General features: G+C 40.6%; 1 protein-coding gene and 1 non-coding gene across 2 annotated transcripts; both read left to right on the forward strand.

The window, feature by feature from the left end:
- Nucleotides 1-38,419: 38,419 nt before the first annotated feature.
- Trnaa-cgc (transfer RNA alanine (anticodon CGC)) lies at nt 38,420-38,494 on the forward strand. The gene has a single exon. It is a non-coding gene; the product is annotated as a tRNA-Ala (tRNA).
- A 6,162-nt stretch (nt 38,495-44,656) lies between these two features.
- LOC126278840 (odorant receptor Or2-like) lies at nt 44,657-88,274 on the forward strand. Its single transcript, XM_049979116.1, has 6 exons — nt 44,657-44,992; nt 49,359-49,837; nt 68,650-68,749; nt 73,178-73,282; nt 75,022-75,183; nt 88,218-88,274. Exons 1-6 carry the CDS (start codon nt 44,657-44,659, stop codon nt 88,272-88,274), a joined length of 1,239 nt encoding a protein of 412 aa, XP_049835073.1.
- Nucleotides 88,275-144,179: the final 55,905 nt, after the last annotated feature.

Raw genomic sequence — 144,179 nt, forward strand, 5'->3', positions numbered from 1 at the left:
ACCTTGCTGACAGAGCTTGCATGTTGGTAGTCGACTTTGCATACCTTTTTCCATATTTACAAAGTAATAATTGTATTTGAGAATGAGGAAATGCTTTCGTGAACCATAATGTGCATAACGTAAGTGCATGTGCAGAACTGACTAAATCTTCAGGTATGCATCAGCAACAATTGTCGCATTGTGGATGTGTAGGTCTAAAGTGAGTATTATTACGTGCTGAGTAGTGATGTCTGATTACTGATTTGGACTTGTTATGCCGAAGTTGCTTAATATTTTTCCAGATATGGTCTATATCACGTTCTTTGGAAATGTCTTTAAGAGATGAAGAAACAAACTTTTCAAATGCTTCTACAGAATACTGTGATTAGTTTGGCAATAATGTGCGACAAAATATTCCTATCTGGCAGTAAGAGAACGGATAAAGCATCAGCTACAGTAAACCATCAACTACCACGTTTTGAGAACCAGGAATATGGATTACAGTAAAAACAGATTCTTTTAAATATAACTTCCATCGACCAAGACGGTCGTGAGAAAATTTTTTGGCAAGCTGAAATTGAATAACACAGTGGTCAGCATAAACAGTAGTGTGTCTTCCATATAAAAAGTGCCTGAATTAGCGAAGGCCCAAAGTATAGATAAGGTTTACAACTCTGTAATTGAATAGCAACGTTCTGCAGCTGACAGAACGCGGCACGCAAATAGCTTGCTTTTAATAACAGTGATGCCATCTTCTTTTATCTCTTGCAAAATGTACATGCCGAGAGCTGTTTTGGAACTGTCAGTGCCCATCGAAAAGTTCTTAGTGGGGTCAGGGTGTGATAGTATTGGTGAATCCAGAGTGCATGCTCAAGGTTCAAGAATTCGGAAAGAGCTAGTTCATCTCATGTCCAGGTAGTATTTTTGCGTGTTAAGTGGCACAATCTCGTAGTATTCAGTGCAGGATAATGAATGAGATGACAAAAAATTTGATGATCCCTAAGAAGCTACGAAGTTGCTTTTTTGAAGTAGAAATCGTAATATCTAGGATTGCTTAAAGTTTTTATTGATCAGGCGCTAAGCTGTTAGCAAAAATGACATGACCTAGAAATTTAATAGCAGCTTTAGCGAAATGGGATTTGCCGAAGAAATGTCTGAAGTCTAGCTGGAAGACTATTGCTATCGTCAGACTAAGTGGGTTCCATAATTAAAATCTCATCAACATGCATGGTTATCCTGTACTACTGTTTTCATACCTCATATGAATATAACAGAAGATATTTTCAAACGAAATGGTGGTTTAAAAAACTGATAGCAGTTCGCAAAACAGAGAAATGCCATATGTTTTCTATAGTTGGGCTGAAGTTCAATCTGCCAAAAAACCCGATTTTAAATCTAGTGTTGAATAAACAGGTCTTTTATGACATTTTTGTGAAAGTTAATCTAAAGTCTGTGGTCGATCAGCTTCCATACTATGATGTTGTTGATCTACTATGAATCGTGAACAAGGCGTAATGGTCAATCCTTTTTAATAACAACGTATAGTAAACTTATGTACTGACTAACAGCTGATTCTATCATTCCTTCGTCAGAAATGGCTTGAAGTTCCTGTCAGATGTGTTCTCTATAAATATATGGTATGAGGTATTGTTTAGATTTGAAAGAATCGTGATGTTTGACTTGAAATTCATACAAGAAACCTGGAATTTTATCGAATGTTCATGAATGCTGTATTAAAATGTCATATAATTATTACCATTTGTCATCAGCTGTTGCTTTTCTTTCACTTACCTTGTTGGTAATTCTTTGTTCAAGTCGTATTCCATATCATCTGGCACATTATTGCAATGGAAATAAGTGTCAGTGTAAAAAGTTGTATGCTGATGCGTATTTTTGGCCACATAAACAAGTTCAGTCCTATTGTCGCTTTGTTCCTCACATGATAACGTTTCGTGAAATTCCAAAACAACCAGGTTGTAATTTTCATTTAATATGAGGTAAAAGTTTTTGAAATCCTAAATAGCTTAATGTTTGATCAGAAAGTCCATACAAAACATTACATCTGTGGTGAGTAAAGGAACAATCTAATAATTAGAATAACATGTGTGACCATGTACAGAGAAAGGTAAATGTATTTGAAGACTTACGTCGATGCCTTTGCTAGAAACTGCGTGAAGTACTTTTATTTTGCTCAGTGGAAACGTCGGAAAGGAATTGTAGTGGTTCCACTTATTAAATGCAGCATCACTTATCACAGTAAATGGCGAACGTGAATCTATTACAGCAGTAAATTTATGTGTACCTACTTGTATTTCAGTGATGGGGTATGAAGCTCTCTTCTCAGTCCGATTCTTTTCTTGTAAAAGCGCTTCACTAATTTCCTCGAAAGTAATTACGTTTTCAGTTACTGTTTTGTGATGTTCTAATTGCTGATCATCATTGCTGGATAAAGCAATGGCGTTGTTATCTAATCATGTAGTATTCTTCTGAAATTGATTACTTATCGAAGCTTGTTGTGGCATCTCAATATTTATAACATTTCTGCTATTATAGTCATTAGGGTTTTCAGGTGGCTGCAAACGCACGTCAGGTTCATTCAGAATAAGAGGACGTTGTTGTTCAAATTGTCTTTGATTCTGCAAAAAAATTCTTGTTGGCGTAATCATGCTGAAAATTCTGATTGTGAACTTTTCATTTGTAGCTGTAATTAGTCTGATAAGGGGCATTTCGTCTGATATGCTGTTTCTGGTTTCTCTGCACGAAATTATTGCCTTGTGGTGTAGTATTATTGCTATGCTGTTGCGTGTACAGGATAGTTTGTGGCTTGCTGAGAATATCGTGTTTGAGAATTTCCCACTTGCTCGTTTTGTCGGTGAAATTGTTGTTGAAAATTCTATTTGTTGCCACCAAATTGTTGGTACTGTTGTTGATTTTGTAGATAATGATTATCAAAATATTCTGGAATCTGTTGCCATTTGTGAAGAAAAGGGTTCCTGCAGATTTATTATGCCCGTGAGTTTTCAATCAGAAAATGTTTAAAGAAAAAATGCATGACGTAAATTAATATTGTATAAGTCCGACGAGCCCGTTTTACTTCCGGAAATTTCAAAGCAAACCTCTATATGAGAAGCTCCCCAATCCTGTTGAAATGCTGATAATAAAATACTTTGATAGTGCAAACCGTAAAACACTCTGAAGTTAATTTGATAGATAAGGACACAGTATACTGTAATTTTGTTTACTAGGAACAGTCAAAGTCAGATAAACATGAATCTAAAGACGAATGAATGAAAATATAACGTTAAGTGACATGTAAACAAAGATCGCGTACTTTGGCGGCTGTTAGAGTGAAAGGTCTAACTAATACGCTAACTAGAACCAATGCCAAATAAGCTACTTATTTGCAGTTGGTTGGTGTAGTAACTTCAGTGGCAGATGCCTCATCTTACACGTTTGGCCACATTTTACAGTTCAACTCATAAATTCTCCTGTGTAAACTACTGTACATACACGTCGAAGCACACCCTTCCAAAGACAAACACAACGCAGGCAATGACTAGTATAAATACACTGAAGAGCAAAACAAATAAATGATGGCAATACCTACTATTAGCGGTGGGGTCAACATCCACTGAAGGTGAGTAGTCTTTACAATACACTACTATACTTTTATTTATGTAGAGAAAAATGAAGAAAGTGTCTATTAAAAACGAAAAGAAATTAAATTGTTTACAGTTTTGGGTTTCTCGAAGAGAAGAGTGGTTTTGAGACTCATATGTTCTGGGTCGGCTTGATGTGACGACGCTGGTAGAAGCAGTTTGAATTTTCTGATATGAATCGTAAGTTCGTCCAGTCGTGCCTTAGGCATTAAAATATCCTCTTTCCCTACATCTTGATTTGGCTGCCGGTGGTAATAAGTTGTGTAGCATCCATTTGTTGTAGGCCACAACAAAGTAACTCATTATGCACCACTTCAGTATCTTATTAGTTCAACTGCAACTTTCACACACGTTAGTCTAGCACAGTCCTTACATAGTGTATAAATTAACATTCCATTTGCTACAGTTTGCCAATTGCGAAGTTGGACAGTCCATCCGCTATTAATATTGATGGTTCACAATAACATTGTTCCCGCGAAAACAGTCACAGTTTCCACATTGGCGGTTAGTGTTTTAGCATACGTCATATTTCACTGTCAAGAAAAATGAGCAATATTAAAGTCACAGTACATCTCTTTCACCATTTCTTTCAATTAAGTCATCAATATTGTCATTAAGTCCTCCACCTCGATACTGAATACTACCTCCAATTACCCATTCACCAACTTTCCGTTCTTGTCTTTCAAAGCAAAATTATAAACTCTACAGCAACTCATTGCTACTGGATCCCAAATATTACTCTCGACAACAATTCCTATCTTATTCACAAACACTGTTTCTGTCACTATAGTATTATATGGTTTCCAGTCTACTATATTCTTAAGGCCCAATTTTCTTCTTTGACTTTGGGTAAACAAAATAGAATGCATTCGGATGTGGCGTAATTACTACCTCAAATGGACCTTTATACACATGAAAAATTTTTGATATTTCATGATTCATCTCTTTATATTTTTCATGCGACTTTACTAAGACCAAATCTCCTACCTTACTATCAAACTCTTTTATTTTCTCATCATGTCGCCTCCTTCTTTCCTCCATCTTGTTTTCTACCAGTTCTTTCATTCTTTTCCTTTCCTTGTCCGAATTTAATTCCTCTCAGTGAGGAAAAGGCAATATCTTCTCAAGAAAAATCAAAGACCTCTTTCCGTTCATAATCTCATAAGGAGTAAATCCTGTTATATAATGGCTTAGAGTATTCATTATATCTCAGTATTTTCCACAATATCTCCCAATCAACTATGGTTATCGCTACAATACGCATGGCACAGTCGCCCAATTTCCCTCATATAACGCTATGCCAGATGGTAAGTTGATGTATATATTACTGTTGTTGCATGGTTGGCAAGGCCTTCCTTCTTCGTTTTACTCGTAAACTGTGACCCATTGTCAGAATGTACGGCCTTTAGTTTACCAAACTTTACGAAATAGTCCTTTTATAATTTAGTCACGATCACTTTGCCAGGTGCTTTACACAAAGGATAGAGTTTTATCAATTTAGATAATCCTTCCAACACTGCAAAGATATAAGCAAAACTTCCTTAAGTTTCCGGTAAGGGGCCATAAAAATCCACTGCTAACAACTGCATTAAGTCATGTGGTTTGATATTTTACATGGTAAGTCTGCACATCTGTTAGTAACATTTACTGTTTGACATATGTCACACGTCTTAATATTGCTGTTTACTCTCCTCACCATGTTGTCAAAAATTATGGACAGTTTCAATTTTTGTGTGCACGTTTTTGCTCCTATATGTCCTAAACTCAAATGAATATAATCTAAGTACTCACTGGACCAACATACCTTCCAGTCCTCTGAATTTTCATTAGTTCACCTAAATACAACTCCACCATGCACCTTGTAACATTTTGCGAATTGATTATTGGTACCTACCATATCTTAGTCCCACTTTTTAATTTTCCATATTTCATCATGATTCTGATACCTGTTCATGAACTTACTTATGCCTTCTATTCTCTTTTTTCCATGAAATCCCTTTATATACAACAATTTAACATATTCCTCACCTACTTCCTCTCCTGCTATCCATATTCTCCCAATGGTACCTTGAAAGTGCGTCTGCTATTTTGTTTTGTGTGCCCTTAACGTATTTCATTTCAAACTCAGATGGTTGCATAAACACTGTCCGCCTCGTCAATTGCATATACACGAACCTAGATTTCTTAAAAAAAAAAAACAAAAAAAAAAAAAGAGCTATGTGATCAGTGTAAACCGCAGTTTTCTTGCCTCACAGGTAGTCTCAGAATTTTTTGAATCGCTAAATTATTCCCATAGCTTCTCTTCTATCACACAGTAATTGGTTTCATACGATGTTCATGATTTGCTTGCAAAATCAGTTGTCCTATGATGTTCCTTTTCATCATCCCAAAAATTGTGAAATAATTCAACTCCAATTCCACAACCACTAGAATCAGTTACCAGACAAAATTGTTGACTAAGGTCCAGATGGTGCAAAATCATATCCTCTTTCATGGGCTCTTTAATGATGGATAAATACTTCTTCACATTTATCCATCCAAACAAAAGGTACCTTAGGACTTAACAATTTGCTTAAACATGGGTTGCTGAACACCTGTCCAGATAAAAAAAATTTATAAAAATTACACCAACATGGATACGACTTTAAATATTTCTGAGTCTTTGGACATGGACAATCTTTAATTGCTTTTATCGTTCCAGGGTCAACCATAATACAAGTGGTAGACAAGATTCTACCCGGCAGATTAAAACTGTGTGCCCGATCGAGACTCGAACTGTGAGTACCGGGCGTGAGTCGTGCTTTGGGAGCTCAGTTGGTAGAGCAGTTGCCCGGGAAAGGCAAAGGTCCCGAGTTCGAGTCTCGGTCAGGCACACAGTTTTAATCTGCCAGGAAGTTTTATATCAGCGCACACTCCGGTGCAGCGTGAAAGTCTCATTTGGGAAGATTGTACCCAGCTTTGCTATTTTTTCTCACTAACTCACGTTTCTTAAACCAAAACTTCATGTCCCCTTTCCTCATATAACAATCTACAATGCTCTTCCCAAGACTCAGTGGCAACCAACAGGTCATCCACATGCACTGCTATTTTGGAACTCAACTCTGGTCCTAATAGTTGGTCAAGGTCCCGTATGAACAGTGACACACTAATATTTAAACCAAGTGGAACCACAATGCATTGGTGTCGTTTCCCTTTTACCGATAAAGCAGTATATTCTCTATACTCCTTTGCCAGTGGGACTTGCCCATACCCAACTGTCAAATCAAAACTGCTTATATAATTAATATTGTAATATTTTCGCAGTATTCTATCCATATTCTCATGGTGATCAGTCTCTCTACTCACTATATGGTATTCAGTGACCTAGCATCTATGTCCACTCTCACATTACCATCTTTCTTGCCAACAACTATTACAACTATTAATGGACTATTGTATTCACTTTCACTTCTCTCTATAACACCACACTCTATCATACTCTCAATTTACTTATGTACTGCTTCTTTCAAAGCAAACGGTATAGGGAAAGGTTTTCTTGCAAAGGCTTCATGTGGCTTCAGGTCCCACTTACATTCATGGTTCTTAACTTTACCTGGCTTATTTGGAAACGCTTCTCTGTTCACCCATAGAACTTCTTTTAGCTCATACTTCTGTTGCTCACTTAACCCTTCTACCTTTTCCATTTGGATCTTCAACACTTCTATTTTTCCTCTTTCATCTTTATTACCACCACATCCCACGGTTATGTTCTAAATCCCCAACTTCCATTCCTATTGGCATCACTCTTATCTTTAATTGTCGTACTAAATTACTGTTACATATCACCATACCCTCCAAATTCACTATAATATTTGACTCTCGATTATCAGAACTGATGAAACCATCTCCACAGGTAATTTCCGCTTTGCACTCTATTAACTAATCTACACTCAAGATAATATCCGCTATCAGAGCAGGCACCACAAATAAGTTGTGAACCAAAACTACGCATTGTAGCTCAGACTCTAACATAATTTTGGGCTTAACAACTTTACTCATTTTACCTGTGGCACCTATTATTTTTAAGCCTAACACTTTTACATCCATTACGATATTACCATCTTTTATACAATTATACAATTCTTCAGCTACTGCACCGGTTACACTACCCACATCCAATAGAGCCTTCTCTTCCCTATCACAGGCTCTTCAAAAGGTTGCCAGCTTCAATATCATCAACATCCTCTTCCTTATGTCACAAATCTCTTTCAATATTGCCATGTTGCCAATGATGATAAAGAAATTGATGAAATGTATGATAAGATAAAAGAATTTATTCAGGTAGTGAAGGGAGACGGAAATTTAATAGTCATGGGTGACTGGAATTCGTCAGTAGGAAAAGGGAGAGAAGGGAACATAGTGGGTGAATATGGATTGGGGCTAAGAAATGAAAGAGGAAGCCGTCTAGTAGAATTTTGCACAGAGCACAACTTAATCATAGCTAACACTTGGTTCAAGAATCATAAAAGAAGGTTGTATACATGGAAGAATCCTGGAGATACTAAAAGGTATCAGATAGATTATTTAATGGTAAGACAGAGATTTAGGAATCAGGTTTTAAATTGTAGGACATTTCCAGGGGCAGATGTGGACTATTACCACAATCTATTGGTTATGATCTGTAGATTAAAACTGAAGAAACTGCAAAAAGGTGGGAATTTAAGGAGATGGGATCTGGATAAGCTGAAGGAGCCAGAGGTTTTACAGAGTTTCAAGGACAGCATAAGGGAACAATTGACAGGAATGGGGGAAAGAAACACAGGTGAAGAAGAATGGGTAGCTCTGAGGGATGAAGTAGTGAAGGCAGCAGAGGATAAAGTAGGTAAAAAGACGAGGGCTAGTAGAAATCCTTGGGTGACAGAAGAAATATTGAATTTAATTGATGAAAGGAGAAAATATAAAAATTCAGTAAATGAAGCAGGCAAAAAGGAATACAGACATTTCAAAAATGAGATCGACAGGAAGTGCAAAATGGCTATTCAGGGATGGCTAGAGGATAAATGTAAGGATGTAGAGGCTTATCTCACTAGTGGTAAGATAGATACTGCCTACAGGAAAATTAAAGTAGCCTTTGGAGAAAATAGAACCACTTGTATGAATATCAAGAGCTCAGATGGAACCCCTAGTTCTAAGCAAAGAACCGAAGGCAGAAAGGTGGAAGGAGTATATAGAGGATTTATACAAGGGCGATGTACTTGAGGACAATATTATGGAAATGGAAGAGGATGTAGATGAAGATGAAATGGGAGATAAGATACTGCGTGTAGAGTTTGACAGAGCACTGAAAGACCTGAGTTGAAACAAGGCCCCGGGAGTAGAAAACATTCCATTAGAACTACTGACAGCCTTGGGAGAGCCAGTCATGACAAAACCCTACCAGCTGGTGAGCAAGTTGTATGAGACAGGCGAAATACCCTCAGACTTCCGGAAGAATATAATAATTCCAATCCCAAAGAAAGCAGGTGAGGACCGATGTGAAAATTACCGAACTATCAGTTTAATAAGTCGTAGCTGCAAAATACTAACGCAAATTCTTTACAGACGAATGGAAAAACTGGTAGATGCGGACCTCGGGGAGGATCAGTTGGGATTCCGTAGAAATGTTGGAACACGTGAGGCAATACTGACCTTACGACTTATCTTAGAAGAAAGATTAAGAAAAGGCAAACCTACGTCTCTAGCATTTGTAGACTTAGAGGAAGCGGTTGACAATGCTGACTAGAATACTCTCTTTAAAATTCTAAAGGTGGCAGGGGTAAAATACAGAGAGCGAAAGGCTATTTTCAATTTGTACAGAAACCAGATTGCAGTCATAAGAGTCAAGGGCCATGAAAGGGAAGCAGTGGTTGGGAAAAGAGTGAGACAGGGTTGTAGCCTCTCCCCGATGTTACTTAATCTGTATATTGAGCAAGCAGTAAAGAAAAGAAAAGAAAAATTCGGAGTATGTATTAAAATTCATGGAGAAGAAGTAAAAACTTTGAGGTTCGCCGATGACATTGTAATTCTGTCAGAGATAGCAAACGACCTGGAAGAGCAGTTGAACGGAATGGACAGTGTCTTGAAAGCAGGATATAAGATGAACATCAACAAAAGCAAAACGAGGATAATGGAATGTAGTCAAATTAAATCGGTGATGCTGAGGGAATTAGACTAGGAAATGAGACACTTAAAGTAGTAAAGGAGTTTTGCTATTTAGGAAGGAAAATAACAGATGATGGTCGAAGTAGAGAGGATATAAAATGTAGACAGGCAATGGCAAGGAAAGCGTTTCTGAAGAAGAGAAATTTGTTAACATTGAGTATAGATTTATGTATCAGGAAGTCGTTTCTGAAAGTATTTGTATGGAGTGTAGCCATGTTCGGAAGTGAAACATGGACGATAACTAGTTTGGACAAGAATAGAGTAGAAGCTTTCGAAATGTTGTGCTACAGAAGAATGCTGAAGATAAGGTGGATAGATCACGTAACTAATGAGGAGGTGTTGAATAGGACTGGAGAGAAGAGAAATTTGTGGCACAAATTGACTAGAAGAAGGGATCTGTAGGTAGGACATGTTTTGAGGCATCAAGGGATCACAAATTTAGCATTGGAGGGCAGCGAGGAGGGTAAAAATCGTAGAGGGAGACCAAGAGAAAAATACACTAAGCAGATTCAGAAGGCTGTAGGTTGCAGTAGGTACTGGGAGATGAAGAAGCTTGCACAGGACAGAGCAGCATGGAGAGCTGCATCAAACCAGTCTCAGGACTGAAGACCACAACAACAACAACATGTTGCCAATCTCTTCTAAATATTTCCGCATTTAGATCCTCTCCTGATTCCTTCCAAACTGCACACAAGTTCCACTTATTGTCATTACAATTTGTCACCTCCTTATTCTTACCAATGATAAATACATCTACTCTCTCCTCTTACTTTGTGCCAATAACACGGTTCACAGTGTTTGCGGAAGTCTCTGTCTCAATAATTTCAGAAATTTCCCATTCTCCTTCTATATTATCTTCCTGCTAACTATCACGTAAGAGAAATGCATCTCCTTGTACACCTTCTTTTTCCTCTTGACTACAGCTACTCACTTTCCTCTCCCTCACTTTCAACACTTTCAGTTTTCATTATTCTACCTTCTTTTTCTCCATCTCCCTGTACCCCTTCGTATCCTTTAATTCTTTCATACATATGAAAAAAAAAACATTTCAATACATGAACCTTCTGAGACATCATCATCTCTACCATTAACTTCAGACACTTCTCCCCCCAATCACCAATCTCTTATCACCATGATCAGCATTATCCATATTTTAGATCACTAAACATCTTGCCTCATCATGACAACTTGCAACATCAATCGCCCCAACCCATCATGGGCCCTTACTGTTGCACGGTACTGTTTCCCACATGAGAATTTCCCAGTCTACCATGACCTCTATTATTACCTCTAAAATTCGATAGATCTCTTCCTCCTCTACCTCCCTCATTTACTTGATTCATTCTGCTAATTTGCTCTAAGTTCTCCTGATACCACTCAGAATCTCTGTTTTCATGAAATGAACATTTTGTTTGCCATCTACCCACATCCCTCATTCAATGCAGAAAATCTTTTGCACTGTTGTTATGCCCTATTAGTCCACACCTCTTATTGGGTGGTACCTTCCTCATTACCAACTCTATACTATCCCTTTCACTCCAAGTACCATCCAAATGTTTCAACCTATTAATCCGCCTTTGACAATATTCTGTCATATTCTCTCTGTTTCTCCTATCATATCATGGAACTGCCTTAAAGACCCCTATAACATCACTTTGTTTCTCTTCTGACCAGTAATCTCCTATAAAAGCTGAGTCAACTTCCTCAAAAGTTTCATAGTTATTAGGTCCATCTGCCCCCCCCCCTCCAAATCTAAACTCTCATCTTGTAAACAAACTTGTCTTTCACTGTCCCATCTGCAGTGAACTGACTTTTCAAACTATTTACAAAGGACACGGGATGTGTGTACCCCAACACACCGCACCACTGGCAGCTCTCTGGGCAGGACACATCTGCATAGTGCGACAACCCACACACAAATACTGGAATTTCCTCCACACCGTCCCACCTCAAGTGATCGCAGTTCCGGATGGACAACAATTGCATTAAGAGTCAATGCTCCTCTTGTAATCACGAACATTTATAACGGAAAAAAGAATCATGACGACAATAAATGTTGTCTTTCCATGAAAACAGGGGCAGTCCCCATTCTTTAATTTTTATGGGTGAAGTCGATATACTTTTAACTTTCAACTGCAGGATACAACTCGTATCTCAATATTTTGCGACATCCAATCAAGTGCCCCACCAGCTACTATCTTCAGAGGTCAGGCTATACACTGCTATACACGTCCACCCTGAGTAAAATTGGGAATAAAATCTTCCAATATTTTGCTGCGAAATTTGTCTATCACAGCAGAATGACCCCGTTATTTCTAAATCATTAACGGAGTAAAGAGAAAGTGTGAATTTAAAGTCTGAAGAAAAAATAATTACGTTAAACAATTTGATTCAGTTTGATAGAAAAATTACACTGACTGATAGTGTTAATCTCGTTGTGTGTAACAGATATTTCAGACATTTGAAATAACATTAGAGAGTACAATATTTCACGCCATTCCTTCACACGTCAGAAAAAAAGCAGAATCATTTTTACGTTCTACAGCAACAAACTATAATTAAAAAGTACTTTGCTGTTTTGTACGCTATGGAAAGCCGGTTTTACCATCGCAGTGCTGTATTACACTGGCGTTTACGAAACAAATCGTTATAGTTTGTCTTGTAGCAGGACGTCCTACAAGATTTTACCGCTTCTCGAAACTAATTACCATCTGCGTTTTTAAATTAGATATTTTTGCTCGATAACTCTCCTCTACCGCCATGTCTGCAAACATTCTATCATGCACTAAACTGCTGTGTTTTCTAAAAATTGGATTATCTCAGCCTGTTTCACTCATTACTCCCATGTCGGGAAAGAAACACTATCACTTTTAGGTTCACAACAAGCTATAATTCAAGAGGTGTCTACTTCATAATTCGAGATAATGATATATGAGATAACACAGTACTTGCGAAACACCTATTCTTAGACCCGCATTCGTGACGATAATAATTAAAGGGTCATGATTCCAGGAAAATAGATACATCTGATGTCTGTTAGTTTTGTGAGGAAAATCAGTTTAGTTTCGAGAGAATCACGCGCATCAAACTTTAACCAGTTTTACCTCTCCATATTCACTGAAGAGCCAAAGAAACTGCTACACCTTCCTGACATCGCGTAGGGCCCCCGTGAGCACACAGAAGTGCCGCTGCACGATACGGCACGGACTCATTCACTGTCTGAAGTAACATTGGAGGGAACTGGCACCATGAACACGGCAGGGCTGTCCACAAATCCGTAAGGGTACGACTGAGTGCAGACCTCTTCTGAACAGGACGTTGCAAGCCATCCCAGATATTCTCAATCATGTTCATGTCTGGGGAGTTTGGCGTCCAGCGGAAGTGGATAGAGTGTCCTTCAATCCACTCTGTAGGGAGTCTGGATGTGCGATTGTCTCATTGTCCTGCTGGAATTGCCCAAGTCCGTCGGAATTTGCAATAGACAGAAATGGATGTAGGTGATGAGGTGGGATGCTTACCTGCATGTCACCTGTCAGGTTCGTATCTAGACGCATCAGGGGTCCCATGTCACTCCAACGGCAAATGCCCCACTTCATTACGTGACTCCAACAGCTTGAAAGGTCCCCTGCTGACATGCAGGGTCCGTGGATTCATGACATTGTCTCCATACTCATACACGTGCATCCACTCGATACAATTTGAAACGAGGCTCGTCCATCCAGCAACATGTTTCCAGGCATCAACATTCCAGTGTCGATGCAGTCATCAAGAGTACACAAGTGGGCCTTTGGCTAGGAAAGACCATATCGATGTTTCGTCGAATGGCTCGCACACTGACACTTCTTGATGGCCCAGCACTAAAGTCTGCAGCAGTTTGCGGAAAGGTCGCACTGTTGTCACATTGAATGATTCAAGTTATTCGTCGTTGGTCCCGTTCTTGCAGGATCTTTTTCCGTCCGCAGCGATATCGGAGACTTGATGATTTACCGGATTCCTGATATTCACTGCGCACTCGTGAAGTGGTCGTACTGGCAAATTCCCACTTCATTATTGCCTCGGAGATGCTGTCCCATCTTTAGTGCGCCAGCCATAACACCACGTTCAAACTCATTTGAGTCTTGATAACCTCCCATTGTATCAGCAGTAGCCGATCTAGCAAATGCGCCAGACTCTTCTTGTTTTACAGAGGCGTTGCCGACCGCAGCGCCCTATTGTGCCTGTTAACATATCTCTGTATTTGAATACTCATGCCTGTAAAAGTTCGTTTGGAGCTTTAGTGTCATAGAACCTCCTATGCGATGTTACCGCTTCTCTCTTTCCCCATACATCGAAAAATGAAATACCGTCTTCGTGTTGACATCGAACATATTACATATACACATATCGCTCCACTGGACCACGTAGGCAATGCTTGAAGTCGCTTGCACCGATCTGTGTAAAGTTTTGTGGACTGTCCTGGAGGAAGACCATATCCAGCAGACCATTAACCACAGAAGAGGGCTCCTGCATTGGCCCTTCACATGCAGTTTAATACACTGTGTTTTCGGCTGTAACAGATGGTTCAAATGGCTCTGAGCACTATGGGACTTAACATCTGAGGTACCCTAGACTTAGAACTACTTAAACCTAACCTAAGGACATCACATCCATCCATGCCTGAGGCAGGATTCGAACCTGCGGCAGTAGCAGCAGCGCGGTTCTGGACTGAAGCACCTAGAACCGCTCGTCCACAGCAGCTGGCTAAGCTGTAACACATCCAGTCAGGTACGACTACATTTTTTGTACATCTCCATACAATTAGTTTTTCTGCCAAGTCTTAAAGGTCTGCGACATGCTCTTAAACTATATTAAGACGGTTAAAGCCTTTGGCTCTCACAGAAAGCTGAATATCGCATGGTGTAAACTATGCAGATCCCACAACAAACAGCTCGGTGGAAATAAAACACAGAGATATGTTTCTCATTGGCAAAAATGCGGAAGTCACCGCAGTATATTTAAACTAGAAGAGTTTGCGGCAATGTAGAGCGCTTCTAATAGCGATAGGAAGGTGATACCGTTACAGTTAATCTCATCTTTCGCAGCGATGGAATAGCGTATGTCTCGGTATTCTGTTTCACAGAAAGTTGTTTCTTCATTTTGGAGTCACGTACATGACCTTTGTTCTGTTGTTGACCATTGTCAGAAGGTGCCGTTCACCACACGAGCCAAGTAGTAGAATCAAGAAAAGGTATTGCTATCTTATTGGTGAAATATAAATAAATAACAAATAAAAATAAACAATATGGAGGCCGTAGCAGCATTGGAAATAGGACGAGTCTGCAGCATTGTGGAACACTTAAAAACAACTGTTGGAAAGTGATGGCCTCTACTTTTAATCCCACGCTCCACACTGACAAGTAGCAGATATCCGTGGTTCCGTCAAGGCTCCCTCCATCTCAACCAAGCGGTGTCAGTCAGTCATTAACCGATAATCAACATTGTACCACTGGACGGTCGGGATGGGAAAGACACCATTGATATCAGGTGTTCCCCAGGGAAGCGTCCTGGGACCTCTGCTGTTCCTGATCTATATAAAAGACCTGGGTGACAATCTGAGCAGTTCTCTTAGGTTGTTCGCAGATGATGTTGTAATTTACCGTCTAGTAAGGTCATCCGAAGACCAGTGTAAGTTGCAAAGCGATTTAGAAAAGATTGCTGTATGGTGTGGCAGGTGGCAGTTGACGCTAAATAACGAAAAGTGTGAGGTAATTCACATGAGTTCCTAAAGAAATCCGTTGGAATTCGATTACTCGATAAATAGTACAATTCTCAAGGCTGTCAATTCAACTAAGTACCTGGGTGTTAAAATTACGAACAATTTCAGCTGGAAAGACCTCATAGATAATATTGTGGGGAAGGCGAGTCAAAGGTTGCGTCTCATTGGCAGTACACTTAGAAGATGCAACAAGTCCACTAAAGAGACAGCTTACACTACACTCGTTCGTCCTCTGTTAGAATATTGCTGCGCGGTGTGGGATCCTTACCACGTGGGATTGACGGAGGACATCGAAAGGATGCAAAAAATGGCAGCTCGTTTTGTATTATCACGTAATACGGGAGAGAGTGTGGCAGATTTGATACGCGAATTGGGATGGAAGTCATTACAGCAAAGACGTTTTTCATCGCGGTGAGATCTTTTTACGAAATTTTAGTCACCAACTTTCTGTTCCGAATGCGAAAATATTTTGTTGAGTCCAACCTACATAGGTAGGAATGATCATCAAAATAAAATACGACAAATCAGATCTCGAACAGAAAGGTTTAGGTGTTCGTTTTTCCCTCGCGCTGTTAGGGAGTGGAATGGTAGAGAGATAGTATGATTGTGGTTCGATGAACCCTCTGCCAAGCACTTAAATGTGAATTGCAGAGTAGTCATGTAGATGTAGATGTAGATTGACATAGGACGATGTACTGTAATACACATCCGAGTTGATAGCGTAACCAATTTTAGCAACTTTAGTGCTTGTTCTGTAATTTCAATGCTAGCCAATGACACATTAAAATGCTTCCCAATTTCTGTACTCTCGCTAAATCACCGATCTACTGATTTGCAGCTATAGAATGCAGCGTCCTGTACCGATACAGCTAATTTATGTACATATTTTCACCGAATTTGTCTTTGCGCAGAATTTACAATTACGACTGGCCATCTCTCCTTGTGTGAGTGGACGTCACAGATTATTCTCGCATTCTAACTTATACACTTGGCGAATGGGTAAAAATATTCTTATACCTTGCCCGATGTAGGTTTTCTTGTGGATATGACAATCACTCCCCAAAAAGTGATGAAAACGTAAGAGATTGTTACATAAACTGAAAATAAAAAACTGAACTTTTCAATCGAGGGAATACATGAACCAAGGACCTCTCACTCCGCAGCTGCTCACTCTAACCACGGGACCACGGTGATCCTGAGCTCACACTATACTTGATGTTCTTATCTTGTGCCTGTACTACTCAGTTTGTATCATAGTTCCATACAACTTATTTCCTGTTTTCTCGATTGATCTGTGCTCAGTTTTTCAAGGCCTATCTACTGTGCCAACTTATAACTAAATCTGAGGGGGATGCGATGGGGAGGTTTAGTTGTTAGTTACTTGTGTTATCCATTCTATAGTCAAAGCGAAGTCCGTGCGCTTTAGTAACAAACATGACTCTAGGGTGTCTTCTTGTTTCATTCGACAGCTACATGAAACCCCACGTATTATATGTATTAATGAAGTACGGTGCCCAGATTTTGTGTATGACTGGGCCACCCCCGTTTAACTTAAGATGTCTCATATAATTACCGGTTGCTGAACTTCACAGGATCGAAGCGGGAGCTGTTTTTTCACCACAAATGTCAGCGTGTTCAGGTCTTTGCAATACAGCAGGGGCATTCGGAAACTCGACCGTGACCACACAATTGGCACAGATCATTTGTATCTGATTTGACTCTTGTTTGCCGTGAAACTTTCGAAACAGCATGCGTCATCTATCCAAATAATCAGGAAGGATTTGGACCTGGAAGTGCCAAACAACAGACAGTATGAAAGCGAAAAAATGGTTCAGTTTCTAATGAACAAAGAGATCGAACTAAAATGATTGTATAATAGAGATCCACACTTCCATTCCTAAAGTCCAATCTATAAACTGAAGAAGCAATAATGGAAATAAAATAAATATTCTGAAGTGATTTAAAATTCATTGTGAAGTGTTGTCAATAATAAATTTCGTTTATCAGATTGCACTCCTCAGTGAACGTGAGCAAAATTATAGGACCTGTTAACTGGTGTGAACCGTCCAATGTCTATTATGACTAAACCGAATAGAGATGACCGACATCAGGAGTAGTAGAAATGAAATTAGGGATGGCCTCGCTGTCAAAATTTTGGGCCATGATTAAACGAAGTTTGGGCAATGTACCCATTCCTGGTCAAAGAAGTCTACTCGTATCGGACTTCGACATTGATATGAGATAGAAATGTCTGAGAACCTACACATGGACCAAAGTATCGCGTTTAGGCCATTTCATTGTTATAACGTTAGAACGCCGGAGGAAATTACACTTTAGATATGGACGAGCGGCTGTGTATTGAGTACTAGCAAACCTCGAATTACTTACAGAGTAGGTCGAGCAGATACTAAAACATAAACAGAATATTACATCTCCTTATTAAAACTAGAACAGTGAAATACATAATTTTGAAACAATTCATTTCCACAGAATTATCTACAGGATGTTCGAAAATTCCTATTACAAACTTCTAGAATGTATGGTGTGGAGTGCGTCGATAACATTCTGAACTGGTACCCATGTACGAAAACGTGTCGTTTCCGTGATACTAACATTTGAAAACATGCTTGTAGCACGACCACTTTCACAAGTAATTGATAAGGTGTCACCGATACATCACTTGTATCACAGTTCCACTCTTCAACAGCAAAAAATAAAAAAATAAAAAAAAAGGCTCGCATACTCGTTGAGGGGATCCCTTCAACGTGATGCAGTACGGCGTCTTCCAAATGTGGTTGGTTGGTTGGTTGGTTGGTTTGGGGAAGGAGACCAGACAGCGTGGTCATCGGTCTCATCGGATTAGGGATGGATGGGGATGGAAGTCGGCCGTGCCCTTTCAGAGGAACCATCCCAGCATTTGACTGGAGTGATCCAAATGTGGTATGCGGCGTCTCCTTGGAACACCAGAGTCATGCCCCGCTGACGGTGAAAGTATCCTTTCTAGAAACTGTTGGATAATTGTGGCAAAAAGTGGACGCTATGGAGAACCATCTTGATAAAGACGACAAGCAAGTCTTCCAATACCATGAGCTTAGCGATTCAGAGGATCATGTTGGCGTATTCTGCAAATGTGTACTCAACCACGTTGCTCTGACAATCAGGGAGACGTGTATGAGGCTCAAACCTCGTCATAGGTTCGACATCAAACGATTCGACGTCGCCCCCCCCCCCTCCACCCTCCATTCCCCCTCCCCCAAATAACTACCATGTTGCAAACCTACTTAGTAAACACGTTTTCAATCGGCTGTACCAAACGAATGGTACGTTTCCGATACGGTTACGTACAGAAAATACACTGAAGCTCCAAAGAAACTGGTATAGGCATGCGTATTGAAATACCGAGTTATGTAAACAGAATACGAAGCTGTGGTAGGCCATGCTATATAAGACAACAAGTGTCTGGCGCAGTTGTCACATCGGTTATCTAGACTTAGGTGAGTATGAAATTCGTGTTACAGTTGGCGCACAAGCTATGGGACACAGCATCGCCGAGGTAGCAATGAAGTGGGGATTTTCCCGCACGACCATTTCACGAGTGAACAGTGAATATCAGGAACCTGGTAAAAGATCGAATCTCCAACATCGCTGTGGCCAGAAAAATATCCTACAATAACGGGACCAAAAACGACTCAGAAGAATCGATCAGCGTGACAGAATTGCAGCCTTTCCACAAATTGTTGCATATTTCAGTGGTAGGCCATCAAACAGTTTCAGCGTGCCAACCATTCAACGAAACATCATCGATACGGCTTTGGGAGCCGAAGACCCACTCGTGTACCCTTGATGACTGCACGACGCAAAGCCTTACGCCTCGCCTTGGCCCATGAACACCGGCATTAGACTGTTGATGACTAGAAACATGTTGTCTGGTCGGACGACCCCCATTTCAAACAGTATGGACAGGATGGACGCGTACAGGTATCGAAACAACCTCATGAATGCATGGAGCCTGCGTGTCAGCAGGGGACTGTTGAAGCTGATGTCTCTGCAATGGTGTGTAGCGTGTGCAGTTGGAGTGATATGAAACCCCTGATTAGCTTAGATACGACTCTGACAGGTGACACATATGTATGCCTCCTGTCTGATCACTTGAATCCAGACATGACCAATGTGTAGTCCGATGGACTTCGGCTGTTCCAGCAGGGCAATGCGACATCCCACACGTCCAGACTTTCTACAGAGTGTCTCCAAGAACAATCTTCTGAGTTTATACACATCCGCTGGCCAGAAAATTCCGCAGACATGAACATTATTGAGCATACCTGGGCTTCCTGGCAATGTGCTGTAGAGAAGAGATGTCCACCCCCTCGTACTCTTTCGGGTTTATGGACAGTCCTGCAGGATTCATGGTGTCAGTTCCTTCCAGCACTATTTAAGGCAGTAGTAGAGTCCATGCTACATCGTGTTGCGGCACTTCTGCGTTGTCGCGGGGGACCCTACACTGTATTAGACAGATGTATCAGTTTCTTCGGCTCTTGAGTGTATTATGCGCGGATTCCCCTCTACAAGTCACAGAAGTATACAACGAAAATTTCCGAACAGAATTGTAGTATAATCACAACGTTAATTTGACTGTAAACTTCTATACCCGTCTGACTTCTAATACAGATCGCGCTACTCGATCTGCAGACAGACAAAGCAGTCGTCGTAAGCAATGATTGCCGACTATGATTAGCGGGGCTGCGCTCTGACGCAGGCAGCGGCGGCGTGAGTATCCTCTTCGGACGACAGGAAAATTTTATTTCACTACTGAGTCACATCCACTGACATGGCTACGTTTCTCAATAGGAGCTAGATAAAGCGCTCCTGCCCGGCATACTGGTCCCAGATAATATAAAATCTTAATAATTAATAATGAAGATACTGGAATCATAATCTGATGATGCTGGAAGCTATTGTCACACAAGTATTACATCTGTCTTATAATTTTGACAAAATAAACAAGTTAGAACGTAGCATGTTTGATAAGAGTAATGGCAAGAAGATTGGCAGGATACGCGAAAGCTGATGAAATATTCTTTGCTCGGTCAAATGGGTAATTTGAACTGGCAGAAGCAGTTACGAAGTATTAGATTTGGTTGATGGCAGTATATATGTAAACAGGGTGGTCCATTGATCGTGGCCGGGCAGAATATCACAAGAAATAATCTTGTAGTAACATCGGTAGAACATTACGTAGGAAATCAGCATACATAGCACCATTTAGATTGCCATCGATAAAATGGTGACCAATTATCCTTCCTCCCATAATGCCGCACCATACATTAACCCGCCAAGGTCGCTGATGTTCCCGTTGTCGCAGCCATCATGGATTTTCCATTGCACAGTAGTGCATAGTATGCTGGTTTATGTTACCGGTCTTGGTGAATGGCGCTTCGTCGCTAAATAGAACGCGTGCAAAAAATCGTACCTTATTTTCTTTTGTGCCCAGTGGCAGAACTGTAGATGACGTTCAAAGTCGTGGCCATGCAATTCCTGGTGCATAGAAATATCGTACGGGTGCAATCGCTGTTGATGTAGCATTCTGAACACCGGCGGTTTTGAGATTCCCGATTCTCGTGCAGTTTGTCTGCTACTGAAGTGGGGATTAGCTGCGACAGCACCTAAAACACCTACTTGAACATCATCATTTGTTGCATGACGTGGTTGACGATTCACATGTGGCTCAACACTTCCTGTTTCCTTAAATAACGTAACTATCCGGCACACGGTTCGGACACTTGGATGATGTCTTCCAGGCTACCGAGCAGCATACATATTACACGGCCGTTGGGCATTTTGTTCACAACAGCCATACATCAAGATGATATCGATCTTTTCCGCAATTGGTAAACGGTCCATTTTATCCCGGGTAATGTATCACGAAGCAAATACCGTCCGCACTGGCGGAATGTTACGTCATATCACCTACTTATATGTTTCTTACTATTACAGCGCCATCTATCACAAAGCGAAAAAAGTGGTCCAACTAAAACATTCATATTTCTTTATATACTACAGGAAATGTAATAAAAATGGGGGTTCCAATTTAAAAAACGCAGTTGATATCCTTTTGACCTATGGCAGCGCCATCTGGTTTCCCCATTCAAGCTAGACAAGTTTCGTTCTTTGTAGTTTTTTCGTTTAATGACTATTTCGTGAGACATTTGACCCGGTCACTATCAGTGGACCACCCAGTATAACAGCTACAGTTCGCGTGCCGTCAAGAACAATTCATGTATAAAATTTAAAGTGAAAATGAAAAATTTATTAGAAGAAAGTAGTGTAATTATTATTGAATTTGACACTGTGCGCACAGCTATTAACAGACGTTGCGTTCTTGACTTTCGTAGCTTTCAATCGTCAGTTTCTTGCTGTTCTATATGTGTTTTCTCATTACAGCGATAGAAATAGGATATCAGCCACTTCTCTTAAGTAGTAAGTCTTGGAGTTCATTATCAGGATTAAAGTAGCGATCCTCACTACCATTGTACATTTTGCTGTTTGTCTGTCAGCTAAGAATCTGCAACAAACTGTGAAGATAATCAATGCAAAGTACATGTGCAGCAGACGCGCAGAAATCAGAAATATTAGGATTTAGTGCAGTAGTTCGACTAGCATTTTACATGTTATTTAACGTAAGGAACGCCGTATTTTGTCACCATGGTTGACGCAGTAATGTGTTGTAGAAGAAGCTTCCGCTGAAACGAAATTTACTAATCGAAGCGCAACAATAATAGCATAGCATGGAAGTGAATTGTGGACTGTTAAAAATAAGGAAAATAAGAGAATGTTTGAGATGTTCTGCTAGGGAAGGATGTTGAAAACTGAAACTTCCTGGGAGATTAAAACTGTGTGCCCGACTGAGACTCGAACTCGGGACCCTTGCCTTTCGCGGGCAAGTGCTCTGCCATCCTTTTTTTTTTCATTTTGTTCGATATAGGTCATTACGTTTGGTCTGGGTGGACGTAATAAGACATCCGTTCAAGTTGATCGTTGATTCTTTGACTCGTTTTTTTTTTTTATTATTACAGAGAGCACGCAGCCCTGTGACCGAACACGCTGAGCTACCGTGCCGGCTGACCATCTGAGTTACCGAAGCACGACTCACGCCCGGTACTCACAGCTTTACTTCTGCCACTATCTCGTCTCCTACCTTCCAAACTTTACAGAAGCTCTCCTGCGAACCTTGCAGAACTAGCACTCCTGAGAGAAAGGATACTGCGGAGACATGACTTAGCCACAGCCTGAGGGATGTTTCCAGAATGAGATTTTCACTCTGAAGCGGAGTGTGCGCTGATATGAAACTTCCTGGCAGATTAGAACTGTGCCCGACCGAGACTCGAACTCGGGACCTTTGCCTTTCGTGGGCAAGTGCCCTACCGAAGCTACCGAAGCTACCGAAGCACGACTCACGTCTATGAGGATGTGATAATCACTCCCAAGAAAGTGATGAAAACATAAGACTTTGTCACATAAACTGCAACAAATGAATGCAACAGTTTCACAGTCGGACAGTTATCCTTGTGTTCTGTCAAAACATATGTTTTTAACGTTTTCAAATTTTTCCGTGTGCAGACCGTCAAATCCTGCATATGTCCAAGCAAATCTGAACATGTCGTGGAATTTTGGAGAGCGAAGTTGATTATGTGTGAGATCTGAACTTTGATAATTCTCTGAAAATAAAAAATTAAACTTGTTACTCGACGGACGACTTGAACCAAGGATCTCTCACACCGCAGCTGCTCACGCTAACCACGGGACCGCGGGGCTCTTGAGCTCACATCCGCCTTGAAGGTCCTTATCTTGCGCATGGGCTACTGAGTTTGTATATTTTGCTTATTTTTTTCGTAGTTCCAAACAACTTCTTCCTGTTTTCTCGAATGATCTGTGTTCAGTTTTTCAAGGCCTATCCACTGTGCCAACTTATAACTAAATCTGAGTGGGGTGCGATGGGGAGGTTCCCTTGTGAGATGTGGGAAACCGCCTGAAAACCACATCGTGGCTGGCCGTGTGTGGCACACCAGCTGTCATCATTAATCGGCCAGGCGGATTTGATCCGGGGTCGACGAGCCTCCTCGCATCCCGAAAGCTTCGTTCCAGCGCGTGACTCTACTCGTTCTGCTCACAAGTTGGAATAACGAGTAGCAAAAAACATGTTGGTGGACTTCTGCAGCAAGCACAACAACAAAATTATTATCCTGTGGTAGAAACTTGAAACCTAAATGCAAAAGTGCAAGTCAGTGAAGCACTCTTTTTCCGACGTCTGAGAAGATAAGGCCAAATCAAAGTAATGGACAGCTAGGAAAAAATTGTACGGGAAATAACTTTATTGACTACTGCTGGAGGCACCGAATGAAATATTTATTGAACAGATCCTTCCCTCATTAACGGTTGTAAGAGAAGAAGCGACAACTCTGAAATTATTACGGAGTGGCTAATTGCAAGTCATACAATGCCGAAGTAGTGACTCCAAATTAGAATCACAGGAGCAGTCCTCATTTTTCAGACACTATTATAAAAACGCCCACTTAATGTAAGAATGACGCTTTACTTGCTGATCAGCTAATTAAAATGTAATTTAGCTTTAAGAACGGAAATTCAACCCGTCTCTGGAACTCTTAAATAGTGGAACGTCACAGGGAGAGGCGCTGTGAAACGACTGTGAACTCCTCGGGGAACCGCCCGTGCGTCTGTGTAGCAGCGGCTGCAGCAGCTGATCTCAGGTAAATCTGTTTAGTAATTTAGACGTATCTGGCACTTGCAGCTGTAAATATCATAGTAGGGTAAAGGTTTTATTCAACCTGCGAATGGCAATGGAGTTATCTTGCTACAAAAGTAGAATATTTCGCTGCGAAGGGAGATTTGGCGCTGAAACATAACTTTGTGACACTGTGAATATTGTGTCGCAGATGTGTTTGACAAAGATCAAGATTCAAAAGTAATAGAACAATACACCACCTCCATCAAATTTTTCTTTCACGACATCACACACAGGAACGTCGTTTCCCGGATGTTAGCCTGGTCCACGCACTCCTGTCTGCCTTCCACGCACAGTATTGCCACTGAAAAAAAAATTATAATTTTCCCTATTATAATTACTGTAGTGACATATTCCGTATATTGTTATGGTCATCGATCCCGGGAAGCAGCGTGACTGTCAAAAACGGTCCCTAATGCGACCACACTGATTTTAATAGCATTCGGTATTAGTTCTACCGACGTAGGCCATCCGATCGAGCTTTCTGTTTCCCTTATTACTTGCATTTGGTCGTACCGAAGGAGCCTTCCCTGTCGACTTCTTAGTGTCACTACTAACACTCACATCCACCTACACGTTGAATCATATTAGCAGAATTAGAAAGACATGTAGAAGAAAGCTGGCGTATTCATGAAAACCGTACTGACAATGGCTTAAGGAAACTGAAGAGAGCATAAACCTGGATTAAGAGACATGGCTGCTATCGTTAGTTATTCCAAACACACCAGGAGTGTGTACAACACTTTTCAGAACTGGACAGTTTTCATCAGTTAATGAATTATTGCTGTCTCAGATATTACTCTGTTTAATGCAGCCCAAATATTTGCATTTAAATACGAATATAGGAAATAGCCACAAATCATATACATTAAGTGTCCTCCCAGAGTTACCAGAGACTGACGCATCGTCCCCGTTTCTTCTGACCGAAACACATGTCACATTCACATATTGTGTCAACATTTATGTTATCCGTTGGATAATGATTTACCCTTTAGCTTGTTGCTTCTGTCTCGGTCACATCGCATGAGAAAGACTGACGTGTTGTACCTCACTGTAATTGTGAAAACGTCTACATTTATTTTATACATGAACAATTAATTTTAGTTAAAAAGGGGACAACATACGCTGTAATTTTTAGAGGAAAACGTTTTCTTTCGGTCATTTATTAGCCAGTGTCAACACTGAACAGTCACAAATTATGTAAACAGTTTCCTTTACACTATTTAAAGATACATCCACTTCCACTTGTAGCCGGATTTCCGCTGTTGTAAAAATGGCAGATGTAGATTGCTGCAATTCGTCTACTGGTGATAGGCACGAACAAGACGAAAAGACTGAATGCCAGGTCTGCTTTTTACCTTTCAGACCTGTTATGTGGTTATTGACATAACACTACATGGAGCGGTAAAGTCAAGTCTCTAATTTGTTTGCTTTTGCGTTAGTGTGCTACGCGTTCTTTGTTACCGGACTTCTGAACAGTATTTGCAATTCATCGTTCATTGTTGCAGTGTTTCCGTCGGAGCTTCCCACTAGACAGGAGACTGTCCTGCCCCCATTTGTGGTTGTGTATTTGTATCAGACAGCCCTCGTCATGTGGTTAGCTGTCTTGTGTGCAACAATGCATTATTTACGTACTGGTAAAAAATCCATTGTGATCAGCGCATGTGCTTACTTTGAGGGCGAAAAAGAACAGTACAGGAGCACTTACGTATCACAGCCAGGAAATATTCTCCTGGTATTAGTGAAAGTACAGTGAATCGTGTTTAGAGAGATTATAGAGAAACTCCATGTCTTGTATCACCAAAACTGTGTCCTCCCAAGTGACAGACGTTTGCGTTGGACAAGTAGTAGTCACAGAAAGCAAAGTAAACGACTAAAGTTGTGGAAAAACAGTTTCCAACAGTAGCAGCCGTATTGGAAATGGTGAAGACTGACGTGGAAGACTGTTATCATCTGTGTGAATCAAACCTTTGACATGATCTGGTTTCAGATACAAAAAGATAAAAAGAAAGACGAGTTTTTGTGGGAAATAAGACACATGGGAAACAATGGACGAATTGTTTATTACACTGATTACTGGTGCAAATAATTCCAGAAACTTTAGATGACACGAGCAGAAAATGACTTACGAATGGGATAATGTACACGATAATCATAGATGAAGTGTTCAAGAGTGGAATGGCTGCAAGGAGGGAATTCAAAACCGTGCGGTTCTCTAAGAAGTTTTATAATGTGTCACATTGGATACTAAGATCGTGTAAAGTTCTGAGAAGATTATGTGCATTCTCCAAAAATTCCCAACAAAGAGTTCTGTGACTGTTACAGATAAATGCAGTATTACTAAAACCATATAGAAATGGAGGAAGCCTTTTGTTACTGAATGGACGGAAATCAATAACGTAGAGCTTCGTTCCAGTGCCACGTCATACGAGGAAATTACTAACGCAGACCTACGGCACCACGCACAACTACACTTCTGGTCTCAACAGTTCCATTTGGTTAGGGAATTGTGCTCAGGTAACATGGACGCTAAACTTCTGTTTTGGCGTGTGGCTAATTACTGTAGCGAATCCATCACTCTATGATATGTCATATTATTGAAATTACCAATAAGATCCCACACCCAGGGAGCCTAAAATGTAGTACATTCAAAGATCGGACAGTGAAATCAGTGAATGGATATGAGTGCAAAGGGTTGGTGTAGAGATGTGACAGATTAATGAGAGTCAAATCTCAGCACGGACTTGTCTGGGCATGGGCACGTATTCAGGGACACGAGGGATGAATGACTCACCTCTCCCTTCTTCGTCGTCGGTATTTGTGTGTTGGTGAGGAAGACGCTGGGACAAAACGCCGCGCAGTCTCGTAGCTGACCGGCGGTTGCTGGTTATCGGCTCTCATTTGTGTCCCGCAGCTCTGTACCGAGGCCAGGGATGATTTTTGCGTTGGCTGGGAGCGATATTTTGCGTTGCACAAGCAGCCATATGGGACCGTAAGGATTCGTATATTTAACACGTAACAACAAACTTATCAGTCCAAAGTGACGATGAGCATTCAGATTGGAGTGCGGTTCAGAATCGAAGCAGACAAAGTTGACGATGGGTTGGCGGATCTCCGTCTCCTCTACCTTCCGCGCTGTTTGACCTACCGTCCCTTAACACCTCTACTGAATCCTAATCTCACAGTCCGAGACTTCCGTTCTCTCAACGTAGTCATTGGCTGGCCAAACTTGCAACGACCCCAGTGACTGATGGTTGTTTCGTGACCACGCCTCCCAGTACACGGTGGGAATTTCACATCGTATATGGGCTGGCGTATGACTGAGGAACCAGTGTTTTTCTTACATGTTCTCCGGCAAACCCGTTCCCAGCGCAGTTCGCGATCACTCCAGTACATTTTCCCAACGTTTTCACTTCGCATTCCTTAGTCAGCGTGAAAGCTCCCACACAACACTTGTTTATAAGCGATGTTGCTGCATGAGATCTGAACAACCCTACGCGTGCGCTTTGTCTAGAATCTGCTAGTGATTCATCATCATCTTTCTCACTGCCTAGCAAACCTTATTATCAGGCGCATTCTCCTTAAGAAATTCCAAAGTTTCACCCATATTTCTGTGTGCATTCTTGGAGCTTATCTGTCTGCACTTAGTCTCTGTGCCTGCAGGGATACACGAATTATCGGCATGTTTCTCATTGTCTAAGGCAAGCCGAACTGTTCTGCAGGAATACTAGTTTCACATCCTGTATCTGCGTTATGCGTAGGGGTCTATGACAGCGGTGTTTTCCTCCATACTTGGGTGCACGGTGTCCGATACCCTCCCTTGCAGAACGTGCAAAACGTCTCCATTCCGCGTCTCCTAGTGCTGGACGCTGCCGGCGGTTCAGGACACTCCCATCGTCCTGGGGTGCTAGTGCTGGGAGGTGGCGAAGGTGGCCGGCCTGAAGGGATTTCACACGAACTAAACTCTGCTGGACGCATTTGCGCGCTTGTCGAGAACACAGAAGCAGAGGAGGACAAGAATTTCAAGGTAAACTGTACTTTACAACTTCATAACTCCACCCTGGAATATGTTCCCCACAGTATCTGGACGAATTCAGCAAGGCGTGCGCATAAACGTGGAAACAAATGTGGACAAATACCTATCGGCATTGCCATAGGAAAATAACCATTGCTGATCAAGTAAACCGCTGCAGCGATAGTTACGAAAAGACATCCAGGTGTGAAAAAAATGGTTCAAATGGCTCTGAGCACTGTGCGACATCAGTCCCCTAGAACGTAGAACCACTTAAACCTAATTAACCTAAGTACATCACACACATCCATGCCCGAAGCAGGTTCCAGACTGACGCACCTAGAACCGCTCGGCCACACTGGCCGACCCAGGTGTGAAAGCGATGAGATAAATTTTATTTCATTTGTCATTGTCTAATAAAAAATTTATTTAAGGCTATCGATTTTTAGTTTACTGTTAAAATTTACAGTACGTTTGGTTGGTCATTTATTGAAAGCTGTCTGTATATCGAGTTGTCAGTTGTAGTTTCATACTTCATTGCACTCTAATTTCCACAGCAACTTAATGCGGCACTACTTCATCAGAATGTGAGGAACATGTTTCCCCTCTTCAATGGTGAACAGGCGATTGCCGTGCATCACTACAGTGGCAGGGTGCCTGTAAGACAACTACACTCCACCACAGCTTTGCGTAGACTGCCGCTACTAATGGAACTGAATCACAAACTGTTAACTACCAACCACTGGTAGAAAAAAAAATTCAAGCTTTATACCAACGCTTTCTCCACGTAAATAGATACAGTGGTAAACAAAGTTGGTAATTCTTGGCAGAAGTTTAAGAAACTACCACCCAGAATAAATTTATTGTATATCTCAGTTAATTCTGAAAACCGACTGAGCATATTTGACTTTTATCGTCAGTCACCACATCAAAGCTAGCTTTATATCCGCTACTGTCTAGCTGTAACGGTTCTATCTTAGAAATGATCATAAATTCTATGGAACTATCTCCTTTGACACAATGTTCACCTAGACAATCATCAAATATTTGTCACACTGTACTTTACCCCAGTTTTGCCTTGGCGAACCTACTCTCCCAGTATATCATCCGGTACTGATTGAGGAAATTCAGATGCAGAAGCACATCAATAGTCAGTTTGTACTTATTTATTAAACTCCATATTCCTTCTGCTTACGTCATATATATAACTTTTTCTTCTGCAGAATTAACACTAGTTATACATTTTCTTGCACACATGCATAAAAATGTCTCCACTCATCTCTAAAACTTGACTCCCATTGTCTATAATATTTAATAAAGGCTTACCGCTAAGATTCACATTCAGAACTGGGTAGCCACCAACATTGTAGCTTTCCATGTCTTCCAAGAGTTTCTCCTTTATCTCCTTAATATGCAGTGAGAGGTTCCACTTCACCTGGTACCCAAACAAATACTCAGTTAAAACTTGGTGAGTTCACCCTTCATCTGACATATTGTACTAGGGATCCTCTACAAATATTGCCAAATTCTGGTAATTTTGCTCCAATTCTGGTCCCTAAGAGCCTCGTCCATTATTAAATGTATTTCACAGACACCAATGGCCTCTCCACATCTTCCAATTACCTCAGGAACCACTCTGTCACATGTTATAGGATGGATGCCAATCTCTCGTATCAAAAAAGGACATTTGGGTATCGACTAGTTCCACCTCTGTTGCGTGGAAGTGAGAAACTTTGTGCCTTCATCATAACCTAATTCTTTCAGTGAAGACTAAAAGAGCCTTACGTCGTTCATTTTTCTAAACACAAAGATTATTTCTATATGTAGACCGTTGAGGTCAAACAAATTATAATCAACGCAGAGGGTGTCCAACCAATCACAGATTTTCTTTAAAATAGAGAATGGAATTTCAATGACATACACACTTTGTGCTTCCATCATCAGAATACGAAGCTTATCTTCGTCCTGTATCCTTTTTGATCATAATTCTGCTAGGATTTCAGTAATAAGTCGTGATAGGTGTTACAATATTACATTAAAATGTACATGCTGCCGCTTCAGTTCTTAAGTATCGACACGCAAAATCTGTTTTCAGTTACGGTATCTCTGAGAATGGAAAGGCATCATAAAAGTGATACGTCCACATGTGGGGACGGAGATCAAAGGTGAAAGAGATGGTTCATGTGTACTGTAACAATAAGAAAAACAGTTTCCTGTTTTCTTCGTCTTCATACTCAATCTCATTTGCCTTGTTGTACAGGTGACCATCAGGAATTTGACGTAGTGTCTTCTCTAACTCTCGTAACACCTCTGAATCCGCGCACATAGTTTATGCTCAATGTTGTTCCCATAGCTCATGGCTAACACTTTCTCCAGCTTTACTTTGGTGTATACTGCATTCTGATGGAGATAGTTCAGTGCTCAGTAACTCCTATGATTTATATCAATTTGATTCTGCTCAAACAGGAGACTGCTCGTTGTCGGCTCAGGTCCCCCCTATCAGACGGGTTTGACCTGAGACCATCTTATTCATATTGACAACTGTTCCATGGTTGACAACAAACCTCAAATCTGCTCGTACCATCTTGCTCTTGGTGTGGGAAGCCATCCACAAAATGCGGATGAAAGACAGTGGTCAACATTATGATGATGTAGTATGCAATGGAAACTACCGCATTAGTGACACATCAAGTGTTTCCACAAGACATGTGGTCTGCCGCATTAGTGACACATCAGGTGTTTCCACAAGACATGTTGTCTGTAATCAAGAAAGTATGATTATGATCTCTCGACTAGCAAAAGTGTCCTCATTAGTCCCCCATTAAAGTCTCTGGGAGGGTTCTCCTAGAGGGAAGTGACCATGACAAAAAGATGGAATATCCCAGCAAGGGGTAAAATTCGTCAAGTTGGAGCACCGAATATCAGAAGTTTGAACGTGGTATGGAACAAAGAAAATCTGAGAACGGAAATGAAAGTGATCGATCTAGATCAGGAGTGGCGAAGTTCTGGATCACGGGCTATACCCAGGCTCGAGTGCAAAAGTGTTCAGCTTCGCTTCACGGTTGTACCATCGCCACGTCCTGCTGTGAGAAGGGGAATACGGGAAAACAGCGAACGCGCTATATTTAAATGGCACTGCAGTCGTACTGCTTATGATTTGATTTTCTATTTCACATCTCTCAACAACATAAACCGTAAACAAAACAAGTTTTAGGAATTATTTAATTATTTTTGGCGCGCTCAAGACACAATATAATTTTTATCTGGTAGAAACTTTCGACTTACTGCCAGACTATTTCACAGCGTTTCTCTCTCGGGTTGCCACGTAATCGTGATTTATTTAGTTTCATAATCTTAAAAACGTCTTTCGCACAAACATGTGAATCGAAATATTTTATTTTATTCATTTACGCGCCAAGTTCCGTAGGATCAAATTAAGGAGCAAATCTCCAAGGTCATGGAACTTGTCAGTACGTTACACTACAACATATAAGTAATAACAGTGTAAACATTCATGGTGGTGTCTGCTTGTTCTATATAGTGTCTCCCTACCACTGTCGCGCAACGACGCTCTGAGCGTGCTTTTTAGGGAATTAACTAGTTTGAACCTGGGACCTGTTGCTGGTAAGGAGACGCCAGACCACACATGACATGTAGAATTCAGAAGAGTTCACTGAGAATAGCGATAATATAACCAAATACTTAATGATCTCAGCGTCAGCTCCACTGCACTCCCTGTAAAAGAATCTTAATACTAACTAAATTTAGTGGAAGAGGTTCAAGGCTTTCCTATTTTTAGTTAGCTGATAAAATAACGTCGCAAAAGCAGTTAAGTTTACCATTGGAAATTTCATTCTACTCACAAAACATTGTTTATAAATTGCACTAATGATAAAAGGAAGTGTTTCAATACAGGATGGTAAAAACCAACTGCGTTCAACAAAAATGTGAACGAATATTCCCTGAATGGGTTTCCAAGTTCTACAATCGATCGAAGGATGACCTATGCCATATCACATCTATAATCTAGGTTTGATTTAAGTTTCACAAAAGAGAAAACTATCAAAATGGTCTACAGTGACCCTCAATTATCTTTAATTACTTATCTAACTTGTCGTAAACTACAGTGGCTGATGTGGCTTCTCAATAACTGTTGTTGTTGTTGTTGTTGTCTTCAGTCCTAAGACTGGTTTGATGCAGCTCTCCATGCTACTATATCCTGTGCAAGCTGCTTCATCTCCCAGTACCTACTGCAACCTACATCCTTCTGAATCTGCTCAGTGTACTCATCTCTCGGTCTCCCTCTACGATTTTTACCCTCCACGCTGCCCTCCAACGCTAAATTTGTGATCCCTTGATGCCTCAAAACATGTCCTACCAACCGATCCCTTCTTCTAGTCAAGTTGTGCCACAAACTTCTCTTCTCCCCAATCCTATTCAATACCTCCTCATTAGTTACGTGATCTAGCCACCTTATCTTCAGTATTCTTCTGTAGCACCACATTTCGAAAGCTTCTATTCTCTTCTTGTCCAAACTAGTTATCGTCCATGTTTCACTTCCATACATGGCTACACTCCAAACAAATACTTTCAGAAACGACTTCCTGATACATAAATCTATATTCGATGTTAACAAATTTCTCTTCTTCAGAAACGCTTTCCTTGCCATTGCCAGTCTACATTTTATATCCTCTCTACTTCGACCATCATCAGTTATTTTACTTCCTAAATAGCAAAATTCCTTTACTACTTTAAGTGTCTCATTTCCTAATCTTATTCCCTCAGCATCACCCGATTTAATTTGACTACATTCCATTATCCTCGTTTTGCTTTTGTTGATGTTCATCTTATATCCTCCTTTCAAGACACTGTCTCTGACAGAATTACAATGTCATCGGCGAACCTCAAAGTTTTTACTTCGTCTCCATGAATTATAATACCTACTCAAAATTTTTCTTTTGTTTCCTTTACTGCTTGCTCAATATACAGATTGAATAACATCGGGGAGAGGCTACAACCCTGTCTCACTCCTTTCCCAACCACTGCTTCCCTTTCATGCCCCTCGACTTTTATGACTGCCATCTGGTTTCTGTACAAATTGTAAATAGCCTTTTGCTCCCTGTATTTTACCCCTGCCACCTTTAGAATTTGAAAGAGAGTATTCCAGTCAACATTGTCAAAAGCTTTCTCTAAGTCTACAAATGCTAGAAACGTAGGTTTGCCTTTTCTTAATCTTTCTTCTAAGGTAAGTCGTAAGGTCCGTATTGCCTCACGTGTTCCAACATTTCGACGGAATCCAAACTGATCCTCCCCGAGGTCCGCATCTACCAGTTTTTCCATTCGTCTGTAAAGAATTCGAGGTAAGTATTTTGCAGCTGTGACTTATTAAACTGATAGTTCGGTAATTTTCACATCTGTCAGCACCTGCTTTCTTTGGGATTGGAATTATTATATTCTTCTTGAAGTCTGAGGGTATTTCGCCTGTCTCATACATCTTGCTCACCAGCTGGTAGAGTTTTGTCATGACTGGCTCTCCCAAGGCCGTCAGTAGTTCTAATGGAATGTTGTCTACTCCGGGGGCCTTGTTTCGACTCAGGTCTTTCAGTGCTCTGTCAAACTCTTCACGCAGTATCGTATGTCCCATTTTGTCTTCATCTACATCGTCTTCTATTTCCATAATATTGTCCTCAAGTACATCACCCTTGTATAAACCTTCTATATACTCCTTCCACCTTTCTGCCTTTCCTTTTTTGCTTAGAACTGGGTTGCCATCTGAGCTCTTGATATTCATACACGTGGTTCTCTTCTCTCCAAAGGTCTCTTTAATTTTCCTGTAGGCAGTATCTATCTTACCCCTAGTGAGATAAGCTTCTACATCCTTACATTTGTCCTCTAGCCATCCCTGCTTAGCCATTTTGCACTTCCTGTCGATCTCATTTTTGAGACGTCTGTATTCCTTTTTGCCTGCTTCATTTACTGCATTTTTATATTTTCTCCTTTCATCAATTAAATTCAATATTTCTTCTGTTACCCAAGGATTTCTAGCAGCCCTCGTCTTTTTACCTACTTTATCCTCTGCTGCCTTCACTACTTCATCCCTCAGAGCTACCCATTCTTCTTCTACGGTATTTCTTTCCCCTATTCCTGTCAATTGTCCCGTTATGCTCTCCCTGAAACTCTGTACAACTTCTGGTTCTTTCAGTTTATCCAGGTCCCATCTCCTTAATTTCCCACATTTTTGCAGTTTCTTTAGTTTTAATCTACGGGTCATAACCAATAGATTGTGGTCCGAGTCCACATCTGCCCCTGGAAATGTCTTACAACTTAAAACCTGGTTCTTAAATCTCTGTCTTACCATTATGTACAACACAAAAATCTTCGCGTTTCAGATCTTTACTTCAAGTGGCAAATGTGAACACCATGAGTTTTAATTAACGATCGGCACTAGTATTACGCAAAAAGGGGGTGTAACAGATGAGGCTTCTGCAGTTCTGAGTGAAGCCTTATGCGCTCAAAAATGCGGCATCGCGTGCGTTAATTACCTTGTCGGTGTTTAGGCAGCGTCAGGGCAGCGGCGGGCAGCACAGCTCCGCTCACCTCGCCATCTCGGAAGCAACTCTCTCCTAACTTCTCCTTACTACAATTTATCGAAGTTGGTTTTAAAAAAAACTATCTGGCTGTGTTTTCATCTGACCAATCAGGGTCTCAATGTTAACCTTAAGCTCCGCCTACAAAAATTCTGTCTGTCCAATGAGAAACGTTATACTTTTCGTGGTGGGGCAATGTTTTTAAAGTTTGCAACGTAACAAAGACGCGAAAAAGTCTCACGCGAAAACCTGCAGCTGGTGTGGTCCTTTTAGCGTTATCGTGAGATCTATACTGTTCTTCTGGAGGGCTCTATCTTTTAACATGTGTTGGAGGGTGATCCTAATGTAACAGATACGCGAAAAAGTCTCACGCTAAAACTTGCGGGTGGTAGTGGCCCTTTTTGTGTTATCGTAAGATCTAAACTGTTTTTCTGGAGGGCTCTAGCTTTTAAAATGGGCTGGGGGCTGGTCCTTGACGTAACGGAGATGCGATAAAGTCTCACGCTAAAACGTGCGGGTTGTGTGGCCCTAGTGGCTAGCTGGCGACGTGGGTGTCCAGTCCGTCCGTTATCGTAGGTCCTTCTAGATTAAGACGGTTCTGCTCTCGGCTTCTGTTCTCGTTTCTCCCCTCGGAACTGCGTCGGTCTCACGGTGGGAAGGTACAACATGCATTTAGGCATTCTTGTGTTAGTCTGTCGTATTGCATTTGCTCACTCGTTACTCGTATTACTTTGGTTAATTTAATGTCACGATTTATTGGGAGCTATGTGACATACTACTGGATTTGCTTATCATGTCAGGGTTTTCATGGAAGGTGTTGGATTTGCCTGACACCTTACAACAAATAAAAATAAAATGTTTATGAACCCGAAAAAAGTCAAGTCATAAGTTTAAGTAAACGCAATCAACGATACAACAAGAATCAGATTAATTTTTCAAGGAACTCCTTGACAGAGTAGAAAAAGTGACCCATGAGGAAACTCTTCAATTTCGATTCGAATGCACGTGGATGGTTCAAATGGCTCTGAGCACTATGGGACTTAACATCCGTGATCATCAGTCCCCTAGAACTTAGAACTACTTAAACCTAACTAACCTAAGGGCATCACACACATCCATGTCCGAGGCAGGAGTCGAACCCGCTACCGTAGCAGTCACACTGTTCCGAACTGAGCGCCTAGAACCGCTAGACCACCACGGACAGCACCGCGCGTGGATTACTGCCAAGATTTTTTATATCTTATGCTATATTACTGAAAATGGCTGCAGCAGTATACTGCACATCTTTCTGCACAAGAGTTAAGAAAGTTTGCAGGTTTCATTTCTGCCGAGTATTAACTGAGTGAATGCTGTTTATTCTTGGAAATAAGCTAATATTGTTATCAAGAAAATACCGTAAGGAACTTATATATTGAGAGGCCAATGTAAAAATTTCTTGGAAATAAGCTAATATTGTTAACAAGAAATGGCAGTAAGGTATATATATATATATATATATATATATATATATATATATATATATATATATATATATATATTGATAGGCCAATGTCAAAATACCAAGATTCGTTAACAGTTGTGGACAAGAGGTTCGTGAACTTACACCGCTTATGGCCCGCACCGTCCGTTTCTGGGCCAAAATATCCTTTTAGAATGGAATACTTATCCCAAAGTATAATACCATACAACATAAGCACATGAAAATAGGAAAAGTAGACTAATTTTCGTGTAGGACGGTCACTCTCTTCAGATACCTAGGGAGCTGAACTGTTCAGTTTCACTAGTCATATGCCCACTCTGTGAAATTAAAACGTCAGGTTTTGTTGAATTGTGTGTTAGGAACCTTAGAAACTAAGTCTTACTGTGATCTAGCGTTAATTTATTTTCTACAATCCCTAGACTTATGTCATGAACTTTACTATTAGAAACAGAGCCAAAGTTTGAACCGATTGTGAGCTACTCCCCGCATTCTGTAATGGGTCCAACGTCTGGAGCAATATTTTGTGATCAACACAAACGCCTTAGTTAAATCAAAAAAATCTGCCTAGTGTCTGAACCCTTGGGTTTAACCCATAGAGTACCTCACACAGAAAAGAGACTACAGTATTTTATTTGTTAAACGACCCTAAAGCTGAACTGTACATTTGATAGCAAATCGTATGATATAAAATTATCAATTTTCCTTGCATACACAGCCTTTCCAGTAACTTTAGCAAACATTGATGCCATAGAAACAAGTCTAAAATTGTATACATTATCCCTTTCTCCCTTTCTATACAGAGGATTTACTACTGAGTACTTTAATCGTCCAAGAAACTGACCATTCCTAAAGGTAAAATTACAAATATGGCTAAAGACAGAGCTACCATGTGTAGCACAGTACTTTAATATTCTGCTACGCACACCATCATATCCATGAGAGTCTTTGTCTTCAGTGATTTAATTATTGACTCAATGTCCCCCTTGTGAGTCTCACAGAGGAGTGTTTCAGGCTTCAATCTCGGAAAGGCATTTACCAAGAGAGTTAAATGATTTCCTGTACAAACTAAAATTGTATTGAATTCATCAGCAGTGTTAAGAAAATGATTATTAAATACTGTACATGTATCTGGTTTATCACTAACAGAAATATTTTTACTGTGAACTTACTTTACATTGTCGACCTTGTGCTGCTGACCACACACTTCCTTCACAACTGACCATATTGTTTTTATTTTGTCCTGTGAATTAGCTATTCTATTTGCATACCACACGTTCTTTGCCTTCCTAATAACATTTTAAGAACCTTACTGTACTGTTTGTAATGATCTACTGTAACTTGATTGTACCTACTTCTAACATTCGGATATCATTCCCACATTTTTCTGCATGATGTCCTTATCCCACTAGTCAGCCACCTGGGCTGCCTTTTACTGCTAGTACCCCGTTTAGAGGGTTCTAATGGAAAGCAACTCTCAAAGAGCATAAGGAACATGTTAAGGAAAGCACAATATTCTTCATCTATGTTATCGGCACTATAAACATCGTGCCACTTTTGTTCTTGGTGAGGTATAAAAACATTCTATTGCTGTTTGGTTAACTTTCCTCCATAGTTTGTAATTATATGTGACATTTGTTTATTTAAGAAAGCCTTTTAGTGTTACAATTTGTGCATCATGGTCGGGAAAGTCAGTCACCTTTTCACTAATAGAATGCCCATCAAGTAATGTAGAATGAATAAAAATATTAAACTTCCTGGCAGATTAAAACTGTGTGGCCGACCGAGACTCGAACTCGGGACCTTTGCCTTTCGCGGGCAAGTGCTCTACCAACTGAGCTACCGAAGCACGACTCACGTCCGGTACTCACAGCTTTACTTCTGCCAGTATCCGTCTCCTACCTTCCAAACTTTACAGAAGCTCTTCTGCGAACCATGCAGAACTAGCTGTGAGTACCGGACGTAAGTCGTGCTTCGGTAGCTCAGTTGGTAGAGCACTTGCCCGCGCAAGGCAAAGGTCCCGAGTTCGAGTCTCGGTCGGGCACACAGTTTTAATCTGCCAGGAAGTTTCATATCAGCGCACACTCCGCTTCAGAGTGAAAATCTCATTCTGGAAATAAAAATATTATCTATGACTGTGCTACGGTTCCCCTGCACCCTTGTTGGAAAAAACACTATCTACATCAGATCACATGAATTTAGAAGTCCTACCTACGTCCTTTTTCTTGCACTATCATATACAACACTTACATTGAAGTGACTACATGTAATCGATATCTGGTACTTCCTACAAAGCGAATGAAGAATTGTCTCTAGCTTCAGCAGATATGCTCTGAAGTGAGACTTAGGGGCATATGAAGAACGACATTAGAAGTTTAGTTTCACTAAATTCAAGAGCCCCTGCACAACATTCAAATATCTGTTCAGTGCACTGCCGTGATAGTCCAAGGACTCTAATGGAGTACTGTTTTAGACGTACGTGTCCCCCCTCCCCCCCCTCCCTGCAAGGAACACATTGAGAAACAGCCAGCTAATCTGTGTCCCGGTAAAGGAAGCCTCTGAACTGTCAAATTATCTATGCGGTGTTCTGATATACCAACAATAAACCAATTGTTGTAATCCTTGCAAAGCTACAATGAATTCTTCATGCCTCACGCTTTCATTAATGCCAGCGTGGTTAGGGAACTGGCTTGTGTTTGTCAGAAGTGTGATTTTAGTTTTACATGCAAGCCCCATCAAACTGCAAAGAAGTTATCTAGTAATATTATACAGTGGGCAGTGTGCAGTCAAGTACCCTAAAACTCTGAATTCTACAATTCATTTTTGATGTTCTAATTTCCGTTCATGCGCCCGTTTTCCCTTCATAAATTCAACAACTGTGAGATGTCAATCTAAAAATCGTTCCTGGCATGCCCCTTGAATTAACTAACGCACTTTACAGTAATATATGAAATATCCATACTCTTCGTTCATTTTATCGAATACTGTTGCAACTGACAATGGAATAATGGGTTACACTTCAGAAATTTTGCCGGCCGAAGTGGCCGTGCGGTTCTACAAGCTGCAGTCTGGAACCGCGAGACCGCTACGGTCGCAGGTTCGAATCCTGCCTCGGGCATTGATGTGTGTGATGTCCTTAGGTTAGTTAGGTTTAACTAGTCTAAGTTCTAGGGGACTATTGGCCTCAGAAGTTGAGTCCGCTAGTGCTAAGAGCCATTTGAACTATTATTTTTTTCAGAAATTTTGCTGTTCGTATCATCAACTTCTTCAAGCGCTACGTACCTTCAAATTAGCATAAAGTGCTTCTTGATGTGCATGACATTGAATCCCATTTGTCGATCGTTGTGATTTTTTGCTCTTTCATTGTCATCTAAAGGTTTAAATTCTTTCTGCATGCAATCCCGCGTCTGGTCTTCCTGATTCAGGTTTTCCGTGATTTCCCTAAATCGCTTCAGGCAAATGCTGAGATGGTTCCTTTGAAACGACACGGCCGACTTGCTTCATTGTCCTTCCCTAATCCGATGAGATCGATGACCTCGCAGTTTGGTCTCTACCCCCAAACAACCCAACCAAAGCCAACGTTCTGCATGGCACTATAGGGTTTCGTAGCAAACAACCGCTACCCGTCGCTTACGAATTCTCATAACTCCCATCTGTCGTTCCCATTCATTTTAAAGAATTATGACGACAGATCGCTAGATCATCTCTTTTTGGACAAACAGGCATTGGCCCTGTAAACATCCTTCGTACCACGAACAAATGGCACAGGGTTAAAATCGCTGACAGCACGATTCCGATAAACTGAGTGAGTTGAGCCGACAGCGAAATGCCGCAATATATTGTTAAATGAAATGTCGTGCTGTTCCGGGTATCTCCGAGAATCACCGAGCAAAGCCGAGCGTGGGGCCTTGCATTGGCCTAAACGCGAACAGCACACGCTGCACGTGTGAAGTTTGGCACTCCATTGCCGGGCCTTATCTAGATGTCGCGGGACTCAGTGAAGTGAAAATGAAAGCTGAGGAGGATTTCTGGTCGGAAGAATATATCATAATATCAACAGCAGTAGAAAATGGCATTCGTTACAGCACAATGAAGCGCCTAAGAAAATGGTATAGGCATTCGTATTCAAATACAGATATGTAAAAAAAAATACAAAATAAAAAAAATTTGTGGCAGAATACCGCGCTGCGGTCAGAACCTCTGTATAAGACGATAAGTGTATGGCGCAGTTGTTTCTACTGCTACAATGGCGGGTTATGAAGACTTCAGTGAGTTTTCACCTGTTGTTATGGTCGGTGCACGAGCCATGGAACGCAGCATAGCCGAGGTAGCGATGTAGTGGGGATTTTCCCGTACGATCATTTCAGGAGAGTAACATGAAAATCAGGATTCCACTAAAAATCAAATCTCCGATATTTCTGCTGTCGGAAGCAGATTCTGCAAGAACGGGACCTACGACGGCGGAAGAGAATCGTTAAATGTGACACAAGTGCAACCCTTCAGCAAACTGCTGCACACTTCAATGCTGGGCCATCCATAAGTCTCAGCGTGCGAACCACTCAATGAAACATCATCGATATGGTCTTTCAGAGCCAAAGGCCCACTTGTGTACCCTTGATGACTGCACGACACAAATCTTTACGCCTCGTCTAGACCTGTCAATACCGACATTGGGCTGTTGATGACTGGAAACATGTTGTCTGGCCGGACGAGTCTCGTTTCAAATTGTATCGAGCGGATGGACGTGTATGTGTAAGAAATCCTCATGAGTCCCTGGATCCTGCATGTCAGCAGTGGACTGTTCAAGGTGGTAAAGGCTCTGTAATGGTGTGGGGCGTGTGCAGTTGGTGTGATATGGGACCGCTGATATGCCTACATGCGACTCTGACAGGCGACACGTACGTAAGCATCCTTTCTCATCACCTGAATCCAGTCATGTCCATTGTGCATTCCGATGGACTTAGGTAATTTCAGCAGGACAATGGGACACCTCACACTCCAGAATTGCTACACAGTGGCTCCAGGAACACTCTTCTGAGTTTAAATACTTCTGCTGGCCACCAAACAGAATAGCCATGAACGTTATTATGCGCATCCGGGATGCCTTGCAACGTTCTGTTCAGAAGGGATCTCCACCCCTCGTACTCATACGGATTTATGAACAGCCCTGCCAGATTCATGGTGTCATTTCCCTCCAGCACGGCTTCAGACATTAGCCGAGTCCATGCTACATCGTGTTGCGGCACTTCTGCGCTCTTGCGGGGCCCTAAACGATATTAGGCAGCTCTGCCAGTTTCTTTCGCTCTTCAGTAAAGTATTCATTACTGTTATGAAGGTGGGGCAGAAAGTGAATAATTGTAAATAGTTCAGCGATGGAGTGCTCTCATCAGATTCGTTTGCAAACCAACGCTGACACATTAGTCCAGATGTACATGCCGATGTAATAATCATAAATCGAAGAGATGAACATATGATGCCAATGAAAGTGTAATTCAGTAGGTAAGGAGAGATGATAATCGCATAATAGTAGGAAATAAGAATAATGTTGTAGGGGTAGGAGCGGAAAAAAAGGTTTACTGTAGAGTGAGGTCTTGGTAATAGGAATGAGAGAGGAGATACCTGCCTCGTGATGGCTGGGTGTTGTGTGATGTCCTTAGGTTAGTTAGGTTTAAGTAGTTCTAAGTTCTAGGGGACTGATGACCATAGATGTTAAGTACCATAGTGCTCAGAGCCATTTCAACCATTTTTTAGAGGAGATAGACTCATTGACTTGTGTAATAAATTTCAGGTAGAAATTTTGTTCAAGAATTACAAGAGGAACAGGTATAGGTGCAACAGTCCTTAACACAAGAGAATGCTCCAGCTGAGTTCCATCGTGGTCACATACAGGTTCCAGAATGAGATACTGCATTGGAAGAAACCTAGGAGCTAGTTTGGACACATATTGTGATGTAATAATGATGCCAAGTAGGCTGAAGTTTAAGAGAATCGAACGGAAGAATCAATGCCGATTGAAATGTAATACTGAAATACTAAGAAAGGTTGAGACGTATTTGAAGTTCGCTAATGAACTGCTTACTGCAATAAGGAATAAACTGCAGGATTTGAAGGAGATTCTAGTTCACATCTCTAAAAGGGACAATTGCCGATGTTGGAAAGACAAACACGGGTACGAATAAGGTTACTTCAAAGCAATCTTGGGTAACAGGAGCCATACTTCAGTTGTTCGATGAAAGAAGCGAGTACAAAAACGACCAGGGAAAGACAAGAAAAAAGCAATATCAATTATTGCAGAAACAGGTAGTTCAAGGAAGTGAAGACGAAATAACTGCAGGAAATCTGAAGAAGTTGGAAAAGAAAGGACTCATTCAGCAACCAGTGAAATCAAACAACCAACTGGGGCAACAGTAATGGTTCAATGAGACTTCCACCATAAAACGCAGAAGATAGGTAGTATAGTTGGGAAGAGTACATTGGAGACGTCTGTGAGGGAAGAGAAATTTTCTAATGACGTGCTGCAACAAGAAACTGTAGTCGATATGGAAGGTACAGGGGAAAGAGTTTTAAAGACAGAATTTAAAAACTTTTGGAAGACTTTAGATCATCACCTAAGATAGAAAGGACGGAGCACAATGCATAGAAATTTCTAAGCTTATTTGGGGAAGTGACAACCAAAGGACTGTTCAAGTTTGTGTGCAGAATCTATGAGACTGGAGACGAACAATAAGACTTTGGAGAAAAACATCATCCATCTCGCGTAAGTGGGAGAACTACCTCACAGTCAGCTTAATAGACCATGCACCGAGGGAAAGAATATTATCAGCAAGAACGGAAACAAAAATTGAAGATGTGTTACATTACCATCAGCTTGGCTTTACGACTGATAAGATCACGTCAGAAGCCCCATGAGCCTTTTCACCGATGGTGCTGCTGTTTATAGGGAAGAAGAAACTCGGAGAATTGAAAATAAATACTGGAAGGCTTGCCGACGTTTGGTGCAGCGATTGGTAGTTGATTGTAAGCTCAAATGTAATGTGCTGCGCCTAGATACGTAGGTAGACCCAATGTTGTATGATTACACGATTTGCCAAAAGTCGCTGAAACCAATTAGGTCCATGAAATACCTGGGGAGAGGCGTATGGACCGACGTAAACCAGAAAAACCACATAAAACCAATTATTGGCAAAACAGAAAACAACAGTGTTTTATTGGAACAATAATCAGGAAGTGTAGTCCCACCAAGAAGCAAATGGTTGGCGAAACATTCGTTCAATTGACAACTGAGTATGTCTCGTCTGACTGGGACCCTTACTAGATAGGACTGAGAGAGAAGATCCAAAGAAGAGCAGTGCATTTAGCTGCAGATTCGTTTAGTAAGTGCGAAAGAGATGCTCACCCAGCTCCAGTAGCACACGCTAGAAGTGAGGTATTGTGCGTCACGATGAGGTTTCCCGTTAAAATTCCAATTGCGCACATTCTGAGAAGAGACAAGCAGTACATTGTTTCCTCCCAGGTATAATCAAAAATGGTTCAAATGGCTCTGAGCGCTATGGGACTTAACATCTGAGGTCATCAGTCCCCTAGTACTTAGATCTACTTAAACCTGACTAACCTAAGGACACCACACACATCAATGCCCGAGGCAGGATTCGAACCTTCGACCATACGGGTCCTGCGGTTCCAGACTATAGCGCTTAGAACCGCTCGGCCACCTCGGTGGGCCACGTACAATCATGGAACGTCCCGGTTCGACCTCACACGGAGACTTACCAATAGTTTTTCCTGCATGATGTTGAGCTGATTTAGATATAAATATACATTAAATTCACTACTAATATAAGACGCTTTTAATGAAAATTAAGGATGGCACTTTCGAAATGTGATTCATAATTGGCTCCAAATCTTGGAGACCTTGTAAGTAACCAAACGCTTTTTCTGCAGAGTTGCTGTTGTAAATAACGTCACCTGATTCACGCTGGAGTAATTAGGAAAAATGAAAACTTTCAAAACATTGAAACATACGATATAATTATTGTTATCAGAGCGCTGTACTATTACAATGTTCTCGAGTTTCCAGATGGATGAGTTCGTCCAAACATCGCTGCATTTCGAAGAACTCAGCCAGCTGGAATTCACGTGAAATTCATATACCTATAAACACCTAAATCACTACGTCTGTTGTAGAGAGTGAAAGCACTGACGTCGTGATGCTGTTGACTTCATCGTGGAAGCCGTCAGCTGCAGCTGCAGATGATGTCAGCGACCTGGACTACCTGCTGAAGATCCTGCACTGGTCGGGTACGATGCGCCACCCGCACGCTGGTCCCTGGGCCAGCCGCGCCCACTACCTGATCAACGCGTTCTCGACGGTGGCGCTGCTGCTGTTCATTTGCTCGCAGGCTGTCCTCCTTTGGCGGGACGGAGCGGCAGACCTCGAGCGGTTCACCCTGTCACTGAGCGTCCTGGACACGACGAGCGTCTTTATGATCCGCCTCAGGCACATAGCAGCACTGGAGGCAGATTTCCACAGGCTTGCCATGCAGGTTAGTAGCTTCGGTGGGGCTTATTTCTCAATTGATCTTCAGTCTTCTCGATACACTGAAATATATCCAGAAGAATTTCACTGTACAATATTCCTACGCAGTATTTCGGGGTAAAATTCATGAATCAACGGTTCACGGAACTCTTGCCATTTCACATTTGTATGCATTGTCATGCACTGTCAACATTTCAACGACTTCCTCCAACGTCGTTGTCAGGAATTTTCTGCTGGTCACTGAGTATCTTATGTAGTTGGCTGAAGTGGCAATGGAAATTTCATGAAGTCACCTAATTTCCATATGCTACAAAAGTCGATTTAGATCTCTGTAATGGAAGAACAATGCTAGCGAAGTTGACTTTAAATGCTAACATTTTAGGTTAGGCTTTACCTTGACTGTTATTGACATTTTGTTTACAAAATATGACAGTATACATGTGATGTGTTACGACAGTGAAAGGAACCTGTGACAACTGGAGACAGTACCACAAGTTCCTCCAAAACGTCGTAACACAACACATGCAGAAACATCATATTAACAAATTCAAATCTACCTGATCATGGACGTTTAAACGTTTGAAACGCGTCGTGGAGATAAAGAAACAGTGACTGATAACAGTAAAATTGTTGTTCCATTTAATTAGCGACGTTGCTTTCGACAGAAGGCGGATGATTCACTTTACGCTTCTGTTGCCTTTCAGAACTAAGGTGCCGTTGGGCTTCTTTGAGAACAGAATCGTAAAGGGTAGATGCATGGCAGGATACACTGATGAGCCAAAACATTATAGCCAATTGCTTAATACACTCCTGGAAATGGAAAAAAGAACACATTGACACCGGTGTGTCAGACCCACCATACTTGCTCCGGACACTGCGAGAGGGCTGTACAAGCAATGATCACACGCACGGCACAGGGGACACACCAGGAACCAGTGGTGTTGGCCGTCGAATGGTGATAGCTGCGCAGCATTTGTGCACCGCCGCCGTCAGTGTCAGCCAGTTTGCCGTGGCATACGGAGCTCCATCGCAGTCTTCAACACTGGTAGCATGCCGCGACAGCGTGGACGTGAACCGTATATGCAGTTGACGGACTTTGAGCGAGGGCGTATAGTGGGCATGCGGGAGGCCGGGTGGACGTACCGCCGAATTGCTCAACACGTGGGGCGTGAGGTCTCCACAGTACATCGATGTTGTCGCCAGTGATCGGCGGAAGGTGCACTTGCCCGTCGACCTGGGACCGGACCGCAGCGACGCACGGATGCACGACGAGACCGTAGGATCCTACGCAGTGCCGTAGGGGACCGCACCGCCACTTCCCAGCAAATTAGGGACACTGTTGCTCCTGGGGTATCGGCGAGGACCATTCGTAACCGTCTCCATGAAGCTGGGCTACGGTCCGCACACAGTTAGGCCGTCTTCCGCTCACGCCCGAACATCGTGCAGCCCGCCTCCAGTGGTGTCGCGACAGGCGTGAATGGAGGGACGAATGGAGACGTGTCGTCTTCAGCGATGAGAGTCGCTTCTCCCTTGGTGCCAATGATGGTCGTATGCGTGTTTGGCGCCGTGCAGGTGAGCGCCACAATCAGGACTGCATACGACCGAGGCACACAGGGCCAACACCCGGCATCATGGTGTGGGGAGAGATCTCCTACACTGGCCGTACACCTCTGGTGATCGTCGAGGGGACACTGAATAGTGCACGGTACATCCAAACCGTCATCGAACCCATCGTTCTACCATTCCTAGACCGGCAAGGGAACTTGCTGTTCCAACAGGACAATGCACATCCGCACGTATCCCGTGCCACCCAACGTGCTCTAGAAGGTGTAAGTCAATTACCCTGGCCAGCAAGATCTCCGGATCTGTCCCCCATTGAGCATGTTTGGGACTGGATGAAGCGTCGCCTCACGCGGTCTGCACGTCCAGCACGAACGCTGGTCCAACTGAGGTGCCAGGTGGAAATGGCATGGCAAGCCTTCCACAGGACTACATCCAGCATCTCTACGATCGTCTCCATGGGAGAATAGCAGCCTGCATTGCTGCGAAAGGTGGATATACACTGTACTAGTTCCGACATTGTGCATGCTCTGTTGCCTGTGTCTATGTGCCTGTGGTTCTGTCAGTGTGATCATGTGATGTATCTGACCCCAGGAATGTGTCAATAAAGTTTCCCCTTCCTGGGACAATGAATTCATGGTGTTCTTATTTCAATTTCCAGGAGTGTATAATCTTTGGCCCAGAATGGTAGTTGTGTGACTTCTTGAAGTCTCGGTGATACTTCTCAGCCAATAAATAATGTAAAACAACGACAGTGAAGGCACTGAAGTGAAACGATCGTATGGTATTGATGGCCGTGAGGCCCTACCTGGGGAATATCGGTCGTCGAGTTGCAAATGTCTGTAGTTGACTCCACATTCGGCAACTCGAGTGTCGATTATGATGAATGATGAGGACAACACGACATCCAGTCCCCGAGGGGAGAAAGTCTCAGATGCGGCAGGCAATCGAACTCAGAAGCGTCCAGAACAGCGAGAAGCTTTTATTCAGCTTTGCAACATTCTTAAACTAAGTAATGAAAAGTTATTTCCCCATTCTAGAGGAATTACTGTAATTGGTAGAAATCAAACTGGGTCACTAAGGTATGATGAAACTGAAAACGGCTGCTGTTAGCTGACCGATGTCAGAAATGCAAGAAATAATAATGATATAACATACTAAAAGTAACTACGCTTGGTAACATATCGTACCTGTAATGATAGCCTGACGGGGTGGTCGAGTGGTTCTAGGCGCTACAGTCCGGAACCGCGCGACCGCTACGGTCGTAGGTTCGACTCCTGCCATGGGCATGGATGTGTGTGATGACCTTAGGTTAGTTAGGTTTAAGTAGTTTTAAGTTTTGGGGGATTGATGACCTTAGAAGTTAAGTCCCATAGTGCTCAGAGCCATTTGAACCATTTGAACCACTAATGATAACAGCGTTTCAAATGAGTCTCCTACTGCCAAAAATTTAAATTCACTGTTCATTGCCATATCTCGAGACCTTTGATGCCGAGGTCATTGGTCCCAAGGCCTACACACTACTTAATATAGCTTATACTAACTTACACTAAGGACAACGCTCTCATGCCCAAGGGAATACTCGAACCTCCGACAGGGGGGGAGGGGGAGGGGGACCGCGCGAACCATGGCAAAGTGCCCAAGACCTCACGTGGCGTACGGGAAGGTGTCGTCGATTCGTCGATGACTGGCTATAGGAGGATACAAGGTGACTTGGACAGGATTTGTGATTGGTGTAAAGCATGGCAGCTAACTCTAAATACAGATAAATGTAAATTAATGCAGATGAATGGGAAAAAGAATCCCGTAATATTTGAATACTCCATTAGTAGCGTAGCTCTTGACACAGTCACGCCGATTAAATATTTGGGCATAACATTGCAGAGCGATATGAAGTGGGTCTACTACGTAATGGCAGTTGTGGGGGAAGGCGGATAGTCGTCTTCGGTTCATTGGTAAAATTTTGCGGAGATGTGGGTCATCTGCAAAGGACTCCGCTTGTAAAACACTAATACGACCTATTCTTGAGTATTGCTCGTGCGTTTGGGATCCCTATCAGGTCGGATTGAGGGAGGACATAGAATCAATTCAGAGCCGGGCTGCTAGATTTCTTACTGGTAGGATTGATCATCAGGCGAGTGTTACGGAAATGCTTCAGGAACTCGGGTGGAAGTCGCTGGAGGAAAGGAGACGCTCTTTTCGTGAAACGCTACTGAGGAAATATAGAGGACCAGAATTTGAGACTGACTGCAGTACAATTTTACTGCCGTCAACTTATATTTCACTGAAAGACCACAAAGATAAGATAAGAGAGATTAGGGCTCGCTCAGAGGCAAATAGGCTGTCATTTTTCCCTCAGTCTGTGTGCGAGTGGAACAAGGAGAGAGGATGCTAGTTGTAGTACGAGGTACCCTCCGCCACGGACTGTATGGTGGATTGCGCAGTATGTATGTAGATGTAGATATGCTTTTTGAACACAGCCGAACTTCTTGCGATTCCAAGCGCAGCCTGTCGCTCTCCACCATCAACAGGTGAGGCGCGGCCATAGACTGAGGTGAAGGACACACAACGCAGTTTTATTCACAGTAATATATGTAACATTGTTGGTTAAACGTAGAAACGGTGCTCTGCTGTACTAGTGTAAACACTCACATTTCACTAAGACGACATGGTGCAGTAAACAAACTGAAATAAATTGTGACTGTTATTGTAAGTTGTAGTTTCAAATGACACTGATCTGGTTGCATTAACTAGTACTGTGGCATCTCGCCCAAAGCGTGTAAGTACGCAGTGGGTAATGTGACTGTTTGCAGGAGCGCCGCGACTTCGGCGAGTTCCTCAGCGCCGACGACCTGCGGCTGGTTCACCTGAGGAGCCGCTCCATACGGCGGGTCGTTTCGGTCTACCTGTTGTCGGGCGTCTTCACTTCCATCGTGTACGCCGCTACACCCATCAGCGCTGAGGGGCTGCCGTTTATCCTGGCGCTGCCGTACGATGCGACGCGGCCGCTCGCCTTCGCTGCCACGTGGCTCTACAGCGCCTACATTGTCTTCAGCGTGGACATCGGGACCATGGCTGCCGACTCCTTCAACATCACCCTGATGGTCCAGCTGCGCAACCAACTCGATTTGCTGAGCAGAAACCTTCGCAGCCTAAACGACAGTGTCTCACCCACGAAACCGACTTCGTTCCAAACACACTCTATCAAAAATATACGTAGCTCAGAAGATTTAAGCCACGACATCCATTATCGGTTGCGAAAGAGCGTCCTTCATCATCAAGCAATCATAAGGTATGAATATATAATACAGCAAACCACAAGCTGTGTTGGGAACACATACAGATTCTGGGTTTAGTTTTTGATAAATAGTTTTTATTTCGCAATTTCGGTGGGTCATCATTACTGCCATGAATGTTCGATGTTTTGTTACGGCATACAGGGTGAATCACATAAAACTTGCATCGCAAATATTGCGGAAATGGAAAGTGCTACTGATGTGCGGTTTTCACTGAATGGATTGGTAGCAATAATACGTAGAGAGGTTTTTGTGCAAACATACACTTTTTTAAGTGGAACAACGCTTATTGGCATTAACAGACTAACAGTAGGAGAAATTAGAATGTGGTGGTGTTTGTTGAAGGAGTCTGGTGCTATTCCTTTACAGAATATCGTATTTTGAAAATTTGCTACAGCTACATTTGTACAAGACCTGTGGTAGCACACAATAGGGAACAACACAGGTGCATACAGTAGTTATATGGATTCTTCCCAGTAACGAGACAATTGACCATCACAGGTTGTGTTCAAAATGACCACCGACAGCGGCAATGCACGCATCCGTCTGGTATGGAACGACTGCTGTACACGTGTTAGCATTTCAGCGGAGATTTCCGAACAGGCTGCAGTAATACACCGAAGCATATCATACAGTGTAGCAGTGGCTGCTCAAGGAAAGACCTTTTAAGAAGTAGAGTAAATGTTGACTTCTGCGCTAGATACACTTGGCTCCTACTACAAAGCCAACCATCTAACGCCAAATCCCAACAAGGCTCAGGTGTGCGCATTTCACTTGAAGAATACAGAAGCTCGGCGGGAACTGGGCGTTACATGGTACGTCAAACGACTGGGACATCGATCAACACAAGTGTATCTGGGTGTTACCCTTGACCGATCTCTGTCCTTCAAGAAACATTTCCGTATCACCAGGCTTAATGTTAGTTCATGGAACAACATCTTGAGGAAGCTCACATCCACCGCCTGGGGAGCAACTCCTCCCGTTCTGAGAATTTCGGCTCTTGCTTTGTGTGTGTCCGCAGCAGAGTATGCTTCACCTGTCTGGAGTGCATCCACTCACACCAAACAGGTTGATATTGCAATCAATGAGGCCGCCCGAATCTTGTCGGGATGTATGAAGCGAAGTCCAGCCAATAAAACCTACCCGACTGTTGGAGTAGCCCCCCCCCCCCTTCCCCCTCAGACACACAGTATTAGAAGGGCTGTTGCTGCTGATGTAGAGAGGGCAAAGCAAATTTATGATCCTCGACATCCACTGCATGATTATCAAGCAGTAGTCCGTCGACTGAAGTCGAGAATGAGCTCAATCGTCTTAGGGTGGGCATTGCTCTATGCAAGACCAACATGTGAATATGGGGCATTCTTCCAGCTGATGGAGATACATCCTACGAGTGCAGAACAAAGTAAGACCCGGCCCAATTGCTAATTTGTCCTCAACTTGAATAACACTGCACAACACAGGACCTGATCGAGGGAACAAACAAGGCCATCGTAGTTGCTACCTTCTGGATATCTGACCGGATACGGAAATGAATGAAAGATGAATAGGGTGTAGTTGGTATGTCCTTGTAGACAGCGGCTTTCGGGTTTTCCTGCGGAAAAAAGTCTACAGGCGTCAAATCTGGAGAACATCTTGGCCAAGGTACACGATTTCTACATCCAATCCAGCGATTTGGAAGACATGTTGGAGTACATCGGGCACTGTGGGCCTGACAGCCACCATGTTGGTACCACAGCTCCCTCCAAGTCTGCAGAGAAACGTCTTCCAACACCTGTGCAAAAGGATCTGTTAGAAAGCTGCGATACTTTTGCCCATACTGTGTTCCGTCTATTAAAAATGAACATGTGAGCTGATGAATCACTATCTCATACAACACGTTTGCACTCCATGGACGCTGACATTCCACTTGCCGATGGCAACGGGGATTGTCAGCAGACCAATAGTGCATGTTTCGGCGGTTAGTCTGCCCATGATTGGTGAATGGAGTTCATCACTAAACAAGATACATGATATATCTGGAGTATTCTGTCTAAATGCCCACGTACAGAAGTTAACATGAGTCTCATAACCGTTTCCATGCAGCTCTTGAAGGAGAGAGACGTATAGGCAGGGAACCTACGTCATTGGAGAATGCGTAGGACCCTTCCCTGATTCATGCCACTTCCTCGTATGAATGCGAGGGATTTAACATGTGAATCAACTGTGCTAGCAACAATAACATTATTATTTCTCCCTCGCCCATCGTCACTTGCTTTTTTCCGTTACGTTGTCTAGGTGCTATACTAACACTTTAACTTTACTGGATGAAGAGGTTGCTAAATAAGAGCAGAGAAGGTTGATGTCTATTGGGATATCCTGCTGCATATACCGTACAAGAACGCACTGCATTCTTTCTACATTCGCCATACACAATCAGCATGTCGGTTTTTTAAACATTGGAACATAACGTCATCCACTCATGACCTACTGCTTGGACTGTCACACACACTAACTAGTTAGCAAGTCGCAGTGCAGTCTGTAAGCAAACATAGCAACATCGTACCTAGCAACTACGTAGGATGAGTGGCACAATAAAGTGTTGGTGTCGAAACTTTTCAAATTGCGATATCTTGTAAATGACGCGCACTATAATCCTGCAGCAAAAACCAGTGACATTCTAATTTACCCTACTTTTAGTTTGTTAGAGTCAGTAGACATTGAGGCACTTAAATTCGTATGTTTGCACAAAAAATACACGTTCTTTGTATTTTTACAATCTCTTTATTGGAGGGAGTACGAGCCTCTAATTACTAATTCATTCGGAGAAAACCTCACATAAAGATCACTTTCCTTTTCCACAGGAGGACGAGACTCGAGACTGAAGAAGTTGTTGTGACTACGACACATTTCAATCCACAAGGTAGCATGAGAAGTACTGTGAAGGAATGTGTGATCACACAGATGAGTGTCTTGCGCATCTTCCGTTTACATAAATTCCAAATTTACATCTGCCCCACCACTCGGATGACGTGATTCTCAACGTTGTATAGAGTACCGTCTGTTTGCCACTTAGCGCCTGGGAGACCGAACTGTTTTTGGAACTTCTGTTCTTAACGTACGAAGCACCGATGACGAACTACCGTAATTTAAATTTATGTAACGGGCAGTACTATGCAGAAAATCCACGATTGCTTCGTCAAGTAAAACACCGACGGCGGCGGTGCGTAGACATATGGCGCGGACCATAGGAATTTTCACAGTGAGTCCCTACTTCATCCCAGGAGAGTTCAGTGGGAATATAGTCCTGTTCTTCTAGAAGACGTACAACTGGATAATCGGCAGTGTATGTAATTCCACAACAACGGCTGTCTGGCTCACTCTTTGAATGTTGCAGCCCAAGTATTGTACGTAAAGTTTGCTGATGGTTGAATAGATTGCAATGTTGCAGTATAATGGGAAGACAGATCCGCTGATTTAACTCGGTTTCTTTCTATGGGGAATTCTGAAATACGAAATCTATAATGAAGGCCACATTTATGGCAGACGAAATGCGCCGTCGAATCGCCACAGAATGCAACAGAATGCCATCCAATATACTTTCATCTATTCTTCTATCTCTCCAACGGCTATTGCAGTGTGTCTTGCAGCCGATGATAAACAATTTGAGCACATTCTATAGTAGGGTGTAAAACTACGTCTCTTTAAAACAAACTACTTTCTTTGTATGTGGCAAGTCGCCAGTTTATCCGAGTAAAGGGTTTAGTATATTTAAAATGTATTGCGTCTAAAAATTTCGACTAATACCCATGGATACATTTCTTCGACAGCAGGTTCTTTACCTTTAAGAAGCAGTCAGGTATTGTTGTTGTTGTTGTTGTGTCTTCAGTCCAGAGAATGGTTTGATACAGCCCTCCATGTTACCTTATCCTGCGCAAGTTTCTTCGTCTCCCAGTACCTACTGCAACCTACATTCTTCTGAACCTGCTTAGTGTATTCATCTCTTGGTCTCCCTCTACGGTTTTTACCGTCCACGCTGTCCCCCTGCCCCCCAGTACAAAATTGGTGATCCCTTGATGCCTCAGAACATGTCCTACCAACCGATCCCTTTTTGTAGTCATTTTATACCAGAAATTCCTCTAATCCCCCATTCTATTCATACCTCTGCATTAGTTGCGTGATCTACCCATCTAATCTTCAACATTGTTCTGTAGTACCACATTTCTAAAGCTTCTATTGTCTTCTTGTCTAAACTAATTATCGTCCATGTTTCACTTCCATACGCGGCTACACTCCACACATAAAATGACTTTCTGACACTTAAATCTATACTCGATGTTTCTCTTCTTCAGAAACGCTACCCTTGCCATTGGCAGTCTACATTTCATATCCTTTTTACTTTGACCATCATCAGTCATTTTGCTTCCCAAACAGCAAAACACATGTACTTCTTTCAGTGTCTCATTCTTTCCCTCCTTCAGGTATCTGAAGACAAAAACAGGTCAGATACTATTTCGTTTTTCAAATCTATTTGAAGTCTGTGCGAGCTTGTTGAAGGGACACCTTATGTGTATTTTAGTACAAGGGACCCACTGTCTCATCGCAGAATAGTAACTTAATTATTACTTATTTGGTTTTTCACTACAGTCACCTCGGTTTCTTTGAAAATGAGGTCACATAAGTGAAAATGTGTGTAATATGCAGTAACCAATATGTAGATCATACACCACATAACACAGAATAACTCAGCAACCTTCAGACGAATCTCTGCACTGCGATGTTGTTGCTGTCGCTGCGTGGATAGTTAACAATAGCGTGGTTATGTCGCTTTTCCACTGCATTCATACGCAAAAGCGAGATGCATCCCGGCCAACAGTTAACGTGTCGTACAGCTGTGTATCACAGTTAGCGCACTACTAAGAGTGCTGAAAGAAAAACCAAGGTACGACAGAGTAGTAATCATTGTAAGCTTGAAGGTGAAGAGTAAAATAGATACTACCAATATCAACAGAAGGTATGGTGAGCAAATATAAACAAGACACTCAGCGCAAAAAGTCGACATTTGCGCTGCTGGCCACTATTAACAGCGCACCCCAGGTATAAAGATAACTGGGGCAAGAAACCAAATTGAATGCAGTATTTCTGTACCGAGCTACCAGGGGATGTGGATACCACGTACCAAAACACCCTGAAGGTATCCCTGAACAACTCCTGAAAATTTGTCGGTGGATACGTGGTCCTTCCTTTAAGTTACGCCTTGAACAAATCGCTGTTCGTTGGTGTCTCAATTTATAAGACGCAGCAACTGAGGCCAAGTTCAGGAATTTTGTTGCCTCAGTTAGTGATCACATTTACTGCTTTCACTGAATAATATTACTATTATGAAATACTGAGCTACACGGACTAAAAAATAAATTAATAACTTTCGTGTCTGCTAAAGTGATTTCGGAGTTTGACGTATTACAGCTGACAAAAGTGGGTCCACAGGGGATGGGAAGGGGGGGGGGGGGGGAGTCAACTTATTGGAACCCGGGTATCGCACCCTGAAGCTATTCACCGAAATGAGTCCTCGTTTGTGAGTAATCGATGAATAAGTATTGCGCATATTTCTCTAGACCAAAAATGTCAGATTCACAGCCCGCGGGCCGCATGTGCCTCTTAAAGGTTACTTCCGTGGACCGCCCCGCAACTATAACGTCATGTATAAAGCGTGTCAGCATACGTTCACATGCTTAGTACACTACAAGCAGTGAATACTTTGGCACACGATTGTTACGTGACACACAACGAGTGTAAAATGAGACTCCACTCAGCTATTTTACTGACTCTTAGTGACATTGTTACACAAGGCGTACGAAATGTAGCCCACACATACTAAATTGTGGGTTTCTGAACATAACACCTTTCACCAAAAATGCATTGCCCTGTGCATAATAACAGCAGAGATATTATCCAAAACAAAGTCGTCATACTCTACATACAGTCGATAATTCAACTAAATTTTCTATCTTCATTACTAATTAAATCATTAGTATTGCTCTCATTATTTGAATCATTTGCTTGGGTGGTCATCTTATTACCAATACTTTATTAAGAGAACTTATCTTACCATACCTTCTATAGCAATAATTCACAAAACATAGTTATACGAGGTGTTCGTAAAATCCCGTTGCAAACGTCTACGACTTGTAAGAGGGTAGTGAGTAGATAATATTTTGAAAGGAACCCATTCCTGGAAACATATTGTATCCGTTTCACGACGATTTCAATTAAGATGTGTAACACATTCGCATCTGCTGAAGGAAAGAGTTACTTGTCCTGGAGTGCAATAGCGTAGACCAGATGACGTTTTCAACAACGTTAGTGGTCGCTATGACCAATGCCTTGTTTTCTTGTTTATTTTTGTTTTTTTTTTTAAATAAGTAAACTAATAATGTTTAAGTGTTAATACAAACAAATGTGAATGAGTGATAAATGGATGTTTCATACATTTCCCTTCGAATTTTTATCTAATAACTGTACCATGTCACACCCGATTCAATTCCTCAAGCAGAAGTGGATTAGTTGAACATCTCAATTGAAACTGTCATCGGAAGGGCCCGCTATTTCTCTGGACATGAGTAAAATAATATGTACTCACTCACCTCTACAAGTCGTAGATGTTTTATGGGAATTTCCGAACACCCTGTATAATATAAAATACACTCCTGGAAATGGAAAAATGAACACATTGACACCGGTGTGTCAAACCCACCATACTTGCTCCGGACACTGCGAGACGGCTGTACAAGCAATGATCACACGCACGGCACAGCGGACACACCAGGAACCGCGGTGTTGGCCGTCGAATGGCGCTAGCTGCGCAGCATTTGTGCACCGCCGCCGTCAGTGTCAGCCAGTTTGCCGTGGCATACGGAGCTCCATCGCAGTCTTTAACACTGGTAGCATGCCGCGACAGCGTGGACGTGAACCGTATGTGCAGTTGACAAACTTTATGCGAGGGCGTATAGTGGGCATGCGGGAGGCCGGGTGGACGTACCGCCGAATTGCTCAACACGTAAGGCATGAGGTTTCCACAGTACATCGATGTTGTCGCAAGTGGTCGGCGGAAGGTGCACGTGCCCGTCGACCTGGGACCGGACCGCAGCGACGCACGGATGCACGCCAAGACCGTAGGATCCTACGCAGTGCCGTAGGGGACCGCACCGCCACTTCCCAGCAAATTAGGGACACTGATGCTCCTGGGGTATCGGCGAGGACCATTCGCAACCGTCTCCATGAAGCTGGGCTACGGTCCCGCACACCGTTAGGCCGTGTTCCGCTCACGCCCCCACATCATGCAGCCCGCCTCCAGTGGTGTCGCGACAGGCGTGAATGGAGGGACGAATGGAGACATGTCGTTTTCAGCGATGAGAGTCGCTTCTGCCTTGGTGCCAATGATGGTCGTATGCATGCTTGGCGCCGTGCAGGTGAACGCCACAATCAGGACTGCACACGACCGAGTCACACAGGGCCAACACCCGGCATCATGGTGTGAAGAGCGATCTCCTACACTGGCCGTACACCTCTGGTGATCGTCGAGGGGACACTGAATAGTGTCCCCCATTGAGCATGTTTGGGACTGAATGAAGCGTCGTCTCACGCGGTCTGCACGTCCAGCACGAAGGCTGGTCCAACTGAGGCGCCAGGTGGAAATGGCATGGCAAGCCGTTCCACAGGATTACATCCAGCATCTCTACGATCGTCTCCATGGGAGAATAGCAGCCTGCATTGCTGCGAAAGGTGGATGTACACTGTACTAATGCCGACATTGTGCATGCTCTGTTGCCTGTGTCTATGTGCCTGTGGTTCTGTCAGTGTGATCATGTGATGTATCTGACCCCAGGAATGTGTCAATAAAGTTTCCCCTTCCTGGGACAATGAATTCACGGTGTTCTTATTTCAATTTCCAGGAGTGTATATTTTGTATTCCATGTGCAATTTGTAAATATCCATTCAATCTAATGATGAGTTAATAAGAATTTGTGTATTGTAGATATTTTGCAAATGTATGTTTTTAACTATAACTAATGTCAAAGAATATAGCGTTACTGATAAATATTAACTATTTTAAATATATAAAGTCCACTTAAGTACATATAGGTCTGTATACTCGTATGATGAGAATTTGCAATAGTGATGTAGCATTTAGGTGTTGAGAGTAGATATAAGATAAACAAACGCTTCCTTAACTCACTATCAATATCACGGTTGTTTCAGAATTGTTGAAAGCCTGAAGTTGTCCTTTTGAAATTTTATTGGCAGGTATAGATTTCAGCTAGAAAGTAGCCACTCCCAGTGCACTTTTATTTTCGATCACTGCATATAATTCCTGTTAGTCGGGCTTCATCCACAGTATTCAATGAACTGAAGAAGACATAGATTGGAATACATCCAGCAAATAATTGAGGACCAAGGTTGCAAGTGCTAGTCTGAGATGAAAGAGGCTGGCACAGGAGAGGAATTCGTAGCGGTCCGCACCAAACATAGAAACATGACCAAAAAAGAAAATAAATAAGTTGTGCTGACGTTCTTGTTAAAGAAAAGAATTTTTATCGCAGTGTTGAGTGGAGCCACCTTTCTACACTCCCGGAAATTGAAATAAGAACACTGTGAATTCATTGCCCCAGGAAGGGGAAACTTTATTGACACATTCCTGGGGTCAGATACATCACATGATCACACTGACAGAACCACAGGCACATAGACACAGGCAGCAGAGCATGCACAATGTCGGCACTAGTACAGTGTATATCCACCTTTCGCAGCAATGCAGGCTGCTATTCTCCCATGGAGACGATCGTAGAGATGCTGGATGTAGTCCTGCGGAACGGCTTGCCATGCCATTTCCACCTGGCGCCTCAGTTGGACCAGCGTTCGTGCTGGACGTGCAGACCGCGTGAGACGACGCTTGTTCCAGACCCAAACATGCTCAATGGGGGACAGATCCGGAGATCTTGCTGGCCAGGGTAGTTGACTTACACCTTCTAGAGCACGTTGGGTGGCACGGGATACATGCGGACGTGCATTGTCCTGTTGGAACAGCAAGTTCCCTTGCCGGTCTAGGAATGGTAGAACGATGGGTTCGATGACAGTTTGGATGTACCGTGCACTATTCAGTGTCTCCTCGACGATCACCAGAGGTGTACGGCCAGTGTAGGAGATCGCTCCCCACACCATGATGCCAGGTGTTGGCTCTGTGTGCCTCAGTCGTATGCAGTCCTCATTGTGGCGCTCACCTGCACGGCGCCAAACACGCATACGACCGTCATTGGCAGCAAGGCAGAAGCGACTCTCATCGCTGAAGACGACACGTCTCCATTCGTCCCTCCATTCACGCCTGTCGCGACACCACTGGAGGCGGGCTGCACGATGTTCGGGCGTGAGCGGAAGACGGCCTACCGGTGTGTGGGACCGTAGCCCAGCTTCATGGAGACGGTTGCGAATGGTCCTCGCCGATACCCCAGGAGCAACAGTGTCCCTAATTTGCTGGGAAGTGGCGGTGCGGTCCCCTATGGTACTGCATAGGATCCTACGGTCTTGGCGTGCATCCGTGCGTCGCTGCGGTCCAGTCCCAGGTCGACGAGCACGTGCGCCTTCCGCCGACCACTGGCGACAACATCGATGTACTGTGGAGACGTCACGCCCCACGTGTTGAGCAATTCGGCGGTACGTCCACCCGGCCTCCCTCATGCCCACTATACGCCCTCGCTCAAAGTCCGTCAACTGCACATACGGTTCACGTCCACGCTGTCGCGGCATGCTACCAGTGTTAAAGACTGCGATGGAGCTCCGTATGCCACGGCAAACTGGCTGACACTGACGGCGGCGGTGCACAAATGCTGCGCAGCTAGCGCCATTCGACGGCCAACACCGCGGTTCCTGGTGTGTCCGCTGTGCCGTGCGTGTGATCATTGCTTGTACAGCCTTCTCGCAGTGTCCGGAGCAAGTATGGTGGGTCTGAAACACCGGTGTCAGTGTGTTCTTTTTTCCATTTCCATGAGTGTAGAACATGGAACATTTATGAATATACTTTAACAATTCACAAATCGAATCACAGAATGCAAATGAAACACATAAAGTAGAAATTTTCAGTGGTACAGGTGCGACTGCATATTTACAGGTATCTCAACTCCTTGTGCAAAGGATTATCTTTTAAAGTATTACTATGAATTTGTAGAATGCATCACTTTCATTCTTAATGCACTTTGCACATCAAATTTTTGGTTAGGTTTGGTTCCCAATGCCGCTGTCGATCAGTGGTGGTTGATGCTGCCAGCCAGTTGTAGACTCTGCACAACATTGATGATGATTATCGACATTCACAGTTGTGAGTGTTCAAGCACAAATTCCGTTACATGGTCGATTCGATGTTGCATCGTTTTGACGTGACAAAATAGGTTGCATTGTCCTTTATTGGCGTAGTAGTCATCGAGGTTGATGAGTGTAGGTGCTCATTGTGTCGCTGCGTTTTGATTTCCCCATTATGCATACTCTTTTTGATGGGTTGACCAAATTTCGTTGGTTTGATAGAATGGAATAAATGCCATGTTTTTTTTTTTTTTTTTTATACATTGCTTTCTGTTTATTGTGGTTTAAAGTACAGGATTTAGAAAGGACTCTTGCTATCTTCTGTCCTCATATTGGGACCTTTTCTTTTCTTTGTTACTTCCTGTGTCTTCATGTCGTCTTTCTTGGGATTTGGAACCTCTCGGGCATAGGGATAGGATATGTAATTCAGCGGAAGTATTCTGAAGGACTACCGGTAATGATGTGATGGGTAATGGTCCAGTCTGAATAGATAATTTCGATAGTGATATTTCTGTTTTCAGTTATCAGCTTCTCCCTCTGGTATATTGAGATAAATATTCTGAATTTACTTTTCCAGGTGGTTGTACTAGTGAGCTGTTTCAGACGGTTTGCTATTGTGTGTCGCTGCTAACGGGTTCGCTTGGCCTTCCTCGCAGGTGTGCAGCCTTTGTGTCCCTCGCTGCTGCTGGGTTTTCCCGTCCTCTCGCTATTGGGATGAGATGTGGGACAATATTCTTCCAAATACACCTGGGCTAGTCTCCATACTAATGTGAAGCGTGAGACAGTAAATTCCTCACTTCTGTTTTCAGGTTGTCGCCAATGCTATATTGTGCTATCATATCAACTCTCACACTCCCATCATAGCTGCCCATCGACTTTCTGCTTCTGTCGTCAGCTTGGCTCCCTTCCCAGACAACTATAGTGACTTTGTGTTGCATGCCTTTTTTGTTTCATTTGTTTTATAATGACTTTGGCTTAATGTTACTACACGCAAGTTTCTTTATCTAAATTTAATATGAGCTTTACATTTGAAGATTTACATGAATAATAAAAATGAACGTTGAAATAGCTTTTTTCGGTACTTTAAAAACAAAATTAGAATATATCTCTGACACATTGTCTTCATTATATAACGGTTCCTTCACTTACTGAATGAGCATGGACTGATGATGTGAAGGTTAGTTAATTAGTACATAATGCAGTTACTTTTATTTTATTCTGTTTCTAACCTATTTTGATTATTTAAATGTTTAGTATTATTGTACCTATATTTGAATATTTACATGTTTGTAGCTACTCCTGTCTGCCTCTTGAGATCTGCTGGTACCTGAAACGTATCAACATTCTTTTGCTGTGTCATCTGTGATCGATCTATATTTTAGTTTTTATGGCCAATTTCCATACGACCGTTTCAAGAATTACCATTCATTGTAAGCCTTAAGTTGGCTGATGCGATGTATAGCTATATTTTTTCCGTTATTGGTTTCACCAATTCTACTTCATTTAAATGAACCCCTTTACTAATTAACACGAGTCTCTTATAAACTGGACAAAATTTAAATGAAACCTGTTTTACCTTGTTAGATAATATGTGTTCTGACAAGAACCAACTGCCCCACAGTGAATACACATGTGGATACACCTTTGTCCGATCTGGGCTTCTTTTCTACAGCTGCTTGTTAAATGATCTTGACTGCTAATTTTATTATCTGCTGGTGTGACAGTCTTCTGGTTGGAGGGAACTGTACAACTTCTCTTACCCTATCCAATGTTCTCTTATTTTTGAGAACTGTGACTGGTTGTAATCGTGTACTACTCTGCGGCGTTTCATTAATAATAGCCTCCAAATGATGTAAATTGGCATCCCATGTGGTATGTCGAGAACCACAGTACAGATGATACCATTTCCCAATATCTCACATCGTTCTGCGCAATTGGAGCAAGGATTGTAGCTTGATATGAAGATGGGTTTAATTTTATGTCTTTTTAAAGTCGCCATCCAAGGTTTAGTTCTATACTGGGGGCCCATTATCTGAAATTAGTCTTCCTACACACTCTATCTGCTTGAGGAAATCACGTTGTAGTGCCTTATGATTGCAACACCAGTTGCACGTTTCAAAGGGGTCAAAGTGAGGTACTTTGATGTTAATTCTGGAAGTAGAAAGATAAACGTGTTCCCATTCCTTGTCCTTGGTATCGGTCCCACCAAATCTGTTGCTGCTAGATGTTTCAGCTTTTTCGGTATTATAGGTGACATTGGTGGTCTACTCTGAAATGTAACGTGTTTGGCGCATTGGCAATCCTTACATTTTTCAGGTACTTGCAAAATACATCTTTCCAGCTTGTGAAAATGTGCGGTCTCATGAAACATTTCTTCGCCCCCAAGTGCCCAATACTTAAGTGAGTGTACCATATATACTTGTTCACAAGTTCATGAGGAGCACACACTGTCCATAAACTTGTATCTGCTGGGTTTTGAATACTGGAACTCTGTCCTTGGTTTGTTTCACATCTACGCAAACGTGTGTAACTTGGTTCATTCTGTGACATTTGTGCCGTAGAAACACTTGCAGGTTTCACCTGCGCAGTATGCGTGCATAACGCCCGCTACCGGCTCTGTGTACTAACACGTAAGCAATTCTGGATCGTTAGACACCGTACTTTAACCCGTCGGTGTTCATCCTACAGGTTGTGGCGTTGCAGTAACGCATTTCTATGGTTTGGTCAGCCTATGTCACGCTTTGTGCTTGACCTTCTGAACCTTGCTGGAAACCACGCCCTTGCATTCCAGAGTGACCTGTTATTTCTTCTTGAACAAGTGCCCGCAATCAGAGTGTTCCCTATGGTTACCGTGATGTTCTGGCATACACTGGTTTGTACTAATTTCCCATTCACGGTTTGCTGTTTCGGACTGGCATCCACATGTGCCTTTCCGTCTTACGTGACAAGAAATTTCGCGTACCCTTTCTGTCGTTTTATCGACAACTGCTGATTTTGCAGAATATACAGTAATATCTACTAACACTAAAGTGCATTCTATCATCGTCTGAGAGTCCTCACTAACGCTTTCAATGTCACCACGACTTGCAATCGAACGTAAAACTTCCGATCTCAGAAGCTGTAATTGGTATCCGTTTTTCTCTTGTATTCTTAAAACACGAGTATCGAATTTCCTTAATGCTGATTTCGTCGTTCTTTTATGAGACGTTGTCTCAGCAGTAACATGTTTCTCCTTCGTCGTTGTTTTGATGACAAAAGCTTCGTCCTGTTTTTTAACCTTATTGACTCTTCGTTGCGTATCTACACGCACCATAATCAAGTCTATTTAGGTAGTGTCAATGGCTGTACTAAATTGTTTGTGGCCTGTAATTGCGTTTGCAGGGTGATTTGAGGTTCGTTAGCTTCAGTTCGGATTTGATCTAATTGGCCTTGAATATTATCACGCGTTTTTTTTTTTATTTCCTTGTTAGTTTCTTTCAGGCTCAGTGTTATGCGCCCTTCTAATTCTTGTAGCTCTTATGTTATGAGCCCTTCTATACGCTTATCTGATTTTTGAAACTGTATTGTTTGATGTTTTATGCGTACCTCTATACGCTTTTCTGATACCTGAGATTGTTGTAGTAAGCGCTGCAACATTCCATATATGCTGGCGTTTTCATCTACACCATTTTCGCCAGTTGCCATCTGATGTAACTTTTCCCAATCTCGTTTATCGTGATCTGATTCCTTCACTTCCGGACATAGTATAGGAAAACTAAAACTCGTGCATTCATGCAATTTCAAGCCTGACTGATTCAATATAATTACGTTTGGTTCAATATACTGTAAATCGCTACCCACAGACACAGAGTCTGATTCATTAGCAACACCATTTTCATGTCCATGCTTTGGACAATGTTGAACATCATGTGTTGTATTTTCGGTCTCATCCGGTATTTCTACGTGTTCTGTCTTCTGAAGTTCACGTTGATCTACCTGTTTCGTGTCCAACTCAATCCTATAGGATTTCCAGTGACTTCTCTTTGTCTTAATCGATTATTTTCTGTCATTTTTGAGCATTCCACTAAGCGTTGCTCTTCGCATATTTTCCGAACCTGACGAGGCGTTAACATCTGATCATAAGAATTGATTCTATCACAAAATATCATCCACGATACTATATTCAATATTTCAACCTATGTCCTCGTCTTTTATACAGCCTTTTGGTTTCTGGAGTTGAACCAGAACTCAACACAACCCAGTTCAACGACTTGGTGCACCAGAAAATAAGAAACACATGAATACAATTATATCTACACACACTACACAGTTGAGTCACATTTACATGTATATTTTTTCCAATTTGCGTCAACTTATTGTTTGGGAGGTTTATGTGTTTCAAAGGCAAAACCTCACTCTATCATAATGCTGTAATATCGCATCCTGGAATTGTTGCCATTTTGTTGTACGTCCAAAACTTTGTAACTACATAGTTAGTGTACTAATGTGAGCAAATTTAGCTTACCGCTTAGCGCGCAAATGGACAAAACATCTGAACTGTCTTCTCAAGCCCAGGGTGTCATACAGACATTCTAAATAAATATTAACATGACCCTGTAAGGATCGTAACAAAATTCATTAGAAATGATGCTGTAACGTAAATAGAATGCATGAATTAATAAAAGTCGAAGTTAGCGGTCTGTTCTAGACAGACAAAACGGCTATTCCCATTTTTATTCTACATATAATTTATAAACGGTGCTTTTAGGGATCAAGTGATACTAACAAGCTTGCTCAATTACTTTTGACACTCAATAAAAAAATAATTAATTCCTGGACAAATTGAAACGACAGTTATTGAAATCGTTATCATTACACATGAAATTTTTTATCACAGGATAGAATGATTATTAATCATCTTCATCACCTCATTTAAATCTACATTGTCATAGCTGGCCAATGCACTGAATTGGTGGAGAATAAATTTACTTTTTTGAACTAATGGAAAATAACTCTTATGTATATAATATGAGTAAAGGTTAGTGTATTAGCTTTTTATGTTCAATGTTCAAGGTATACATAAGCTGGAGTGAGCAAAATCCAGACTCAACATTTACAGTGGCCTAATGCACGGCAGTACTTTACGAAGCAGCATCTGCAATGGCGTTGTTTCCTTGCTGGACCTGAAATGCTAATTCCCTACTTGGGCCTTGACTGAATTCACTCAGTCGCAACTTTCCTGCGCTCCGTACAATGTTAATATTACCCTAGTCAAAATAATAGCTATTGCACACTCGCTATGGGTTGGAGTGACGTGCACAATTTCTTTGCACACAAAAACTACATAATTGCTATCTGTTGCCACAATGCATGGAGTGTATCGTCTTTTCTTCGCAGAAAGCGAAGCTCTCAACGCCGTCACTAATTTCCACACACTTGTGCCATCCGCTGCCAGATAAGAAGGAGAAGCATAGAGATTTTAGGTCTCAAAATGCCTTTACATAATGGGAATCTCCCAGCCGTGTCGCGTCTGCATCGCTAAGTACGGTTTCAGCCATTCACCGTCTCGATAGAGGCGAATACATCTTTGTTTTTCTTGCTGGGAGGCATCATAGCCCTGTTAATGACACGCAGCCACTTACCATCGATCCTGGCCTCCTTTGTGTTATAAGGTGTAATGTATTGTTCTGGCCTTATCCCTTTCTGCGCTGGAGCTCGCCGTTCTTTTGCTAAATGAATTTTTTATGATATCATTAACCATACCTGCTCGGTTTGTCTCCAAAATACGTTTCACTTTAACCAGTCTATATATTTGCAGATATTGTTTTGTTAGTTTTCCAGTCATGAGATTAACTGCAATTGCCTTTTGTTTCTATAATAAAATTATTTTTTATGAGGCTTTCTTACTGTATTTTCCTGTCATTATTAATGGAGCTCATGTAAGGTAGGTAAAATCTGGACGCTTTACAAAGGAATTCGAAAAGTAAACCTCGTGTAATACATGGTGGTTTTCTAAATGTAAAACTACCCACCAAAAAGAGATTCAGCGCAGAAAATACACCCTGTATTCTCAATGTAGCATGCCTGCCTGGGTCTAGCATACCTGCGCACAAATTGATTACCTGTTGTAAAGATGATGCATTGTCATTGTCTGGAATAGTTTCTTCCTCTCTCTCCGAAGGCTGTTACATTCATCCAATAAACAGTGCCCCACGATATGGCAAACGGAGAATTTTCAATGTTACTAAGATCAGAATCGCAGACTAATAGTAGGCCACCTCATTGTCTTGGATTCATAAAAATCACAAACTAGAAAAACGATATCTAGAGCCAAGTTCCCGACTATTAAGCAATATTTTTCGATCACCCTTAAAAGTCACAGAAGGTGCTTCACACGACCCTAAAATTACGTAAGATCGTGGTCGTACAAGGCTACTTTCAGTAATGTGTTTCCTTCCTATGCGAAGTCACACTTCGCACATGGATTCACACTGTATCGCTTCTGGAATAGAGGATAGACGCCTTGGGAGTTGTCTTTGCTGTTTGGCACCTGCCTGTTCATGGCTCACTTCTTATTGGTTGATTCTGTCCACCACTGATATGAATATTAGCTGAAATTTGCAATCACTTTCTGATTCTGAATTTACTGTTCTTGAAATTATTGCAAAAAATTTGTAAATGCAGCAACGTTTGCTTTATATTTTTAGACTCTTATTATTGTTTACACAGCAAACCTAAATAATAAAAGATACGCCTGTTGGCGCTAAGCATCACAAGTGAATCGCGGTGTCTCTCTAGGTTTCAGCACGACACAGCTTCTACCAATCCCATCATCCGCACGCTCTGTGGCCACTTGAGGCTTCTTGTCAGAAACATATGACTGTGAAGTACACTATTTTTTCCCACAAAATTTCAGATATTTTATAAGGTACTCTTGTTTGTCGCTAATTTTTGAGCTGATCTAACTCAAAGAATTTAGTATTATTTTAAGCAAGTCAGGTAGTGTAATAAACCAAACAGTTTCTACTGAAGTGCTAATACATGCAGTACAGGTGTATCTCTGAAATGGATTTGCACCCTGTCTTGTTCTTCGCATGTAGATAAATGATCGGCCATTACAAAGCCAAGAGGAAGAAATAGTTCTCTTTCCTAACGATGGAAGTGTTGAATTCAAGCTCAGTTCATCTTCAGACTTGTTAATGTAAATGATGTTTTCTTGAAAGTTATTCAAAAGTTTATCCAAGAGAACATTCACTGAACTCAAACACTCTATGGAAATCTGAATAGCACAAAGTCTGAGCAAACGGATAACAATAACGCAGGAGAGAAATAGAATGAATGAAATAGATTATAAATTCTTTGTTGTTGGCTTCAACATGAAACTGAAATGGATGTTAAATGTTATACGCGTTCTTACACTTTTCAGCTCTGTAACTGTTGTATTACGGAAAATATTAGCATTTGCAGATTAAAATATCAAGAAGTTGCACTTAAATAGTGCACAATTTAGCCTTATCATAGCACAGAAATATGCAATGTAATAAATCATTAAAGCCATTGACTCAGAGATGTGAAGAATCTAATGGATGATGAAATTCAAATAGAAACCAAAACTATCTCTACTTGGTAATCCCTTCTGCTGTATTGAACAATTTCTGAATATATGGTCCTACAATTACCAAGTATGTGTGAGAGAGCGAGTATGCGTGATACGGAGGGAAGGAGAGAGAGAGAGAGACGGAGATGGAGAGAAGATGAGAGTATGTAGAGAAGCATTAATTGCATGTAAAAAATAGCTTCGTTTTTATTTAAAAAGTATTCATTAAAGCTAACTGATTTGTTCCGCATCTTTTCAAGAGAAAGCAATTATCCTGACCAACACACACATACACACACACACACACACACACACACACACACACACACACACATACACACATACACACACCACAGACAGTTATACAGAATTTATGTACTATTTCAGCACTTGCTGATGCTGTAGTAGGTGCTTGCCTTTCCCCTGGTTAATCATATCTCGTCCTTTGTTTGACATACTTGCCGCCGTATGTGGCATTGGTTTGCAAGTAGCGATTTTCATACACTAGAGCACACGCTCCGACGTAGGACTAAAATGTTCAACTCTCATCGGCCTGATGTTCCATGTGAGGTCCATCAGTTTAATAGTCTTGTTACAAGCATTCCCACCTATCTTTATAATATAAAAGCGTAAGACGGAGACAGGCGTTTGTATTCGAAAGGTTTTTGAACAATTTATTTATTTTCGGTATTCTCGTGTGGTGATTTCGAGCTATAATTTTGTGCTTCAATGGAAGAAACATATTTTATCCAGCATATCAGTTTCTTCTTATTATGTTTATTCACCTTAATTATCTACTCTATGTATGGTTTCTATTAAAAATTAAGTTTGTGTTGATGTCTTGTACAGTCTTTAGTTATAAGAATATGCCCGTATGTTGAATCGTTATTCTTGACATGTTAACAGGAACGTTGAGCTGCTGGAGCAATGTTTAGGCAGGATGTTACTGGGGCAAAGCCTCTCCATTGGGGTGTGCTTCTGCTTTCAGCTGTTCCAGACTGCCAAGGTAAATACTGAACCTATAAGTTGATGCAGAATTCCATCGTCTAGTGTCGCACATTTTCCGTTAATGCCTGTTATATACACTGACACTATCATTATCGAGGGAACAGCGAGCCTAAGCTTCCTTTTCGAACTCGATAACTGCTGTCTTTTAATAAATGGCGTATTTGACTGGTCGATTGGGGCCGAGGAAACAGAGTTTCGTCTTGGATTGCCACGGGGCTGTATACAAGTACATTTGTCTCACATGGTGTGACCTTACATGCCATCATTTTTGGAGAACTAGATCCTCATATGATATTCGTAGACTTTGTTGCTGGTTTTGTATACAGGCATACCTAACCACGCATAATCATCCAACCACCTCGATGACGAGAAATGTTATGACATACCGTCAATGTCGGGAGTATAGAAGTGTCCCAGCACGTACTGCTGAAGCATTGTCGGGAATGAGTTCCATATTTGAATACACTACCTTACACATTTTAGGAGGGTAGCAAGCATATTATATATTAACTGTTAGATTTTTAAGGAAATTGAGAGTTTGACTACAGAGTGATATAGCAAAACTGGATGCAAGGTTCCACGCGAGCGTATTCTTTTGCTTTTCCTATGTTGTTTTTCTTGAGATGCTTATTCATTTCGGGCTCAACTATCCTGCCTTTAATGCTATCTTGTGTATCTAACCGAGTAGTACTCCTATCGCTACAACATCTTCATACCCAATACGGAAAGCAAATTCGTGAACGTCATTTGTCAGAAAATTGCGTATAATTTGCTATATAAATTTTTGTACCTTAGTTGTTTGTGTGTTGTATTTTGAATTAAACTTTTGTAGCTTAATTGTTTGTCTGTTGCATTTCTGAGGACACAGTTGGGTGGTTGGTTGCATTTTCAAGTACGGCTGTGTGAAATGGTCAGAAACAAGACTCAAGATAGGTACAACAAGGCACGAAAGGATCCTACATCCTCCATGTACCTATTATACCTCCTTAGAAAAGGGAATGGAAGACGGAAAACAGAAAAAAAGTGATTTATTTTTTAAAGCAAAGTTAATAATACGGTCCGTGTAATCCCATTTCCTCGGTTTATTTAAAAAAGCGAATAAAGTGTCACTAGAAGCCTTCCTAAGAGACACTCTCCATTCCTCCCAAACTGACTATGCAAATGTAGATGAGATGTGACTCAAATGCAAAGAGATAGTAGCAACAGCAATTGAGAGTTTCATACCTCATAAATTGGTAAGAGATGGAAGTGATCCTCCACGGTACACAAAACAGGTCCGAATACTGTTGCAGAGGCAACGGAAAAAGCAAGCGAAGTTCAGAAGAACGCGAAATCCCGAATATTGGCTAAAATTTACAGACGCGCGATACTTGGCACGGACTTCAATGCGAGATGCCTTTAATAGGTTCCACAACGAAACATTGTCTCGAAATTTGGTAGAAAATCCGAAGAAATTCTGGTCGTATGTAAAGTACACAAGCGGCAAGACGCAGTCAATACCTTCGCTGCGCAGTGCCGATGGTACTGTTACCGACGACTGTGCGGCTAAAGCGGAGTTATTGACGCAGTTTTGCGGAATTCCTTCACCAGGGAAGACGAATGGAATATTCCAGAATTTGAAACACGAACAGCTGCTAGCATAAGTTTCTTAGAAGTAGATACCTTACGGGTTGCCAAGCAACTCAACTAGCTTGATACGGCTTGATATGATAAGTACGATAGGCAATTATGTCTCTGTCCACAAAACTTTCTAGTCCTGGTACAGATGGAGTACCAGATTGTATACCTATTAGGTTCCTTTCAGATTACGCTGATGCAATAGCTCCCTAATTAGCAATCATATACCACCGCTCGCTCACCGATAGATCTGTACCTGCAGATTGGAAAATTGCGCAGGTCGCACCAGTGTTTAAGAAGGGTAGTAGGAGTAATCCATCGAACTACAGACCTATATATTTGACGTCTGTTTGCAGTAGGGGTTTGGAGCATATACTGTATTCAGACATTATGAATCACCTCGAAGGGAACGATCTACTGATACGTAATCAGCATGGTTTCAGAAAACATTGTTCTTGTCCAAGGCACGAAGTAATGAACGCTATCGACAGGGGATCTCAAGTTGATTCCGTATTTCTAGATTTCCTGAAAGCTTTTGACACTGTTCCTCACAAGCGACTTCTAATCAAGCTGCGGGCCTGTGGGGTATCGTCTCAGTTGTGCGACTGGATTCGTAATTTCCTGTCAGGAAGGTCGCAGTTCGTAGCAATAGACGGCAAATCGTCGAGTAAAACTGAAGTGATATCAGGTGTTCCCCAGGGAAGCGTCCTGTGACCTCTACTGTTCCTGATCTATATAAATGATCTGGGTAACAATCTGAGCAGTTCTCTTAGGTTCTTCGCAGATGATGCTGTAATTTACCGTCTAGTAAGGTCATCCGAAGACCAGTATCTGTTACAAAGCGGTTTAGAAAAGATTGCTGTACGGTGTATCAGGTGGCAGTTAACGCTAAATAACGAAAAGTGTGAGTTGATTCACATGAGGTCCAAAAGAAATCCGTTGGAATTCGATTACTCGACAAATAGTACAATTCTCAAGGCTGTCAATTCAACTAAGTACTTGGGTGTAAAAATTACGAACAACTTCAGTTGGAAAGACCACATAGATAATATTGTGGGGAAGGCGAGCCAAAGGTTGCGGTTCATTGACAGAACAAGTCCACTAAGGAGACAGCTTACACCACACTCGTTCGTCCGCTGTTAGAATATTGCTGCGCAGTGTGGGATCCTTACCAGGTGGGATTGACGGAGGACATCGAAAGGGTGCAAAAACTTGCAGCTCGTTTTGTATTATCACGTAATAGGGGAGAGAGTGTGGCAGATATGACACGCGAGTTGGGATGGAAGTCATTAAAGCAAAGACGTTTTGCATCGCAGCGAGATCTATTTACGAGATTTCAGTCACCAACTTTCTCTTCCGAATGCGAAAGTATTTTGTTGAGCCCAACCTACATAGGTAGGAATGATCATCAAAATAAAATAAGAGAAATCAGAGCTCGAACAGAAAGGTTTAGGTGTTCGTTTTTCCCGCGCGGTGTTCGGGAGTGGAATGGTAAGGAGATGTTATGGTTGTGGTTCGATGAACCCACTGTCAAGCACTTAAATATGAATTGCAGAGTAATCATGTAGATGTAGATGTACACATTGGACCAAAATTACGTCACCCAAGGTTCAACTGATTATCGAAGGACTGTCATTATAAGCCAAAAACATAGAGGAATTGTCTGTTGGAGGTTGTGGTATATTCGTGATCGAAATTGGAGAACTTTGCAGGGGAAATTGGCAAATTTAATTAAAACATCAAACGTAAGAATTTTTGTAGTTTATGCTATATTTTGTACGGTAATGAAGTAAGTTTCACATGTTGTTTGCGCTAGTAAGCTATATGAACATACACAGTTTTCGCAGATGACACGGCAAGCATCAAGGAAACAGGCGAGGTGGTTGATATACATCTTTAACTGCGTATACGATATTCCTCTTGCTCTTGTTACTTGGGAAGACCTGTACAACTGAACATGAGCGAACCAGTTTAACTACTTTCTGCTGCAACCATTGTGCACGAATTTCACTTTTATGCATAGACCAGTTTAAACGACACATGCTAAGGTTCGGGGTTTTCCCATGGATTCACACATTGCATATCACTTCTTTACATGATTATCTACTCCGAGATATATAGGCTTTTCGCAAGGTTAATCCTCTTTTCTGCATAAACACTTTTAGTACGAACTGTGACTCATGCTAGATGTGAATTGTGGTTTCCCGGCAAAAGTATATATCTTTAACAGAATTTCCCTAATTTTTTTCTCATCGTCTGTCATTTGCGATTCACCAACACCAACAGATGCTGCACACATTTCTCCTAATTAACATTACATATTTTTAATCTCACATGCCTACATTTTAAGTAATATTCATAAAATACCACTGAGGTAAAACAGTGACCGGAAACACAACACTGCTACACATAAACTCAATGAGCTCAACTGTTAGAGATTCAATTAATTAAGATAGCACAACTTGCACCGAGAGCGTAAATCATTTTTCATGAATCATTAGAAAAGCATTTGTTGACGTCTGCTCTTTACAAGAATAAAAGTAACCAAGCTCTAGGTCTTATTTTTATCTCATGATACGACATTTATATTTGACATTGTTGTGGATTCCGCACTCAGGAGATGGAGGTAGCGATATGGCTGCAGAGATCCCACACTAAAAGGTCTTCCGAACTGTGTTAAAGTAACAAGTATGTACGTGTCATACGGTTGACTGATTAATGCATGTGGAGTGTGGGGCTTTGTTTGTGTTGATATGGATGAAGGGTATCAAGCGGTAAGTAATGAGATTTCTTTCTTTCTTTCTTTCAGAGGTCTAATGGCGTTCAAGAAGTTGGTAAGACCAGCAGCTATCTGGTCATCGTACTCTCACTGCTGTTCGTGTACTGCTGGTATGGGGACGATCTCATTTCTGAGGCATGTACCAGTTACGATCAACAATAAAGACGGAAGCCAATTAATGAAGCAGAAATATTTTCTTTTTAGTATTGTTCACTACTGGCCATTAAAATTGCTACACCAAGAAGAAATGCAGATGATATACGGGTATTCATTGGACAAATATATTATACTAGAGCTGACATGTGATCACATTTTCACGCAATTTGGGTGCATCGATCCTGATAAATCAGTACTCAGAACAACCACCTCTGGCTGTAATACTTTCCTTTTTGATCAGTATCTGGTATAAGTTCTTTAGATTAAGTAATTTTTGTAGCTTGGGACAGGTGTATGACGATATACACTATTACTTGTCTAGCTGAATATTCACTCTATGAAGTTTATTATACCCTTATGAAAAGGTATAAATTTATACCTATTATCGTCATCTGATCCAGTCTCGAGAAACGCTACCAAGTCTGTCAATCGGCTTAATGTTTCTATTGACAAACACATTTCTGTTCAGCACCTTCTCAACAGGAATCGAATAAAACGAAGGTGAGGCTTATTAGTTGCCAGGAACTTCTACATTACACTAGAAACTCGAGATCTTGGAAAATAATTTCATGGTTGTTTCAAAAAAAGAAGATATCAGCTGTTTGCGTATGTGATCTAAGCTGTGAAATAGGTTGGTGACGATGAAGTTTGCTGCAATTTTGACTCATGAGACTCTGTTCCCGACGTTCGAAGTTCCTTTTCTCCAATCCTGGTTGACGCATTTAAGACAATTAGCATTGCTTGTCTGTAAAATTACGACTCCCAATTTGGAAAATCGATCTGAAATTGGATTTTTATTTTCTGAGGTGATTCATCAATTGTTTGATAATTATCGATAATGATTCCTTTAGCTGTACACAGGTTGAAGAATTATGTAACATCATAGGAATTAAGATATACACTGCCCAAAAATACGTAGTACACCTTTTTAGAGAATTTGAATTCATTCAAGATTTATTGACATAGTAGCGTATATAGAATATATGAAATGGTTACATTTACAGCTCTACAGTATAAGCGGTTCTGAGGTACAAGAAGTAATTTAGGAGCGTGTAGCCAGTCTGTAAAGCAAACTGCAAGCAGCAATCTAGCACGACCAACTCTAAAATACTGCGCCAACATTTGAAACACTAATGAAGTAGGAAACAACAGATTTCGAACGAAAAAAAAAGACCCAATGATAGGATTCATTGATCACTGTGGTCTATCCTAAAGTATTACTCAGACATTAAGGAACTTGAATGGAAATCACTGATAAATGAAAGGCGACTTTGTTCTTCTGATATCCTGTTGAGTAAACCTAGTAAACATGTGTTCGAGGATGAGGGCGTGTCTACTTTTTTTAACATTATACTATATTGGGTAATAGAAAGTTATAGTTTACAGTTCATACCGAGGGACACAAACAATCATTCCATTTTCGCTCCCTATGTGAATGTAATAGGACGGAAAGTTTATCTTGTTCAGAAGTTGTTTCAGACACACTAAAACAAGAGCTGTTCTGAAGCGGAGCAATAGTTTAGCTTTGAGTACACGGTAAGATTAAACTGTCGTCGGTGAACTTTTCATTGTTCGTCAATAATTTCACCCGTCGTTCAGAAGCAGCATTTTGATTAAAACAGTAATTTTATAGCAATTAGCAGCAGACAAAAAAGTTATAGTGTTGGAAAGAAGATGTTGCCTGTTGATTTACTGGTGTTACTTTTCATTTCTTTCAGAGCGAAAAAGTGGCGCTCTCGGCATACGACGCGGTGACTTCACTGCAGGAATGCCCCACGTCCACCAAACGGTCGCTGTTGCTTCTGATGCTCAGAGCTCAACGGCCGCTACGAATCACTGCTGGTGGCTTCTTCTCTCTCTCCCGAGAGTCCTTCGTGTCAGTAAGTATTTACTCGGGCGCCGCCAGAAGATCTTTTATGAATATATATGAAGATGGTATCTCTTCCTCTGGACATGTACGAAAGGACAGATACCATCTTCATACAGATATGGCTTACCGGCCAATGATCTTCTTCAGTGCGGATGCACTCACATTGCTCAAACTCTTACGGGAATCGGAAGGTTGACTGCCGCGAGTAATAAGTATGGTGTGCAGGGACGCTACAAATGTAGATTGTCGACAGTAAGTTGGAAATGTGGATGTCACGGGGAGTGCCTGCAGTGGAATTTGTCCTCTGTATCTTCGATGGCTCAGTCGGATAGAGGGTCGGCAATGGAAGCAGGAGATACCGGGTTGGAGTCCAGGTCAGGGCACACGTTTTCCACTCTCCCCGTTGAAATTTATCACTACCTGTAAGCAACTAATGGTCTGGATTTCACTGTAATTTCGTAATATCTCTTAGTCATCATTAAAGGTGTTGCTGTATCGCCAGAAGTGAGCAACAGTCCAACTGTGCACTGATGTTGCAAATGCACGACTGACTGATCCTCTGCTGACCGCTATTTCGTCAATAACAAACAAGATATAGGAAGAAATGATTTAATGATGGCAAAACGACTTGGGTCGACCCTTCGCTGCTATCGCAGCTGTCAATGTTCTGATGTGCTAGGATTCGCTTAGTTAAAATTCATTTATCTGCTTCACTTTGTCTTGTTTATGTTAAATGATTGAGGTACCACCATCACGAAAACCAGACTTCTCCCGTAACTGTGTAATGCAGTTTTCTTAAAATAAAACGCTCTAGTGACTAACTCTAAATCAATGGATTGAATGCAATTATAATTTGACTAGCAACTACAGCGTTTAATCCCATAAAACGTGAGGTCTATATTTCGTCTCACGGATGAGTAGAGAAGATGGCTCTTAATTTCCAATCTATTCCTTGCCTCAGTGTTTCTGATTTATTTATTTCGTACACAAGACATGAAATCAGTGTTCAAAATATTAAATAGGTTAATATATTTGGAATATCTCTTTGAAGTATACCCTTCTTTTGAAACAACTGTTGAGTGTTCATATGGTTTCTGCACTGAAATACATACCCTGATACTCAGGATGGCCAGTTAATAACGCAATCTCACTATCTTTTGGTGGCCGGAAAACTCGGCTGGAGTCGGATTGTCTTATTATTTGGCATATGTCTAGCCACGTAGCATGACTGCGTAACCTGAGAAAGCCGCCGTCTTTCAAGCACTGGATGTAATGAGACCACAAGTATTGCCTCTAGATTTCGGTGTTCCACAGCGTAAAAATTGTGGGCTATGGGTAACTTTCGAAAAGCTACCGTGAACTATGCGCACAGTTAAATGATCTGTTGCTTTTGAGAAGAAACTAAAACACTGCCTTGTGTCAACCTCACAACAGTTCTCCAAAAAATAACGCGTGAGGCCAGTTTATCCACTTTTTACACTGTAGGTGCTATAGCAGATGTTCTCGCATTGTCGCACTTATGCTCAGGTGCGTGGTTGGAAAATGAACAAAACACTGACTTTTTTTTTCTTTCTTCTTAATATTATATTTTACCAAGTTCCTCTTTTTCTCTCATCCAACGCTACTCTCATGTCCATTGCTGCTGGCACTCATTGTTTAAACTGTAACCTGTCTCTCTTGGTGCAATCATGAACGAATATAATAAAGTGTGCTTAATTTTCTTTTTCTGCACTATAGCCACTATAAAATGTTTTATAAGAAGTATCTTACCCTTATCATCACAAATATAAATCAAAATACACTCCTGGAAATTGAAATAAGAACACCGTGAATTCATTGTCCCAGGAAGGGGAAACTTTATTGACACATTCCTGGGGTCAGATACATCACATGATCACACTGACAGAACCACAGGAACATAGGCAACAGAGCATGCACAATGTCGGCACTAGTACAGTGTATATCCACCTTTCGTAGCAATGCAGGCTGCTATTCTCCCATGGAGACGATCGTAGAGATGCTGGATGTAGTCCTGTGGAACGGCTTGCCATGCCATTTCCACCTTGCGCCTCAGTTGGACCAGCGTTCGTGCTGGACGTGCAGACAGCGTGAGACGACTCTTCATCCAGTCCCAAAAATGCTCAATGGGGGACAGATCCGGAGATCTTGCTGGCCCGGGTAGTTGACTTACACTTTCTAGAGCACGTTGGGTGGCACGGGATACATGAACACGTGCATTGTCCTGTTGGAACAGCAAGTTCCCTTGCTGGTCCAGGAATGGTAGAACGATGGGTGCGATGACGGTTTGGATGTACCATGCACTATTCAGTGTCCCCTCGACGATCACCAGAAGTGTACGCCCAGTCTAGGAGATCGCTCCCCACACCATGATGCCGGGTGTTGGCCCTGTGTGCCTCGGTCGTATGCAGTCCTGATTGTGGCGCTCACCTGCACGGCGCCAAACACGCATACGACCATTATTGGCACCAAGGCAGAAGCGACTCTCATCGCTGAAGACGACACGTCTCCATTCGTCCCTCCATTCACGCCTGTCGCGACACCACTGGAGGCGGGCTGCACGATGTTGGGGCGTGAGCGGAAGACGGCCTAACGGTGTGCGGGACCGTAGCCCAGCTTCATGGAGACGGTTGCGAATGGTCCTCGCCGATACCCCAGGAGCAACAGTGTCCCTAATTTGCTGGGAAGTGGCGGTGCGGTCCCCTACGGCACTGCGTAGTATCCTACGGTCTTGGCGTGCATCCGTGCGTCGCTGCGGTCCGGTCCCAGGTCGACGGGCACGTGCACCTTCCGCCGACCACTGGCGACAACATCGATGTACTGTGGAGACCTGACGCCCCACGTGTTGAGCAATTCGGCGGTACGTCCACCCGGCCTCCCGCATGCCCACTACACGCCCTCGCTCAAAGTCCGTCAACTGCACTTACGGTTCACGTCCACGCTGTCGCGGCATGCTACCAATGTTAAAGACTGCGATGGAGCTCCGTATGCCACGGCAAACTGGCTGACACTGACGGCGGCGGTGCACAAATGCTGCGCAGCTAGCGCCATTCGACGGCCAACACCGCGGTTCCTGGTGTGTCCGCTGTGCCGTGCGTGTGATCATTGCTTGTAAAGCCCTCTCGCAGTGTCCGGAGCAAGTATGGTGGGTCTGACACACCGGTGTCAATGTGTTCTTTTTTCCATTTCCAGGAGTGTATGTGTGGTGCCTGGTTATAAGTGAGAAAGAGCCTGACGGCCCTAATCTTGGCCGGTCAAGTATAACAATGAATAAGTAGAATAAATAAATATTTACTTCGCATCACCTTTACGCGTTGCTTGTCGTCATCACCTACGTCCTGCAAAGTTACCTTTGAAAATTGAGACAGCTAACTGTCCAATGGAAGGAATACGTGCGTTGATCTCAGCCATTAAGTAACTGGAAGGGAAAAGAAATCCGAGGAATCCATCATTGAAATATACGTATTTGCTATTCTTTAACAATCATACAAGAAGTGCATAGAAAGTGCAGTGGAAATGCACGAATGTTTCAAGCTAAACGGGACGTAATGTTGCTATCAGTACAGACTGTATGGGACGAGGCGCGAGAAGGTAAGGTCCTGAATCGGAGATCGCCCGTCACAAGTGCGTCGCTCGTGTGACAGACGCCGAGAGACATTCTCTTCGAGAAACCATGTTGTTTTATTGGCAAGGATGTCTGATATCTACTGCCCCTGCCCCCAATGATGGTGAGGACAGTTGGACACTCCCAGGAGACAGATTTGCGCAAGTATCCCTGAAGCCGTCGTCCCGAGCGGGGCTTCTCTACCTTGTTTGGTGTAAATAACAGAAATATTTGTCGCCTTTTCGGAGTTGGCTGGGGCTGCGGCGACCGTTACTGGTTCTGAATTGCTAGGGCACGAGTGACCCTCGGCTCAACGGCCCTCCTTCAGCGTACTCATGCATGGGATACACGCTGAGCTAAGAATTTGCACTAGGCTGAATTAGCAACAACGTGCCTGATAGAAATATATTACGATATGCGTCAAGGGGATCATCAGAAGTCCCCAGGTAGGGTTACAGCTGTCTACAGCGACTCTGTCGGGATGGCCAACATAGTCAGTTGTAAAGTGGAATTTATACCCCGTGGCACCAAAGAAGCTGCATCTGCGTTTACACCGTATATACACAGCGTCAGGTACTGCTTCTTATTTCGCCCCCTAGTTTCTCCTGCGTTAACACACGGTGTTCTTGTAGGCCACATCTCCCCCTTGCGAAGAAGGAGTATATTTATATTTGTTTGTTTCATAAAACATTGTTTTATAATAATGGTGATCATCAAAATTTTTGTGGTGACAGGGTACAACTTATTCATTTTCAAATACTGATAAAACTGGCATTCTGTAGTTGCCAAAAAACACATTTACTATCTATACTACAGGTACAAGCCTTTTATTGTTCGTTGCGCCTATTTTTCTTTGTCTCCTATCCCTCTTCCTCTTTACTTTCTTCGATTTCTAGATCACTTTACTAAATGAATATATTACATGTGTCTGAGTATGTGTAGAGACTATAATAATAGTTAATTGAGCACTTTATTTGAATGGCTACGTATTAATCCAAAACAGACGCACACAAACTCCTAATGCATTTATATGTGTACACCTCTATACTGCATTTTCTCTTACTACCTCTTGCTGTTAAAGGAACTGTCCTTAATAATAGGTTTACCTCAATTTATTTATATTATATTCACTTTTATTACATTTTATCTTCTCTCTCTCCTTGTGGCTAACTTAAGTTCTAGACTTTCACTTTCCTCTCTGGAAACACGTACATGATCCCTCGTATCAGATTATCTGATTTGGAGGGGGAAGGCCAGGGAAGTGCCTTGCTCTCTTGTCATTTTCTACACAAGGTCACCCATACTGAATACATGGCCTTCCGTAATTTCTGCATTGTTCACTGTAGTGGTCTCAACAGATGAACTGGTGTCCAAAATCAAAGCAACGAACCGGTACCTTCCCGTCTTGTGTCTAATTCACCGTATATTCATACAGACTGTCAATGGATGTCCGCAAAATCGGGTTCTGCACGCAAAAAGGGCACTACGGTCAACGGATAACACATAACGATGACGTCAAGACACCTATCAAATGAGATAATGTTTGCCGGGTAGTACCGCATCCATAATGCTATTTCCTTCTCAATTTCATTACGTTTATGTCGTGTTTCCTAGACATCGTTTCTCTTGCAATCGGCTCTATTGGGTAAGGCACTTCAAGCTTGACAATACTTTTTTCTTCTTGTCTGTGTTACAATAAACGACGTCCACATTTCTGTCAGGCATATCTTCACTCGTATGTTTCAAGTTCATTATCTCTTCTGATTGAATGAAAACCTGGTTTAAACAGCTCTTGATTTTTTAAAAAAACTTCGGTTAACCTGTCCCTTGGATTCATATGCCTCCTGGTTTGCTATAACTGCCTAAAAAGCTTAGACCCTTACGTATATGTACTACAGGTACCCACTCATTATTACCAGAAGACGTCCAAGTCCTCATTTTTATTGTGACTGATTTATGTACACAGTGTGTTGGAGTTTCTCATATGGGTTGCAACACTCTGGCTTCACAGGTTTCGTGCTGTTACGTAGACTGAAGCGAAAAGTTTTCTCTAAATGCTTTCCTATTTTTGTCCATTTTCTTATATTGTTCCTGAGTTCTTCCTAATTCACTAAATTACCGTCCAGTTTGGTCCATGATAAATAGATCTCTTTCTAGAGCTACATACAAGTATGAACGCTCTGAGGTACCGATTTCTGTTGCCAATGGTAACATTCTTTACATAGTAATCACCTGATTTTCCAATAGATATATGTCCTGATAAGAATATATTTATGACAGTTATGATGAGCAGTTTTTACCCTTTCCTCTCAGAGACAAATGTAGACAATTTATTATACCTGACATCGTCACTCATCAACTGTATTGTGCAACTAGCATTCGATTATTTATACGTGGTTTTAACATCCACTTCTGTGCGTTTACTACTGCAGACATTGCTACATCATGCTGATACCCTAGTTTGCAAGATGTTATGGTCTACTGAATTAGCTGTTCATTTAATCATTAGAACTCTGGCCCATATTGTTCGTGTATTCGTTATTGGAATCCTTGGAGTATTTCCGTCACGGCTATGATTACTTCCTTATTTGGTTCCAGACGAACTACTGCGTGAATAAAGCTGGTTAACGTTGTATTCTGTGACACGTTCCTTCGCTCTAGTTATTGCCTGTGTTCTTCTTCCAGTAAATCTCTTTTCATTTTAAAATACGAATCATATTGCTCATCCAGTGTGAGGTGCGGTTTAGGAAAACTCCTTTGATCCATTTATATGCAGAATCAAGGTACTTATTTTTCTTAATGTGAACGACCACACTCGGTGACTTTGTTTGCACAACCATAAAAGGTCTTCTCCAGAAAGTGTATACTCTCTTTGATCTGTCCTGTCATGTACTCTCATCATAAAATAAAATTTTATGCTCTGGCATTAAGCTAATTCATATATTTTGTTCAAGCTAATACTTCCTGTTATTTAATTTACATGGTGTGGTGACCACTGTAGTATAACAGCACAGCCCTTGTATTTTTCATTTACTTATAGCAGAAAATTGTGGTAACTATGTATTGCTACAGTGAGATATTTCTGAAAAGTTAGGTTTCTATGTGACATTCCTTGGGCCCCATGGCTCTGTCGTTGTTAAGAGCGGTCTGGTACATCTCAATTTTAAGTAGCTTGAACACCTTTTACATGGTGTCAGTCGCAAAGATGTTAACTTAGTCACTTAACGAAACAAATCGAACTCCGAATTGTAAAATGAATTTCTCTACTAAGATACACACTATTTTGTCAGCGTCTATATTTTCTATTGATGCTACAGCCATGAATTTTGGCAGTACAACTGAAGTCGTAGTATACGTAGGTTGTCTTTGAGCTTCCAATTCAGTGGCCCTACATTGTTAATATTGAATCTTGTGCAGGAATCGATATTTCTGCCGAAATCTTTATTTTGTTTTTCATGACTTCGTTGTTCGACACCTCTCACGCTTACGAATGTATTCTTCAATACGTCAAGTCATACCTTACCACAGTTAGTATTTCTTTAAAATTTTCGTATGTGAGACTTATTCCTTGGTGACTGCCTAAATTCATGTCAGAGAACTGCTTCAAAATTCTTCGTATCTGTTAATCACATATCTCTCATTCCACAAGGGCATCTCCAGAATCTGTAGAGAGTTCACTGTCTTCTTCTGCGGTCTGTATCTCTCTCATGTGTGACAACCTATAAGGTACTTTCTTATTTTTACAACTTTTGTACACAATCTCATCATCAAACTCTTCAAGCTTCAGTCGAAACTTCTTCAAGCTTTAGTCCAAACGTCATTATGTGGGACAAAAAATGAGTAACACTTGCTACCCATTTCAGGAGCTTATTTTTCGTGGATATTTTGAGCTTCCTACCAAAAACAGATGGCCTAAAACTCTTTATTGTCCATTCAATGCCAAACAGTTCGCAATTCTGTTGTATTATAAATCTTGAAATGTGAAATTTAACGAATTTAAGTAGATTTGTATTTGTCAATAGCCTGTTGGCTGGTACAGGTCAGACTTTTGTTTTATAAAGAGTCCAAGGCCCCCTCATAGGTGATTTTACATACAGAACTTTCCTTACAGTGACAGTTTCCATTATCCTATTGTTCTTGTACAGTTGTGATAACTGATGCTCCTCCATCTAAATACAATAATTGGATAATATTGCTCAATGTCGTAAGTGTTATGGAATCTACTTGTTCCTCTTACTCCATTCTGCCCAAATACACTATTAGCTGCTGATAGCAATGAATGTATGCAATTTGTTAAATATTCCACATGTTTCTGCATTAACTGGGTGACAAATGCCACTCATAACATCTTAGAGATATTTCGCAACACCATTTTAAGTTTGAAGTGCATTTCTTTATCAGCTGAAAATGCTGCAATGAGTTGCTTTACACCAGTGCCCCCTGTGGATTTATTTGATTGTTGTAACAGCTAAAATTCGATCTGCAGTGTGACACAGTGCTATACTTTTATTGCAGCTTATGTAATATTTTGCTCTTTTCAAGCCTCATCCGGCATATTACTTCCCTTGTTACTACATACTATTTAGTTCTCCAATGTTGCTCCTGATCCGCTATAGTTATATGAGGAAATCTATAATTTTAGCAGTAGCGTGTCGAGAATACTGCCATTATCCAAAATGCCCCTTCCACAAGACACTCTTTGCCACTGCACCATTAGATAGTGTCGATGCCTTATTATACGCCGAGCTGCTGTGCGATGAAAGGGAGCCAAGTCGTTTAACAAAGACCTAATTTCCCCACCATTTTTCGACATTCACAATACAAAACACATCTGGTGCACTGACTCTATAATTCTTCTATGTAAAAGGTACCTGCTATTTGACTGCCACCACGCCGAAACAGTTAATGTTGACACAAATGCTAATGGACTGACTGATTGTGATACAAAATGAATTGAAATTTGACAACCCAGAGGCAGATTTGTACTAAGCAGTGAGGCTTATACATGCAAGATTATGTTCTTTTCAATCATCACTGCTTCACTTATAGCTACGTTTTGTGTCTTAAGATTAAACTAGATGCTACCCTGAAATGCAGTTTATTCCTTAGTAAACTTGTGTTGTTATCTCAGAGTTGATTTCCTAAACAGTTATCTGAATGATCCAGTAAAAGACAAATCACCCACGGATAACTAATTTAATTAAAATCTCTTGTAGAAGGAACAGGGAAATTTATGTAAGGGACATAGTAAATAAAGAGCGGTCATTGCCTGCAAACTACAACATATACTGTAGTACTTTAAGTAAAGTTATTAAATTTTCCAGAGGTATTCATGTCCTAACTGAAATAAATAATTAAGATAATAAGATTAAACGTTTGTGAGACATTGTCCGATGTGTAATAGGGCAGGAGACTGTACAAGGTTCCACAAAAATTAAACTGTATGACCATGTTGTGATTGACAAGTAACAAATGCTTTTAACCGTCACTTTCCATATGAAGCAGCATATAGAGGAATAGATGGTTCAGCCGAAAAAGCAATAAAATATATTATGGATGTCGTTCCACAAAAACTTTAAGCAACTGGAAGTACCACCAACATCCTTCACAGAAAGTAATGCGATTAGAAAAAGTGCAGAAACAAAATCTGTTGTGGGGTTCATGGAATTGCTGGCAGAATTCTGGAAAGTTTTCGAAGTTAATAACAAACGTCCTTAGTTAGATAATCAATGCTTTACTGGCAGAGGGAATTCTTCCAGACAATTTAAAATATGCAATCCTTAAACCACTTCATATGAAAGGTGACAAGACGGTCTCAAACCGTTATCGCCCAATTCCGTTACTGACATATTTCCCAAAATATTCGAAAAGGTAAAGTACTATAGCGTAGTCATACATTTAAGTCGAAAACAAATTACTTAGCTTATCACAGATACGATCCCTCAAATGGTTCTCAACTGAGAGTGCTATTTATGCATTCAGCCATCGAATAGTGCAAGTCGTAAATAATAATATATTCTAGTTGGTAATTTTTATTATCTGTCTAAGGCCTTCAGTTGTATAGATTGTAACACTCTCTTTGAGAAAGTCAAGTTTCGTGAAATTGATGGCTTTTTTACACCACTGGTTTGAATCACACTTGACAAACAGAATGCAAAAGTTTGTCTTGAATAATTTAGGTAATATTTTAAAAGAAGAATATTTTAATGACTGGGGTAAAATCACAAAGGGAGTCACACAGCATTCAATTTTGGGGTTGAGTTGGATTGTTTGGGAGAAGAGACCAAACTGCAAGGACATCGCACTCATTGGATTAGAGAAGGAAGTCGGCCGTGCAATTTCAAAAGAACCATCCCCGCATTCGCCTGGAGCAATTTAAGGAAATCACGGAAAACCTAAATTAGGATGGCCGGACGCGGGATTGAATCGTCGTCCTCCCGAATGCAAGTCCAGTGTGCTAACCACTGCGCCACCTCGCTCAGTCAATTTTGGGTCCTCTACTATTTCTTATATACATTTTGTAGATGATATTAGTGTTATAATAAATCCCATTAGAGATAAAGTAAGAGAAGAGTTTGTAAATGATGTTTTCCTAATAATTATTGAGTGGTTCTCTGAAAATAGATTCTCCCTAAATTTTAAAAAAATGCACTACATTCAAATATATAATAATACGAACAATTGATTTAGCATATGAGCAGGAGTCAGTTGGTTAGACTAATCTAACTTCTCAGGAGTACATAATGATGAAAATTTCAAATGGAAGAAGTGTATTACTGAGCTTCTCAAAGAATAAAGTTCAGCTACTTTTGCTCTTCGTATAAGCGTTTCAACGCCATGAAAATGTTTGCATATTTCTACTTCATGATATCCAACAGATTAATTTTCTTAGAAGGAAAGTATTGAGTGCATAAAAGTGAGTACCAAGTATAATACGTGATGTTGACCCATGGAGGTCATGTAGGTACCTCCTCAAGGAGCCATACTATCTAACTGCACCGTGAGAATACATATTTTTGCTAACGAAATTTGTCATAAATAATCCATCGCGGTTTCAGGAGAACAATGATGTACCTACCTACGGCACTACAGCGAAGAATGACTTATTATCTATTGTTAAAAATGCCATTGGCTCAGAGAGGGGTTCAATACACAGCTATTATTTAATCATTTGCTCAATCACATAAAACTCTGGCAGGTAGCAAAGCACGTTTTAAATCAAATTTAAAACTATTTCTGCTGAACTACTCTTTCTATTCCACTGACGAATTCCTGCTTATCAATTGGTAGCAGCAAAAAACAAGTGTGGTTATCAGTGTTTAACCTAATCATGTAGACAACCTTTAAACTGACTCGGTCCACATCATTTAGATGTAAGAACGTCTCGAATGAACTATGGAAAATATAGCTAAGTAACTAACCCTTATCCTACACGATGTAAATTCTACAGTTTGTTCATTATACTTTGAAACTGAATCTCAAGTCGTAGACAGCTGCAGTAAACATTCCAACAGCAGAACGACCTCATACCCAGCATAAGATTTCGTTATTATTTTATTGTTACTGGGTTGCCTGTGCGTCACGCTTAAGAGTTGCAAGCAGTTATCACCATCTCCTGTAGAATTAAAGCTGAAAATTAAGTTTGCTAAGTGCCCTGTGGTCGTGACACTTCTATGGACCTGTCCATTAAAAGGACTTTCTGTACTAAGCCAACACAGAATTTACTGTATTTGTACAGTCGTGTGCAAAACTTATGGATCAGAGAAACTTCTGCATGATATGTCATCGCCAAGTTACATAGCTCGATGAAACTCTAACAAAATGTCGAAATACCTGCTACAGAAGGTAACTGGAACAAACACGCACAGAGACTAACAGAAATGACACTTTTTTTTTTTTTTTTTCAAAAACAGTAATTGCACTGGAGTTATCACCACTCATGATGGGCCCCCTGGACAGTACGAATTATGAGATATGCTTTTTAATAGGGTGTGTGATCACGACGGATAGCAAAGCATGTTGTGCTCTTCGATGCGGTCACGTATTTTTATCCATTAAAGAGAATTCAGAGCCCTTTGCAGCCCTAAGATATACACATGAGGATGGAGCATACTGTCACAATAACATTGGCCAAGGAGTGTACTGTGTTCAAAGATTTGATCAGTAAAGCATCCCCACGCAATATAACCAGGACCACCAAACAGATCATGTTCAACAATGCTCCTGTATGCATCAACTCTCCCCGTATGAGGGCTTCCAGCAGTGTCAGAATCCAACGTATTATCGTATAACCAGGAGCTGGCACAGAATATGCAGCTATTAGGTCTTAAATAGTATTCGAACACTAGGATGTGATACACACAGACGCACATGTATAGGTTAGGAACCAGCAAACCTGAAGTCGCTGACAAAACATTCTCTAGCTACAACTTTTCTGGAACTTTTTGAGTTAGCGAAATATGAAATTTCTGTACCTACAAGAGAATACATTTTTTGCAGGGTCACTTTGTCTGCGAAGAACTCACATGCGTTTTCATCGAGTCAGTATTCTGGTGCAATTAGAGAAATGATTTCGTGAGACCATTATCACTTTTGGCTGCCTGAGCCAGACGTTCACAGTTTGGACCCTGCCGTGATCGTCCGCAGCTCGTAGTCGTGCGGTAGCGTTCTCGCTTCCCACGCCTGGGTTCCCGCGTTGGATTCCCGGCGGGGTCAGGGATTTTTTCTGCCTCGTGATGACTGGGTGTTGTGTGATGTCCTTAGGTTAGTTAGGTTTAAGTAGTTCTAAGTTCTAGGGGACTGATGACCATAGATGTTAAGTCCCATAGTGCTCAGAGCGATTTGAACCATTTTTGAACCCTTCCGTGTTTGTCATCACCTAAAAGTGCGTGCGTTACGATCACCACTCAAGCTTTTCTTTTGCCCATATCCTGTGCAGTGTTGTTCTCGGTATTCCTGGCAGCTCCTCGATTGTCATGCAAAAACACGTCTACCTGGCGCAATGCTTTCGCTATATACCGACTCAAGCATGTAGCTACAAACATGCTCTGTTCTTCCAGCACATATTTTTTGCTGATGTGATAGGGACTTGATTCTAGGGGCCTTAATTTTTACATATGGACATACAGACCGTTGCCGATATATATCATGTAGAAGCAGCTTTCACTGAGTGAATAGCTAATGTGAAGCTGTCAGTACTTCTGGAGAAGACGGGTTTAGATCCGTCGAAATCGCAGTCAATCTTATTTGCAATCCACCATATTGTGCAACTTGCTTGCTGTCCGGTATTCCTGCTTTTACATCCAACAGTGTTTAATAGCGTAACATTCGACGTCTACATACACAGTAACGTAGATACGCTTTTTATAATTAATCAAAATTAGAAAATATATTGTTTCTAACACGTCCTTATTTTCTTACAGGTTTTGAATGTGTCGTATTCATTCTTCACTATTCTTCGTAATTTCAATGATGAATAGAAATGCCTGGCTTCAGTTTGCTTTGCCAATTCCGACCGTGTTTACCTGCCTCACTACAGGATTGCAACGGAACGGCTGTATTAGGAATCACAATGATCAATAAAGTGGTACTGAAAATGCTTCATAATGTTAGATTAAGTTAATCATTCCCTGTAGATTAACACACACACACACACACACACACACACACACACACACACACGAACGCACACACAGATATCACATCACATCGAAAAAAACGAAATACTTTTTTTTAAATAGACACGTAAGGCCAAAATATAATATTTACTATTATAAGGCCCATGTGGAAAAGATACCTAATAAATATTTCAAAATGTACAAACGATACCTTTTTATCCTGAACTATGTATTTCATTCAGAGGTACCTTTACGACACAGGTGCAGTGACTGTCAACTGGATTAGAAAAATAACGTTGACAGCACCAAAAGTACTGATTTGCCCCGACGGCACCCGGTAGCAGTTCTTGGAAACTGTTCAGAGGAGGAGGCTTTCGTAGGAATGAATCTCGACAATTTCCTTCACATAGTTCGTATGATGTAGCTCAGAGGGTAGGCGATCTATCCAAAGAGAAGTCATCAAGGAAGTTAAGCACAGTCTGGGATTCGTGAGTGATTACCGAAGTACTGAAATACAGTCTGCTAATAGTATTTGTTGCAATGTCTTACTAAACATCAGGACGTTCTTATGTTGTAGTCTAAGAAACGCACGTACGGTATCTATCAATGCCTGTATATTTCGTCTCCATGTGGCAAATGATATACGATATGCGCGGAGGTCGCATTATATGCCACCTAAACATTCCGGATATGAGATATTACCTGTAGGACAGACTGTTTCTCGCGGGGAAGAAGTTTCTGTGCTGTCTTTTTGACTAACTCATACCTTCGCCTTATGGAGTAACACTAGACTGATGCGATATTAGTCCACATTTCAGACGAAGGGAGGATGAAACTTTGGTGTTTAACGCCTCAGGGAGTACAATTTATTCTGAGACAAAGCACAATTTCATCTTATGCAGTGCTGAATACGGAACTCGGCCTTGTCATTATCAGTGCAATCAACCAGCTACAAGACTTAGGGAAACATTAAATCTAGATACCGGTAGTCTAAAGGGGATTTGAAAGCAGTGACTCTAGAACTCGAATCCAGTGCCGTAACTGGAGTGCTACATGTACCTGTGACGAAGCGTTACTCAGGAGGAATGAAAGAAAGCACGAGAAAACGAGCATAGCGTGTCATCACTACCAACGCTGCATTATCGTTTTATAGGTGCCAATAATCGGGACAGAGGTTTCACTAAACACAACGCTTGTTACGTCTGTGAAGCTATACTGAGTTATTCGGGCAGGAATACTTTGTTTGTTGTATGTTTTTGGCTATGAAAGTAGACTAATGCAAGAAAACGGTGACTGAACTTTTTATACAAGTGAGAAACATGTCGAGGTAGCACATTGTGTCACTGGACGCGTCTCCAGATTTCTTAGCGTAGTTGCAAAACCTGCACATATGTTGGCTGGCGTTTTCAGTTTGCTTGTCATTGCAACTGTAGTGGGAAATATAAAAGCAAGATATTAAGATGCGATGAGTGATACAACCTCAAGAAAGGTTAAATCTACACTCTGAATCATATTAACTATGTAAATAAAGGTACGTTAATCACGTTCCGTATTTAGGCAGTTGCTATATCTCAAGTATCTCCTGACATCTGACATAGGCGAAGTACTCTACGAGTTTTCTGAATTGCTTATAAGGAAGAGAAAATGTGAAAGTAATATAATTGTAACCTTAAATATGTGTAAGACCTAGCACATGAGGTACATGATTCAATCTTGTATGTAGTTAGTTGCGGGAGAGAGAGTGAGATCCCGGCGAGAACGACTTTTATTTATTCCGCTATTGCATCAAAACCTTGAGTGCTATTCACGATAATCAACAGGTCCTTTGTGTATTTTAAATTTTAAAGTGATCGTAATTAATGAAACATATTCACATTTATCATTATACATGTGTGAGCTTTGTGTCCCTCAATTGATATCGTTATCGTTTCTGACATGTTACTAAATTCTCATGAAATGATTTGCTTCAAAAGTAAAACGCCAAGAAACTACGTTAAAAACCAAAATAACACAAAACCCTCAAGAGCCAAGCGGAAGCAAGTTTTAGAGGATTCGTCTTGGAGTGGACAGTAGGCGCACTGCCGTGTCATCTGACTCCAGGCGAGGCCTCTGGCTGACCGTTGTGTCGTTGCCGCCGCCAGTGGCGTCTGTGACGCCTGTCGGTAGACATCAAGGCCTTCGAGAAATACGGGCACCAAAACGAGTTTCTGACATCACATTCACCTTACTTCGCGAAATCTCACCTGCAGGTAAGGTACTCGCAAACGGTCTTCACTTTTTCATGCGCTGTCGAGATCTTGCATGCAATTAAAAGCACAGTTATGAATTATCAAACTCGTATGAAGTAGTTGCTCAATCCCTGCCGGAATCAGCTGCTGGCACTCATTAAGACCTGTAGTGTCACATGCTCTGAGGTACACACTGTGGCCTGTCTTTCTCGTGGCCTCGGTAGACAGCCAGGGCTTTGACCTTCTGCCTAAAACGTATCACTGTACGTATAAAGACATGTGCAGTTAACTAGACTATGGCTGTCAGAATCGATCACCTGTTCGTCCTTCATGGCCGCACACCTCACCACTGCACATCATGAACAAAAGCTCTTGCAATACACAGCTGTACGTACTTTAATATGTGGCCTTGTAACACATTAATTGAACAGTACAGGAGATGTGTACACATTCAAAACATAGCAGCGCTGTCACTCTTGGAACTGAAGACTACGCTTAACTGTGTAACAGCATAAACTTGTTAATATTTAAATGACAAACACAGGACTAAAAATATACACAATATAAAGCAAACTGTTAGATGAAACTTACTTGGGTAAAAAGAAGTAAAAACGTAGATAAGCAAAATGTTCACTTTAACCTTGATACATGACACCCACCAGTCCACAAGCAGCAAACTAGTTGTTAGAGGTAGCAAGTTTACACTAAGCAGACAGAATCAACCAATTGTTAAATCAGACTGCTGTACAAAACAGCATACTAAGGAATTCACAACAAACAGACACGAAACTCATGGAAAAAGACGTCACAACAGACCATAAAATACCTCTGAAAACGATCTACTATGGAAAGCATATAGTTAACATCTGTACAGAACGACAGCAGTTTTGAGTTGTGAAGTTGTTACAACAGAATTGTATGATTAATTAATTTTACCACTTCCGAATGTTTGTCTACAACGACTGTCTATTAATGTTTATGACCCTACAAATGCCATTCTTAATTTTTAATTGCCCAATAGTTTTCTTTTTGAATGATCTAATCTATCTTCAAAACGAAAGAAGTGAAAGAATGTACACGTAATAGCTGCAACAACTTCTCTACTTGTTTCATTATTTTACTTGTAATACTCACGTCTTTGTTGTATCCTCGACATCATATCCCAAATTTTAATATTTCAGTTCTTCCCTCACACTTCCACGACATCCACACACGACTCTGTCCTCTCACTGCTACAACTCATACTAAGGCGGCTTCCATTCAGCTAGATGCCTCTACATGCCGTCTCGTGATCACGTGAGAGGCAAGTAGGATTTGCCAGCAAGAAAACAAGTGTGCTTTTCACATGATCAGTAGAGAAGAGAACATTTATGACCAAAAACTACATCAAAGAGGGCCCGAGTTCAGTGGAAATTTTAATTATTCATTTAAATATAAAGAAATGTAATCATCAACATATTAGTAATATATGTGTTTACTTATTTTACAGGTTACCTGTTATTCAAACACTTTGGTAGATCAGCATGATATGCTAACCAATAGTTGAGAGAGAGAGACTAATTTGAACGAGGGATCATGGATATGTGAAGCATAACTAGCTGTAGGCTCATGTTCCCGATTACAAAGGAATTCAGAGTACAATTGCAATTTAAATAAATCATCAATGCCACAAATTACTGTATGTGAAATATGATTAAAAGATCAATAGGACTAATAAGAAACATAAGTGAAACACCTGTGGAGAACACATTTTACACAAAGATCAAGTAACAATATCACCCAAATAAAAACAGCTGCATGACAAAGTGGAAAACCAGTATTGAAATTACAATACAAATTTCTGGGAAAAGACCGATTTAAAAAAAAGTAAAACTGAAAAAACTGAGCCTTGCCTCAGAATACATTTGCAGAATACCATCTTACCTTAAGTCCATCGAGTACAACGACTTTTCCATTCACACCAGATCTCGAAGCAACTTGTTTCATATACATACTTGTTTTTACTAGGCACCACACAATACCTACACTTTCCTCCAGCTATACCTACTAGGTATTTCTGGAGCACCATATACAATCGGTTATTTATGAAAACCACTTTCTTGCCATGGGTGGTCTTGTCAAGGCATATGATCAAAGTTTCTAGTCTTGTTGGAACTGAGACATGCGAGAAATTGTTCATATTACATAGCATTATAATGTATACTAATCATCCCATTGCCTGTTTCAGAGATAAAAAGAAGGAATAAGTACAAGTAACACAAGGAATCTGAACAATTTTTGAGGACTCACAAGCCTAAAAATCAACAACCCACAAAAATGACAGTTACCAACACAGCAATTTGCACTGAAATGTCGAACTCCAAGACGGAAGACCATGAATAATCATTAAACAGTAACAAAGAAAACTAGAAGTTGGTTACCCTAAAAGTAAGCTAATTATTGTACACTTCATTACATGTAATTAACACGTTTTCTCCATGGTCTTTCAACCATAACAGACAGGTGGTCCCCTTAACATAAATGGAAATTATTAATACTCTGGCCGAAGTATACAATATTCTCATATTATCGTTTACCTGTTTCCACTTCATTAACAGTAAAGTTCAAACAAATGTAATTCTGAGAAAACAATCACACATATTTTACAGCTAGATTCGCTAGAAAGCATAGTACCTTCTGCATCACCAATGTGAGGGGAACATGCTACTAAAGTCAGGAACACATGAAATTAACAGACAATAATTTGACATAAAATATAATCGAGGGAATTTCTGAAGGATAATAGAAAGAAACCATGTACTTAGAAACTTCCATGCAACAGTGGATCAAAACCGCAGAAGAGTTTCCATCATCAACTAAATACAGTATAGTACCCGTCGAAACACTCTTAGCTCGTCTTTCTTCTGTACATGGTAGCTTACAATCCGTAATTAACGTTGATTTTTCACTCGCTTAACTTCAGGGAGGAGGGAATGTTTATAGCTCTATTTTCAGCTGTTTTCTTGCCTTCAAGTTAGTTATTTAACCGTAATGTATTCGGTGATCGTCATTTCCTTCCGCTATTGCATCTACTTCAAAACTGTCCAAGCCTAAAAACAATAAGGATGCCCCTAATAATATGTAAATAAAACCTCCATTAATGATGTCACTTTGACAGGGTCATATAAGATGAAAATGTCATCAAGAACAGCTGGAAGACAGTGCATTTGTTTATCTGTAATCGATCGACAATACTTTCCTACTTTAGTAGTGAATTAGCAACATGCTTCCTCACACCAGTAAATCAGAAAAGCTTAGTTACTGGTATAGAGCTTGTGAGAGTGCATAAGTTTTCTGTCATTAAATTCGGCATTTTTCCATCACAGTTGGAGGTGCGAACTTTCCAGTACTTTAATCGTATATAAATAGACACTTATGTTGGTAATTATGAGAAATAATACTTAGGTACGTATTTTGAAACATCATTTTGTTACGTGTTGATTGAATTTTTTTTCATGGATTATTTGTCTGAAATACTTCTTGCAACCTACATCTGGAATCTGCCAGCACATTGCTTAACGTAACATCAAGGGCAGCATAGAGCCAACAACACCATAGATTGCTCATGGGGCCACTCAAAATCTTGTAAGTTAACAGTGATCAATAAGTATTAAATATGAATGGACTTTAATATTAATGGAAAAACATTTTCATATCACATAAATATTTTATTGAAAATCTAATCAAACCTGGTGTATGTATTGGGGGTGTAGTATCTGTTAATCATCAAATACAACAGTGGACATTAGTTTCAAGAATAGAGATGGAAAAGTGTTAAGTAATTATGTAGACACCTATAGCAATCTTTTTACGGATTTCACACTCAGAACCCGATCATACAGCAATTGCATGTGATGTAAGATTCTGAAATGAATAAACTCAACTTGTAAATTAACAAAGAAGGAGGTACTTAGAAGAAGAATTAACATTTTTTTTTCTTTTGGACCATAATCAAACCACGAAATTTATTGTAGAATGCTTTCATTAGGACTTAGTTTCTCAAGACTGAATATTATTTCACTACGCTAGGGACTCAAATTAAGGAATACAGACTTCAGTGTAATATCAAACTGTATGCTTCATTATTAAAGTGAAATGTGGGTTACATAGAAGTGTACATCTTATTACTAGGGTATAATACTGACTTTGGATACTATTAACAATTTGCTGCTGAAAAGCAAATATTTGCAGCTATTAATGGTTACTTATGTTATTGTTCTACAAGTTTAAGTTGGAACCTCATCAAATAATTTTAATGACTGAACATATAACTCATGAGATGAGTAAACAACTCGAAGATTTATATTTTGGTCTAAGGAAGTGTGTACTACAGAAGAAGAGAAATTATTACTTTAAACTTAAGTTCACTATTGGAAAGATAACAGTAATAATGAAACTTAATGGCAGATTAAAACTGTGTGCCGGACCGAGACTTGAACTCAGGACCTTTGCCTTCCACAGGCTAGTCCTCTACCAACTTAGCTCCCAAGCATGACTCACGACCCATCTCCACAGCTTCAATTCTGCCAGTACCTCGTCTCCTACCTGCTTGTAATAATGCATACTACATGTCCTAAAGTGGGGATAGAGTACTACAGTTGTATACAAGTTGTTATATTTAATAATACCAGTGGATTTTGGGCTTTTATGAGAGTTAATCACGTTGATTTTGTGCTCAGAAGCATTGTACCACTTTGGTCCACTACCTTGTGAGTGATGGAATGCAGGCCACTAACTGGCCTGCATTTATGTGATGTGTACACAAATAGAGAAAATAATTATTACATGATGTGACACACAAATACTGACAACAAATATTAATGACTTTGGGTTAGGAATACTGATAAAAGAAGTTATAAAGTATGATATTTATTATAGAATTTTTGCTAAGTTAGGATGGGATCAGTTTCATAAATGATACTTTTACGTTCTGCTTTCGAATACATAGGTAGACAAAGAGGACACTCACCCAAATTTGAAAACAAAAAATAATACACTTTACTTTCTTACATTCGATGGCTGTGACTGAACGTTTACACAGGGAGTTATGTATGCAAATCATTGTCTCGAAAGCCTAATACAACAAACGGTGGTCAACTCTGAGATGCTTGAAAATTAGAAGTTGGTAGAAAAACGAACTCTTTGGGCCCACTTCAGTTCCAATAAACACCTATCTGTCAATGCCATGTAGCACACTGTGTAACAGGGACTAATGAATGTGTTGGTGTGATGTTACAACTACTACCCATTGAAGGCAGAAGTAGGTATTCTCTGATGACAGTAGTCAAAACAGAAGTGTCCATGTTATCCAACACAACGCACTATCATGGTGGTACCTTGCAAGCCTCAGTGAGTGTGGCTATTTCAAGTTTCAGATGGGCGCTCTGTAATAGTGTGAGGATATGTAGCATCATTCCAATGGGTGCCAGTGGACTGCCAATATAGATGGCCATTGAAACTGCAGGGAATACTGAAGTATCTCCATAATCTTCAACACACATATGGAGGGAGAAAATTGGGTTTACATACCTTTTGAGTGAGGTTAGCTTAAGTTAGTATATTTAGTGTCCTTTGTAGTTCAATCTGAATATTAGGCAGAAGTAATTTTCCTTGCTAGTCTCTCTCTCTTTAGGCTTTCTGTAGTAGGGTGTTTGATCAACTTTACAGGTCTGTGGTGATGAAGTTGGTAGTGTGTATTCTGCAGAATTTGCGAAGGTCTGTCCTCTACCCCGCTAGTAAAACCTTCCACCCCCCACACACAACTGGGAAGTTTTGGGGGATTGGCAGTAGGTGTTTATCTACCTTTGGGATATGTCTTCCTCCTTCCCTAGGTTCATATATTCCTGTTATTTTATCTTATATTCCTATTTTATATATCCTTTCTTAATTCCTCAAGTGGCATACCATTCCACCTTCCCTTTTTCCGTATAGAATAGTTCAATTGTTCCAACCTTTCTTCCGTCCACAAACGTAAAACTTTTCTTAAGACTGCTTCCCCAGTTATAGCAATGCTGAAAAACATTCTGCACCGAGTATTCTATAGCCTAGAACCAACAAGGAAGCTAACATTTTTCTAGTTATTATTCTAAAACGAATAATGGTATTGACACTGGAAGACCAATAGAAACCGTCATGTAATAAGAAAAGTTTCTAGAATCATTATTATACTTCAAACTTATAAGATAAAACCAGGATCGTAATAAATGAGTGTATGAAAGTATTGTGATACTAACAGAACTGATGCAATTACTAACAGAATTACTAATTTCACTATAATCCATTTGATTAATAAAAATTATAGTAACAGTAATGAAGAACAACAATACAAGAAAATGTATATAGTTGCAGGAGGCTTCTAAGGCACAAACATGTACAGTACAAATGTTTAAGCTCACTAATTAATGAAAGTGAGGGACAAACATGAAGTACATTCAATCTTTATTATCATATGTCATGAGATGATCATCCATAGCTTAGCTGGTTCATGTTAAAATATTTCTTATAAAATTTGTGATTAATATTTTTAAAAACTTACAGAAAACACTTTAATAATTAATTTCAAGGTTCTTTGTGACTGGCTTCTTAATACTGTAACAGCATCTTCACGTGAAATGTCTACAAAAGCATACTTTGTGAATTAAAAGCAAATTAAAAATATAGAAGCTAATTTAATACTACACTTTGGCACTTGTCGTTAGAGTTGCAAGTTTAACTGGATGTCGAGTATTCACAAAAAAGAGAACTAAGAATTAACTTAACTGAAACCCACAAGTCTCGTATTGTAAACCCAAAGAAAGATGACACCCTACAACTAAACGTTGGAGGGCTTAAGGGGAAAACATGGAAATGGACCCACACACTTATCATTTGTTGTTCATTGTATACACTTTAGTACTTAATGACAATATGATCATTGCAATTAAAAAACTCATTAAAGGAAACAGAAATCTGAGTAAATGATTTCAAAAAAGAATTTAAACAATCATATCCTTAAAACCCGTACATGAAAATCGAAGTAAGGAGCTCTGAAAAACAGAGGTTACCTCAACTGAGAATGGATGGAAGCAGGCTCAACAAACAATTTTGCAAACAGTAAATTACAATAAGAGCTATTAAATGTACTAACAAATTCCAAGCCTAGCTGACCGTTATGCAGTCAAACAACATTCATCTAAATCCCGGGCTGTTCACAAACACACCACTGGTTGAATCTGTTGGGAGGCCACGTAGCAATGCATAACCCGTAGTAAATAATCCCCTAATGAATAACCTGCACAGTCTCTGAAACATAACAACTAAAAAGATATATAATTTAAACATAAATGGCCACCCACACACACCAACCATACATTAATAACACGGCTTAATAAATATACAATTGCTCAAATCCAATGATAAGCTGAAGTACACGCAATTGAAATGCACTTGGTACAGACCAGCAGAAACTTTGACCCAGTCGTTAACAACTAAACAATTGTCCAAATTCAAAGTAAGCTGAGACCTACAGCAGATGGCTATGACAGCAAACAAGTAACTGGCAGCCAAATGTCGCTAATGACTGTTGATCAAGGTAAGGTTCGCCAGTTAACCTTGATAAGTAACAGGTCTTAAACAGCACATGGGGAGAAGTAGTTATAAGAGCTCCCAACCTTAAAGAACAGTTACTGAAGTAAAATGAGGAAATAATCTGAGGATTGGCTAAGACGCCTTAACCTCCTGAGCTCTTTAAATTCACCAAACAGATCTAACTACCGGTAGCCGCACGAACTGCGCCACTCCGCCGTGGCAGGGGCTGCCGACTGCCGGTGAAACCAGAAACCGTGCGACGACCTGAGTGTCGCCGCGCCTACAAATAAAGACGCCTCTGCTCCGGGCGCAGGAAACAGGAACGCGCCGTTTGCCACTAAATCTGTCCTGCCAGTACAGATGATAAGGTAACAGTAGAAACTGCAATTAGTAACACTGACAGAGAGTCATGCGTTTAAATACTGGTAGTTGCGTTAACAGACCCCATTTGATAGATCACATGCATGGCCTCACAATATAAGGTGGTTAAAACAAGAAAATGACAGTTATCCATTAGATGAGGAGGAACCGAAACTTTCAGCGTTCCAGCCAGCGCGTTATTGCGTCCAACCCACAGAAACGATCTGCTCGGTGGTGTAAGCCTTACGTTTGCAGAACAGGCCAGGAACTTGTCGACCAGGTTGTCTGCTACGCCCACTCTCCTCGCACAGTCACCACTACCAGTTCTTAAGCGAGCAGGCCATTCTTGCCTCCAATGGATTTGAAGTTCCTCGACATCCGCGCTGGACAGCCGGAATCCCCTAAAAGCCACAACCTGCCTCCCACGTGCCCCTCAGCTAACTGGCTTTCACAGGCCCCAATAAAACCAGCAACACACACGCCTCGACAAAACACTTTAGTTGACGACACACGACTGACTCGACACTGGCAACCTAAGCTGGTAATGGTGCCACTGGAAAGCCAACCCACCAATATTACAGCCGCAACGTATTAGGGGACATGGCGTAAGAAATGCGAAAAACTTTGAGGAAACTAACTTACGCTAAAGTAAAGGACTGGTGCCACACCGGTACTGTAAAACCGGTAAAAACAGCACGTGGTAGCAGCAGATAGTGGCAGCAGATAGGTCATACCACTGCATGACAGTTTGGGCATGACCAAGTGTCGGAGAAAAGTAATGCTGGGCAATGCGCCGAGGAAAGGCAACTGAGAAGCAGTGGAATATGTCGATAGGTTGTGTGAAAGTGACAAGGAAATAAGAGATTTAAAAGCAGAGGTTGGGAGCCATAATGTATAAGGAAAAGCATAGACAATATAGCAACAAAACCATTGTATATAAACTGATGAAATTACGGTAATATTGTAGTAACCGCTAAGCTACAGTCATTTAAAAATTATTTTGATGAAAAGCTACATGACGTTTAAGTTACAAAAGACCTCAAAAATAAGTTTGGTTACGGTTATCAGTCATTATAGTTATTAGAAACAATCAAAAATTCTGGTGAGTATTATGAGGGGAGGATATTGAAATACGTCAAATAAATGGTCCAACAGTACATAATAATAATAATTAGACATAAAAAGTACACATCTAAAAAAATACAGACTTCCAAAAGGGATCCGAATTGCATGGGTCGGTATGCAATGAAAAAAGAAAGCGGATAAACAAGATCCGGTTTTCCCAAAATAATATCTTTCATCACCAGTGTTTTCAACTTCTAGGTTCCTTGGTTATATTGTTCTGTTCGCTTCCTCACTGCATACTTGTCGTTTCAGTTAGATCCTCTTTTTCAGCCTACGTTTTATATATTTGTATTTTTTATGCATTATTATAATTCCATAGTGCTGTAGCATTTATTTGTTGTCTTTATCTTTCCCTTATACTGTTGCTGGTCAGCATGTATCACACAATGTGAAGACGGAACAACCTACAGACTCAGTGCTCATGATATGAAGATATCATTCACAGGATGAAATCGCAGCTATCTTCAGATTCAAAATTCTTTAACATACACTACACCAGTGAAAATTATTCTGCATCATTACTCCAGCGAATATGCACTTGACTCTGTCCAGTACCTACATCTGAGCCAAAGTGGAGTGGTAGAAGAGAATGTTTCTCATAAATTTATCAGGTGTGCCATAAGTTCAATCTGCATATCAAAGCGATATGGTTGACAGTCAGAGCCATTTTACGTTACACTGTTGGAAAATGCTGAGTCGCTTCACATAACAAAGAACAGAAAATACAGAAATTGATTCCAAACATCATGGTACATGTTGTTGTTGTTGTTGTTGTTGTCTTCAGTCCTGAGACTGGTTTGATGCAGCTCTCCATGCTACTCTATCCTGTGCAAGCTTCTTCATCTCCCAGTACCTACTGCAGCCTACAGCCTGATGAATCGGCTTAGTGTATTCATCTCTTGGTCTCCCTCTTCGACTTTTACCCTCCAAGCTGACCACCAATACTAAATTGGTCTCAGAACATGTCCTACCAACAGATCCCTTCTTCTGGTCAAGTTGTGCCACAAGCTCCTCTTCTTCCCAATTCTATTCAGTACCTCCTCATTAGTTACGTGATCTACCCATCTAATCTTCAGCATTCTTCTGTAGGACCACATTTCGAAAGCTTCTATTCTCTTCTTGTCTAAACTATTTATCGTCCACGTTTCACTTCCATACATGGCTACACTCCATAAAAATTCTTTCAGAAACGACTTCCTAACATTTAAATCTATACTCGATGTTAACAAATTTTTCTTCTTCAGAAACGCTTTCCTTGCAATTGCCAGTATACATTTTATATCCTATCTACATGGTACATAGTTCACCTCAAAACGACAAAAATCAATCAATCATACACCATTGCGAAGAAATAAAAGCTAGACCCACAATGAGCCGTAAAACGAGCAAATGCAGAACAGAATATCACACCACTTCACTTCTACCAGTTGTCTGACACATGCCCAGTAATCCGGATCATATGAAGAACAGACTACAACGACGGAATAGTACAATGGTCAGTGGGTACGTAATTACTTAACTGATAAAGCGCAATTTTGAAGTCTAGAAAAGTAGATCCATCCATTATTGATCTATTAAATTCCTCTACTAGTGGCGAAGGACAAACATGACCATCAGCTGGTATTACAAACGTATAGCTCTTACGTTGCAGAGTAATTTTGTGAGAAACGACCCCAGATTACAGCAATGGTCGATTAAGCGCGAGTGAGCACTTTCTGTTTATCAACTCTGTTTCCAACCGAAAAACTGAAAAGTACGATAAATTTATTCACTTGCAAGAAAAAATACCTGGTAACACTGAACATTACAATTTTTAATTCCAACATCTTTATTTCCAAGGGTGTTAGACATTGACTGTATCAGAAATAATCGTATAACCATCAAGGACGCCCCGTATGTAACATGATAGATGTATTCCGTGGGGGATTTATACATCAGAACATATTATAAATGTTCTTCAATTTGAAAATTAAATCGTTTCTAAGAATCAAGTTAAGGTACCTCCTTTCGACAAAATTAACTATGCAATTGTGTTTGTATGAAAGTGGATGTACTGCATTTTATAGGTTCAAAACCTCGTCCTATTGCTGTCAACAAAGATCTGCTTTGTTTCACACCACTAATTGCGACAATACTCAAGTCATTGACTTTAATTAATAACAGAAACGCTTATACTGTTTTCAGTTAACAGAGATATGTTATGCAGTGAGTAGCAACATATATAAAAAAAATAAGAAGAAGACATCCCTAGTATGGAATGCTATTTAACATTGATGTCGCAGTACCGGAACTGATTACTAGTTAATTCCCATTATGTTAGCGAGTAAAAGAATCTTTAGCTTTCTAATTACAGTATAAGAATTATATAACTGCATGAATTACATACAATATGATTGTGTTAAATGTTTGGCTATAATATACCAAGTCTACATAGTCTAAAGTCTTCTCACAAGACTTCATAATCTACGCAACCAAACGCTTTATCTGAGTCATACAAAGTATCATCGACAAAAGAACATATTGTCCGACGAAAATAAAAAAACTACTTTCCAGGAACCGAATTCCATTCCAATTTAGTAAAGCGTAACATAAAATAATTTCCACGGTGGAGAATCCAGAATAGCGAAATAATGTATACACAGAGGTTATCAGCAATAATATTTGCGTTCCGATCATACGGATTATAATGCGCAGTCACAGTAAGATGAAATCGTCAGTATTAAGCATTTCATCTCAAGATGTAGGATAGAGAACTAAAACCTGTCAGAGATTATCACTGTATTGTAATTCTTGGTGGCCAGTGAGTAATATTGTACTCATATTATACTCAGATAATTGTACTCAGATTAATTGTACTCAGATAACAATGCTATTGTTCGTTGTCTTGTCTAAAACGTTTGAAAACACTGATACTTGTGAACGCCATATTTTTGCTCTTCCTTGCACAGAAGTCTCAACATCTACTTAAAAGAAAGTGATTCACAAGTAATTAAGCACATTGCTGAAATAAAATGTAAGGAATTTCGGAACAATTTCCATCTTATAAGAGCTGATTTTAAACTTATGTGACTGTACGTCGCATGTGGCTATTGTCATATTACTTCTTACTACCTCAACTTATGCATCTCCCTCTACACTGAAATTAGAGAAACTTTGGCTTGCTCAGATGTGTTCCAAAAATAATTTTCCCAAGAACGGAATAGAAAAATGGCATATACTACAGGAACCAAACTGATTGTCGGCCCCACATTCTACAGTATATTTGTAAATACACTTACGAAGATCACACTGACGACAGTTTGGGGCGATCTATGAATAAACTGAGACATAAGGCACAGAGACTATGTGCGTTTCATTTTATTGATCACCAGCTTTATACCGGCAATAGAGCATAAATTTTTTCTGATCGACGTGCTGAGATGTTCTAGGATTTCAAGTTGGGCTTCACAACTAAGATAGAACAGATTTGCGTAGCTTAGAAACGGCTTCGACATTGTAGTACTTCTGATGACCAACGAAATAAAATGAACACTAAACCACGTCACTCTTAGCTTTCAACGGAGACCCAGTGCAGAAACGTTCTTTGTTTTGTCAGTAACATTCACAACAAGAAAGGTTTCACGCTGCAGGAAAATACGATTTAACGTCGGACGTCGTTATCAAATTCATCAAAGCCACACGAAGAGAACAAACTCAACAATAATTCTCTTGCCTTTAGGAAGTTTACGATGCCAGAAGGCAGGAAAACATGCAGAGGCTGTTGATCCCAAGTGTAACTGTATGGAAACTATCCATAAATATTGCAAAAATGGACGTATGTATGTGTTTAAGTGTGTGTTTTTCAGATCACCTCCTACGCCATTCGACCGATTTGAGCCAAACAAGCTACACGTACCCTTTATTGCCACGCATCATCGCTGAGGGGGTAAGAAAAACCTACCTGTTATAGTTCGGAAGATATAATTTCATAAAGAATGAGATGAGTGAAAAACTCCTACCTAATGCATCACTTAAAACTTATTACTTCTGTACTACTGACTCCATTAGCAACAAATTTTGCAGACAGTATTCACTTATTCCACTAAATAAACCTACACAATTATATCATGATACTACATACTGTGCAGAGGATACGACGTCATAAACACTGAGAAGCTAGGAAAAGTGCTGCATTGGTCACGGCATTTAAGCTCATTACTTCTTTGCTATTATCTCTATTCGCAAAACATTTTGCAGACAGTACCTAAAAATGCCGCTGAACTTACCTACAAAATTAAATCATTTTGTGTATCACAGATTAGCACATATGACACCACAAATACTGAGATGCGTGAAAAATTGCCACATCATGCATGACATGTCGATTAGCTTTTTCTTTGCTACTAGCTCTGTTCGCAGCATCTTTTGTAGACAGTACCGACAATGCCGCTGAATGTACCTACAACAATATGTCAATGTACAATACGTAATTCGAAAGATATGACGTCACAAACACCAAGATACCTGAAAAATTACCACGTTGTGCACGAAGTTATAATACATTTACTCTTTACTACTAAGACATTCCTATTGTCGAGTTGACCTAAGGAAGTCCCTGACACTTGGCAGTGATTTCTACAGCTTTGATTGCGAATCGTTAACAGCTTTAGTCGAAAACAATAGCCATTTATAGAGCTATAAAGCCTCGCTTAGAAGCTAGTTACACATAAATAGCCGAAGATATCCAGTACTATTGGATTACGCTATCTGGGGGGCAAATCACTGAATATGGAAACTACTGTAAGATAATTAGAAGTAGCCATCGGGGATGACCTAAGGCTGAGATTAAACAGGGGAACCTTCAGAAAACATAATTCATAGTCTAACGAAGTGTCTTTCGATACACGTATTCATCAGTTTTCAACCATGACCATCGTTGTTTTGAAAGAGAGAGAAGATCAAAAGCAGTGCCGCACGTTTCTGACAAGATCGTTTAATTTGTGCTCGGGACTTACTTTAGTTGCCAGAGATACAGAGCTACAAGATGGGTGTACTTCCATGACTGAGAGATTTGTTGTGAGGGTTATGTTCCAAGAAGACTCTGGCAGCATATTACTTCCTATCACATACATCTCTACAGTCATCCTGACATTCGTGAATGAAGCGATGAAGAGGGGAAGATTTTGTGGTGCCAAAAGCAACCTCCGCCATATATACCGTAAGATAGCTATCGGATTACTACTAATTACTCAAGTTACAAATACATTAGAATCCTATGCAAGTGGAGGGCAACCATTAAATAGAAGAAGCTCTCAAAAATAATCACATGTACAACCTGATCTTCATACAACAATAAACCTTAGATATCAGTCGGTAAAATACACAAGACTGCACATTCAGTAGCAATGAAAACCTAAAATTTATTACAGAAAAATGTAAAAAATAAAATAATTACAAAAGTAGAGCTGTACACGAACCAGGCTAAACGTTTTTCTACAACAAGTACAGTAAACCATATTCAGCAAGCAGATACATTTAACATAGTTTCTGCTCCCGCCTCACCGAGGATGAACTGAGAAAAGCCGAAGTGTATATCGTACTGAGGGTTTTAAAACATTCGAAATGTCCCATCATGTACTGCTATGGCCGTATTTTGGGCCTCAGTTGTGGTAAAGGCACCAGAGAGGCAGTGCTGACACCGCCCTTGATAATGGAGGCAATATTTAAGAAAACTCAAGGCACCTACATAGGGTTTATCGACGTAGAAATAGCGTTCGACTATGTAAAATGATGCGAAATTTTGCAACGAAACTTCTCTAGCACACAATATATACATGAACCAACATGGGAAAAGAACGAATGTAAGACCAAGGACAAACTGACCGAATTAAAAAGGCCGTTTCACCCCTGTACATAGAAGAATGGATGACGGATGTGATAGAAAGGTTCAGGAGCAGAATTCAAACTCAACGTGAAAGGATGTGAACGACAGGATTTGTTGATGACAATGCTATCCTCAATGAATGTGACGAATAATTACAGGACTTGTGGAATGGAATGACAGGTCTAATCAGCACACTATGTGGAATGAGGGTGAACCGAAGAGAAACAAATGTGGAGAGCAGTACCGGTGAAGGGATTATCAGTAAATTTATCAAAACTAGGGACCACGAACAGCAGATGACTTACGAAACAAAGAAGACTTACGATGAAACACAGCTCAGGCAGCGTGAACATCAGAATTTTTTCCATTTAATCTCATCTCCATTCACAAAACTTTTGTGCTCAGGCTATATATTCAGGTCAAATGTGCAGAATAACGGGAAAACAATTACAACTAATGGGGAGTCTAGATCTCATAAATAAACTATGATATAATGAAAATTATAACTTTAATCTATAGAGAGTACATTGTAATATTTTTGAATCATATCCGCTTAACACGTATCACAATACACAAAGCAATGCAAATCGAATCAGCTGTGTAACGGCCAAAGCAACTAAAAGTAAGAACTGGCAGAGTATTCATGGGACGAGTGCTACTGTTGATGTCAGACTGGAGTGCAACAGCCACGAAAACAATGTCGTCTCGTTTGGTGTCTCTGTAGCGTCTAAACATGTGTCTGTTACGAATCGTCCTTCAGAATGTTCATGCTGTACAATATTATCTTCGTTGGGTATTATTAATTTTAAAAAGGAACAACTGTTATGTGGAATTTGGTGACCACTGAAAGAAGCAGCGTAGATATACTACTACTAAAAACAACTGTGGAAATACTGTTGAAAATATTTGATTTGATGAGCAGAAGAACACGAACAGGAACGTTTTATCATCAGTGAAAACTTGGAAATCATGTCTATGGCCTGAGTGACTGTTTCCTTATCAGGTGATTGATAAGTCGAGTCAAAACACATCGCCTAAGTAATTTATCTTAGCAGAGGCTACGGCAGATATATTTCAGTCGATCAAATGGTCTACAGATAACAGAAAAAGTTGCCCTCGGGAAATCTAAACGTAATAAGTTGACTCTCTGAAAGTTGTCAAGTACGCTGAAAACTTTCATTAAACTTTCCATGAATTGGGAAAGAGACATGTAGTTGTTTTGCAAAGTAATTTACAGAACACATTCGAATCTGATCAGTGAGACCCTCTTATCAACCTAAACAATGCTTCTCATTCATAAAGTAGAACAAGAATTGACATATTTGCAGTTTAATCAAATATTCAATCAACATATGGCCTCTAAAAGCACAAAACGTTAACTTCCAGCAATTCTTTCGAATGCTTGGAACAGAACAACGACCTTTCACAGTCTGAAAGTCGACACTAGTACAAAATAAGCACGTGAATGATCATGTCAGAAAAGTTGACTACATTTTAAATAATGAATGCATACTGTCTTGAACGTCGAATACGTTACCTTAAGGTACTCTATATGTTCCAATATTAAGATAAAAGTTATGTGGAAACATTAGGGTGAAATAATGTAAGAATTACTTTGAATATTCACACACGAATGCAATTCGTACCAAAAACAGGTCTTAATTAAGTGCATGCATACTTACATACATTAATCATTGTTCCATAGATTATGACTAAGACATTTCGTAATTACATGGAACGTCTCACTTTAACGTAAGTTCCAAAGATCAAGAATATGACATTCCGTCATGATGTGGAATGTTTCGATTTAACATAAGTTTTCTTTACACAAGATAATTAATTAATAATATTTTTACAGTTAATACTTCATATCTAAGAACTCATCTATTTAGTAGAGGGAGTTGTCATTCAGCAATTTTTTAAATTTGATTTTAAACTGTGGCTGGCTATCTGTCAGACTTTTAATACTATTTGGCAACTGACCGAAGGTTTTTGTGGCAGCATAATATAACCATTTCTGTGCCAAACACAAGATTTAATCCAGAATAGTGAATATCACCCTTTCTTCTAGTGTTGTAGCTATGCAGTTCTCTGGTATTTTTTAATTGGGGTGGGTTATAAATGACAAATTTTATAAGTGAATATATGTATTGCTAAGGCACTGTAGTATCTCTAGTTCCTTAAAATACATGACTGCAAGTTGTTGTGATTACACGCTTTTAGGCAACGAATATTTTCCCTCTTAATGACAAATTTCCCTGGAATATGATGCCATGAGAAAGAATTGAATGAAAATAGGCATAGCAGGCTAATTTAACAATAGGTTTATCGCAAAAATTTGCAATGACCCTAATAGCATACTTAGCTGAACGTAACCATTTCAGCAAATCATCGAAGTGTTTCTTTCAATAAAATTTCTCATGAACTCACATACCCAGAAAACTTGAGCATTCTGCCTTAGCAACAGACTTCCGCTTACAGTCTATATTTATCAATTTACATTCACTGTACAGAATTGCAGAAACTGTCTTTTCTCAAAATTTAGTGAGAGTCCATTTGCAGAGAACCACTTAATAATTTTCTGGAAGATGTTATTTGCAATTTCCTCAAATGATTCTACCTCCTTGGGTGTGGTACGTATACTTGTATCATCAGGAAAAAGAACTAGCTTTGCATCTTCATGAATATAGAGTGGCAAGTCGTTAATATATATCAAGAACAATGAGGGGCCCAAGACTGAACCCTGGAGGACACCATTCTTGATTCCTTCCCAGTTAGAGGACTGTGCTGTTTTTGCAGACTGTTTCTACTGTCAATTTCGACCTTTGGCATTCTTCCAGTTAAGTATGAATTAAACCATTTGTGCACAGTCCCACTCATACTACAATACTTAAGCTTATCTAGACGAATGTTTTGATTGACATCATCGAAAACCTTTGAGAGATAACAAAATATCCCAATGATTGATGTTCAGTTTGTTGTTGTTGTGGTTTCAGTCCTGAGACTGGTTTGACGCAGCTCTCCATGCTAATCTATCCTGTGCAAGCTTCTTCATCTCCCAGTACCTACTGCAGCCTACATCCTTCTCAATCTGCTCACTGTATTCATCTCGTGGTCTCCCTCTACAATTTTTCCCCGCCACGCTGCCCTCCAATGCTAAATATGTGATCTCTTGATGTCTCAGGACATGTCCTACCAACCGATCCCTTCTTCTAGTCAAGTTGTGCCACAAACTTCTCTTCTCCCCAATTCCGTTCAATACCTCCTCATTAGTTAACGTGATCTACCCATCTAATCTTGAACATTCTTCCGTATCACCACATTTCGAAGGCTTCTATTCTCTTCTTGTCTAAAATATTTATTATCCATGTTTCACTTCCATACATGGCTACACTCTATACAAATACTTTCAGAAACAACTTCCTGACACTTAAATCTATACTCGATGTTAACAAATTTCTCTTCTTCATAAACGCTTTCCTTGCCATTGCCAGTCTACATTTTATATCCTCTCTATTTCGACCATTATCAGTTATTTTTCTCCCCAAATAGCAAAACTCCTTTACTACTTTAAGTGTCTCATTTCCTAATCTAATTCCCTTAGCACAACCGGACTTAATTCGATTACATTCCATTATCCTCGTTTTGTTTTTGTTGATGTTCATTTTATATCCTCCTTTCATGAAAATGTCCATTTCGTTCAACTGCTCTTCCAAGTCCTTTGCAGTCTCTGACATAATTACAATGTCATTGGCGAACCTCATAGTTTTTATTTCTTCTCCATGGATTTTAATACCTTCTCCGAACTTTTCTTTTGTTTCCTTTACTTCTTGCTCAATATACAGACTGAATAATATCAGAAAGAGGCTACAACCCTGTCTCACTCACTTCTCAACGGCTGCTTCCCTTCCATGCCCCTAGGCTCTTATAAATGCCATCTGGTTTCTGCACAAATCGCAAATAGCCTTTCGCTCCCTGTATTTTACCCCTACTACCTTTAGAATTTGAAAGGGAATATTCCAGTTAACATTGTCAAAAGCTTTCTCTAAGTCTACAAATGCTAGAAACGTAGGTTTGCTTTTGCTTAATCTTTCTTCTAAGATAAGCCTTAAGGTCATTATTGCCTCACGCGTACCAACATTTCTACGGAATCCAAACTGATCTTCCCCGAGGTCGACTTCTACCAGTTCTTTCATTTGTCTGTAAATAATTCGAGTTAGTATTTTGCAGCTGTGACTTATTATACTGATAGTGCGGTAATTTTCACATCTGTCAATACGTGCTTTCTTTGGGATTGGAATTATTATATTCTTCTTGAAGTCTGAGGGTATTTCGCCTGTCTCATACATCTTGCTCACCAGATGGTAGAGTTTTGTCAGGAATGGCTCTCCCAAGGCCGTCAGTAGTTCTAATGGAGTGTTGTCTACTCTGGGGGCTTTGTTTCGACTCAGGTCTTTCAGTGCTCCGTCAAACTGATCACGCAGTATCGTAACTCCCATTTCATCTTCATCTACATCCTCTTCCATTACCATAATATTGTCCTCAAGCACATCGCCCTTGTATAGACCCTCTATATACTCCTTCCACATTTCTGCATTCCCCTCCTTGCTTAGAACAGGGTTTCCATCTGAGCTCTTGATATTCATACAAGTGGCTCTCTTTTCTCCAAAGGTCTCTTTAATTTCCCTATCTTACCCGTAGTGAGATAAGCCTCTACATCCTTACATTTGTCCTCTAGCCATGCCTGCTTACCCATTTTGCACTTCCTGTCGATCTCATTTTTGAGACGTCTGTATTCCTTTTTGCCTGCTTCATTTACTGAATATTTATATTTTCTCCTTTCATTAATTAAATTAAATATTTCTTCTGTTACCCAAGGATTTCTACTAGCCCTCGTCTTTTTACCTACTTGATCCTCTGCTGCCTTCACTACTTTATCCTTCAGAGCTACCCATTCGTCTTCTACCGTGTTTCTTGCCCCCATTCCTGTCAATTGTTCCCTTATGCTCTCCCTGAAACTCTGTACAACCTCTGGTTTAGTCAGTTTATCCAGGTCCCATCTCCCTAAATTACCACCTTTTTGTAACTTCTTCAGTTTCAATCTACAATTCATAACCAACAGATTGTGGTCAGAGTCCACATCTGCCTATGGAAATGCCCTACATTTGAAAACCTGTTTCCTAAATCTCTGTCTTACCATTATACAATCTATCTGATACCTTTTAGTATCTCCAGGGTTCTTCCATGTATACAACCTTCTTTTATGATTCTTGAACGAAGTGTTAGCTATGATTACCTTATGCTCTGTGCAAAATTCAAATAGACAGCTTCCTCTTTCATTTCTTAGCCCCAATTTATATTCACCTACTATGTTTCTTTCTCTTCCTTTTCCTACACTGGAATTCCAGTCACCCATGACTATTAAATTTTCGTCTCCCTTCACTATCTGAATAATTTCTTTTATCTCATCATACATTTCTTCAATTTCTTCGACATCTACAGAGCTAGTTGGCATATAAACATTTACTACTGTGGTAGGCATGGGCTTCATGTCTATCTTGGCCACTATAAAACGTTCACTATGCTGTGTGCGGTAGCTTACCCGCACTCATATTTTTTTCTTCATTATTAAACCTACTCCTGCAATACCCATATTTGATTTTGTATTTATAAGCCTGTATTCACCTGACCAGAAGTCTTGTTCCTCCCGCCACCGAACTTCACTAATTCCCACTATATCTAACTTTAACCTGTCCATTTCCCTTTTTAAATTTTCTAACCCAACTGACCGATTAGGGGATCTGACATTCCAAGCTCCGATCCGTAGAATGCCAAAGTTCTTTCTCCTGATAACGTCGTCCTCCTGAGTAGTCCCCGCCCGGAGATCTGAATGGGAGACTATTTTACCTCCGGAATATTTTACCCAAGAGGACGCCATCATAATTTAACAATACAGTAAAGCTGCATGCCCTTGGGAAAGATTACGACTGTAGTTTCCCCTTGCTTTAGCCGTTCGCAGTACCACAATAGCAAGGCCGTTTTGGTTAATGTTACAAGGCGAGATCAGTCAATCATCCAGACTGTTGCCCCTGCAACTACTGAAAAGGCTGCTGCCCCTCTTCAGGAACCACACGTTTGTCTGGCCTCTCCACAGATACCCGTCCATTGTGGTTGCACCTACAGTATGGCTGTCTGTATCGTTGAGGCACGAAAGCCACCCCAACAATGGCAAAGTCCATGGTTCATGGGGAGAGTGATGTTCAGTTCTTCAATGCATTTAATATTAGATCAGTGAAATTATATATAGCATTTTCTGTTGAAAAAAAACCTTTTGTTAACACTTCATTTCACAAATATGTGATACTACTCTTGAATACATTTCTTTTTCAAGAATTTTGGATATAGCCGTCAGGAGTGATATGGGCAGTAGTTGTTAGCAACAGATTTATTCCCTTTTTATGTAATGGTTAGCAACAGCATATTTCAGTTTTACCGATTTTATGTATATTATTCATGTACCTTAAGGATGTCCACACTCAGTACTGAAATCATGCCCACACAGAGCCCAGACCTGGTACTTATTTCCTAGGTTTCCATTTTAACAGTTTCCATGTGTATTACTTATACAAGTTGTGGATATTCACATTCTATTGCGAAATCATGGCAGGAGGCCCTACTTTGAATTTGTTCCCTCCAGTTTAATTTTTATGTACACTAATCCTTGTATTTTAGTATGCATGCACCCACTTCTGACATTGTAGGCATGGGAAGGACAAATTTTGACAAAGTTTTCTAGTTTCGTTTTGAAAATTTCTAGGTGTTGTGAATGCTAATATTAGATTAGCCCAAACAACACCAGTAGCAGGAAAGGGTTTGACTGCTGTAGTTTCTTGAAGATATCCACTTCAAGATATGATTATTAAAAACGTGTTTCACAGGGATTGTACATAATGGGTTCTGTTTCAACTCTTATTCTAGCACAGTCGACACTGTTTACGCTCATTTAAAAGTATTAAATAATACTGTCCTCGGCGAGAAATGATCTAAAACTTATATTATAGTAAACTAGAAAATTCATAACGCAAGTAGCCAAATGGACACTGAAGAAAATCTCATCAAATTAACCGAGAAGGTTACAAAATCAGTGTCATTGCCACAGTAATTTGGGGAAACACCACAGAATGCCTCCTAATTTGTTCTAAAAACATAAAAGATGGCATCAGTTGATTTGCTTAACTGTGTGGATAGTTACACATGTGGTAACAGAATATTCCTAGTCAGCACGTGAGAGAAATAAACGTTTACATCAGATACTGTAAAGTAATTAAGACTGAGCATAAGAAAAAATAAAATCTCCCTGTCTACTCAATGATGGAATGTGAAATTTTCATTGTCATGTTTTCTATAACGTTTCATTATAGTTCTGTAAAACACAGAGGGCCAAGGAACCAGTTTCTGCTTACAGCACTGTTTCTGATTCCATGGATTTTTTTAGAAACTCGGAGCGAAAGTTACATTAGTATCACTCAGTAAATTACGATTCATCTGTCTCTCATCAACTAAAACTACTTACAGCTTCAAAATCAACAAATGTTCTCTCTTCGTAGCAGCTGTTGCCTCATATAACCAGCACCTGAATGAGTGTAAGACTGCAGTTATGATGGCTGGCCCTCCACACGTGCGTTATTCTATGGCTCAGCTGAAGGTAAGTCCTTAGTGTACAGAACTTAATCTCTATCATTCCAGTGAGCATCTCTGCCCATTACTTCTGCTGCCTCGGTAATTACCAAAAAGTCTCTGAAGCACAATTCTCATTGCAATCAGGCCTTTCAACCTGATATCATCTATCATTCCCATACCTGTCATGTCGAGAATAAAATCATTCACAGCCATGATTTCTGCTTCGTTGTGGTCCAGATCCAGATAAACGGATTACTGCTTCTACGATGATCATTTTCAACATTCCTGTCGTAGTCAAATTATTATAGAAAGCTTTGAAATACATCCGTCATCTTTCACTCCACTACCAAAAATAATTTGATATAAGTGGAAGTTTTATGGGTCAAATGCAAATCAACTCAGCTTGGCTATAAGGATTATGTAAGAACTGATTTTCCAGTAACCTGTGTTCAAAAAATCGTGCTGGACTGTTAAAACCAAAATAGATAAAATTTTGTGTCATTATAAGGCCCAGTTTAACTATCTCTGTTGCTGCCTCAGCCAAAACGCGAACTGGGACAAATGCTTAAATTCTTCATTCACTTTACAATTTCTGATCAATGTACACTTACATATTCAACTCTGCACCAAAAGTAAACAGAAATGAACCACTCATAATATTATACAACGCCCCTACACAATAACATCATTTCTACAGCCAATAACGATTTTCCTCTTGAAATATGGGTCACGTCACTGTGGAAGATGCTTGATAAAATGATACAATACGACGCTCAAAAAAAAATTGTAATTTTCTTTTTAAATGGGCCATGTGTCTCGATGTACAAACATACCCCACATGGACGTCCACTAGTAGATATCCACATATGTTTTATCAGTTATGCACAATGAAAGTCATAGCGCACCATCTGAATCTAAAACAAAAGAGACGGAAGTCCACTACACAAGTACCAGGAGGCATACACTATCTCTGCACATCGATGGAATAAGGGTTATGAGCCCATTCTTTGAAGATTATGCTACAATATAGCAAGAGATGACACCCAGTATCTACACTTTCATAGAGGAATAACTAAACATTCTAGGATCGTTTTATTACATTAAGGGTGTTCCTAAAAAATACCAAGTTTCAGTGGTAGGTTCCTCATACCAGACCAAGAAAAAAAATGTGTAGTGAACATGAGTTGTAGGAGCTACTACCACTTGTTCATCTTCAACACTACGAATCAGATCTCTTCTACTTTAAGGACCTCTCTTTCCATTTTTGCGAGAAGATAGTATGGACTCAACCAAAAAAAGTTCAGCAAACATGAGGTCTAAAATTCAAACTTTAAGAGTTATGAGCAGTTTTTCAACTTCACTAGTGTCAAACACATCTCTTCTACTGAACAAGTGCTCACAGGTCTTCAGGTAAGCATTTTAGAGCCCATGTTTACTTGACACTTTTTTCTTGTTTTGGTACATGGAACCAATCCCTAAAGCTTTTCTGTGTTCTTGGGGCATCCAATACATCGCAGAGATTGGTCTACATCAAGGTTTGTGGTCATTGTAGCTCTTACGTTGCTAATACTCGTATGCAGGGATTTCTTCCTTAGTTTTCGATCAAAATGTGTGGCGGTCTAAACAGGAGAACCTAGCTATGGACAATATGTCAGGATCATGGAATATTAATAACGCCCCATTCATGGAATTACCCCCTATTATTAAGAGAAAGCAACTGTCCACTCGAAATGAGAGCATATTGAAGCGTAAAATGGCGCACATGTGATAGCTGTACCTCAGATCCCTGGTGAGGCCAGGGTGTGTTGACAACTGAATGTGGGCCATGGTGCCAGAGCAGTGTAGCATAGTGCAGAGCTGTGTCTTGGCTGACAGCTGTACAGCATCTGTCAACGATGTCCCTGTAGCTGCTACCAGGCTCAGCACAGGAAATGCATGTGGTCACACAGTTAATAGGATCCAAGGGTGACGGTGTAGTTGTGGGGAACCATACAGAGTTTCCATACAGCAGTGGGAAGCCATTAAGAGTAATTTATTGGCTTAACGATCAGGCACCAGAAGCTGTGCCTCTAGAATCACTTCACACCAGACGTCCTAGTCAGCCAGAAGTGGTGAACAGCGCACATTTCCTCTAATTGCACAGCACACTTGGAGTGTTATTGAGTTTAGCTTATACTGATGGTTTTGAACGCTGTGGTCTGTTGGTGCTTGGCAAGCTAAGTCAAAATGGTTAAGTGTGGTATTTGCTTAAATAAATAAACTTCCCTGTCCCATTCTATCCTATGATGCAGTAGTAAATGGTTAAACTTTAAAAGATTCGTATTTATGATAATCTACATCTGTCTTTGGATGACAGTATTGAAAAATAGTCCTCATAATGTTGTTTGATGCTAGAACTCAAACTTCATACGCTTGCTGTGCGAACATAGGAAAGAAGATGCTTCATCATAAACAGCACTAAAACGTTATAATGCTCTAAAACATGACAGTAATTATTTTAACAATAAAATGATTTAGAGATTTGTGTGTTATGTCCACCCTAATGTCGTAATTTTGGAAATATCTTGGGCACCCAAGTTTGATTGTGGCAGCCATACAGGGACATCAATTACAGTAATATAAGGCCTCACCAAAAATCATCCAATTATTGCATACATTTTCGAACTGATCCCCCAAAACTCAATAATTCATAACCCGTTTGCCCGCCCCTTTCGTCACGCTGTTAACCTTTCTGTTTTGAGCTGTTATTCCAATAAGATTATTCGTCACATATAAAGAGATGTTGCATGTCTCAGAACTGTACCTAATTTGTTTTTCACACAGTGGATGAAATCCACATAAAGTAATTTGTGATTGATGAAATCTGACTTTGGAAACTGATAGTGAAAGTTGTACACGCTGAGTTTGGCTAGGTCCAGAACACGTATGCCGGTATAGACAGGCCTTGGAAACTGCACTAAAAACTCCACAGAAAGTAATCTTTCATTGAAGATGGCAAGCTTCTTGAAATTCCGTCGGGGACTTCAGTCTCTTGGGTGAAAGCGCCTATTATACCGGTAATTTAAGCGAAATTTGAGGTACTCTGTTATGTTTTCCATAGTTTTCCCGATTACTGAACTGTACATTAATTTGTAAATATCTTTTTCATTGTCACACGTCTCGAGAACCGTGTGATCGTTGTTTACCTGAATCTACTCTTTCAAGCAGCGTTGCTGGTGATACTGATATTTTACACCCCAGAGTAAGATATTGCTGCAGATCTCTGTTGTGGAGAATATATCGCTGCCTGTTACCAAGCACTGTCAATAGCTTGGGGTGAAACCTTTTCACACGACCAGGTGCTCTGTCACAATGATAAGCCGCCGTGATCGTCACGTAAATGGGAGAGATATGCCTGTACTACATCCAGAAAAAAAATACCTCTAGCATCCGCAGCCACATCATACACTTTTTTTTTCAGTCTGGCTATTTCCTCTTTGGACACCAACTGAAAGAAATGTAAATGGTAAACTTCGTTGACTGGCATACCTGCTGAGACAGTTCATAACCAAGTAAAGGATGTAGCTTAAATAGTCAGATGGCCTTTACTGCTCACTCAGTGGTGGGTTACTCGCCTTGGTGTACTTGTCCATCCAGTGGCATAGTCCGCCATAAATCACATGTTTGAAGAAGAACAAAGTGTCAACGTCCATCAACAGTCTGATGCTGACTCCCTGTTCTCTGAGGGTGACAAGCCACACTACGTGTGGATCAAAAGGCTGCCCCGCGTACTTTCTGCCTAACTGAACACAAAATTGTGCTGCGTATTTTTTCAACAGATACCTCAGTTCTTTGAGCAAGTGTGAGTTTTTAGAAAGGCGCCTTTTTGAATGCTTGAGCCAGATAGCTGTATGTATGGAAATAGTTACCGAGTATAAAATGGCCTTGTTGTTTAAGAATGCTCACCAGCAGCAGCGATGTTCCTTTGTCATTTACGCTGAGTTTGAGTGCCTTATAGATCCTGGGAACGCTATGAAGATGACCCCTCTCCCTCCCAAACTACTTTCAGAGAATGGATGTACCGTATTCAGTATCATATCCAGTTGCATACGCATGTCACTCCATTCGAAAAAATCCAACTTTCTTATCAACGATAAAAAAAATGGGCTTGTGACATTACTGGCCGGGGAAGTTCGGCCGCCACGTGCAAGTCTTATTTCAGTCGACGCAAAACTGGGTGACCTGCAAGCCGGTGATGGTGATGAAGTGATGATGAAGACAACACAGCATCCAGTCCACGAGCGCAGAAAATCTGCAACACGGCCCGGAATCGAACTCGGACCTGCTCCGTGGGAGGCAGACACGTAACCACTCAGCGAAGCGGGTGGACTATATCAACGATAATCGGCTGAGACCGTTGCTTAGTGAACCCAAAAAACTAGTGTGGAGAGTTGGTGTAATTTGTAGTCGTAGTGTTCCCATAACCGACTCGGAGGAGAATGATGCCATATGCGAGCAGATAGTTGTCATTTGTTAGATGTCGTTGGATAGGGAAGTGAAAATTCCAAGATTAATACTGTCATCTAATAGGGAAGCTCCGCGCTGCAGTTCACAACGCGTGCGGTTTGAAGTACGATATGTCATAGCATATACATATCATCTTTCACCATTTTAGTGCCAACAGTTTTGACCGAGTGGTTCTAGGCAATTCAGTCCGGAACCGCGCTGCTTTTACGGTCGTAGATTCGAATGCTTCCTCTGGCATAGATGTGTCTGATGCCCTTTGGTTAGCTAGGTTTAAGTGGTTCTGTCTAGGGGACTGATGACCTCATATGTTAAGTCCCATAGTGCTTAAAGTCATTTGAACCATTTGGACCGTTTTAGTGTGTATTATGCTCATTTTCTCGTTCAGGACTTGGATGATTTCGATTTGAAAGTGTGATAGGGTGTCATACCTGACAAGTACATTGTTTTCCATAAACACTAATGCTGCAATTCCTGCATTCCCTTCCCTTCGGACACTTACTGAGACAGTGCTTCAACAGGACATGCTGTAACGTACCCTGCAAAATAAATGAAATTTTGAATGTTAACTGTCCAAGAACTGGGACACACCATTTTGGTGTCAGCAAGTATGGTACAAGAATTACTCAGAGTATTAACTTTTTAGCTTAATTATTAAAATAAACTTCCTTCTACGTTGAGTACAAATGGTTAGCAGAATTCTCTTATTCTGGTGAGAGGTAGTTGAAAATCTTTATTAGAGAGCAGAGCAGCTCATTGACGTAGAATAATGATTACATTAATTGCCATGAAAAAAGTGATTAAATGGCAAAAGCAATAATAATGCAAAACAATAATAATCTGACTTTGTGAACACAAAATTAGACTGCCGGTTTGACTTGTGAAAAATGCAAATGTACATGTAACAGTGCGATGATGTGTAGCGATTATCATGTCATCAAACAACACAATTCCAAAAGTTGGATTAGAGGGAACACTCTGATTAAATTTTTAAATATTATTAGAAGAATGCGTGATTAATCTTTCCATAAATGAAAAAAAATTGTAGTTCCTTTTGTTTACTACTAAGACCCAATTTCAAAAGACAAACTCATACCTCACTTTTCAGTGTGGCGGCCTGGAAAAGAAACCTCCTGCACTGTCTCAAGCTGGCAATGGTGAGAGAGGTATCTTGTTCTGTCAACATTGATGATCGAAGCAGTACATTGATGTAAACACCGAATAGTGTACTCACACCAAGTGTGATTTAAAAAAGAGATTTTCAGATAGTAAATGAACAGTTCAGCTTTCGGAAAAACAACATAACATTTTAGAGATTACCACGAAATTAAGTTTACTCGTGAGGGGTTCGTTATGGTAAGATGGCTAAGGCGTCAGAGCAGTTCTGCCTTTCTGTATCGATATGTATGTTCTGGACCTCGCCAAATTCCACATGTGCTGCTGTCACTATGATTTAGTGAAGCTAAAAGTCGTCAGCCGTGTTTCTTTAAATACATACATATATCTTCATCTACTAGGTGACAGGCTATGATCTGTATGAACGAATTACGTACAATCCCGAAACATTTCACACGAGTGGATAAGCGGCGGATAATCCTTTGGAATAACACAAAAAACAAAGTTATCGGCATGATGAATCATGAGGCGAATGGGTCGCAGATTCTGGAGTTTGTCAGGATCAGATCGAAAAGGCAGATATACTTCATACATAGAGGCGTGCTAATTATGTGTATAGTGCTTTAACAAAGTCTCTCTCAATTAAAGATTACCATAGGTAGCTGTTGGAGGGTGCTGGCGCTGCTCCACATATAATGCGGCATGTAATCTTTCATCAATGGGGAAACAATTCGGACCCTACCATACAAACACTATTAATTAGAGTGACAGAGTCTGTGGCTATATATTTATTTGGACTAACAACAATATGAGGAACAGGACAGAATGCTACTCACAATAAATATGGCTCACTGAGTTACAGACAAGCACAATGAAAAGACTTACACATGCAACTATCGGCCTTCCTCATTAAATAATTCATACATTGAAAACCTCTCTGTTTTCTATTTGGCAATTTATCTTATTAAAGAAAGCTTTGCAGATTTCTATTTGTTAACGTTACTTAACTGAAGCTGTTATTACAGAAGGCTTGCCTGTGGTCTATTTTGGTAATTTCACTTAGAAGCTGTAATTAAAGAAGGCCTGTCTTTTCTATTTTGCTGATTTTACTTAAGTGAAACTATTGTTAAAGGGGACCTGGCTGTTTTCTATTTTCGTAATTTGACTTAACTGAAGCTGTTATTACTGAAGTACTTCCTGTTTGTATTTGGTAATTTTACGTATTTGAACCTGTTATCCTTGAAGGCTTGCCTGTTATCTATTTGGTAATCTTTCTTAACTGAATCTGTGGACATTGAAGATCTGCCTTTTTGTCCATTTGATAATTTTGCTTAACGGAAGCTGTTATTATTGAGTTAAAAGTTATTTCATATTTTGAAGTAGCTGAAATTCTTATTAATCAAAGCCTACCAGTTTTTATTGTCCCAGCATTGAGATCTGATAACTTACTCAATCCTAAATTGTGATTTCCAGAAGCCTAACGTTTTCAGAGGTATTTATCTCAGTAAGGTAGTAACAGGTAATTACCGATGACGGTACAAGGGCCCTAACCTTTTGCTTTAAATCTCTTGATCCATAATTCTAGATTTCACGTTGAATATTCCAGTATACTTCTGTTTATACAAACATCAAAAGTTTCTGAATACACAAACGTAATACATATCAAGAACCTTTCAGAGATGTTAATCACAAAATGACAAATAGTTACTGAGCGTCGTGTTTGAGCTGCGACTCACAGTACGCCAGCAAGCGACGATAGCCACTACGACATCCTGCACCATTAATCACGGTGGTATCCTCTATCAGTAACTTTTGATAGTGACTGTCTTGCGTTTTGTCGTGAAGCTAGTTTCTGTGATTTGTCACACAGACATTAATCCTTGCTCCATAGATCATGAATACGACATTTCGTAATGATGTGGAACATGTCACTTTCACATAAGTTTTCTTTACAGTCACTACTTCATATCCAAGAATTCATCTATTGAGTAGGACTTGTCATTCAGAAACTCTTAATTTGCTTTCAAATGTTGTTTGGCTATCTGTCAGACTTTTAATACTATTTGGCAAAAGACCAAAGGTTTTTGTGGCAGCATAGATCACCCCTTTCTGTGCCAAAGTGAGTTTTAATCCAGAATAGTGAATCTCATCCTTTCTTCTGCTGTTGTAGCTATACACTTCGCTGTTATTTTTGAATTGGGATACGTTATGATAAATTTCATAAGTGAATGTATGTATTGCGAAAATACTGTGAATATACCAATTTCCCTAAATAAATGTCTGCAAGGTGGTCTTGCGTAGGCTCCAGTTATTATGCTGATTACACGTTTTTGTGCAACGAATACTTTCTCTCTTAATGACGAATTTCCCCCAAAGATGATGCCATATGAAAGCAGTGAGTGATAATAGGCATAGTACGCTAATTTACCGATATATTTATCAGCAACATTTGCAATAACTCTAATACCATAAGTAGCTGAATCTAACTGTTGCAGCAGATCATCGATGTGTTTCTTCCAATTCAGTTTCTCATCAATGAACACACTCAGAAAATTTGACTATTCTACCTTAGCAACAGACTTCCGTTCATAGTCTATATATATCAATGGCTTTATCCCATTTACTGTAAAGAGTTGTATAAACTGTGTTTTCTCAAAATTTAGTGAGAGTCCATTTAATAATTTTCTGAAAGACATTATCTGCAATTTCCTCAGTTGATTCTTGGGTGCGATTACTATACTTGTATCATCAGCAAAAAGAACAAACTTTGCATGTTCATGAATATAGAGTGGCAAGTCATTAATATACATTAAAAACACTGAGGCATCAAAGACTGAAGCCAGTGGAACACCATTCTTGATACCTCCTCAGTTAGATGACTCTGCTGTTTTTTGTAGACTGTCTTTACTGTTAATTCATCCTTTTACATTAACTATGAATTCAACCATTTGTGCACTGTCCCACTCATACCACAATACTTACGCTTATCTAGAAGAATTTCATGATTTACACAATCAAAAGCCTTTCGGTTATTCATTGCATTTAATATTTGTTCAGTGAAAGCATATATACCATTTTCTGTTGAAAATCGTTTCTTAAAACCACATTGACATTTTGTTAGTAATTCATTTTTACAAATATGTGATGCTACTTTTGAATACATTACTTTTTCTAGAATTTTGAATAAAGCTATCAGAAGTGGGATTGGGCCATAGTTGTTACCATCAGATCTATCCCCTTTTATGCAATGGTTTAACAATAACATATTTCAGTCTATCTGGATAAATGCCCTGTTTCAGTGAGCTACTACATACATGGCTGAGAATCCTGCTTATTTGTTGGGAACAGGTCTCTAGTACTCTGTTGGAAATGCCATCAATTCCATGTGAGCGTTAACTTTGGAGTGACGTTATTATTTTCCTAATTTCAGTAGAAGAGGTGGATTGAATTTTAATTGTATCAAATTGCGTAGGTACTGCCTCTTCCATACGTTGCCTTACATTTTCTAATGAATAGCTGGACCTGAAAGGCAATCTGATATTTCGTTCTTGTCGCTCTTGCTCAACGGAATGATCGTCCTGCCTTTCCTAATAATCATATTTAGAACCGGATCCAGTGAGCTATAACAACCTTATAGTCACTGGTTCCCCGTCCTTCACTAACTGAGTCGAATCTGAGGTGTGACGCATGGAAAAGATCTACCATGATCAGTAAGCGTATTAGGACGCTGATACGAAAGCACTGCGAATTTAAGCGTAGCTAAAACCTCGCCGGTAAACAAAAACCAAACGATTCCAAACTCAGCGTTCCGACGACCAAGTGTGAAGCGTTCAGTGAATTCGAAAGTACAATTCTATCTACCGTCTTTGCAGACAAGCCTAAGAAGATTTTGCTGTCGTAAGTTAAATCAGTACACGTAGCGAAGTCATATGTCCTGACACCCCCTTAACACAACGGCACTGAAACGGAGGAAGACTCAGTAAAGGTATATCTTTGATCGGTTAATCAGATAATCGATTAGTGAAGGTAACATTTTAGAACTGCTGGCCGCAAACGGACACGAACTTTTTGCACCACCTCGGTTCTGAGACACATTAGGCCGCAGTTTTGAGCAGATTTCGACCTACTTCCTCCTCCATCAGAAACGAGTGGAGGAGGCTCGGACGATATCCTTCTCTTCTCACAACTGTGAGTGCAACAATACCGCCTTTACTCTGAGGGAGCTAGGTCATGCACCTCATCCCGATCCTCTAGCCCAAGCTCAGATGATGTTCACATTCATACGTCGCAGAATCTTTCTCCTGGGGGCAAGCACTTTCTCCTTCGTACATACAGTCGCATCTGGTCAGAGGGCACGTTTCCCAGATGCTGGCGTTGAACTACTGCCATACCCATAGCTAAAGCCGGTAAGGACAAATCCCTTATTTCTAGATACGGCCCATTTATCTCACCAACTGTGTTTGCAAGATGACGCAATGTTTGATACACGCCCAGCTAGTATGGTGGCTCGAGTCTCGCAATGTACTAGCCACTGCACAGTCTGGATATGAGCGCACCGTTCTGCCGTTGACCATCTCGGCACCTTGTAAACCAATGTCATGAATGATTTTCTGCGGAAATACTAGTCTGTGGCCGTGTTTTTCGATTTGGAGAAAGCATAGGACATATGGTGAAGGACTGGTACCTTCCGTAATCTCTACACGTGGGGCTTTCGTGGAAGCATGTCCAGTTTTCTTCATGAATTTTTAAAAGATCGAGTACCAACGAACTTGTGGATTCAGCCTAGTCGGACACCTTTATTCACGAAAACAGTGAGTTCGTCCTCTTTGCTATTGCCATTAACCTTATTACAGCCTGTCTCCTGCTGGGCTTTCTATGAATTTCTGGCACAGAAATTGATTTTTTCCGCCGTCTTTACAGCTTTGACCTGTTCTTCCGTTCGTTGAAACTACGAAATTCCTAGGGCTCATGCTCGATAGGATACTTTGTTCCTCCTCCCAAGTGTCTTGGCTGTCTACTGTACGTGGACCCTCAATGTCCTACGTGTCCGCAGAGGTACCTCCTGGGAAGCAGATCGGACCGCCATCCTCCGTTTGTACTGGTCCCTTTTCCGTTCGAAACCAGCAAACGGGTGTCTCGTTTATGCATCTTTATGTCCGCCGTCTTACAACATCTCAATACAATCTACTATCGTGGCATCCGCTTGACCACTGGCGCCTTTTACACTAAGCCGGCTGAGAGTCTGTAACCAGAAGCTACCGAATACCCACTGTCATACCGACATGGTTTTCTCCTCAGCAAATACGCATGTCGTTTGTATGCCATACCTGGTCACCAATCCTATGCCTCCTTCTTCGAATACTGCTTTGATCGCCAGTATGTGGCGGATACCTCTTCTCTGTTACCTCCTGGAGTTGGCTTTGCGCTATTGTTCCAGCAGAATAACCTCATGCTACCTACCACTTTCCCAGTGGGTGTTAAACCTTCACAACCTTCACTTCGTGCGGCGTCCCGTGTTCATCTTGGCCTTCATTTGCTTCCTAAGGGTTCTGCTGTATCGCCATAGGTTTCTCGACCCTCACACGGAACTTCGCGATAGTAGCTTTGTGTACACTGATGGCTCTCGGACTGACCGTGGTGTCGGGTGAGTCATTCCCATCGACATTTTTCGGTATCGGCTTCCGGAACGCTGCTCAGTGTTGACAGCGGAGCTCTTCGCCCTGTATCAGAGACACAAGTTTTTCAATTGTGTCATCTGCTACGTCTCTCTCGGTGCACTTCAAAGCCTCTGTATGCTGTTCACTGTCCATCCCTTAGTGTAACTGATCCAGCAAAGCTATCAGGTGCTCATTCTTGATGCAGACACTGTGATGTTTATGTGGCTCGCTGGTCACGTCGGTCTGACGGGAAACGAGGCCGCTGACGGTGATGCCAACGCTGCAGTCCTCGTGTCTCAGCCCGCTAGTTCGTCCATTCCATCCGATGATCTTCGTGTTGCCGTCTGTCAACAGGTAGTGTCACCACTGGTCCTTCTTTCATAAGAAAAATCTCTAGGGAATAAGACTCCCCGAACAGCTAGGACGACCTCCTGTCGGCCCTCTTGCCGCTAATTGGTTTTATCTAGTTCGCGTATTAGGCACTGTCTTTCTAGCCATCGCGATTTGTTAAGTGGTGTTCAAACCACCCCCCCCCCCCCCTCATTTTGTGCTCATTTCCCTCAGCCTTTGACGGTAAGCCATTTCCTGACGGAGTTCCTTTTTTTTTTAACCACTTACGTTCTCATTTATGTTTGCCGTTTTAGCGGAAGACGCGCTGGCAATCGACCGCGATTTACTTCTTATCCGTCGTAACAATATGGGGAAGGACATTTAATCTTTAATTTAGGACCTCCGTTTCTTTATGGCGCATATTATGGATCTTTCTCCAAGTACCTGTGTTTAGCTGTCATTCCTTCTGTCGCTTGCCTTCATGGTCTACGGTTCTGACACAGGCGATTATGACGTCATTTGATTTTGCACCCTGAAATAAAACAAACAATTAAGAAGATAACAGCAAGGAAAAACAAGAAAAAACGAATTCTGCAATATTAATCATGTATGGTAAGAATAAAATCAGTAGGACATGCAGGAAAGGTAAACAGAAAGATAAATACGTATTGTTTCGACAGATGTCGGACATAATCGCACACTGACGTGCTGGTTCTTAAAACAGATACGGCACAAATAATACTTGCAAACAGCTTTCGGTCAAGTTCATTCAAACTTCAAGTATACTACTGCAAGATAATTTCCACTGTTTAACAGTTACGCGCAAAGAGTGCACTTAGGTCCTCTACGACACGGAGGACTATCTGGTGACGTGACAGAAGAGACAGTGGGTATCGATTTACAAGACAAAAGGAATCGAGTTTTTGAGTATCTGTTTGACGAAGTTTAGAAAGAATCAATCAGACAAGGCGAAAGGTTAGATACGAGTCCTTTTGAAAAGTGATGGAGCAAATTGCAATAAAAAATGATTCGAGTTAGTGTGTAGAATTTATGTAACTGGAGACATAACGCGGAAGTTGCGGAAGAATATCAACCGAATATCCCGATGCTACGAAAAATGTTAGAATGCAACCAAGTTGCTGACATTGATAACGTAGGGGAGAATGGAATGAAAATGGAAAACCTGTTACAAAATGATGTGTTTGCTTTTACGAAAGTAAAAGGCATTAGAGTCAGTTCTGATGCTGTACTTGATAATGGCAGCATCACACAGAAAAATGTAAAACCCTCTCACATGATCTTTGGACCTAGAATAATAGTTCGACGACGTAAATTGTTTCAGAATGTTTGAAATTGAGCCGTGGAACGTTCCACCTTGCTCCAGCTTTGACCAGGTTTCTATACCTTGCGTTAAATTGCAGCTAGGATATTAGGGAAACTTTGGTGCGTATGTCTTAAACCGGCCCAAATGGTGACGCTAGAGATAAGACAGGTAGCAGAAGAAGACAAGGACACAGAGGCAGAAAGAGAGAGAGAGAGAGAGAGAGAGAGAGAGAGAGAGAGAGAGAGAGGGGGGGGGAGGGGGTCAGAGAGAGAGAGAGAGAGAGAGAGAGAGAGAGAGAGAGAGACCGCAGTGTGAGTACTTCCTCGCGTGGATAAGGAGTGCAGCCGCAATGTAACCAGCTGCACGCACATTTGCTATGAGTGGACGGTCCGGTTATATGTGCCGATTGGATCTTGTAAAACTGAGTGGAATGTGTAGTGTCCTTGAGTCTGCAATCAACTTGTGCTACCGTGGAACAGTTGCACGAGTGGGTCGCTCTTTTACCAAAGCAGTTGCTGTGTACTTCTCTTTGAAGTCACAGTTCCGGAGATAGCTTGTGGGATGATTTACTGGTCCCAATGAGTGCAACGCGCTCAACTTTAAAAAAATGGCTCTAAGCACTATGGGACTTAACATCTGAGGTCATCAGTCCCCTAGACTTAGAACTACTTAAACCTAACTAACATAAGGTAATCACACACACCCATGCCCGAGGCAGGATTCGAACCGTAGGAGCAGCGCGGTTCCGGACTGAAGCGCCTAGAACCGCTCGGCCACAACGGACAGTCGTCAGCTTTGATGAGTCTTGTAGTGTGGCTAATGAATATGGGGATGGTATTCTAGCACTAGCGACGAACGATGCAGTTTAAGTCTTGCGTCTGGTAAGCACTTAGCCCGCTCTATATATTAGCACTAAGGAAAACCTGTTTGAATTCCGTCATAATGGTCACCAGACAAGGATTTAATTCTAGTGTCCACAAAGTAAGACGATGGAAAGATTGCATTCCGTTTAAAAGAGTGCAGTCCATCAAGCAGTTGACACGCTGCTTATTCGTATTTAAATTTGTCAGTTGAGTTGCCTAGTTCCTCATCTCCTTACGGTATTTTGCAATTCAAATTATTTGCTTTAAATTGCACCAAGTAACTGAGGTGTTTTAAATATTTAGATTTTTTCGGTTGGTTCTGCAATTAACTTGTCAAGCTCCATCGGTAATTAGTATTATTTTAGGGAAAATTAAAATCGTAATCTTTGAATCCGACAAATACGCCATGCTCTGATGTTATTAAGAGCCAAGATATATCATTCACTTGATCCATTAACGTAAGTGCGTAACAATTGTTGTGTTCCTGACCTATTGTTAATGTGTGAGGGAACTGTGTTGATTTAAGCTGGCCGACTGCCCGATTTTAAGTTGATCTACCATGTAAGCGAAGGTCTTTTGGAAACAAGGAGCTTGATATTCACTTAATATCAAAGGGATTACCTACTTTCCATTTCACTCCTTATCTTTCACCTCTCAACTGAGTTAGCTTGTTTGTAAATCCAAATATTGTTTCCTTAAAAGTTATTGTGAAGTTTGCATAAACAAGCTTCAGAACATGAAAACAAGGGAAGTTATAAAATTGTTTTAATCTCTTGTAAACTATTTTTTTCTTCTTGCTTTATTTGGTTTCACTGCAAGGTGATGCTTAAATATAAATTTAAATCGTCATGGTTTCTAAAGTAAAAGGTCCCTTTGGCTGGAACAAATAAATTTTGACAACAAAAAAACTAACTTCATTTAGTTGCATATACAGTACATACCTCCACGAATATATGGTAACTAAGGCAAAGATGGAAAACAGATAAAAATGAGGATAGAACAGCCATATCCGGCGTTTCCCATCAAGTTATACAACAGTTTCAATAATATCCATGTCAGACCCCACATGACCAACCAGCACATTAAATTCAGTCAAATCAATAAAATAAATAATGTATTCAGACTTATATTAATGTAAACGTCAGAAACAACTCTTTGGTAGCTCAAAGAATGAAGTCATTTGCAGAAAAGACTTGATTACAAAATGAAATCAGATCGCTTTATACTAAGAAATTCATACTTAATAGAATGTTATATGATGTACATCACGAGCTATCAGCATTTATTATAACCCAACAGTGTTGATCAATATAATATAAAACAATGAACACATCACAGCTTTAACACTGCAATATACACAGACCAAACACAAACGAAAAGTCAGAACACTCACTAACAAAAATAGCCATAAAGAAAAGCATGACAAATTGCAACACACCCATCACCACAAATTTCACCCAAATTTAATAAATCTCACATATACAAAATTAACACAGAAAGAAACATGGATTTTGCAGAAAGGGCTCAAACATAACATCAGTACAAAAATACATAAGCATTACATAGAAAACTTGATTGTAGAAACAGTAAACATCCTGACAGAGAAAGAGAAAAAAGAAAATAACACTATAAATATTGGGCTAACTCGAGAACTAGTGAATAAAGAAATAAATAACATAGTCCCAATATCAAATAAAGAGGAAAACAGTAAACTTCAAACAGAAAAAAACACCACTAATAAATTAAAAGAAAAAATACACCCTAACAACATCATAGTCACAAGAACTGATAAACGAAACAACACAGTACTGATAAATAAAGAATAATATCAAGAAAAAACTCAAGATTTAATCTCTTCTGGCAATATCACAAAACTAAAATCTGATCCAACAGCCGGCTTCAAGACAAATAGAAAACGACCTCAAAGAAATCGGACATATATTCACAAATAAACAAAAACAACATCATACAAAAGAACCCAAAAGCAACAACAGAGGCCAACCTAATGTGAATGCACCATCATACAATGTGGCAAAACACATGAACAAAATCATAATGTAACATAATGAAATGGAAAACAGCAGAACAGTGAAAAACACAAATGAACTCATAACACAAATAAAAGACTTACACATCCCACAAACAGCATCACTCATCACTTTTGATATAGAGACCATGCTGGCCAGACAGGGCAGAGGGGGGCGGGGGCCAGGGACTGTAGCAGCCTCTGGAACCGTGAGCAGCAGCTCGGTGCAAGTCACAACGCATTGGTAGGCGGCGACTCGGGAAGCGGCGGCCAGCTTCCCTCAGCGGGCGGCCTTGATGGCGGCAGCAGCTGTGTCAGCATACCAGGAACCTGCTGAGCCAGCTGGCCTCACGGGACTGTGAGCGGACGGCATGACTACACTGCACTTCGCCCATCGAGCACTATAAATTATCTGTATAAGAGAATACCGCTGTATCACTCTACACTACCCCTCGGCACTCTTGCACTTGCTCAGCCTTCTAACAAAATACAGTTCAGTGGGTCCCAGCATCAGCTCGGCCATCCGTAGGCTTGATGACTTCCTCAGAGAGAGTCTCCATTCCTTCCAAGCTAATTATATAAGTGTAGACAAGATGTGGCTCAAATTCAAAGGTACAGTATCGGCAGCAGCAGATATATTCATACCGCATAAGTCAATAAGAGACACGACTGATCCACCATGGTACACAAAATACGTCAAACACTGTTGCAGAAGCAACGAAAACGGTATGCCAAATTGAGTAGAACACAAAATCTCCAAAACTGGCTAAGTTTCACAGAAGCTCGCAATTTAGTGCAGACGTCAATGCGAGATGATTTTAATAGTTTCCTTAATGAAACACTGTCTCAAAATATGGTAGAAAACCCAAAGAAATTCTTGTCATATGTAAAGTACACTAGTAGTGTCATAGAGTCTCTGCTCTTCCTGATTTATACCTATGATCTAAGTGATGATCTGAGCAGCCCCCATAGATTGTTTGCAGATGATGCTGTAATTTACCGTGTAGTAAAATCATCAGACGATCAATTCCAAATGCAAAATGATCTAGAGAGAATTTCTGTATGATGCGAAATGTGGCAATTGGCACTAAACAAAAAAAATATGGGAGGTCATCCACATGGGTACTTAAAGAAATCGAATAAATTTTGGGTATACGATAAATCGTACAAATCTAAGGACTGTCAATCCGACTAGATACCTAGCAATTAAAATTACTCGCAAACTAAATGGGAATGATCACATTGATACTATTGTGAGGATGGGGAAACAAAGACTGCGCTTTGTTGGCATAACACTTAGCAGATGTGACAAACCCTCTGAAGAGACAGCCTGCATTACACTTATCCGTCCTCTGCTGGAATATTGCTGCTCGGTGTGGGATCCATACCAGGTAGGATAGATGGAGGACACCAATAAAGTGCAAAGAAGGGCAGCTCGTTTTGTGTTATGCGGGGTGAGAGTGTCACTTACACGCGGGTTTAAGTGGCATTCACTGAAACAAAGGCAGTCTTCTTTTCAGTGAGATCTATTTACGAAATTTCAATCACCAACTTTCTCTTCCGAATGATAAAATATTTTTTTGACACCCACCTACGTAGGGAAAAGTGATCATTGTAATAAAATCAGAGCTCGTACGGAAAGATATAGGTGTTTCTTTTTACCACACGCCGTTTGAGAGTGGAATTGTAGAGAAGTTGTATAAAAATGGATCGATGAACCCTCTGCCACACACTTGAGTGTGAATTGGAGAGTAACCATGTAGATCTAGATGTAGATGCAAACACAATAAAATAAATTAAAGAAAACTTACTGACACACAACAAACTACCTGAAGACACTATTAATGAAACAACTAAAACCCTCAAAGCAGTCACATCCAAAAATAACTTCCAATTTGAAATGGAATTTTACTTACAAGAAGATGGGCTTCCAATAGTATCCCCAATTTCAGGAACACTGGCGAACATATTCAATAACCACATATAAAACGTAATCTGTGATACAGTCATCACAAAGAAAGGATACAAAACTGTTTACAGGTACAGATATAAACAACACACACATAAATATTCGATTTACCATGGGAAAAGGAATAAAAAAGAAAATAGATTTCGTGGATATAACAATAAAGAGAGAGAACGATAAACACAGATTTGACATCGTCAGAAAGCCAACTGCCACAGACCTAATTATACATTATTCACCCACAAAATCACATGTTACGCAGATTAAATAACATCCCACTCGCCAAAGATAACTATGAAACAGAATTACTAGCAGTACTACTCATAGCCATAAACAGTGGCTACAGCACCCATATAGTACAAAAACTCAATCAAAAAATTAAACCACAACAAAAGAAATATCAAAACAAGCAGAGATCACAGTACCCCACAGAAACTACAGCATACACTGAAACACAAAACAGTAACACTCATGACATGAATAACAGAAAAAGGTACATTCTTATATACAAACTCAAAGCTACAAACAAGATACCAAATATACTAAAGAAACAGGGATTACAAATATCTTACAAAACAAGAAACAAATTCGAATCACATTTAAAAAAAACAGACAAACCAGATAAATATCAAGGAGCAGGTATATACTAGCTAGGTTGCCAAGAATGTGAATCAGTATATCTGGAGTTGACAAGTAGGAACTTTAAAATTAGATATTAAGAACATATAAGAATTTGGAAATATGAAAATAGCCATTCTACCTTCGCTGAACACCTGATAAAACATGGACATGAACATTCCAACATGGAATGTTACATGACAGTTATCAGAGTGAACAATAACAACAAAAAGCTCTTGACATTGCAAGAAAACTTTCACATAGAAAGAGTCATTGGAATGGGGAAAAAGGTACACAACGACCAAAACCATATAAACATGAACTCTCTGATGATTCTAGCCAAAAAAAACAATAACAAATCGAAATATAACCATAATAAATAATTAATGAATTTCCTTCCTCCATTCTCTCTCTCTCTCTCTCTCTCTCTCTCTCTCTCTCTCTCTCTCTCTCTCGCTCCCTTTCTCGCTCTCTCCTTGCCTCTCCCTCTCCTCACAAACACACACACACGCACGCACACACACAGACAGACACACAAACTCATATTTATATAAAAAAAGTACTTTTACAAACAGCGAAACACACACACACAAACACATAAATCCATATTTATTGTTAAAAAAGAAAAAAATGGATATAGCAGAATACACACAGACACACTCCCACGCGCGTGCACACAAACACAACAAATCAAAAACTTCAAACATAACACAAACAAAAGACAGACATACACACAAAAACAGATGACAACACTACACACCAAAAACACACTTATGTTGATCACCAAATGGAAAATGAAATTGAAACGTGTGATGTGAGAAATTTTGATGAAAAAACGCCAACACCGGCCAGCTAGGGTATGGAGACCGACAAATACATCTCCACGACCTTACACATGTGCTAACAGCGCTGTATATCGTAAGCAAGAAATGGTTCCAATGGCTCTGAGCACTATGGGACTTAACATCTGAGGTCATCAGCCCCCCCTAGAACTTGGAACTACTTAAACCTACCTAGCCTAAGGACATCACACACATCCATGCTCGAGGCAGGATTCGAACCTGCGACCGTAGCGGTAGTGCGGCTCCAGACTGTAGCGCCTAGAACTGCTCGTCCACACCTGCCGGCTCGTAAGCAACACCGAACGATACTTTCACAATATGGAACTTGTGCTAGAAAAGTTGCTTCTAACCTAAAATGCCAGAGAAAAACACGACAAAATGTATTATAGCAGTATATTATATCTATCACACAATACGTTTACTGTGTGTATAAAAGGTAACATATATTCCAGGCTACTGATGATGCTTCACATAACAAAAGAAGCTAAACGCGTATGGCGACAAACTGCCCTCATTTCGTTGCATAGGCTGTACATACCTTCACGAACAATAGATTTTTGTAATTGTGATGTACTAGCCCTTTTGGTATTTGGTAAAAAAATATTTTTTTAAATAGTGCTTAAAATTTGCTGTCCCAGCACCACTCCTACTTTACTAGCTTGTATCCACCAGCTTGCTCCATGATTAATTAGAAAAAGGCCAGATTGAAACTGTTTGGAACAAATAAAATCATAACTTAACTAAAGTATCGGCCTAGATATTATCAGAAAAATCGGTGTAAGCTAAACAAACATTCTGAAAGCGCCAATAGTATTGAGTGTGTCTTGGTTCTCGGTCCCAGTTTCAGGCAGGAAAATGTGGTGAAATTTTTTTGGTTTACCCACGACCAGCGACCATTTGCGTTACAGTAAGCAAGATATAAACGCGGAACCGGAGCTGATGCCCAGGCAAATTTTGCGAATAGACTAATTCCTTTTGCAATTTTGATTGTGCTGAAAGTAACGCTCAGCTAATGGTACCATTTGTATGTGCACCGATCGGATTTTGCGTGCAAAAGCGGTCATCCTCGTTTGGACCTTGTGTGCAGAAACAGTCACCCTTAAACAACTCCGGACTAGACTGATGATTCAAATTTGATCCACCGGTGTTATGTACAATGCTCTAAGATAAGTTTGAAACGTTTTTGAAAATTTTGCTTCATTTGGGATGTTTCTGGGATGTTTTCGAAGCGCTTTCGCTTATTGCAAGTTTAAAAACGTAACAATCGATTCAAACTTTGCTCGAAGGTAGATGAATGCATACAGTAAAAACGTGTTTTTTATTTTGGTCCAATGATATTTATCCACTGTAGGTTGAAGGTTTAAAGTCGAGCTAAGTGCACCATATATAATTTGATCTTGCAGTGAAATGAATGTAAAGAAATGGTTTTATGTGAATGAAATTAAGAAAAATGCATACTTACGATTGAAATGAAAACTCGTTTTCAAAAACCTAGCTTCATTTAGTCGTAACTTGCAAAAACACGTTCTTTATTATATTTTGTTTATTTTTTATATTTTTTCCCTCGCGGGTCACTTCCATAAGGTACATGGTTCGAAAGACGATAATAAAAACTTTTACAGGATTAGTCGACGCCAGAGCGGTCTAATGCCAAAATTATGGTGCGCGTAAAAGCTGGGAAACAGAATGAGAAATGTTCCCATCGTAGCACAAAAAAGGCGAACATACCCTTGGCATTGCTAGGGATGTAAAAGAAGGAAACTAACTTTTCGACTTATGTAGCAGCTTCAAAGAAATTTAAATCAAAAGATCTTGGCACATTCGTACTTATTCATGAGTTTACCCTACGTCCTCACTATAGTGAGTTATTTAACACCCATATCCTCTTATATTTGTGGTGAGGGTTCCGAGAGCAAATGTATGTGCCTGCAGAGAGTGGGACGCATTCACGATAAGAATCCAAGAGTGCGGGTGCAATAGGAAATATCCCAGACTGAGAATAAATACATCCTATAAATTAATGACACGTTGTGCCATACAGCACGGCATGACAAATGCCAATCTAGATAACACTAGTGCAAGTGTCATATCATATGCCATGGTATCATGTATCATGTTAGTTTTCTTACACGATGTGTTATATTACATGACATGCTAATATTAACAAGCAAAAAAGAGCGAATATTTTAAGATTTTTCGATTTAAATGTCTTTGAAGCTGCCAGATAAGTCTAAAAGCTACTTTCTTTCTTTTACATCTCTTACTCTGCACTGGACCTATTCGTCTGTCTTTGTGCTACGACAGGAGGATTTTTCTTACTGGTAAACAATATGTACAAGACAAAGAAAGAAGTCATCGAATTAAAGCCGTCTAAGCGACAGTGCTGTGTCTGTACCATGCTACTCAAATTAAAGGAGCAAGTGTTAAGTAAACGAGGGTTTCAGGGGTGAGACTGACGTGCATGATGAAAGAATATCGCTGAAACGTTTCACTGATGACATTCCTATATACAATGAACGTGAGTAAGAACTGCAGGACTTATCCAACTGTATTAACAGTCTGTCGAGCACAGAATGTGGATTGAAAGTACCCAAACAAAGATGGAAGTAATTAGGGAATTCAGAAATGAGATTATAGATAATCGTTATATAAAGAAAAGGCGAGTAAGTAACAAACGAAGTGAAGGAATTTTCCTGCAGTGGAGGCAATGTAAGGCATGACGGATTAAACAACGAGTATATAGAGTGAAAACAAGCAAAGGCAAAGAGCGCACTCTGTATCAAACAGAGGGCGTAAAATGGAAAATGAGTCTGTAAGGTTATACGTTTGTATCGCATCCTAGTATGGTAGCGATTCATTGGCTATAGGAAAACCAGAATAGGTAGGAATTGTCGGGTTCCAGATTTGTTGTTACAAAAGGATGTTGAAAATAAGTGATCTCATAACACAAGAAATGATGAGGTTCCATGTAGAATAGGTGAGGAAAGGGATATATCAAGTAAATGCTCTAAAAGGACGCACAGGGTGCAGTAGTGTGTTAAGAATTAAGAGTAGCTTTCATGAAACAAGACAGATGGTTGAGCACGAGAAACATTTAACCTGAGGTGCCTCTCGCTTATTGTTGCCACACAATAACTCCAGTGTACTGCTAGACTGCAAATATTTAAATATGCAATCCTTACAAACGGTTCCGCATTGCATTCGTAACATCTCTCCTTCCGGCGCTTCGATATAATCACAGTATATGAGCAACTAAGGGAAATTACATGCCCGTTTTACCAGACTCAGGCAGACCCACATTTTTGTGATTTTTTCTCTTCTGTGAGTTACGTATAAAACACAAAGGAAAGCTGATAATTCTTCAGCATATTTCTGCGGGCAGTATCTAGCATTCTGTGAATAAGCTGCTAACATTCTGTTAAATAATTTTCCTTTGAAGCCAGTATAGTCAATTACATTGTTTGGAAAATGAAGTTTCCGACAGTCCACAACTGTTTTCCGATTGTTTGTCTCCCCCTTTTGCACCTGGCAATTGTATTTTGACGAACAGCTCTTTTTGAAGGGGGTTTATTCTTCCTTAATATGTATCACGAATTGCAGAAGTTGGGAGTACTACAGACGCAGTTTCAGAATCGCTATCACATTGCTCTGTGGCTGTGTCCCGATCTCTTCATGCTCAGTGTGTGTCTCGGTACAAGAAGACAGGCCCCTATTTGAAGATCCTCGACTAGCGGTTCCTCTGGCCAGATCAATAGTAATTCATCTGACAATGACTACTTTCATGTAAAATTTTGCATGTTTTCGCATCTGACACAGCTCGTCAAGTATTCGGTGACCGCAACTCCTTTATGCAAAGCCCAATAACCATACTCATTCTGGTAGTGAAATGTAATACACGAACAATACGTCCACGAGGAAATACTAACCCAGGCGCGTGTCACTAGAACAAAGAAGCAGACTGAGAGAGAAACAAAGCGGGGTTCCAGGAATACAGAAGACCTTGTTCGTAATAACTCGCGTATCAGGAAAAAATCTAACAATGCGCACTGCTTCAAACAAAGGTAAGCAAGCTTTAATTGTGATTTGATCTACGAAAGGCAAGTGGATTGCTAGTAGACATATGAAAGGAAGCATGACTAGATCAACGCTGCAACATCTTTAAAATATATTGAAATATTTGTTGAGAATCACTAATGTCAGTTTTTCTTAAGCGAGAGTGAACGCGGGTAAAAAAAAAAAAAAAAAGAAAACCGGTCAGAAAAATAACGTCTTCTAGGGTGTGTAAAATTTTCTTCTCCTGCGTTGTAGACGTACCTTTGTAATCTGTTTCATCTCATTATAATCGAATATTGATATTGATGTTAGTGGAAAAATATCTGAGCATTTTTAGATCGAATCTGTGGTGTCTTATTGTCAGCCACAGACTGCTCTCCTCTGCTGATCGTTTCTGCAGGGTTCATTTTCGTTATATCATCGCGGAAGCTAACCTATAACACAACAAGATCGCCTAACTACAAATATTGCAGTCTTTAGACCAGGAGATCGCGCGCAATATCCGAAAATCCTTATATCTTCTTATATACGTCGAACCACGAACGGCGGACATTGTATCAAATGAGCAAATATCAGTTTAAAACAATATTTGTTAAATAACTGTCACTACCCGTACCCCCCACTTCCTCACCCTCCGCACATACACATACACACACACACACATACACACACACACACACACACACACACACACACACACACACACACCGAGAGGTTCTAGGCGCTCAGTCCGGAGCCGCGTGACTGCTACGGTCGCAGGTTCGAATCCTGCCTCGGGCATGGATGTGTGTGATGTCCTTAGGTTGGTTAGGTTTAAGTATTTCTAAGTTCTAGGGGACTGATGACCTCAGAAGTTGATTCCCATAGTGCTCAGAGCCATTTCTGAAACATTTGAAACATTTTTATCACACACACACACACACACACACACAAACACACAAACACACAAACACACAAACACACAAACACACAAACACACAAACACACAAAACTGCTACGAAAACCAACAGGAGATATTATCCTTCACATATGCTTATTGTTTCTACTAGCAACTTAATGGAATGAACCACATCGTTTCCAAGTACAGAGAAAATGTACTTCGATTTAAAGAGAGCTTGGGTTCAGTTTCTGTTTACTAAAATTCTCTAACTAAGGAATACATTATTATGTCATCTATAGTTATGTTTCTTTATTTGTGACACACGCAGGCTTCGTCAGTCAGCACAGCGCTAAAGAAATTAACTTTAACGACAAGTCGTATGCATCAAGCATCGGTAACTTGTGCATAAAAATGACACCTACTTAGATACAATGTCTATGTTATTCATTAATACTGCTTTGGCTTAGTTTTTTGTCCGGTTGACAGTAATGGGCGAAAATCGAAGAATCAGTTTTCTGGTCTGCATGTCCATATGTTGATGCCGGATAGCGCTCGAGTCTTCGTAAGAATATTGAGCAACTCTCGCTTTCGTTTTCAAGCGGTACATGTAGTTTTCTCTAAAAATAATGGCTATCGCAAGCGATATATTCATATAGGTACAGATTCGTCAAGTGTTACTTCTGCGTAGTTTTGGCACTAGAATGCTAGGAGATTACTTAATTACCGAGCGAGGTGGCGCAGTGGTTAGCACACTGGACTCGCGTTCGGAAGGACGACGGTTTAATCCCGCGTTCGGCCATCCTGATTTACGTTTTCCGTGACTTCCCTAGATCACTCCAGGCAAATTCCGGGATGGTTCCTTTGAAAGGGCACGTCCGAATTCCTTCCCCATCCTTCCACAATCCGAGCTTGCGCTCCGTCTCTAATGACCTCGTTGTCGACGGGACGTTAAACACCAATATCCTCCTCCTCCTCCTCCTCCAGATTACTTAGCTGCCCCGTCTTATCAATGCAACCACGAAAGACAAAGATCTTTGACCAGCACGATGACAGGTACAATTAGAAATCCAGTTTACGTAAAGATCTGTTTATCAAAGTGGTGACTTCCGTTCTCGCTGACTCCCATTATTTTCCTGCTTTATAAGGTGCTGGAACGGATGGCGCTAAGCTTTGGAGGAGGAAATGAAAACGTCCTTGCGTGAACAAGTAACTAAACATACACGCCAGCCACGAGCTAGCGTGAATTCAAAAGGCCTTCCCTATACTGGAATGCACACGTCACGTCGCACAGATGGGTTGTTCCGATTAGCAATCGAACGCACAGATCACGGTTACACGTCTGTTAGCTAGAGATGTCAAGCTCCAAACTGGAGGTAGTAATTTACCTATGTGATATAGTAGAAATGAGACATTAATAGTCACTGTATTGGAACTTTCAAGGTCTAAATTTCCGAATCTCGATTACATAAGAGATTTCGGGTACGGAATAAGTACCGGTGTATACTTACCGCTGTCACTGAAGGCTACAAATGAAATTCTTACTGTGATTTTCTCCAATGACCAGCGGACAAAAGGCGGACAGAGACAATGTTAAAAGTTTTATTCGGGTGTTAATTACGGAGGGGAGACTCAATAAGGATCTTTTAGTTATGCAGAGGAGCACAGGCTTGGCTCTGGCTTTTTTTCGGAGATCACCAGAAAGTGCATCAAGTCGTAATACGGAAATAACAGTTCGAGTTGCAGTGTTTGCTGGCAGACATGATTACAATATGATTAAATCACAGATGGGAAGCAAGCTTTCTCACGCACCAGAGCTCTTAAAAAGCTGTACACGAAGAGCGAGGATGATGTGGCCCAGTTGCAGCTGCCAAGGGTCCCTCAAATTTTTCTGTGTTCCCGAACAAGAAACCAGGTTAGAACTTTCCATTTTTATGATTTACACTGTATTTATACCATATGAGGAATATTGCTTTACTTGCTGTAAGAGCGTTTTGTGTGTAGACGAAGAGAAAATTGTATTTTCTAATAATTTTACCGATTTTGGAGCCGGATGAAAGCAGGTATTTCAAAGAAAAAATTGTTTACCAAGTGTCCTATATTTGATAGGAACTCTTTATAATGGCTAAATGTAAGTTCTGCAAAGAAAGTTAAAGGTCAAATCGTAATCGATAACGTTTTGTATATTACATTTTTTGTGGTCGATGTTATTTCAATACTGACCTTTCTATGTCTAAACAAATACGCTTTTGGAATTGAATGTATTCATTTCCATTGAAAAATTGAGAATACGAAATAGATACGTTGCTGTTTATAAATTTTTAGCTCTTTCCTACACTTCTTGATATTTACCACTCGTTTTTTCTTAAGTCTAAATTGATACTCCCGAAGCCACTGTACGATAATCATACGATGCGATATTGCAGAAACGTAACGTACTTCTGAACAACACCGGCTCTGCAATATCGTCTTTATTCGCCGACAACGGGTAATCTGCACTCAATTAAAATGTCTCCGCTATTCAGCATTATAAAAATACAGCTGATAGTTGTTCATATTCTGAACTGCGAATACATTTTATGTAAAATAGTCATGTCCCTCCTTTCCGTTCGATGATGATGGGGGAGCTTAAAAACCATTTGTTACGGTCTGCATAAATCATAGTTCCTCTAAAATCGCCGCTGTCATAATGACATATGTACGTTGGAGTTGCTGTCTCATATTCGACCGCGAGCTTTCTCATTTTCTAGAATGACTCTCTCAGAGAATAAAGTACTTCATTCGCGAAGCTTATCTGTGTATCTTATCTCTATCATCCGTGAATTGAAAATTATTAAATTCGTAAGGCGATAAGAATTAACGTCTGATGGGTGTCAAAGAACTTTACCTGAAAATATAGTTTTTGTGTAGGTTGATTAGCGCTTTCATTAATCTTGAACTGGATGATACTATATTGGTTTTATTGACGAAGATATAGATGTATGACGCCATTTGCTGAGAGAGAAGAGTCCAAAGCGCGTATTGTGATTAATAAAGTCATACACACCCTGCCTGATTTCTGTATTTCTAGGGGTGATTCAGTACAAAGCCACTGAGCTCAGCCGCATAGAGAAATAACTGTTAAAATCACTTGTAATGTATATCTTGCTTTCTGTAACAGTAGTGAAAGTAATGATAAGGCACTGCTTGACATAAATGAGATTCCTTTCGAATAATTTTAGACGCCGTACGAAGTTTCACACACGTTTCCTGGAATCAGATACTAACTCCTCTGCTGAATTTCATTACATTTGAAAAACTGAAATTAAAAACTCATCCTATAAACGAATCATTTTATGGGGTGGGGCATACATAAGTGGCCCGGACTGGTGGACACAATTTGTGTCAGAGGAGGAATACACTTAAGGTTATTTCCAATAAGATGGAGCAACTACCCATGCGGCTGGACGAACCTTGAACCACATTTACATAAGCTTTACGTCTGATAGATTTGTTAGCAGAGATCGGTCTGGTCGTGGCCATAGATGGCCATCCCGGTCACATAATCTGTCAGTGTGCGATTACTTTATGTGGAGAGCCCTTAAGTTTGAAGTGTATCGCAGCCGACCGTATAGGCTTCATTAACTGCAGAAGAACATTCGGATGAGGATGCAGCAATTAAAGTAGTCCACTTTCGATCCGTCTCCAGCAACTCACTGACCAGGTCCCAAAACTGCCAAAAGAGGAATGGTCCTGACTTTCAACGTCTGTTATAGTTTCTTCTGCTGTGTTTCTTTGTACCTTGAACCCTCTTCACCGGGCCACATGGTCCATGCGGTCTGCGACGCATTGTCACGGACCGTGGTTCGAGTCCATAGTGTCAGTTAGTTGAAGTCAGATTAAGCAGTGTGTAGGCTTAGGACCGATTACCTCAGCAGTTTGCTCCCATATGACCGAACCACAAATTTCCAAATTTTTCTTCACCGTGTCACTTATAATTGCCTTCCCTGTGGCATTTAGATTAACGATATTTCGAAGACACGATATGTAGTGTTTTGTTAATATGCAGCCCCCCTCCCCTATATGAACCATGGACCTTGCTGTTTGTGGGGAGATTTGCGGGCCTCAACGAAACAGATACCCGAACCGTAGGTGCCACCAAAACGAGGAGTATCGGTTGAGAGGCCAGACAAACGTGTCGTTCCTGAACAGGGGCAGGAGCCGTTCCAACAGCAGTTTGAGCGGCAACAGTCTGGATGATTGACTGATGTGGCCTTGTGACATCAACCAAAGCAGCCTTGCTGTGATGGTACTGCAAACGGCTGAAAGCAAGGGGAAACTACAGCCGTAACTTTTCCGGAGGGCATGCTATCTTACTGTATGGTTATATGATCATGAAATCCTCTTGGTAAAATATCTTGGGGGTAAAATAGTACCCAATTCGTATCTGGGGGTAGAGATTACTCAGGAAGATGTCGTTATCAGGATCGGATCGTGGAATAATCGGGCAGGTAAGTTAGAAAATTTGAAAAGGGAAATGGATATTTTAAATTTAGATGTAGTGGTAATTAATGAAGTTCTGTGGCAGGAGGAACAGAACTTGTGGTCAGGTGAAAACAGAGTTATAAATAACAAAATCAAATAGAGATAATGCAGAAGTGGTCTAATAATGAATAACAAAATAGGAACGAGGATAAGCTACTATGACCAGCACAGTAAAAGCACTGTTGTAGCCAAGATAGGCACGAAGCCACTCCCACCACAGTAGTACACGTTTACATGCCAGCTACCTCCACAGATGAGGAGGAGATTGAGGAAATGTATGATGAGATAAAAGAAATTATTCAGATAGTTAATGGAACCGAAAATTTAATCGTCATGGGCGACAGGAATTCGACAGCAGGAAAAGGAAGAGAAGGAAAAATAGTACGTGAATATGAACTGGGGGAAGGGAATGAAAGACGAAGCCACCTGATATAATTAAATTATGCTCCGTGCAAAATTCTAAGTAACAGTTTGTTTAAGAATCATGAGAGAATGTTGTTTACGTGGAAGACACCTTGAGACACCGGAAGGTTTTGGATTGATTATATAATGGTTAAACAGGGCCTTGGGAACGAGATTTCAAATTGTAAAACATTTACTGGGGCTGATATGGACTGACAACAATTTATAGGTTAGGAGCTGCAGATTAAAACTGAAGAAAATGCAAAAAGGTAGGAATTTAAGGAGACGGGACCTGGATAAATTGAAATAACCAGAGGTTGTTGAGGGTTTCAGAGGGAGTGTCAGGGAACGACTGACAAGAAAAGGGGAGGAGAATACATAAGAAAAAGAATGGGTTGCTTTGAGAGTTGAAATAGTGAAGGCACCAGACGATCAAGAAGGTAAAAAGATGAGGGCTTTGGAAAAAAACATTTTGTTTATGGAGTGCGTGATTGATTCTCTTGTAAAAAATTTTTCTTTATTTACTGTCACAATCACATGTTTATAACACAGTCATTACTGGTTTCGGCCCCAAAATGAACATCTTCAGATGCTAAAACAATACAAAAGAAAATTTATATTAAAATCTTAAAAACAAGTGCAATATTTAACCATTCTTATTACTAATCTAACTGAATTTGTGCGAAATACATATGGTTCATACCTAAACGCGGCATAAACTGAACACAGGTACATACGTTGACACACTAGCTATAAAATGTAAAACACCAGACTTATACGGATATAAAAATTTGTTAGTTTTTTTCACCGTCCTCCATAAGATAGTCATAATTTTTCTAAAGCCTCGGGAAAGTTCGGTCTGCAATACGGAGAAATGTAGGAACCCATGAAGCAATAATACTGACCTTACGACTTCTCACAGAATTTAGGTTAAGGAAAGGAAAATCTACGATTCTAACCTTTGTAGAATTAAAGAAAGCTTTTGACTATGTTGACTGGAACGCTCTCTTTCAAAATCTAAAGGTGGCAGGGGTAAAATACAGGCAGCAAAAAGCTATTTACAATGTGAACAAAAATCAGATCGCAGTTATAAGATTCGAGGGGCATGGAAGGTAAGCAGTAGTTGAGAAGAGAGTGAGACAGAGTTGTAAATTATCCCCGATGGTATTCAATCTGTATACTGAGCTAGCAGTGAAGGAAACAAAAGAAAAGCTTGGAATGGGAATTGAAGTCCACGGAGAAGAAATAAAAACTTTGAGGTTTGCCGATGACAGTGTAATTCTGTCAGAGACAGCAAAAGACTTGTAAGAGCAGCTGGACGGAATGGATAGTGTCTTGAAAGGAGGGTATAAGACGAATATCAACAAAAGCAAAACGAGGATAATGGAATGTAGTCAAATTAAATCAGGTGATGCTGAGGGAATTAGATAAGGAAATGAGACACGTAAAGTAGTGAGTTTTGCTATTTGGGAAGAAAAATAACTGACGATGGTCGAAATAGGGGGGGGGGATATAAAATGTAGACTAGCAGTGGCAGGAAAAGCCTTTCTGAAGGAGAAAAATTGTTTAGGTCGACTATAGATTTAAGTGTCAGGAAATACTTTCGGAAAGTATTTGTATGGAGTGTAGCCATGTATAGGAGTGAAATATGGACGATAAACACTTTAGACAAGAAATAAATAGATGCTTTCGAAATATGGTGCTACAGAAGATGCTGGAGACCAGATGGGTAGATTACGAAACTAATGACGAGGTACTGAATATAATTGGGGAGAAGAGAAATTTGTCGTAAACTCTGCCTAAAA

The sequence above is a fragment of the Schistocerca gregaria genome, chromosome 6, assembly GCF_023897955.1.
Source record: "Schistocerca gregaria isolate iqSchGreg1 chromosome 6, iqSchGreg1.2, whole genome shotgun sequence".
Taxonomy (NCBI): domain Eukaryota; kingdom Metazoa; phylum Arthropoda; class Insecta; order Orthoptera; family Acrididae; genus Schistocerca; species Schistocerca gregaria.

What these genes read in the sequence shown, in the direction of transcription:
- LOC126278840 (XM_049979116.1), top strand. Translation starts at nt 44,657, where the DNA reads ATGCTGTTGACTTCATCGTGGAAGCCGTCAGCTGCAGCTGCAGATGAT. An exon ending in AGCTGTTCCAGACTGCCAAG is followed by an intron (nt 68,750 to 73,177) that starts GTAAATACTGAA and finishes TCTTTCTTTCAG; the next exon opens with AGGTCTAATGGCGTTCAAGA. An exon ending in CCCGAGAGTCCTTCGTGTCA is followed by an intron (nt 75,184 to 88,217) that starts GTAAGTATTTAC and finishes ATTTTCTTACAG; the next exon opens with GTTTTGAATGTGTCGTATTC.